At 39.6% G+C, this 135,583-nt stretch overlaps 1 protein-coding gene and 1 pseudogene across 1 annotated transcript; both read left to right on the top strand.

Annotated features, from left to right (window-relative positions):
* The first annotated feature begins 14,816 nt into the window (after positions 1–14,816).
* On the top strand, positions 14,817–84,162 carry PRSS38 (serine protease 38). Its single transcript, XM_036282169.1, has 5 exons — positions 14,817–14,976; positions 15,297–15,459; positions 16,171–16,442; positions 83,315–83,457; positions 83,908–84,162. Exons 1-5 carry the CDS (start codon positions 14,817–14,819, stop codon positions 84,160–84,162), a joined length of 993 nt encoding a protein of 330 aa, XP_036138062.1.
* Positions 84,163–110,372: 26,210 nt separating this feature from the next.
* Positions 110,373–111,009, top strand: LOC118616323 (annotated as a pseudogene).
* Positions 111,010–135,583: the final 24,574 nt, after the last annotated feature.

Raw genomic sequence — 135,583 nt, 5'->3', positions numbered from 1 at the left:
CTTAGAGAGCTAGAAAGCAAACAAAAAGAAATCCCAGAGCAAGTAGAAGGAAGGAAATAGTAAAGATCACAGCAGAAATAAATGACATGGAGACCAAAAAAAAAAAACACTTCAAAGGATCAATGAAACAAAGAGCTGATTCTTTGAAAAGATAAACAAGATTGGTGGACCCTTAGCTAGACTCACCAAGAAACAAAGAGAGAGAACCCAAATGCACAAAATCAGAAATGAAAGCGGAGAAGTAACAACTGACACCACAGAAATACAAAAGATCGCTAACAGCTACTATTATTATGAACAATTATATGGCAACAAATTCCGCAATCTAAACAAAAGACAAATTTCTAGAAACACATAGTCTCCCAAAACTGAACCGGGAAGAGATAGAAAACGTGAACAGACCAATAACAACAGAGGTAATTGAAGATGTAATTGAGACTCTCCCAGCAAACAAAAGCCCAGGCCCAGACAGCTTCACAGGAGAGTTTTACCAAACATTCAACAAAAAAATAATACCAATTCTCCACGAACTATTTCAAAAAATTTAAGAAGAAGGAAGTCTTCCAAACTCATTTTATGAGGCCAGCATAATTCTAATTCCAAAACCAGAAAAAGACACAGCAAAGAAAGAAAACTACAGGCCAATATCCCTGATGAACCTAGATGCCAAAATCCTGAACAAAATACTAGCAAATCGAATCCAGCAATGCATCAAAAAAAGTATTCAGCATGACCAAGTGGGATTCATCCCAGGGATGCAAGGCTGGTACACTATTCTCAAATCAATAAATGTGATACACCACATAAACAAAATGAAAAATAAAAATCATATGATCATATCAATAGATGCCAAAAAAGCATTCGACAAAATCCAGCACCCATTTCTGATAAAAATGCTCAGCAATCTGAGAATAGAGGGATCATATCTCAACATAATAAAAGCCATATATGAAACACCTACAGCCAAAAATCATACTCAATGGGCAAAAATTAAAAGCATTTCCCTTAAAAACAGGAATAAGGCAAGGATGCTCACTTTTGCCTGCAGGCTTGCAGAAACTGCATGGGAAAGAACCCCCTGAAGAAGGGCACCTGTTGGAAGGAGCAGAGGCTAGGAGGCCCGGCTCTGTGCCCCATCTCTTAATGGGGAAGAGTGCAGGTGGGGTATGGGAGCAGATGGCTACAAGCAAGATAGTGAAATCCTAGGGAAATTCCATGATAAGTGGAATAAGGGAAACTGAGACAAAATAATTAGACAAGGCCAGACAATTTGAGCAATTTATAATTTGAGCTAATAAATCACAAGATTTTATCTTCCCTAACCAAGGACACTTAGGAGCAAATGATTTACACATTCCAGACCATTACTGGGCAGACCGGCCTCGATCCCAGTCCCTCTTCAATAATGTTCTTTAAAAATAAAACTAACCAGAAAATAACGTTGACCTCCCTGTACACACATTTGGATGATTCAACTTATTGAAGAACACACCTGAAAAGCTAATGAATATTCTCTTAAGACCCTCCCCTGAGACCTCCCCTAGGATTACAGCCAGCCAAAGATAGATAAAAAGCCTCAAGACGAAGGATCCACAGAGTGCTATCTCTACAGCATGCCCTCCTCGTGTATCTCTGCTGTTTTCTCCTAAATTCTAAGGGACCCCACAAGACTTGCAACCAGAAGAGCAGTGGGCAGTGGCAGCTCGTCTTGGGCTAGCCTCCTGAACCTGTCCCCAAAGTCCCTTTATTCTCTTTCTCCTGTTTCTTCCTTTGTTTTACTGTCGCCAGCTTTAATAAACATACTCTCAAAATCATCTGGACTCATGTTGTGAAATCTTCATACACAAAGTCAAGAACCCAAACACTACCCACAAGCCCAAGGCAGAACTTCCCTGGGTCCAGTCCCTGTCTGGTAACAGCTCCAGGTAGTTGCAATGCCTCCTCATGCAGAGTAAGCCATAAGCAGGCACAGAAGTGATGCTGGAGCACTATTTAGAGTCTGGGTGTGTTGGTGACACCCACGTGTGATTGATCTCCTCTGCCCTTCCAGTTGAGTCCATTGGGGCTCAAGTGGAAGTACTTTGAACCTGTAAGGTACAATGTTAGGCACACAGCGAGCACCTAACCCCATTAAGGCCATGGCTGCATGAGGCCCACCTGGAAAGAGCAGGGAATGACTCATGAGGGCGTACCTCTCTCAGGAAGTTACTCTTTATTGCCCTAAACCTTCAAGTCCCAGCTTGGGTGTGTCTCATGGGGTGGTAGGGGGGTAAACAGGCAGAAAGCAGAAGGCCTGGAGCAGGGTCTTGGGAAGAGGAGGGTGGGTGTTTCTAAGGCTCCTTCTGTAATCAGCCATACTGTGGAATACTACACACCTGGCCTGACTCTGACATGTCTCTTAGAAAGAGGGCCAGGCACTCTACATTTGTGTGACCAGAGTTGCAGTTTGCTGGGCATGAATAAATGGCAGACTCTCATCAAAATTAGATGTTTATCTCCAAATGTCATCCCACAGCTTGAACAAATAAATAAATTACTCTGCAATTTCAGAAGAAAGCATTTCTGTCAGGATTGGCTTTCTGTGATTTTCAAAGAAGAGTCCAAAACAGAAATCTGCTTAGATTGGAAACAAACCTCCTTCAAGCTCAATTCTTTCCTTATGTTCAAAGTATGATAGAAATGAGATACAGATTGAGGCCCTACTACCCATATGGTGCTGAAAAGAATCAAGATAAATTCTTGATGTACAGTGATACCTCGGTTCTCGAACGCCTCGGTTTTCGACCAAATGGAGATTCGAGAAACTTTTGTCTCAGAATCCGAACAAATATTTGGAACTCGAACTTCCGAGATGAGCCGAGTTGAGCCGAATGGCGTTCATTTGGCCCAGCGCGCCTTGCTTGCGTCATCAGTGTGAGTGCAGAGAGAGAGTCACGCTTTGTGGAGTCACGCTTTCCTATTGGTTTCATTGCTTCGGTTCTCGAACAATTCGGTTCTCGACCGTCCTCCTGGAACGAATTATGTTCGAGAACCGAGGTATCACTGTATTTCACTCATTCATTTGATGAGCACACTGGCCTGCAAGTGTGGGCACACCTGTACCCTGCCCTTCTGACCAACCCTCAGGGAGGTGAGAGCCAGCTGATATGGTGCAGCATACATCAGAGATTTGAACCTGGGCAGAGGGAGTGCGTACAGGCAGAGGAGATAGGGAACAGAAGGCAGTCTGCAGCTTGACAGTATTTCATTGCAGCTGGAACCCAGAGTGTGTGGAAGGTGGGAGGGGGAATGGATGTTGGGCCATCTTTCTTTATGAAGGAGGTCTTCAGTAAACATCAGGGTCAGGGTTGTAAAGGACCCATACCTCCAACTGCCAGGCCTTGGCAGGGAGACCAGGTGGAGCCCTGATGAATGATATGGAAACAGTAACTTAAGTGATACAATGGTACCTGCCCACGCTGTGTGGCCCTCTAGACAAACATGTCTACACACAAACTGCCCACAGCCTGGAAAGGTATCAGCCAACTATGGGATGCTCCTGGCCCCTCACTGAGGTCCCAACTTCTGGCCTGCTCAATCCCTAACCTCTGACTCCTCAGGCCTTAGCCACCAGGATTTGTAAGGAGATGGACCCGGAGCCCTGCCCAGAACTTGTCTTTTTCCTTCCCCACTCCAGAGGTGTGTTTGATTAGGGGACACATGCCTAGTACCATCCACAGGTGCAGTGGGTACAGCAGTGTGAGGTGAAAGAGGGAGTGTCAGCATGGTTCCCAGGTGAAGGAGCCAGTGGGAGAGTGTTCTGTCCTCCTTCCCCAAGCCTGCTCTTCTTTTCCTTGAGTGACACCCTTGCCCATAGCTGAGGGAGAGGCTGCCAGGAGGGTTTAGGAGGCAAAACCCGTGGTTTAATTCCCATTCGTTATAGACAGGACGGAGGCTGATATCCATGCCCCACTAGCACCCATTCAGAGGTGAGAGCAGGAAACGGGTTCAGAGAAGCCACCTGAATCTGCCCTCTGGGCAGAGCCAACCTGCTCAGGAGGGCAGGCCTTCTCCTCAACTACAGTCCTGTATTTCTGGGTCTTCACTGAAAGAGGCTCAACAAGTTTCAAAAGTTTAATAAAAAAGGCGGAAAAGTCATTAATACAGAATCTGAAAATAAAGAGATCCACTGTACTCAATGAATATATTGTGAACTAATAAATGGTTTGTGCTTAGTTTCTCTCAAAAAGAATCACCCTGGCTTAAAATCAAACATCTGTGCAACACTTAAAATCAGAATAAAGCTCAGGGAGCTCTCACCCTCTTGTTGAGGAGACAGACCAGTAAAGTGGGCAGAGACACCTCAGGAGGGTCTCTGCAGAGTCTCTGGGTGAAGGACACATGAGCGGGCATGGGAGGTCACTGGAGGGATGTGGGCAAGCTGCAGTGCTCCCAGAGAAGCAGGGTCTTCTCAGGAACCTTGTCCCCCTGAGCTGCCAGGGGCTGATTTTTGAGATAGGGTTAGGGTGAGTGCCACGAGCTGCTATCCTGGAACCTGCCTTTTGCCTCTGTGATCTGCAAACGTTGGAATTAAATATCTGCACAGATTAGGGGGCAGCTCCAGGGCCTTGCAAGTGTTGGTGCTCTTTGCTGACTTTTATTTTTTTACAGGTAGAAATGCAAACAGCTGTGTTAAGCCTTGTGACACATGTTTTCCTTCTTTCTTCCCTCTGATCTTATGTATCAGTTTAATTAAAATGTGTCTTGATATTGCAAGGCAAGCTTAAAAAACACACCATTGAATTTACTGTCTAACCAAGAAAATAAACTGCTGCTGAGAATGATGATGACATGACCTCCTCCCTGCCACCTTCCTGAAAGGTACAGTGTAAACACACAGGGCTGAGTGTATCAATGGACTGATCTGAAATCCTGTTTGAAAACCAGATCTCCATTCTGGGGCTGCTCTTTGCCTGCAATTTTTATCTTACTGGAGAGTTGAAAACTAAACATGGATTTCTGTAAGGAATAGCTGGCCCTGAAGAAGCATTCTAAGTAGTAATTGTGCAAACACAGCCTACCCTCTAGAGCTGATACCTGGGGTGACATTTCCAAAACTATGTTAGTAGATATTTTCTGTGAGAGGAAAGCAAGGGGAAATTAATGCTGGAAAGTAATTTTCTTCTCTTGTTAGTTATAATCAGAAGAAAAGGCAGGTTGTTTTCAAGCAAATTCTGACTTGCAGACAGGGACAGTGTGTGTGAGTCCAGAAGCCCTCACTCCAGGAGCCATTGAAAGTTTCCAGACGCAGGTGCCCTGGGAGCAATGTTCACTTAGGCTACTGGTCAATTTCATGCCCTCCCATGATGGCAAGTTCATTGGTAATGTTGTGCAATGTTTCTGTCTACTCAGCATTTGACACACTTCTTTCCCATGCAACTGGGCCCAAGAGGAGGAGGCCATGTCTCAATCATATTTGGTGGCCACTCTGTGGAAGCATACCTTCCATTGTAGGGCTCCTGGGAAGTGTGCCCAACCACTAAAACCAACATGGGAGAGTAGCCTGGGACTTCTCCATCCTCTACCAACTCATTATGAAGTTACCTACTATTATGAAGTTATTTATTTGTGTATGTGTACAGACGCATGCACACACACAGGGACACACACATGCAGACAGACAGACTTAAGCACATGAAACACACATGGAGACATGCAGACATGAAAAGCCCTGCAGGCCCACTTGGAAATATGAAGAGAGGCAGACACATGGAAACTCATAGACCCACATGGAAGAAAACATAAATATGGAGGAAGATGGCAGTGGGCAGGACCTGAGGGAGGATGAGTGTGTGAGAGAGCGAGTGTGTGAGAGAGTGTGAGTTGATGTGAAGGTGGACGACCAAACCCAAGCAGTTCAGAGCCGCTGAGCAGAAAGTTCCTGTGCTGTGGACGGGAGCAGCTGGCTACTACGGTAAGTGGCCCTTCAGGGCTCTTCTCCCTGCGCCAGGGGAGGTCCGCCAATTTTGGAAGATCCCAGGTCTTCCCTGGGAGGAGGCAGTGGGAGTGGCTAGGGCCCAGCCACCTGAGCCCACCAGTACACCTGGCACCATCAAACCAGTGGACACTCTGTCAACACAGACTCGTGGGTGCACAACTAGTGGAGCTCTCAAGGTGCTGGACAGGGAAGCCATGGACAGCAGGGATCCCAGCACCATCCCCCATAGTAACAGCCCAATCAGAGTTAAGATATATCCCCAGCAACAGAGGCTAGGGAGCAGACATCCATCCCAAGGCAACAGAAGAACGGACCAGCAGCTGAGACCCATCCCCCAAAACTACAGCCAAAGCTGGACAGGAGGTGAGCCCCAGGGGGCAGCAGCACTCCCCGCCACCAGGGGCAGGACCTGGGGCTCCACAGAGGCCTGTTCAATCCAGTAGCTTAGAAGAGCAGTGTGAAGCTGGAGCCCCAGCTGCCTGCCCGCAAGAACTTCAGGGTGCTGAAGCACCAGAGAGGCCTGTGCGACCTAGCAGGGACTGTGCCATCCAGTTACCCGTGGGACCTGCGGGGTCCTGAAGCACCAGAGAGGCCTGTGTGACACAGCAGGGACTGCTCATTCTAGTTATCCATAGGGTCTTTGGGGTGCTGAAGCACCAGAGAAGCCTGCACGACCCAGTAAGGACTGTGCCATCCAGTTATCCGCAGGATCTGTGAATTACTGAGGCACCAGAGAGGCCTGTGCAACCCAGCTGCATACAAGATAGGCATAGAGGATGTGAAAATGGAGGCAGAGTGAGTAGAAGCTACTCAGATGATCTCCCAGGCCCAAACAAGAATTACAACTAAAATAAAGACAAAGCCTTAGAAAAAAGCAACAGAAAAGCAGCAGGACAAGACCATATAACCAGGCACAGTGAACACCAGGGCTACATTCCAAAGCACTGAGTAACTGAGACTACTAGCCACCAGAAAAAAGCTGCAGGAAAACTGAACCTTTCCTGGGCTTGCAAATCTACCCAGAAAAGTAAGACTTCACAGTGCTGTTTAACGTGGGCCCACTCAGGCTCATACAAACACAGTAGAGGGAGCTACAAACAGCAGAACACCAACACTCACAGGGAATATTTGGCAGGCTCCAAAACCCACTGAGATAGCCAAAAATGGTGAAACTAAGAAACAAATCCCAAATGAAAGAACAAGAGAACTCTATCAATGATGAGATCAATGAAATACAGTGAAGCAAATTATGAGAGGTACAGTTCAGAGACATGATCTTGAGGAAGCTCAACAGTATGAGTAAGGACATCAGCAGCATGAGTAAAGATATAAAAACATAGAAAACCAACCAAGTGGAAATGAAGAATGACATCGAAAAATTAAGAAAACATTGCAAGGACTAAATAGCAGAGTAGAGGAAGCTGAGGACCGGATCATTGAATTAGAAGACAGGGTAGAAAAAAACCAATCAGAAAAACAAAAAGGAAAAAAACAATTAAAAAACAGGAATATAGCTTAAGAGAACAGTGGGACAACAGGAAACAATAACATTCGCATCATAGGAGTCCCTGAAGAGGAAGAAAATGGGCAAGAATTAGAGAATATATTTGAAGAAATAGTGACAGAAAACTTTCCTAACTTAGTGAAGGAAGGAGGCCTTCAAGTTCAAGAAGCACAGAGAGCCTCAAGTAAGAAGAACCCAAACAGGCCCACACCAAGACACATAGTAATTAAAATGCCAAGACTTAAAGACAAAGAGAGAATCCTAAAGGCAGCACGAGATACGCAACAGGTTACCTACAAAGGAAACCCCATAAGGCTCTTAGCTGACCCCTCAACAGAAACACTACAGGCCAGAAGGGAGTGGCATGAAGTAATCAGGTCATGAAACACATGTATCTGAATCCAAGATTACTCTATCCTGCAAGGCTATCATTCAAAATAGTAGATCAAATAAAGAGCTTTCCAGACCAAAACAAAGGCTAAGGAAATATATTAACAGCAAAACAGCACTGCAAGATATGCTAAAAGGACTGCTGTAATTACTAGAAGAAATAGGAAGAAAAATAGAACCACACTTAACAAAAATGGCAATAAGTACATATTAATTATCACTTTAAATATGAAAGCTTTGAATGCTTCGATAAAAAGACACAGAGTAGCTGACTGGATAAGAAAGCATGACTCACATATATGTTGTTTACAAAAGACCCACCTCTCAACTAAAAACTCACATAGGTTGAAAGTGAAGGGATGGAAAAAAATCTTTCAAGCAAACAAAAAGAAAGAAAAAAATCTGGGATAACAATACTTATATCTGATAAAGTAGATTTCAAAATAAAGGCCATAACTAGAGACAAAGAAGGCCACTACATAATATTGAAAGGATCTATCCAACAGGAAGATATAACCTTGGTAAACATATACGCACCCTATATATGAGCACCAACATATATTAAAAATCTTTTGGAGGACTTCAAAGGAGAAATCAACAGCAATACAATCATAGCAGGGGACGTCATTACCCCGCTTACATCACTGGATAGATCTTCTAGACAAAAAATTTACCAAGGAAACACAGACTCTATATGAAGCACTACATTGAATGTATCTACAGAGAATGACACCCCAATACTGCAGAATTCATAGTCTTCTCAAGTGCACATGGGACATTCTCAAAGATAGACTACATGTTAGGGCACAAATTAAGTCTCTACAAGTTCAAGAAAATTGAAATCATATCAAGCATCTTCTCAGATTACAATGGCATGCAACGAGAAATCAATTGCAATAAGAACATGCAAAGATATTTGAAACCATGGAGGCTAAATAGCATGTTATTGAACAATGAATGGGTTACCATGGAGATAAAGGAAGAAATAAAAACTTCCTGGAAATCACTGAAAATGCACACACAACAACACAAAATCTCTGAAATGCAGCGAAAGCAGTTCTGAGAAGGAAGTTCAGAGCACTACAGGCCTACCTCAAGAAGAAAGAAAAATTTCTAACAGACTATCTAACTTCACAACTTAAAGAACTAGAAAGCAAATAATAAGAAAACTGCAGAGCAAGTAGAAGTAAGGAAATAGTAAAGGTCAGAGAAGAAATAAATGACAGAGACCAAAAAAAAACAATTCAAAGGATCAATGAAACAAAGAGTTGGTTCTTTGAAAAGATAAACAAGAGTGATGGACCCTTAGCTAGTCTAACTAAGAAACAAAGAGAGAGAACCCAAATACACAAAACCAGAAATGAAAGAGGAGAAATAATAACTGACACCACAGAAATACAAAAAAATTGTTAACAAATATTATGAACAATTATACGGCAACAAATTCGAAAATCTAAGCAAAATAAACAAATTTCTAGAAACACATAGTCTCCCCAAACTGAACCAGGAAGAGAGAGAAAACGTGAACAAACCAATAACAACAGAGGTAATTGAAGATGTAATCGAGACTCTCCCAGCAAACAAAAGCCCAGGCCCAGAGCTTCATGGGGGAATTTTACCACACATTCAAAGAAGAAGTAGTACCCATTCTCCTCAAACTATTTCAAAAAATTCAAGAAGAAGGAAGACTTCCAAACTCATTTTATGAGGCTTGCAAAATTCTAATTCCAAAACCAGAAAAGGACACTACAAAGAAAGAAAACTACAAGCCAATATCCCTGATGAACCTAGATGCCAAAATCCTGAACAAAATACTAGCAAATTAAATCCAGCAATGCATAAAAAAAATTATTCACCATGACCAAGTGAGATTCTTCCCAGGTTTGCAAGGCTGGTACAATATTCGCAAATCAATAAATGTGATACACCACATAAACAAAATGAAAGATAAAAATCATATGATCATATCAATAGACTCTGAAAAAATATTCAACAAATCCAGTACCCATGTCTGATAAAAACGCTCAGCAATCTGGGAATAGAGGGATCATATATTGACATAACAAAGGCCATATATAGAAGACCAATAGCCAACATCATACTCAATGGGCAAAAATTAAAAGCATTTCCCTTAAGAACAGAAACAAAGCAAGGATGCCCACTTTTGCCACTCTCATTTAACATAGTACTGGAAGTCTTAGCCACAGCAATCAGACAGGAGAAAAAATAAAAGGGATCAAACTGGAAAGGAGGAAGTGAAACTGTCATTATTCGCAGATGACATCATACTATATGTAGAAAACCCCAAAGACTCCATCAAAAATTTACTAGACTTAATAAATGAATTTGCAAAGTAGCAATATACAAAATTAATATCACAAAATTGATGGCATTTTTATACACCAATGATGAACTCACAGAAAGAGAAACTAAAAAAAAAATCCCATTTACCATTGCAGCAAAAAAATTAAGATACCTAGGAATAAACTTAACCAAAGAAATAAAGGATTTATTTGCAGGAAACCACAGGTCATTGAAAAAGGAAATAGAGGAAGATATAAAAAAGTGGAAGCACATACCTTGTTCATGGATTGGAAGAATCAACATCATTAAAATGTCCACACTACCCAAAGCAATCTATAGATTCAATGTAATCCCCATCAAAATACCAACAACATACTTCACAGAACTAGAACAAATACTTCAAAAGTTCATATGGAACAACAACAACAACAAAAAAAAAACATCAAATAGCCACAGAAATCTTGAAAAAGAAGAACAAAGTTGGAGGGGTCACATTACCAGATCTCAGGTTATACTACAAAGCCACTGTAGTCAAAACAGCCTGGTACAGTGGGTGGTGGGGGTGAAATAAATCACAGAACTTATATGTATGTATGCATGAACAAAGTTCATGGAAAACAAACTGGGTCATGGTGGGGAGTGCCAGGGAGGGAGGTATCAGTGGGGGGAAAAGGAGAAACATCTGTAACAAAAATATATTAATTAATTTTAAAAAAGAAAGATAATAAGGGAATATTTACTAACACTTTTTTTTCCCATAAATTCAACAACTCAAGTGAAAAGAATAATTTTCTTGAAGATACAAGGTATCAAAACTCTCTCAAGAGTAAACCTTTAACCTGAGCAGTTCTATATGTATTACAGAAGTTGGGTTCATAGTTAAAAACCCTTCGGAAAATAAAATTCCATGCTAAGTTGGTTTTACTGGCCATCCTATAGATGAATCTCAAATACATTATGCTAACTAGAGGAAATCAGACTCTAAAGACTACATATATAATATTTTGGAAAAGGAAAAACTATGTGGATGAACAACTAGATTAGTTGTTTCAAGAGGCTGGAGGTAGGACAGCTTGACTGTATAAGGGAACAGGAGGCTGGACAGTGAAGTAAGACTCTTCTATAGCTTGATTCTGGTGGTAATATGGCTGTCAAAACTTGCATGATTGAATAAATTTTACTGTGTGAAAGCTACGCCTTAACAGAAAAGATTCTGATGGCTGAATAGCAAATCTATAAATAGTAATTGACCTAATAGAATTGAATGGACCATAAAGAAAGCTGAAAACATCATAATCTATAGCACAGAATTCTCAAAAAGAACCAGTATATCTAGATCTGACTATGGGAGGGAATGTTAACTCTAGGAGTATAGGGGCGAGTGGCTATTTGAATGCAATTGCTACATACCTAAGTCTTCTCCCCACTCCATACCTCTGGACTAATGTAGCTTTGTATTGCAGAAATGTGGAGTTTTGTTTTCTGCAGAGAGCAAAACAGGTAATCCACATTGGGGAGTCCCAGGCACAGTTTAGGGCCCTGAACACCAACATTGGAAGGTTAGGAGATGATTAACATACTTAATGCAGAATGTTTAGATACAGACACCTTCCACCTAAGCTTCCAGAAACCTGCAATAAGACCCCCACCATTCAGGAAAGAATTTTTGATTATCTGTCAAGCTGAAAAGCCCAAGAGAAATGTTATAAAGATACTAATATGAACAGCTTCCATGACTGACCCAGTTCTGTCACTGAGAATATCAAAATATATAAGCCATGTCCACAGCCCAGTTTCCAGTCACTTTTTTTATTCTAACAGTCTTAATTTCAAATAGACTACAAAGAAATACCAGACATCTAAAAAGGGCCTCTAACATGAAAAATAAACACCATATCAATCGAGTTGAAAGTCGCAATTTGTGGGAAACAAACTCAGCTGGGAGAAGAAAAAAATTAAAATTATGAAGCACTTTTAGTTCGTCAAGGTTTAAGACAAAAATGATGAGAACAGCCCTGGCCGGTTTGGCTCAGCGGTTAGAGCGTCCACCTGCGGTCCTGAGAGACCCGGGTTCCCGCTAAGGGCATGTACCTCTGTTGCAGTTTGTCCCCGGCCCTGGTTGGTCGGTGTCCCTTCCACATCGATGTTTCCCTCTCTCTCTCTTCCTCTCTCTCCCTCCCACTCTATCTGTACAAAAAAATGGAAAAATGTCCTCGGGTGAGGATAAAAAAAAAAAAATGATGAAAACAATCCATTTTATTTCTGCCACTAATCATAACACCACAAGTCACTTACTAAAAGATTCTATGGGATGGACAAAGGAGGTAGGGACGTCAGAACTAGAAGGAGAACCCTGGAGTGTTTCTTTCCCCCATGTGTCCAACTTGAGGTTATAAAGGGCTGCAACCTGGAAATGTCAACACACACACGCACACTAACCATAAGAAAAGCCAAAAGCTAGGAAAGGGTGGGCTAACATGACAGAAACGTTCTCACCATTCTGCCTATTCTTGAGGCAAACATGAAGAAAGCTGCACCCCTCTGACCTCCAAAATGCACTGAAGAAGCTGACTTTATTGATGGGATGCTATATTCCAAGCCCTTTCCCTGCTCTAAGGTGGCCCCTGTTGAGCCTACATAGATTAAGGTATCTCAACCTCAGCATTACTGACACTGGGGCTGAAAAGTTTGTGGTTCTGCAAGGTGTCCCGTGCATTATAGAATGTTTAGCAGCATCACCTTGCAGAAACTTTATAACCTCAACTACCATTGGAATCACAGTCCACTAAAGTGAGTCAGGATATGCATTCTGAACTTAACAGGTTGAATACCCGCTAAATAAGATTTAAGTGGGAACCAGAGCCTTATAAAGTTATACTCAAAATATATAGGATACCGTCCAAAATTACTTGTCACATTGAAAACTAGAAAAATCTTCACTCCAATAAGAAAAGACAATCAATAGACATCAAGCTAACACATTGAGTTATTGGACAAAGATTTTAGAGCAGTTATCATAAAAATTCTCCATTGAGCAAATATGAACACACTTGAAACATATTAAAGTGCAAGTAACCATGAAGGAAGAGAAATTATTGGCAATACATTACAGATGTTCCTCAAACTTACATGTCAATAAACCCTTCATAAGCTGAAAATTCATGTCAAAAATGCATTTAATACACCTAACCTACCAAACATCATAGCTTAGACTAGCCTAACTTATACATGTTCAACAATCACATTAGCCTACTTGGTCAAAATTATCGAACACAAAGCCTATTTTATACTGAAGTGTTGAATATTTTATGTATTTATTGAATACTGTACTGAAAGTTAAAAAACAGCCCTGGCTGGTTTGGCTCAACAGTTGGAGCATTGGCCCGCAGACCACAGAGTCCTGGGTTTGGTTCCCTCTAGGGGCATGTATCAAAAAAAAAAAAAAAAACCAGAATGGTTGTATGGGTATCACTTTTACACCACTGTAAAGTCAAACCATTATAAGTCAGGGACCATCTGTAAAAGAAAAAGAAATAATATCAAGAAATATAAAGATTTGCCCGTACCACCTGACCCCACACATGTGTAAGTAACCTCCTGCATTATCAACCTCTGTACCTTATAATTAATTTTGCTGTGAACATACTTTTATAATAAAAAAAATAAAAGCTACTTAAATATATATATAGAAGGAAGGGTTGGGGGAGGTAAAAAGAGGGTAAAGGGTGGGATAAATGGTTATAGAAGGATAATGACTTAGGGTGGTGAACACAATAAAATATACAGATGATGCATTGTAGAATTATATACCCGAAACAAACTCCCTGTTTCTTTACAACTCATAAACTAAGAATGGTTTTTACACATTTTTATTCTTGAGAGGAAAAAACGAATATTTTGTGAGATGCAAAAATCAAATAAAATTCAAATTTCAGTGTCTGTGAATCAAGTTTTATTGGAACACAGTCCTATTCATTTGTGTATATACTGTCACAACAACAGAGCTCTCAAGTTTTCAAGGGGCTTAAGTGGTATAGTGTACTTTCCCAACCCTTTTTTTTTTCTGACGGTCATATAACTTGCTTTGTTCAATGTCACATTAGTAAATATGATCAAGATCAGGAATTGTGCTTGCACATTTTCATAAACTGTGTCATGTGACCAAACCCAGATTTGCTAATTGGATGTTGGGAGACACAGGGTCAAGTTAGCTCCATTGTATCAGCCAAGAACCAGCCAGCTTACCCTGAGGGAAACCACTGGAGATCACTGATCACAACTGATTCGGGAGTGAGAACACCGAGAGTCTGTCATCCGGGGAGGTAGACCACTGAAAGCCGCCTCCATGCCAGCGAGTGAGTACCTGCCTGGGGCTTCAGGGGGGTGTCCTAACATGTCCAGATAGAGGGGCAGAGGGGAACACCGTGACGTATCTGAGATGCAGAGACAAAAGCGTTCAGGACTCCATCAAGTGCAGAGGTAGTTGGGTTGCCGCTGTCAAATGTCATGCGCATGCCCTAGCGCCATCACCATTGCGCGTCCAGCAGCAGTCGGGCTTTAGCAGCGTCAGGCGTCGCACGTCAGGCAGCCATCACAAGTCCAGCAAGCTCCAGAAATCGCATCTCAGGGGCCTTCAGCCTCATGACCACCCTGCTCTTCCTTCCTCATGCTGGCCCTGGAGCTTCACGCAAAGCCTCGAGCCTCCTCCTCTTGCTGCTGCTCCTTCTGCTTTCCGCCTGGGATGCAGCCATGGCTAACAGGCACCCCGACAGCAAGGGGTTCGCCTTGAGCAACGACGTGGGTAGGACCCCTTCAAGCTGGGTTGGCAGTGATTCTGGACACAGTCAGGCACTTCCTCCCTCCCCAACCCACCCCTCCCCCACCTCCACCCCTTCCGTGTTGGAGACCCTTTTCCCTTGCCTTCCCTTCCTTCCTTGCCCTCTCCTGTTCTCTCCTACTCTTCTTTCCCCTTCCCTATTATCTCAGCTTCCGTAACCCCCCACCCCCACCCTCCCACACACACATACTTCTCATCTACCGCCAGATCTTCGTCCCCTTTGCTTGTGGCCTGGCCTGCTCCTGCGTAGCTGCTACTCACACACTCTGTATCTCTCCACTCAGCCTGTGGCCAGCGTCACATGCAGGGAAAGGTCATAGGAGGCATGGACGCCCTTGATAAGAAGTGGCCGTGGCAGGTCAGCGTGCATTATGGGGGCTTCCACATCTGTGGTGGGTCCATCATCAACGAGTACTGGGTCCTGTCAGCAGCCCACTGCTTTGGCAGGTGAGTGAGTAGTGCCAGATGCCATTCCTGTGGAGGTCCAAGGACCTTGAGGCTGACCACGCAAGACAGGTAGAGCTAGGTTTACTTGGAATTGGAGAGAGAGTGGAGCCCAGCACACAGCTACATCTTCTATAGCTTCTCTTGGCACAGGGCTGACAGATCCTTAGGACTACCTGTTCTTTGAGATAGGTGTGAAGCCAAATCATAGGATGAAAAATGGGGAGAGGAGACAGACACATCATAGAACAGCTGAGGAGACATATCATAGGATGAGAGGAGAGGAAACAATTAATAGGATGTGAGAAAAGGAGACAGTAATAGGAGGAAACTCATTAAAGGATGAGAGGAAAGGAGACATATCATAGGAGGGGAGGAGAAGAGGCACATCATAGGGTGAGAGCTGAGAAGACACTAACCTCTGGGCAGCCCATTTTACACCTGACAAGCTCACCATCCTGGGCTAATGGTGGCCAGCATGCCCTGATGGTTTCCCAGATCCTCCATGGGCCCCAGGCTAGGACTTCTTTGGGGGTAATCCTTCCAAACAAGTCCTCACTGTCCTGCAGAGGATTGCTTTTCCACATCTTGGTTGAGAGCCTGGCTACCAACCTGCCATGCTCCAGGCCGCCCCGTGTTTGTGAGCTAATGGTGGCTCTTCTCCCCAGGTCCAAGGTGCTTGAGCCACTGTGCTTTTCTTCTCTGTCCCCACAGGGATAAGAACACTGAGGCATTTGATATGTACGTGGGCCTTGTGGACCTCAAGGTTGCGGGCAATCATACCCAGTGGTTTGAGGTGAATAAGGTTATCATGCATCATACGTATGAAGTATACCACCCAATTGGAGGTGACATCGCTCTTGTGCAGCTGAAAACTCGCATTGTATTTTCTGACTCTGTACTCCCCATCTGCATTGCAACCCCAGATGTGAACCTTCAGAACCTTACCTGCTGGACTACAGGATGGGGACTCATTTCCCAAAAAGGTAAGAGAACTAAGTGCAGCATCAATCCCAAATAAGATTGTTTCATCCATTCTTTTCCTATATTTTGTCTTTTATTCTTTTATTATCTGATTGCAATGGTTAGAAACACCAGTAGAAATGATGCTAGGTCTCCTTTTATCATATATTTTTGTGTTTTTTTTTTCCGTTTTTTTTTTTTTAATTAATTAAATTATTTTTGTTACAAATGTTTGTCCTTTTTACCCCACCGATTTGCCCCTCCCCCTCCCTCCACACCCTGTCCCCAGCTCTGTTGTCCATGACCTTTGTTCATGCATACATGCATATAAGTTCTGTATTTTATCTCTCCTCCAACACCCACTCATCTGGGGATTGTCAGTCTGTATCCCTCTTTCACATCTCTGGAACTACCCCTTTCTCACACTATTATGTTCATTATATTTCACAAATAAGTGAAATCATATGGTACTTGTTTTTCTCTGTTTGGCTTCTTTTGCTTAGATAATACTTTCCAGGTCCCTCCATGTAGTCTCAAAGGATAAGAGATCTTTCTTTCTTACAGCTGCATAGTACTCCATTGTGTATATGTACCACCGCTTTTTAATCCATTCATCTACTGATGGACATTTAAGCTGTTTCCAGATCTTAGCTATTGTAAATAATACTGCTACAAACATGGGGGAACATATATTTTTTCTGATTGGTATTTCAGGCTTCTTAGGGTATATTCCTAGAAGTGGGATCACTGGGTCAAATGTCAGTTCAATTTTTAATTTTTGAAGGTAACACCATATTTTTTTCCGTAGTGGCTGCACCAGTCTGCATTCCCACCAGCAGTGTACCAAAGTCCCCTTTTCTCTACACCCTTGCCAACACTTGTTGTTTCATGATTTGTTGATGGCGGCCATTCTGACAGGTGTGAGGTGATATCTCATTGTTGTTTTTATATGCATCTCTCTGATGATTAGCGATGTTGAGCATTTCTTCATATGTCTCTTAGCCATTTGTAGGTCCTGTTTGGAGAGGTGTCTATTTAGTTCCTCTTCCCATTTTTAATTGGGTTCTTTGTTTTCCCTTTGTTGAGTTCTATGAGCACTCTCTGTATATTGGAAATTAACCCCTTATCTGATATATCATTGGCAATTATCCTCTTTCATACAGTTGGTTGCCTTTCCATTTTGATGATTGTATTGTTTGTTGTGCAGAAGATTTTGAGTTTGATGTAGTCCGATGTGTTCATTTCCTCCTTTGTTTCTGTTCCCTTACATGATGTATCAGTAAAAATTCTGCTGCGTATACTGTTGAAAATTTGTTGCCTACATTTTCTTCTAGGATTTTTATGGATTCATGAGTCACATTTATGTCTTTTATCCATTTTGAGTTTATTCTTGTGTAGGGTGTAAGTTGATGGTCTAGTTTCATTTTTTTTTGCATGTAGCTGTCTAATTTTCCCAACACCATTTATTAAAGAGGCTGTCTTTACTCCTCTGTATGCTCTTGCCACATTTGTCAAATATTAATTGAGCATATTGCCCTGGGTCCATTTCTGGATTCTCTGTTCTGTTCCACTGGGCTATATGTCTGTTCTTGTGCCAGTACCAGGCTATTTTGATTACAGTGGCTTTGTAGAATAACCTGAAATCTGGTAAATGTGATCCCTCCAACTTTGTTATTCTTTTTCAAGATTACTGTGGCTATTCGGGGTCCTTTTTGGTTCCATATGAACTTTTGAAGTATTTGTTCTAGTTCTACGAAGTATGTCGTTGGGATTTCGATGGGGATTGCATTGAATTTATAGATTGCTTTGGGTAGTATGGACATTTTAAAGGTGTTGATTCTTCCAATCCATGAACAAGGTGTGTGCTTCCATGTTTTTATCTTCCTCTATTATCTAGATATCTTCCTCTATTTCATTTTTCAATGTCCTGTGCTTTTCTGTGAATACGTCCTTTATTTCTTTGGTTAAGTTTATTTCTAGGTATCTTTTCTTTTTTTTTTTTTTTTTTGCTGCAATGGTAAATGGGATAGTTTTATTAGTTTCTCTTTCTGTGATTTCATCATTGGTGTATAAGAATGCCATTGATTTTGTGACTTTAATTTTGTATCCTGCTACTTTGCCAAATTCATTTATTAAGTCTAATAAATTTTTGATGGAGTCTTTGGGGTTTTCTATGTATAGTATCATGTCATCTGCAAAGAATGACAGTTTCACTTCCTCCTTTCCAATTTGGATTCCTTTTATTTTTTCTTCCTGTCTGATTGCTGTGACTAAGACTTCCAGTACTATGTTAAATAAGAGTGGCAAAAGTGGGCATCTTTGCCTTGTTTTTGTTCTTAAGGAAAATGCTTTTAGTTTTTGCCCATTGAGTATGATGTTGGCTGTAGTTCTTTCATATATGGCCTTTATTATGTCTAGATATGATCCCTCTATTTTCACATGGCTGAGCGTTTTTATCAGACATGGATGCTGGATTTTGTTGAAGGCTATTTCAGCATCTATTGATATGATCATGTGGTTTTTATTCTCATTTTATTTATGTGGTGTATCACGTTTATTGATTTGTGAATATTGTGCCAGCCTTGCATACCTTCGATGAATGCCACTTGGTTATGGTGGACAATTGTTTTGGTGTATTGCTGGATCTGATTTGCCAGTATTTTGTTCAGGATTTTGGCATCTAGGTTCATCAGGGATATTGGCCTGTAGTTTTCTTTCTTTGTAGTGTCTTTTTCTGATTTTAGAATTAGAATTATGCTGGCCCTATAAAACGAGTTTGGAAGTCTTCCTTCTACTTGAATTTTTTGAAATAGTTTGAGGAGAATGGGTATTAGTTCTTCTTTGAATGTGCGGTATAATTCCCCCGTGAAACCCTCCGGGCCTTGGCTTTTGTTTGCTGGGAGAGTCTTGATTACATCTTTAATTTCTTTTGTTGTTATTGGTCTGTGCACGTTTTCTATCTCTTCCCGGTTCAGTTTTGGGAGAGTATGTGTTTCTAGAAATTTTCCATTTTGCGTAGATTGTCGAATTTGTTGCCATATAATTGTTCATAATATTTGTTAACAATTTGTTGTATTTCTGTGGTGTCAGGTATTACTTCTCTTCTTTCATTTCTGATTTTATGTATTTGGGTTCTCTTTCTTTGTTTCTAGGTGAGTCTAGCTAAGGGTCCATCAATCTTGTTTATCTTTCCAAAGAACCAGCTTTTTGTTTCATTGATCCTTTGAATTGTTATTTGGTTTTATGGTTTTTTTGTTGTTGTTGTTCTCCATGTCATTTATTTCTGCTGTGATCATTACTATTTCCTTCCTTCTACTTGCTCTGGGGTTTTGTTTTTGTTTGCTTTCTAGATTTTTAAGTTTTGAGGTTCGATAGTCTGTTAGAAATTTTTCTTGTTTCTTGAGGTAGAGCTATGAATTTCCCTCTCAGAACAGCTTTCACTGCATCCCATACATTTTGTGTTGTTGTGTGTCCATTTCCATTGGTTTCCAGGAAGTTTTTAATTTCTTCCTTGATCTCCATGGTAACCCATTCATTGTTCCATAACATGCTATTTAGCCTACACGTTTCCAAATGTCTTTGCATGTTCTTATTGCAGTTGATAATTATTTTCATGCCATTGTGATCTGAGAAGATGCTTGATATGATTTCAATCTTCCTGAACTTGTAGAAACTTAGTTTGTGCCCTAACATGTGGTATATCTTTGAGAATGTCCCATGTGCACTTGAGAAGAATGTGAATTCTGTGGTTTGGGGGTGTAATTATCTGTAGATATCTTTAAATCTATTTGATCTAGCACTTCATTTAGAGTCTGGTTTTCTTGTTAATTTTTTGTCTAGAAGATCTATCCAGTGATGTCAGCGGGGTGTTGAAGTCTTCTAGTATAATTGTATTGCTGTCAATTTCTCTTTTGAAGTCCTCCAAAATATTTTTAATATATGTTGGTGCTACTATTTCAGGTGCATATATGTTTACCAAGGTTATATCTTCCTGTTGGATAGATTTTTTCAATATTATGTAGTGGACTTTTTGTCTCTAGTTATGGTCTTCATTTTGAAATCTACTTTATCAGATAAGAGTATTGCTACTCCAGCTTTTTTTTTTTTTTTTTTTTGCTTTCTGTTTGCTTGAAAGATTTTTTTCCATCCTTTCACTTTCAACCTATATGAGTCTTTTATCGTGAGGTGGGTCTCTTGGAAACAATATGTAGATGTGTCATGCTTTCTTATCCAGTCACCTACTCTGTCGTTTTATCGGAGAATTCAATCTATTTACATTTAAGGTGATTATTGATAAATACTTATTTATTCCCATTTTTGTTTAATGTGGTTATATTTTTCTTCCTATTTCTCTTGCTAATTACAACTGTCCTTTTAACTTTTCTTGCAGTGCTGGTTTGGTGCTAATGTATTCTTTTAGCTTTTATTTATCTGGGAAGCTCTTTATTTGACCTTCTATTTTGAATGTTAGTCTTGTTGGATAGAGTAGTCTTGGATTCAGATCCTTGTTTTTCATGACCTTGATTACTTCGTGCCACTCCCTTCTAGCTTGTAGTGTTCCCATTGAGAAGTCAGCTGAGATCCTTATGGAATTTTCTTTGTAGGTAACCTGTTGCTTATCTCTTGCTCCCTTTAGGATTCTCTCTTTGTCTTAAATTTTTGACATTTTAATTACTATGTGACTTGGTGTGGGCCTGTTTGGGTTCTTCTTACTTGGGGCTCTCTGTGCTTCTTGAACTTGTATGCCTTCATCCTTCACCAAGTTAGGAAAGTTTTCTGTCAGTATTTCTTCAAATATATTCTCTATCCCTTGCCCATTTTCTTCCTCTTCAGGGATTCCTATGATGCAAATGCTATTATGTTTCCAGTTGTCCCACAGTTCTCTTTAGCTATCTTCCTGTTTTTAATCATTTTTTTTCCTTTTTGTTTTCTGATTGGTTGATTTTTTCTACCCTGTCTCATAATTCACTGATCCGGTCCTCAGCTTTCTCTGCTTTGCTGTTTAGTCCCTCCAATGTGTTCTTAATTTTTGCTTTGTCATTCTTCATTTCCATTTGGTTGGTCTTCAATGTTTCTATATCTTTACTCATGGTGCTGATGTCCTTACTCATGCTCTTGAGCTTCCTCAAGATTATGGCTCGGAACTCTACCTCTCATAATTTGCTTAGCTGCATTTTATTGATCTCATCTTTGATAGAGTTCTCTTGTTCTTTCGTTTGGGATTTGTTTCTTTGTTTCACCATTTTGTCTATCTCAGTGGGTATTGGAGCCTGCCAAATTTTCCCTGTGGGTGTAGGTGTTCTGCTGTTTGTGGCTCCCTCTACTGTGTTTGGATGAGCCTGGGTGGGCCCACATTAAACAGCACTGTGAAGTCTTACTTTCCTGGGTAGATTTGCAAGCCCAGGAAAGGTTCAGTTATCCTCTAGCTTTTTCCTGGTGGGTAGTAGTAGTCTCAGTTACTCGGTGCCTTGGAATGTAGCCCTGGTGTTCTGCTTAAGAGGATTACCAGAGGGTGGGATAGATGCTTGTTGTTAATGAGCCTCAATTTGCATTTTTTTTGCCTCACCTGGGAAAGGCTGAATCTCTGAGGGGTGAGGGGGGTGTTGCTTTTCCCCACAGCTTGAGGAAGGAGCACACTGGCCACCATTTTTTGTCGCCAAACTCAGCAAAAACTCTGAGTGCCCTCCAAATGACCGGTGTCCCCACAGAGTTCCATCCCAGTCTGCCCTCCCACTGCCGCAGCCCCCAGGTGAGTGTATGTGCCTATTTTAGTGCTCTGTCCTGGTTCTCTGGTTTGTGGATTTGGTTTGGTCTTTATTTCCCAAGAGCACTGCTCACAGCCAAGACTGCTGCTGTCCCTGAGCTTCCAGCCCACCATGCTCTCTTGCCTTGCAGATCCTACCAGTGTCCCTGCTTATATGGTCCTGTCCTGCTGTTTTCCTGTTGCGTTTTTTACAAGGATTTGTGTTTATTTTAGTTTTAATTCCTGTTTGGTCGTGGGAGAACCTCCTTCAAAGGCTTCTATTCACTCTGCCTTTTTTTTTTCACATCCTCTAAGCCTATCTTGTGGGCAGCTGAGTCACACAAGCTTTTCTGGTGTCCCCGCACCCTACAGGTCCAGTGGGTAACTGGATGGCACCGTCCCTGCTCATTGCGCAGGCCTCTCTGGTGCTTCAGCACCCCACAGGCCCAGTAACTAGATTGTGCAGTCCCTGCTGGGTCACACAGGCCTCTCTGGTGCTTCAGCACTCTGCATGTCCTGCGGGTGACTGGAAGGCAGTTTCTCCTGGGTTTCAAGAGCCTATTTGGTGCTTCAGCACCTAGCAGCTCCTGCAGGTTATTGGATGGCACAGTTCATTTTTGGTCGCACAGGCCTCTCTGGTGCTTCAGCAGCCCACAGGTCTCATGTGTAATCCGATGGCCCAGTCCCTGCTGGGTCGCACATGTAAAAGGAGGGCACAGTCCCTGTTCGGTCACAGGGGCCTCTCTGGTGCTTCAGCACACCACAAGACCTGCTGGTAACTGGAAAGCACAGTCCCTGCTTGGTCACACAGGCCTCTCTGGTGCCCCTGCACCCTGCTGTTTCCGGTGGTGGGCAGCTGGATTGCACCAATTTCTTCAGGGCTCTGGCTTCCCACTGCACTTGTGTGCTACTGAACTGCACAGGCCTCTGTGGAGCTCCAGGTCCTGCAGCTGGCAGCTGGGGAGTTCTGCTGCCCTGTGGGGCTCAACTCCTGCTCAGTTGTGGCTGTAGATTTTGGGGATGGGTCTCATCTGCTGGTCTGTGCTTCTGTTGCCTGGGGATAGATGTCTGCTCCCCAGCCTCTTTTGCTGGGGTTATATCTTAACTCTGATCAGGCTGCTACTGTAGGGATTGTGCTGGGCTCCCTACTGTCCATGGCTTCCAAGATGGGCATCTTGGAAGCTCCATAATGGTACACCAGTCTGTGTTGTCACAGTGTGTCAACTGGTTCAATCGTGCCAGGTGTGCTGGTGGGCTCAGGTTGCTGGGCCATAGCCACTCCCATTGCATCCTCCCAGGGAAGTCCCAAGATGTTCCAAATGTTGGAACCTCCCTGCAGTGCAGGAAGAAGTGCCCTGAAGGGCTGCTTACCATGGTAGCCAGATGCTTTTGTCCACAGCACTGGAACTTTATGTTCAGCAACTCTGCACTGCAGGGGTTTGGCCATCCACCATCATGTCCACTCACATTCTCTCACACACTCACTCACTCTCTCACACACTCACCCTCCCTCTAGTCCTGTCTGCTGCCATCTTTACCACAACTTTTATATCCGTTTGTCAATGGTGGATATTTGGGCTATTTCCAGATCTTAGCTATTGTAAATAGTGCTGCTACGAACATGGGGGTATATATATTCTTTCTGATGGGTTTTTCAGGCTTCTTAAGGTCTATTCCTGGAAGTGGGATCACTGGGTCAAATGAAAGTTTAATTTGTAAGTTTTTGAGGTAACATCATGTAGTTTTCCATAGTGATTGCACCAGTCTGAATTCCCACCGCAAGTATACTAGAGTCCCCTTTTCTTCACACCCTCGTGAACACTTGTTGTTTGATGATTTGTTGATGACAGCCATTCTGACAGGTGTGAGGTGATATCTCATTGTTGTTTTAATTTGCTTCTCCCTGATGATTAGTGATGTTGAGCATTTCTTCATATGTCTCTTAGCCATTTGTATGTCCTGTTTGGAGAGGTGTCTATTTAGTTCCTCTGCCCATTTTTTAATTGGGTTCTTTAATTTCCTTTTGTTGAGTTGTATGCGCATTCCATATATTTTGGAAATTAACCCTTTATCTGATATGTCATTGACAATTATGCTCTCCCATACAGGGGGTTGCCTATTCATTTTGTTTGTTGTTTCTTTTAATGTGCAGAAGCGTTTGAATTTGATGTAATCCCATGTGTTCATTTTCTCCTTTGTTTCTGTTCCCTTACGTGATGTATCAGTGAAAATTCTGCTGCATATGAGGTCTGAAATTTTGTTGTCTACATTTTCTTGTAGGATTTTTATGGATTCATGAGTCACATTTATGTCTTTTATCCATTTTGAGTTTATTCTTGAGTAGGGTGTAAGTTGATGGTCTAGTTTGATATTTTTGCATGTAGCTGTCCAATTTTCCTAACACCATTTATTAAAGACATTGTCTTTACACCCCTGTATGCTCTTGCCACCTTTGTCAAATATTGAGTATATTGCCTTGGGTCCATTTCTGGGTTCTCTGTTCTGTTCCACTGGTCTATCTGCCTGTTCTTGTGCCAGTACCAGGCTGTTTTGATTACAGTGGCTTTGTAGTATAACCTGAAATCTGGTAATATGATCCCTCCTACTTTGTCCTTCTTTTTCAAGATTGCTGTGGCTATTCGAAGTCTTTTTTGGTTCCATATGAACTTTTAAAGTATTTCTTCTAGTTCTGTGAAGTATGTCGTTATTTTGATGGAGATTGCATTGAATCTATAGACTGCTTTGGGTAGTATGGACATTTTAATATTGTTGATTCATCCAATTCATAAACAAGGTATGTGCTTCCACTTTTTTATATCTTCCTCTATTTCTTTTTTTAATGACCAGTAGTGTTCTGCGAATAGGTCCTTTATTTCTGTGGTTACGTTTATTCCTGGGTATCTTAATTTTTTTTGCTGTGATGGTAAATGAGATTCTTTTGTTTGTTTGTTTGTTTCTCTTTCTGTGAGTTTATCTTGGTGTATAAGAACGCCATCCATTTCTTGACGTTAATTATGTGTCCTGCTACTTTGCCAAATTCAGTTATTAAGTCTGGTAAAATTTGATGGAGTCTTTGGGGTTTTCTATATATAGTATGATGTCATCTGCAAATAATTACAATTTCACTTCCCTTTATTCAATATAGATCCCTTTTATTTTTTCTTTATGTCTGATTGCTGTGCCTAAGACTTCCAGTATCATGTTAAATATGAATGGTGAAAGTTGGCATCCTTGCCTTGTTCCTGCTTTTAGAGGAAATTCTTTCAATTTTTGCCCATTGACTATGATGTTGGCTGTAGGTCTTTCATATACAGCCATTGTTATGTCGAGATATGATCCCTCTATTTCCAGGTTGCTGAGCGTTTTTATCACAAATGGGTGCTGGATTTTGTCGAATCCTTTTTCAACATCTATTGATATGATCATATGATTATTATGTTTTATTTTGTTTATGTGGTGTATCACATTTATCGATTTGGGAATATTGTACCAGCCTTGCATCCCTGGGATGAATCCCACTTGGTCATAGTGAATAATTTTTTGATGTATTTCTTGATTCAATTTGCTACTGTTTTAGTCAGGATTTTGGCATCTATGTTCATCAGGGACATTGGTCTGTAGGTTTTTTTGTTTGTTTGTTTGTTTTTTAGTGTCTTTTTCTAGTTTTGGAATTAGAATTATGCTTGCCTCATAAAATGAGTATGGAAGTTTTTCATTTTCTTAAATTTTTTGAAATAGTTTGAGGAGAATGGGTTTTAGTTCTTTGAATGGTCAGTAAAATTTCTCTGTGAAGTCGTCCGGGCCCAGGGTTTTGTTTGCTGGAGAGTCTTGATTACATCTTCAATTTTTTTTGTTGTTATTGGTCTGTACAAGTTTTCTATCTCTTCCCTGTCCAGTTTTGGGAGACTATGTGTTTCTAGAAATTGGTCCATTTTGCTTAAATTTTCAAATATTTTGCTGTATAATTGTTCATAATAGTTGTTAACAATCCTTTGTATATCTGTGATGTCAGTTATTATTTCTCCTCTGTCATTTCTGATTTTGTGTATTTGTGTTCTCTCTCTTTTCTTCTTGGTGAGTCTAGCTAAGGGTCCATCAATCTTGTTTATCTTTTCAAAGTATCACCTTTTTGTTTTATTGATCCTTTGAATTGTTTTTTGGTCTCCATGTCATTTATTTCTGCTTTGATATTTACTCTTTCCTTTATTTTACTTGCTCTGCGTTTTCTTCTTGTTTCCTTTCTAGTTCTTTAAGTTGTGGGGTTAGATAGTCTGTTAGAAATTTTTCTTGTTTCTTGAGGTAGGCTTGTAGTGCTATGAATTTCCCTCTTAGAATAGCTTTCACTGCATCCCATACATTTAGTGGTGTTCTGTGTTCATTTTCATTGGTTTCCAGGAAGTTTTTAATTTCTTCCTTGATCTCCATAGTAACCCATTCATTGTTCAATAACATGCTATTAAGCCTCCATGTTTTAAAATGTCTTTGCATGTTCTTGTTGCAGTTAATTTTTAGTTTCATGCCATTGTGATCTGAGAAGATGCTTGATATGATTTCAATCTTCTTGAACTTGTAGAGACTTAGTTTGTGCCCTCACATGTGATCTATCTTTGAGAATGTCCCATGCGCACTTGAGAAGAATGTGAATTCTGTGGTTTGGGGGTGTAATTCTCTGTAGATATCTGTGAAATCAATTTTATCTAACGCTTCATTTAGAGTCTGTGTTTTCTTGTTAATTTTTTGTCTATAAGGTCTATCCAGTGATGTCAGTAGTGTGCTGAAGTCCCCTGCTATGATTGTATTGCTGTGCATTGCTCCTTTGAAGACCACCAAAAGATTTTTAGTATATGTTGGTACTCCTATATTTGGTGCATATATGTTTACCAAGGTTATATCTTCCTGTTGGATAGATCCTATCAATATTATGTAATGGCCTTCTTTGTCTGTAATTATGCCCTTCATTTAGAAATATACTTTATCATATATGAGTATTGCTACCCGAGGTTGTTTTGTTTTTTGGGGGTTTTTTTTGATATTTGTTTGCTTGAAAGATTTTTTTCCATCCCTTCACTCTCAACCTATGTGAGTCTTTTGTTGTGAGATGGTTATCTTGTAAACAACATATAAGTGAGTTATGCTTTCTTATCCAGTCGGCCACTCTGTGTTTTTATCAGAGCATTCAAAACATTCACATCTAAGGTGAGAATTGATATGTACTTATTTATTGCCATTTTGTTTAGTATGGTTCTATTTTCCTTCCTAACTTTTCTACTAATTACAGCAGTCCTTTTAGCATATCTTTTAGTGCTGGTTCAGTGTTAATATATTCCCTTAGCCTTTTTTTTTTGTCTGGGAAGCTCTTTATTTGACCTTCTACTTTGAATGATAGTCTTGTTGGACAGAGTAGACTTGGATTCAGATCCTTGTTTTCTGTGACCTTGATTACTTCATACCACTCCATTTTGGCCTAAAGTTTTTCTGTTGAGAAGTCAGCTGAGAGCCTTATGGGGTTTCCTTTGTATGTAACCTGTTGATTATATTTTGCTGCCTTTAAGATTCTCTCTTTGTATTTGATTTTTGGAATTTTAATTACTATTTCTCTTGGTGTGGGCCTGTTTGTGTTCTTCTTACTTGGGACTCTCTGTGGTTCTTGAACTTGAATGCCTTCTTCCCTCACCAAGTTAGGAAAGTATTTTGTCACTATTTCTTCAAATATATTCGCTAACCCTTGCACATTTTCTTCCTCTTCGGGGATTCCTATGATGTGAATGTTATTATGTTTCCAGTTGTCCCACAGTTTTCTTAAGCTATATTCCTGTTTTTTAATTATTTTTATTTTAGTTTTCTGATTGGGTGAGTTTTTCTTCCCTTCTAATTGACTGATCCGGTCATCAGCTTTCTTTACTCTGCTATTTAGTCCTTCCAAGGTGTTCTTAATTTCTGCTATGTCATTCTTCATTTCCACTTGGTTGGTTTTCTATGTTTCTATATCTTTACTCATGGTGCTGATGTCCTTACTCATGTTCTTGAGCTTTTCAAGATCATGGCTCTAAACTCTACCTCTCATAATTTGATGAGATGCATTTCATTGATGTCATCTTCAATAGAGTTCTCTTGTTCTTTCATTTGGGATTTGTTTCTTTGTTTCACCATTTTGGCTATCTCAGTGGGTTTTTTGGAGCCTTCCAAGTTTTCCTTGTGGGTGTTGGTGTTCTGCTTTTTGTGGCTCTCTCTCCTGAGTTTGGATGAGCCTAGGTGGGCCCACATTAAACACCACTGTCAAGTCTTACTATCCTGGGTAGATTTGTAAGCACAGGAAAGGTTCAGTTATCCTCTAGCTTTTTTCTGGTGGCTAGTAGTGTCTTTTAGTCAGTGCCTTGAAATGCAGCCTTGGTGTTCTGCATAAGAGGTTTTCCAGAGGGTGGGATAGATGCTGGTTATTAATGAGCCTCAATTTGCATTTCTTTGCCTCACCTGGGAAAGTCTGAATCTCTGAGTGGGGGGAACTGCTGGTTTTCTCTAGAGCTCTGGCAGTGAGTACACTGGCCACCGTCCTTTGTGGTCGCACTCATCAAAAACTCTGAATGCCCTCCAAATGGCAGGTGACCACACAGAGTTCCCGCCCAGTCTGCCTTCTTACTGCCATAGCCCCCAGGTATGTGTCTGTGGCTATTTTAGTGCTCTGTCCCTGCTCTGTGAGCTGTGGAGTGGGCTTGGTCTTTATTCGCCAAGGGCGCTGCTCACAGCTAAGACTGCTGTTGTCTGTGGACTCGCAGCCCGCCACCTTCTCTTGTCTCTGCAGATCCTACCAGTGTCCCTGGTTATATGGTTCTGTCCTGCTGCTTTTCTTTTGTTTTCTTCTGAAAATTTGTGTTTATTTTAGTTTTAATTCCAGTTTCATCCAGGAAGATTGTCTGTGTAGCTTCTATTCACTCTGCCTCCATTTTCACACCCTCTAAGCCTATCTTGTGCACAGCTGGGTCGCACAGGCCTCTGTGGTGTCCCTGCACCCTGCAGATCCAGCGAGTAACTGGATTGCACAGTCCCTCTAGTGACCTGGCTCTATACCTATGTTATGGGCTTCTGGGTCACACAGGCCTCTCTGGTGCTTCAGCACCCCACAGTCCCCTTGCATAACTAGATTGTGCAGTCCCTGCTCGGTGGCACAGTCCTCTCCTGTTTTTCAGCACCCCACAGGTTTCGAGGGTAACTGGATTGCACAGTCTCTGCTGGCTCACACAGTCCTTTCTGGTGCTTCAGCACTCTGCAGGTCCTGAGTGTAACTGGATAGTACAGTCCCTGCTGGGTGGCACAGGCCTGTCTGGTGCTTCAGCACTCCGCAGGTCCTGAGGGTAACTGGATGGCACAGTCCCTGCTGGGTCACACAGGCCTCTCTGTTGCCCCAGCACCCTGCAGTTTCTGTGGGTGGGCAGCTGGATTACACCAGTCTCTCTTGGGATCTGGCTTCCCACAACACTTGTGAGTTCCTGGACCATACAGGCCTCTGTGGAGCCCCAGGTTTATCTGCTGGCGGCTGGGGAGTGCTGCTTCCCTGTGGGGCTCAACTTCTCAGTTTTTGCTGTAGATTTTGGGGATGGGTCTCAGCTGCTGGTCTGTGCTTATGTTGCCTGGGGATGGATATCTGCTCCCCAGCATCTGTTGCTGGGGGTATGTCTCGACTCTTATCGTGCTGCTACTTTGGGGGATGGTGCTGGGCTCTTGGCTGTCTGCGGCTTTTTAAACTGGCACCTTGGGAGTTCCACTACTGTGCACAGGTCTGTGTTGACACAGAGTGTTCACTGGTTTGATGGTGCGAGTTGTGCTGGTGGGCTCAGGTTGCTGGGCCCCCATGTGCACTTTAAACACTTTGTTTGTAATTGAGTCTTGATTGGTGTTTGCATGCCAACAAGAGGGATTTACTCAAGCTGATCAGCTGCAAGGACAGGCTGTGATCACTGACCACCAACCTCTGATTACTTTAGAGGATTAGCTGTGCAGGGGCCCACCACACAGAGAAAGAACTATTTCAGCAGGCCTCTGGTACTCCCTAAGCCCACTCCTTGAGTATGTTGTCTGTGGAATGGTTGGATGGTGGTGCTTCAACATAGTCTAAAACTGTCTAGTTTGTGTGTTGGCTCTGGGACCTCCAAGGAGTTGCAGATCCAAAGTCAGTTACTGCCTGTGCTCTATCTGGGGCTACCAGGCATAAACTATCTACTGATGGTTGCTTCTTGTGCTGAGCTTGAAAGTACCTAAGCAAGGACAAGCTGTGAACCAAGGCTGGCTGCTGTTAGTGCCAGGTCTGGGGCCACATAGTGAGAGGTATAGGGCTCACTGAGACCAGAGGCTGCTTGTTTGAGAGATTTTAGTAAAATCCAAAGCATGAGCCAGACAGGCCATCTCTATGGTAAAGCCACTGGAAAAAGCTTGCATGGGCTCAAATGTTGGGTAGGGTAAGACCTCAGGGAATCACCAGGGAGGGGTAAACAGTGTGAGCCAGGTTGCTGGAGTCCTAGATATGGTACCCATCTGCCAGCTCCAAAGGGGAATGGCCCATCAAAGGAACAGAGGCCTCCACCAGCAAGTCTGTCCAAGATAAAGCTACAATTTCTGCTCTCACCCCAATGCCAAACAATTCAGTTCTTCCCCATATGTCTCTGGTGCCTTTCAAACTGCTTCCCCTATGCTGGAGCCCAGAGGAAGAGAGTTGGAGTAAGTCTGAGTGTAGGCCCTTTAAGAGGAACTGCCTGGGACTCCAGGAGCCTCAACCTCCCTCAGCTTCAATTCACACTGTATCTTACAGCCCAAAATTAGGAGGACTTCTTTTTCTGGCACTGGAACCCTGAGTTGGGGGGCCTGGAGTGGGACAGGGACCCCTTGCTTCTCTGGAAGGACCTTCACAGCCAAGATATCCCTCCTATTTTTACCCGCCATATGTGGTTGTCAGACCAGACCTTCTGTGCCTTCATTCCTCCTCCCAGTCATGACATGGCTTCTTTAATTTCATAGTTGTAGGACTCGCATGTAGCTCAGTTCTATGTAGTTCTGAATGATGGTTATTCTGTAGTTCAGCAGTAATTTTGATATGGTGGTGGGAGGAGGCAGGAACCACATTTAGTTACACGGCCATCTTGACCAGAAGTCTCAGTAATTACTTTAAATGCAAATGGATTAAATCATCCAATCAAAAAAAGAGACTAGCAGAAATAACTATATCCTGTCTACAAGAGACTCATTTGAGATAGAAAGACACAGAAAGTTTGAAAATGAAAAGATGAAAAATAGTATTTCATGCAAATAGTAACCAAAAAAGAGCAGAAGTGGCTATACTAATATCAGACAAAACAGACTTAATTTTTTATTCTTTATTGATTTTAGAGAAAGAGGAAGGGAGAGGGAGAAAGAGATAGAAACATCGATGAGAGAAAACATCGATTGGCTGCCTCCTGCATTCCCCCAACTGTGATTGGCCCACAACCTGTGCATGTACCCTGACTGGGAATCACATGAGTGACCTCTAGGTGCATGGGTTGATGATCAATCACTGAGTCACACCAGTTGAACTTTTTTCTTTATTGATTTTAGAGAGAGAGGAAGGGAAAGAAAGAAAGAGATAGGAACATTGATGAAAGAAGACATTCATTGAGACAAAACAGACTTTATGTATGTATGTATGTATGTATGTATTTATTTGAGTTAAAGATTTTTTATTATGTTTTTAAGTTTTTTAAAATGAATTTATTTTTGTTTCTCCTTTTACCCACACTGATACCCCATCTCCCTCTCTCCCTGCCCTGTCCCCATCTTTATTGTCCATGTCCATTGTTCATACATACATGCATATAACTTCTGTGGTTTATCTCTTCCCCTACCCCTCTCTGGGGATTATCAGTCTGTACCCCACTTCCACATCTCTGGGACTACCCCATTCCCCAGACCATTAAGTTCATTATATTCCACAAATAAGTGAGATCATATAAAACTTGTCTTTCTGTGTTTGCCTTGATTCAATTAAGATAATACTCTCCAGGTCCCTCCTTGTCATCTCAAAGGATAAGAGATATTTCTTTCTAACAGATGCATAGCACCCCATTGTGTATATGTACAAGAGCTATTTTATCCATTCATCTACTGATGGATATTTGAGCTATTTCCAGATCTTAGCTATTGTAAATAGTGCTGCTTCAAATGTGGAGGTATATATATTCTTTCTGATTGGCGTTTCAGGCCCAAAGTTGAAGGGATCACATTACCAGATTTCAGGTTATACTACAAAGCCACTGTATCAAAACAACCTGGTACTGACACAAGAACAGGTAGATAGATCAATAGAACAGAATAGAGAACCCAGAAACAGACCCAAGACATTATGCTCAATTAATATTTAACAAAGGGAGCAAAAACATACAGTGCGGTAAAGACAGCCTCTTTAATAAATGGTGTTAGGAAAATTGGACAGCTACATGCAAAAATATGAAACTAGACCATCAACTTACACCCTACACAAGAATAAACTCAAAATGAATAAAGACTTATATGTGACTCATGAATCCATAAAAATCCTAGAATAAAATGTAGGCAACAACATTTCAGACATCATACGCAGCAGAATTTTCACTGGTCCATCACGCAAGGCAACAAAAACAAAGGAGAAAATGAACACATGGGACTACATCAAACTCAAAAGCTTCTGCACAGCAAAAGATATAATCATCAAAATGGAAATGCAACCCACTCTATGAAAGAGCATAACTGCTAACAATACATAAGATAAGGGGTTAATTTCCAAAATATATAAAGTGCTCATACAACTCAACAAAATGAAGAAAAAGAATCCAATTAAAAAATGGGCAGAGGAACTAAATAGACACCTCTCCAAACAGGACATACAAATGGCCAAGAGACATATGAAGAAATGCTCAGCATCACTAATCATCAGAGAGATGCAAATTAAAACAATGAGGTATCACCTCACACCTGTCAGAATGGCCACCATCAACAAATCAAACAACAAGTGTTGGTGAGGGTGTGAAGAAAAGGGGACTCTAGTACACTGCTGGTGGGAATGCAGACTGGAACAGCCACTATAGAAAGCACTATAGTGTTACCTCAGAAAATTAAAAATTGAACTTTTATTTGACCCAGTGATCCCACTTCAAGGAATATACCCTAAGAAGCCTGAAACACCAATCAGAAAGAATATATGAGTCAAAACACACTTTAAATTAAAAACACTTTAGAAGAGACAAAGGAAGACATTATATTAATAAAGGGCTTGTCACATCAAGAATATATGAAAATTAGCTAGAGAAGATGGCGGCAGGCAGGACTGGAGGGATGATGAGTGTGTGAGAGAGTGATCAAGTATGTGAAAAAGTGTGAGTGGATGCAAAGGTGGATGACCAAACCCGAGAAGTGCAGAGATGCGGAGCAGAAGGTTTCTGTACTGTGGGCGGGAACAGCAGACTACCACGGTAAGCAGCCCTTCAGGGCGCTTTTCCCTGCATCGTGAAGAGGTCCCATTATTTTGGAAGATCCAGGGTCTTTCCTTGGAAGAGGCAGTGAGAGTAGCTAGGACCCAGCAACCTGAGCCCACCAGCACACCTGGCACCATTGGACCAGTGGACACTCTTTGTCAACACAGACCAGTACACAGTAATGGAGCTCCCAAGGTGCTGGTCGCTGATATAGCCCCAGCAACAGAGGCTGGGGAGCAGATATCCATCCCCAGGCAACATAAGCACAGACCAGAAGCTGAGCGTCATTCTTAAAAACTACAAAAAAAGCTGAGCAAAAGTTGAGCCCCACAGAGGAGCAGCACTCCCCATCTGCCAGCTGTTGGACCTGGGGCTCCACAGAGGCCTGTGTGATCCAGTATTTCACAAGAGCAGTGGGAAGCCTGAGCCAGAGAGACTGGTGTAATACAGCTGCCCACCCACTGGACTTGCAGGATGCTGGGGCACTAGAGAGGCCTGTGTAACCCAGCAGGCACTGTGTGATCCAGTTACCATGGGACCTGCAGGGTGCTGAAGCACCAGAGAGGCCTGTGCGACCAAGCAGCTCAAAACATAGGCATAGAGCCAGGTCTTCAAAGGGACTGTGCAATCCAGTTACCCATGGGACATGAAGAGTGCTGGGGCAACATAAAGGCCTGTGCGACCCAGCTGCGCACAAGATAGGCATAGAGGATGTGAAAAATGGAGGCGGAGTGAATAGAAGCCACACAGACAATCTCCCAGGACCAAACGGGAATTACAACTAAAATAAAGACAAATTCTTGGAAAAAAGCAACAGAAAAGCAGCAAGACAGGACCATATAACCAGGGACACTGGTAGGATCTGCGAAGGCAAGAGAGGGTGGTGGGCTGGGAGTCCACGAACAGCAGAAATCTTAGCTGTGAGCAGTGCCCTTGGGAAATAAAGACCAAGCCTGCTCCACAGTGCAGAAAGCCAGGACAGAGTGCTAAAATAGCCATGGCCACTCACCTGGGTCTACAGCAGAGGGAGGGCAGGCTGGGCTGGAACTTTGTGGGGACACCCACCATTTGGAGGGCACTCAGAGTTTTTACTGAGTTGTGGCCACAAAGGACAGTGGCAAGTGTGCACCTTCCCAGAGCTGTGGGGAAAAGCAGCGGCCCACTCTCGAAGATTCAGCATTTCCCAGGTGAGGCAAAGAAATGCAAATTGAGGCTCATTAATAACCAGTATCTATCCCACACTTTGGAAATCCTCTTAGGCAGAACACCAGGGCTACATTCCAAGTAACTGAATAACCGAGACTACTAGCCACCAGGAAAAAGCTAGAGGATAACTGAACCTTTCCTGGGCTTGCAAATCTACACAGTAAATATGACTTCACTGTGGTGTTTAACGTGGACCCACCTAGGCTCATCCAAACCCAGTAGAGGGAACCACAAACAGCAGAATACCAACACCCACAGGGAAAATTTGGCAGGCACCAAACGCAATGAGTTAGCCAAATGGTTAAACAAAGAAACAAATCTCAATTGAAAGAACAAGAGAACTCAAAGATGAGATCAATAAAATGCAGCTAAGCAAATTATCAGAGGTATAGTTCAGAACCATGATCTTGAGGAAACTCAAGGGCATGAGTAAGGATATCAGCACCATGAGTAATGATATAGAAACATTGAAAACCAACCATGTGGAAATGAAGAATGACATAGAAGAAATTAAAAACACTTTAGAGGGACTAACCAGCAGAGTAGAGGAAGCTGAGGACGAGATCAGTGAATTAGAAGACAAGGTAGAAAAAATTAACCAATCAAAAAATCAAAAGGAAAAAACAATTTAAAAACAGGAAGAGAGCTCAAGAGAACTGGGACAACTGGAAATATAATAAAACAATCACATCATAGGAGTTTCCAAAGAGGAAAAAAATGGGCAAGTGTTAGAGAATATATTTGAAGAAGTGGTGACAGAAAACTTCTAACTTGGTGAAGGAAGAAGGCATTCAAGTTCAAGAAGCACAGAGAACCCGAAGTAAGAAGAACCCAAACAGGCCCACACCAAGACACACAGTAATCAAAATGCCAAAAATTGAAGACAAAGAGAGAATCCTAAAGATAGCAAGAGATAAGCAACAGGTTACCTATAAAGGAAATTCCATAAGGCTCTCAGCTGACTTCACAATGGGAACACTACAGGCCACAAGAAAGTGGCATAAGTAATCAATGTCATGAAAAAAAAAAAAAAAAAACGATGTGAATCCAAGACTACTCTATCCAGCAAGGCTATCATTCAAAATAGAAGGTTAAATAAAGAGCTTCCCAGACCAAAAAAAAACAAAAACCCAAAAAACCAAAAAGGCTAAAGGTATATATTAACACATAACTAGCACAGCAAGGTATGCTAAAAGGACTGCTGTAAATGGTAGAAAAAATAGGAAGAAAACTAGGACCACACTAAACAAAAATGGCAATAAATAACCACATATCAATTATCACCTTAAATGTGAATGGTTTGAATGCTCCGATAAAAAGACACAAAGTAGTTGACTGGATAAGAAACCATGACTCACATATTTATGTAGTTTACAAGAAATCCACCTCATTGCCCTGGCCAGTTTGGCTCAGCAGTTAGAGCGTCGGCCAGTTGTCTAGAGAGACCCGCGTTCAGTTCCCGCTAATGGTATGTATTTTAGTTGCAGTTTTTCCCCTGCTCTGGTTGGGTTGTGCAGGTGGCAGCCACTCAATGTGTCCCTTTCACTTCGGTGTTTTTTTCTCTCCTTTCTCCCTCTCACTCTATCTGAACAAAAAATGGATAAATGTACTTGGATAAGGATAAAAAAAAAAGAAAGAAAAGAAACCCACCTCACAACAAAAGACTCACATAGGTTGAAAGTGAAGGGATGGAAAAAAACCTTTCAAGCAAATGGAAAGCAAGAAAAAAACTGGGGTAGCAGTATTCATATGTGATTAAGTAGATTTCTAAATAAAGGGCATAACTAGAGGCAAAGAAGGGCACTACATAATATCACAAGGATCTATTCAACAGGAAGATATAACCTTGGTGAACATATATACACCCAATGTAGGAGCACAAACATATATTTAAAAATCTTTTGGATGACTTTAAACGAGAAATTGACAGCAATACAATCATACTAGAAGACTTCACCACCCCTCTGATATCACTGGATAGATCCTCTACACAAAAAATTAACAAAGAAACACAGACTCTGAAGCGCTACATTAAATGGATTTCATAAATATCTACAGAAAATTACTTTGCAAAACTGCAGAATTTACAGTCTTCTAAAGGGCACATGATACATTCTCAAAGACAGAGCACATGTGAGGACACAAACTAAGTCTCTACAAGTTCAAGAATATTGAAATCATATCAAGCATCTTCTCAGATCACAATGGCATGAAACTAGAAATCAATTGCAACAAGAACATGCAAAGACATTTGAATACATGGAGGCTAAATAGCTTGTTATAAAACAATAAATGAGTTACCATGGAAATAACGGAAGAATTAAAAACTTCCTAGAAACCAAAGAAAACAAAAACACAACAACACAAAATCTATGGGATGCAACAAAAGCTGTTCTGAGAAGGAAGTTCATAGCACTACAAGCCTACCTCAAGAAACAAGAAAAATTTCTAATAAACTATCAAACTTTAAAACTTAAAAAACTAAAACACAAACAAACAAAAAAACCACAGCAAGTAGAAGCAAAGAAATAGTAAAGATCACAGCAGAAATAAATGGCATGAAGACCAAAAACACAATTGAAAGGAACAATGAATCAAAGAGCTGGTTTCTTGAAAAGATAAACAAGATTGATGGACGTTAGCTAGACTCACCAAGAAACAAAGGGAGAGAACCCAAATACACAAAATCAGAAATGAAAGAGGAGAAATAATAACTGACACCCAGAAATACAAAGGGTTGTTTAAAAGATATTATGAACAATTATACGGCAAAAAATTCAACAATCTAAGTGAAATGGACAAATTTATAAAAACACATAATTTCCCAAAGCTGGACAAGGAAGAGAAAGAAAATGTGAACAGACCAATAGCAACAAAAGAAATTGAGGATATAATCAAGACTCTTCTAGTAAACAAAAGCCCTGGCCCGGACAGCTTCACAGGGGAATTTTACTGAACATTCAAAGAACTAATACCCATTCTTCTCAAACTGTGTTGAAAATTCAAGAAGAAGGAAGGTTTCCAAACTCGTTTTATGAGGCCATCATATTTCTAATTCCAAAACTAGAAAAAGACATTACAAAGAAAGAAAACTACAGGCCAATATCCCTGAGGAACATAGATGCCAATATTTTGAACAAAATACTAGCAAATCGAATCTAGCAATATGTCAAAAAAATTATTCGCTATGACCATGAGGGATTTATGCCAGGTATAAGGCTGGTACAGTATTCGTAAATCAATAAATGTGATACACCACATAAAAAAATGAAAGATAAATATCATATATTTATATCAATAGATGCTGAAAAAGCATTTCACAAAATCCAGTACCCACTTCTGATAAAAACTCTCAGCAATCTGGAAATAGAAGGATCCTGTCTTGACATAATAAAAACCATATGTGAAAGACCTACAGCCAACATCATACTCAATGGGCAAAAATTAAAAGCATTTTTCTTAAGAACAGGAACAAGACAAGGATGCCCACTTTTGTTACTCTTATTTAGCATAGTACTGGAAGTCTTAGCCACAGCAATCAGACAGGAAGAAAAAATGAAAGGGATCCAAATTGGAAAAGAGAAAGTGAAACTGTCATTATTCGCAGATGACATGATACTATTCGTAGAAAACCCAAAGACTTCATCAAAAATTTACTAGACTTAATAAATAAATTTGCAAAGTAGCAGGATACAAAATTAACATCAAGAAATCAATGGCATTCCTATACACCAATGATGAACTCACAGAAAGAGAAACTGAAAAAACAATCCTATTTACCATCACAGCAAAAAAATTAAGATACCTAATCAAAAAAATAAAAAACCTATTAACAGAAAACTACTGGTCATTGAAAGAAGAAAAAATGGAAGATATAAAAAAGTAGATGCACATACCTTGTTCATGGAATGGAAGAATTAACATCATTAATATGTCCATATTACCCAAAGAAATGTATAGATTCAATGCAATCCCCATGAAAATACCAACAACATACTTCACAAAACTAGAACAAATACTTCAAAAGTTCATATGGAACCAAAAAGAACCTCGAATAACCACAGCAGTCTTGAAAAAGAAGAACAAAGTCGGAGGGATCACACTACCAGATTTCAGGTTATACTACAAAGCCACTGTAATCAAAACAGCCTGGTACTGGCACAAGAACAGGCATATAAACCAGTGGAACAGAACAGAGAACACAGAAATGGACCCAAATACTATGCTCAATTAATATTTGACAAAGGTGGTAAGAGCATACAGTGGAGTAAAAACATCCTCTTTAATAAGTGTTGTTGGGTAAATTGGACAGCTACCTACAAAAAAATTAAACTAGATCATCAACTTACACCATACACAAGAATAAACTCAAAATGAATAAAAGACTGAAATTTGACTCATGAATCCATAAAAATTCTAGAAGAAAATGTAGGCAACAAAATTTCAGACATGATACACAGCAGAATTTTCACTGATACATCACCTAAGGCAACAGAAACAAAGGAGAAAATGAACACATGGGACTACATCAAACTCAAAAGCTTCTGCACAGCAAAAGATACAATCATCAAAATGGAAAGGCAACCAACTATATGAAAGAGCATAATTGCCAATGATATATCAGATAAGGGGTTAATTTCCAATATGTATAGAGTGCTCATACAACTCAACAAAAGGAAGACAAAGAATCCAATTAAAAAATAGTCAGAGGAACTAAATAGACACCTCTCCAAACAGGACCTACAAATGGCTAAGAGACATATGAAGAAATGCTCAGCATCACTAATCATCAGAGAGATGCAAATTAAAACAACAATGAAGTATCACCTCACAGCTGTGAGAATGGCCACCATCAATAAATCATTAAACAACAAGTGTTGGCAAGGGTGTGAAGAGAAGCGGACTCTAGTACACTGCTGGTGGGAAAGCAGACTGGTGAAGCCAATTTGAAAAACAATATGGTGTTACCTCAAAAAATTAAAAGTTGGACTTCCATTTGACCCAGTGATTCCACTTCCAGGAATATACCCTAAGAAGCCTGAAACACCAATCAGATAGAATATATGTACCCCCATGTTCGTAGCAGCAGTATTTACAATAGCTAAATGTGGAACAACCCAAATGTCCATTAGTATACAAATGGATAAAAAAGTTGTGGTACATGTACACAGTGGAGTACTATGCAGGTGTAAGAAAGAAAGATCTCTTATCCTTTAAGATGAAATGGAGGGACCTGGAAAGTATTATGTTAAACAAAATAAGCCAAACAGAGAAAGACAAGTATCATATGATTTCACTTATTTGTTGAATATAATAAACATATCAGTCCGAGGAATGGGGTAGTCCCAGAGACGTGGAAGTGTGGTACTGAGTGACAATTTCCAGAAGAGGCAGTAGTGGGGAAAGATAAACCACAGAACTTATATGCATTTATGCATGAAAAATGGACATGGACAACAAAGCTGGGGACAGGGTGGGGAGGGAGAGAGGGGAGAGAATCAGTGCAGGAAAAAGGAGAAACATTTGTAACAAAAATTAATTAATTAATTAATTAATTAATTAATTAAAAATATATTACAATTACAAACATGTACACACATAACAGCAGACCATCAAAATATATGAAACTGAAATTGATAGAATTGAAGAGATAGTACTAGAATAATAATTGGAGCCTTTAAACCCACTCCCAAAAACAGATAGAACATCCAGACAGAAGATAAGAATATAAATAATTTAAAACAACTACTATAACTGAAATATACAGAACACTCCACCCAACACCAACAGCATACAAAATATTTCAAGGCATATAGGAATTTTCCAGAATAAATCATGTTAGGTCACAGAGAAAGTCTCAATAGATTTTAAAAGATAGTTATAGTGAGGATCTCTTATGATTACAAATAAAATTAGAAATCAATAACAAAACTGGAAAATTCACAAAATTTTGGAAACTTAACACATTTTTAAATAGTTGTTCTGTAGTTTAGTTTTAAAAAACTAAACAAATTTTTAAACAACCAATGAATCAAAGAAAAATATTGCATGGGAAATTAAAAAATACTTAAAGATAAATAACAATGAAAACACAGCATACCATAATTTAAAGGACCCCCAAAAAATGGTGCTAAAGAGGAAATTTATAACTATAAATGCTTACATCAAAAATACAGATTTCACATTTAGTTGAAGGCTACAACCTAAGGGTTATCAAGTAACTGAGACTAATAGCCTCCAGGCAAAAAAGCTAGAGGATAACTGAACATTTCCTGGGCTTGCAAATCTACCCAGGAAAGTAACACTTGATAGTGGTATTTAACATGGGTCCTCCAACACTCATACAACCCCAGTAGAGGGAACCACAACCAGTGGAACACCAGCAGCCACAGTGAAGATTTGTCAGGCTCCAAAACCCACTGAGAGCGCCAAAAAGAAAGAAAGAATCAAGTCCCAAATGAAGAACAAAATAATTTGAGAGAAGATAAAATAAACGAAAGGGAATTGAGCAACATATCAGAGGGAGAGTTCACTAATAATCATGAGGAAGCTCAATAGCACGAGTAAAGATATAAAGCATTGAAAACCAATCAATTCAAAATAATGAATGACATAACAGAAATAAAGAACACATTGGAAAGACTAACCAGCACAGTAGAGGAGGCTGAGAATCAGATTAAGTGAATTAGAAGATAGAGTAGAAAAAATCAACCAATCAAAAAACTGAAAAGGAAAAACAATTAAAAAGCAGAAAGACAGCTTAAGAGAATTGTGGGACAATATAAAACATAACAACATCCACATCATAGGAGTTCCAGAAGGAGAAGAAAATCAGCAAGGGTTAGAGAATATATTTGAAGAAATAGTGACAGAATACTTCCCTAACTTGGTGAAGAAAAAAGGCATACAAGTATAAGAAGCACAGAGAGCCCCATGTAAGAAGAACCCAAACAAGCCCACAACAAAATATATAATAATTAAAATGCCAAAAATTAAAGAAAAGGAGAGAATCCTAAAGGTAGCAAGAGATAACCAAAAGGATACCTACAAAAGAATCCTCATAAGGCTATCAGCTGACTTCTCAACAGAAACACTACAGGCCAGAAAGGAGTGGCATAAAATAATCAAGGTCATGAAAAACAAGAATCTGAATCTAAGACTACTCTATCCAGCAAGGCTATCATTCAAAATAGAAGGTGAAATAAAGAGCTTCCCACATCAAAAACAAAACAAAAAACTCTAAGGGAATATATTAGCACAAATCAGCACTGCAAGGAATGTTAAAAGGACCGCTGTAATTAGTAAAAGAAAGAGAAAGAAAAATATAACCACAATAAACAAAAATAGCAATAAATAAGTACATATCAATTATCACCTTAAATGTAAATGGATTGAATGCTCCAATCAAAAGACACAGAGTAGCTGATTGGATAAGAAAGCATGACTCACATATATGTTGTTTACAAGCAACCCACCTCAAAATAAAAACTCACATAGGTGAAAGTGAAGGGACAAAAATAAGTCTTCCAAGCAAACGGAAAGGAAATAAGAGCTGGGGTAGCAATACTCATAGCTGATAAAATAAACTTCAAAGTGAATGCCATAACTGGAGACAAAAGAGGCCATTACATAATATTGAAAGGATCTATCCAACAGGAAGTTATAACCTTGGTAAACATATAAACACCCAATATAGGAGGAATAAGACATATTTTAAAATTTTCTGGATGACTTCAAAGGAGAAATCAACAGCAATACAATCACATCAGGGAACTTCAATGCCCCGCTGACATCATTGGATAAATACTCCAGAGAAAAACTTAACAAAGAAATGGAGATTCTAAATAATGCACTCGATCAAAAGGATTTAATAGATATCTACAAAGAACTGAACCCAAAACTGCAGAATTCACATTCTTCTCAAGTACACATGAGACATTCTCAAAGATAGACCACATGTTAGGACACAAACTAAGTCTCTAAAGGTTCAAGAAGATCGAAATTATATCGAGCATCTTCTCAGATTCTATGAGGTCAGCATTACCTTGAAACCAAAGCCAGACAAAGAGACTACAAGAGAAGGAAACTGCAGATCAATATCTTTTAAGAATATTGATGCAAAAATTTTCAACAAAATACTAACAAGAAAATTTGGCAACATATTAGAAGAGTTATACATCCTGACCAAATGTCTTTTATTCCTGGAATATAAAGATTGTTTAATATATAAAATATGTATCAATGTAATACACTACATTAAGAAAATGAAGGGTAAAAACCACATGCTCATCTCAATTGTTGCAGAAAAAGCATGTGACAAAATTCAACACTCTTTCATCGTTAAAAAATATAGGAATAGAAGAAAACCACTTCTACATAATAAAAGCCATATATGAAAACCTACAGCAAACATAAAATTCATGGTGAAAGACTGAAAGCCTTTCCTTTAAGCTCAGGAAAAAGGCAAAGATGCTTGCTTTCACTGCTTCTATTCAACATAGTTCTAGAGCTCTAGCCAGAGTCTTTGGCAAAATAAATAAATAAATAAATAAATAAATAAATAAATAAATAAATAAATGACATCTACACTGAAAATGAAGAAGTAAAATTAGCTCTGTTTGCAGATTATATAATCTTATATGTATAAAATCCTAAAGATTTCTCAAAAAAGCTATTAGAACTAACAAATAAATTCAGCAAAAAGCAGGATACAAAGTCAACACACAAAAGTCAGTTTTATTTTTATACATGATGAAGCATCTGAAAAGAAAATTACAAAAACAATTATATTTATACTAACATCAAAAAGAAAAAAATACAGTGACCCTTGAACTACATGGGATTTAGTGGCACTCACCCTCTGCACAGTTGAAAATCCACATACAACTTTTGATTCCCCCAAAACTTAACTACAGTCATTCATCAGTATCCACAGGGGATTGGTTTCAGGACTCCCCCAAAATAACAAAATCCTTGGGTGCTTGTCTCATATAAAATTATGTAGAACAATGCATACAATAAGCCTTCTAAATGTGCGAGTTACCAACTACAGATCTAAAATACTGTTTTTGATCTAAACTTGTTTGAATCCATGGGTGTAAAACCCAGAGATATGTAAGGCTGTAAATTGGTTGAAAAATTAATTTATGAGTGGACCTACAATGTTCAAACTTCTGTTGCTCAAAGATCAACTGTATTTAGAAATTAACTTAACCAAGGAAATAAAATACTTGTACAATAAAAACTACAAAATATTAGAAGACTGCATTGTTAAAATGTCACCATTGCCCTAAGCAAGTTACAGATTAAATAAAGTCTGTATCAAAATCCCAATGACAATTTTTGCAGAAATAAAAAAATTTACTCTAAAATTCATGTGGAATCTCAATGGAGCCCAAATATACAAAACAGTTATGAAAAAGAACAAAACTGGAGGACTGTTGTGTCATGATTTTAAAACACACCACAAAACTACTGTCTAATAATCAAAACAGTATGGTATTGGCATAAAGATAGACATAGACTAATAGAATAAAATAGAGAGTCCAAAAATAAACTCTCACATATATAGTGAAAGGATTTTTTATGAGGGTGCCAAGACCACTCAAGGGGGAAGACAGTCTTTTCAACAAATGGTGCTAGGAAATTGGATATCCATATGCAAAAGAGTAAAGTTGGACCCTTACTTAATACTATACACAAAAATTGGCTCAAAATGGATCAAGGAACTAAATGTAAGACCTAAAATAATAAAACTCTTAAAAGAAAACAACAAAATCTTCAAAACATTGGACTAGGCAATGATTTTCTGATTATGACATCAAAGGTACAGGAAACAAACAAAAATACACAAATTAGACTTTATAAAAATTAAAAATTTTGTGCATGGAGTAAAAAGGCACATCAAAGAACAAGTAAAAATATTTGCAAATCATCTATCTGATAAGAAATTATATCCAGAATATACAAAGAACTATAATGCAACAACAACAAAAACTTGATTCAAAAAAAAAAAAAGGCAAAGAACTTGAATAAACATTTCTCCAAAAAAGATATATGAATAGCCAATAATTACATGTAAATATGCTCAACATCACTAATCACTATAGAAGGGCAAATGAAAATTACAGTGAGATATCACCTCACACCCTTAAAATGGCTACCATGAAAAAACAAAACAAGTGTTGGCAAAGATGTGCAGCCACTATAGAAAACAGTATGGAGGTTCCATAAAAAATTAAAACTAGGAGGTTCTAAAATGCAGCAGACTGAATGGAAGCTACAGATATCATCTCCCAGGACCAAACTAGATTTACAACTAAAATAAAGACAAATCATCAGGAAAAGAAACAGAAAGCAGCTGGAGAGGACCCATATAACCAGGGACAGGAAAAAAGGACATTGAAATGAGCCGGGTAGGTCTGTGGAGGTGCGAGAGGGTGGGCTGGGAGCCCATGGACAGCAGCTGTTTTAGCTGTGAGCAGGTCCCTTGAAGTTAACATCCCAAACTGGCTCAACAGTACAGAATACCAAGACAAAGTATTAAATTATCTACAGCCACTCACCTTGGGTTCTGCCAGAGGAAGGGCAGACTAGACTGGAAATGTGTGAGGACGCCCAGGATTTGGAGGGTGCTGAGAGTTTTTGCTTAGTCACAGCCACACAGGACAGTGGTCATTTTGCTAATTAATGGAGCCCTGGGGAGAAGCAGCAGCCCCTTCCTTGGAGATTTAACCCCACCAAGCTGGGCCAGAGAAATGCAAATTGAAGCTTATTAACAACCAGCATGTGCCCCACCCCCTGAAAATCCGCTTATGCTGAACGCCTGAGAAAATTTTTTATTCAATTGAAGTCTACAACTCAAGACTCATCAAGTAACTAAGACTAAGAACCTCCAGGTAAAATGCTAGAGAATAACTGAACTTTTTCTGGGCTTGCAAATCTACCCAGAAAACTAAGACTTGACAGTAGTGTTTAACATGGGTCCTCCCACAATTATCCAAACCCCGGGAAATGGAGCTAAAAACAGCAGAACATCAACACCCATAGGGAAAATTTGGCAGGCTTCAAAACCCACTGATATAGCCAAAATGGTGAATCAAAGACACAAATCCCAAATAAAAGAACAAGAGAATTCTACTGAAGATGAGATAAATGAAATACAGTTAAGCAAATTATCAGAGGTAGAGTTCAGAGCCAGAGTTCAGAGCCATGATCTTGAGGAAGCTCAACACCATGAGAAAAGATATAAAAACATTAAAAGCCAACCAAGTGGAAATAAAGAATGATGTATCAGAAATAAAGAACACATTGGAAAGAATAACCAGCAGAGTAGAGGAAGTTGAGGACGGAAGCAGTGAAAAATAATACAGGGTAGAAAAAAATCAGTAAATTAGAAAACCTAAAGGAAAAAAACAGTTAAAAAAAACAGAAATACAGCTTAAGAGAACTGTGGGACAACTGGAAATGTAACATTTGCATCATAGGAGTTCAAGAAGGAGAAGAAAAGGAACAAGAGTTAGAGAATATATTTGAACAAATAGTGACAGAAAACTTCCCTAACTTGGTAAAGGAAGTAGGCATTCAAGTTTAAGAAGCAAAGAGAACCCCAAGTAAAAAGAACCAAACAGGCCCACACCAAGACACATAATAATTAAAATGTCAAAAATAAAGAAAAAGACAGAATCCTAAAGGCAGCAAGACATAAACAACAGATTACTTACAAAGGAATCCCATAAGGCTATTAGCTGACTTCTCAACAGAAACACTACAGGACAAAAAATAATATAAAATAAATAAAATAAAATAAAATAAAATAAAATAAAATTAAAATAAAATAAAATAAAATAAAATGACATGTAGCATTCAAGGTCATGTAAAACAAGGATCTGAATCCAAGACTACTCTATACAGCAAGGCTATCATTGAAAATAGATCAAATAAAGAGCTTCCCAGACAAAAAAAGGCTAAGGGAATATATTATCACCAAACCAGCACTGCAAGAAATGTTAAAAGGACTGCTGTAATTAGTAGAAGTAAAAGGAAGAAAAATATAACCATAATAAACAAAAATGGCAATAAATAAGTACATAACCTTATATGTAAATGGATTGAATGCTCTGATCAAAAGAGTTGATTGAATAAGAAAGCATGTTGTTTACAAGCAACTCACCTCACAACAAAAGACTCACATAGGTTGAAAGTGCAGGGACAAAAAAAAATGTTCCAAGCAAACGGAAAGCAAAAAAAAGCGGGGTAGCAATACTCATACCTGATAAAATAGATTTCAAATGAAGGCCATAACTAGAGACAACGAAGGCTACTACATAATATTGAAAGGATCTATCAAACAAGAAGATATAACTTTGGTAAACATATATGCACTCAATATAGAAGCACACAACTATATTAAAAATCTTATACAGGACTCCAAAAAAGAAATTGACAGCAATACAATCATAGAAGGAGACTTTGACACCCCATTGACATCACTGGATAGATCCTCTTAATGAAAAATTAAAAAGAAAACAGAGACTCTAAATAATACACTAAATCAAATAGATTTAATAAACAACTACAAAGAATTACACCCCAAAACTGCAGAATTCACATTCTTCTCAAGTGCACATGGGACAATCTCACAGGTAGACCACATGTTAGGACCCAAACTAAATCTCTACCAGTTCAAAGAGATTGAAATCATATCAAGCATCTGCTCAGATCACAATGACATGAAACTAGAAATCAATTACAACAAAAACAAAAAACATTTGAACACATGGAGACTAAATAGCATGTTATTAAACAGTGAATGGGTTACCAAGGAGATCAAGAAAGAAATTAAAAAGTTCCTGGAAACCAATAAAAATAAACACACAACAACACAAAATTTATAGGATGCAGTGAAAGCAGTTCTGAGAGAGAAGTTCATAGCACACTACAGGCCTGAGAGAGAAGTTCATAGCACACTACAGGCCTACCTCAAGAAACAAGAGAAATTTCTAATTAACTATCAAAGCTCACAACCTAAAGAACCAGAAAGCAAACAAAAAGGAAACCCCAGAGCAAGTAGAAGGAAAGAAATAATAAAGATCAGAGCAGAAATAAACAACATAGAGACCAAAAATATTTCAAAAGATCAATGAAACAAAGAGCTGGTTCTTTGAAAAGATAAACAAGATTGATGGACCCTTAAGTAGACTAACCAAAACACAAAGAGAGAGAACCCAAATACATAAAATCAGAAATGAAAGAGAGTAACAACTGACACCACAAAAATACAATGGATCATTAATAAATATTATGAACAATTATACAGCAACAAATTGGACAATCTAACTGAAATGGAAAAATTTCTAGAAACACATAATCTCCCAAAACCGAACCTGGAAAAGATAGAAAACTTGAACAGACCAATAACAACTAAGGAAATTCAAGATGTAATCAAGAAATTCCCAGCAAACAAAAGCCCAGGCCCAAATGGCTTTATGGGAGAGTTTTACTGAACGTTCAAAGACTAACACTCATTTTCCTCAAACTGTTCCAAAAAATTCAAGAAAAAAGAAGTCTTCCAAACTCCTTTTATGAAGTCAGCATAATTCTAATTTCAAAACAAGATAAAGACTCTACAAAAAAAAAAAAAACACTACAGGCCAATATCCCCGATGAACATAGATGTCAATATTTTGAACAAAATACTAGCAAATTGGATCCAGCAATACATTTAAAAAATTATTCACCATGATGAAGTGGTATTCATTCCAAGGATGCAAGGATGATACAATATTCACAAATCAACAAATGTAATACACCACATAAACAAAATGAAAGATAAAATCCACATGATCATATCAATAGATGCTAAAAGCATTTGACAAAATCCAGCACCCTTTTCTCATAAAAATGTTCAGCAATGTGGGAATAGAGGGCTCATATCTTGACATAATAAAGGTCATATATGAAAGATGTACAGCCAACATCATACTCAATGGGCAAAAACTAAAAGCATTACCCTTAAAAACAGGAACCAGACAGGGATGCTTACTTTCACCACTCTTATTTAACATAGTACTGGAAGTCTTAGCCACCACAATAGACAGAAAGAAAAAACAAAAGAGATCCAAATTGGAAAGGAGAAAGTGAAATTGCCATTATTTGCAGATGACATGATATTATACATAGTAAACCCTAAAGACTGCATCAAAATTATGCTAAATTAAATAAACAAATTTGGCAAGGTAGCAGAATACAAAATTAACATCAAGAAATTGATGGCATTTTTATTCACCAATAATCAACTCACAAAAAAAAGAAACTAAAAAACAATCCCATTTACCACTGTGACAAAAAAATTAAGATACCTAGGAATAAACTTAACCAAAGAAATCAAGGACCAATTTTCGGAAAACTACAGAACATTGAAAAAAGAAATAGAGAAAATATAAAAAAGTGTTCATGGATTGGAAGAATTAACATCATTAAAATATCTATACTACCCCAAGCAATCTATAGAATCAATACAATCCCCATCAAAATACCAACAACATACTTCACAGAACTAGAACAAATATTTCAAAAGTTCATATGGAAACAAAAAAGACCCTGAATAGCCACAGCAATCTTGAAAAAGAAGGACAAAGTAGGCAAGATCACAATACCGGATATCAGATTATACTGCAAATCCACTGTAACCAAAAGAGCCTGGTACTAGCACAAGAACAGGCCTATAGATAAATAAAACGGAACAGAGAACCTGGAAATTGACCCAAGACATTATGCTCAATTAATATTTGACAAAGGAGTAAAATAACCTTTTTAATAAATGGTGTTGGGAATATTGGACAGCTACATGCAAAAAAATGAAACTAGACCATCAACTTACACCATACACAAGAATAAACTCAAAATGAATAAAAGTCTTAAATGTGTCCCGTGAATCCATAAAAATCCTAGAAGAAAATGTATACAACTAAATTTTAGACATCATATGCAGCAGAATTTTCACTGATACATCGCCTAAGGTAACAGAAACAAAGGAGAAAATAAACACATGGGACTACATCAAACTAAGAAGCCTCTGCACAGCAAAAAATACAATCATCAAAATGATAAGGCAACCCACTGTGTGGGAGAGCATCATTGCCAATGATACATCAGATAAGGGGTTAATTTCCAAAATATATAGAGTATTCATACAACTCAACAAAAGGAAGACAAAGAACCCAATTAAAAAATGGGCAGAGGAACTAAATAGACACCTCTCCAAACAGGACATACAAGTGGCCAAGAGACATATGAAGAAATGTTCAACATCACTAATCATTAGTTTATTCCATTTAAAAAATTTATTCTTAGGTCGTTTTATGAATTATTTTTTCTAGAAAGTTATCCATTGTATTCCAGGTTTTTAATATAATGGTATTGTGCAATAATGTAATTTATATATTATCATCTTATTTTGTTTTTCTTTTCTCTCTATTCCTGTCAAAATTTATCTATTCAATTATCTTTTCATAAAATTACCTGCTAGAGATTTTATTTGTGTGGGAACACACTGATGAGTGGTATTTCATGGATTGGTTGCTTTGTCATTTGTTCAGATAAACATCTTTCTAGTAATTTATTTTTTTATGTCCTTTGATTTTGCTGAGCCAACCCTTTCTAACTTTTTGAATAGAAAGTTTGGGTCATATATCTTCATTTTTTTGTCTTTGTTCTATGAATGAATTTAAGATTATCAACTGTCCCAAGAATTTTTTTTGGTCACATGACATATTACAGATGTGTTTGTACATTCTGTTCACCCTTCTCAAATTATTTTCTTTTCCCTTTCTCCTACAAATTATTCATCATCTTGAATATTAGGTTTAATATTCCCATGCATGCTTTCATACATTACCTCTTGAAAATGACCTATTAAAATATACTATTGTTTTGCATATAATTAAAGTTATTTAAGTCATATTATACTTTTCCCACTTAGAATTATTTCTGAGGTTAATTCATATAGGTTTAATGAATGCATCTTAAGTGCTATCTGAAGGGTGCATTGTGTGAATATATCAGGATTTATCTACCATTATTGAGGGAGATTGCTTTGGTTTATTTTTTATTTGTTCTTCTTCATTTATCTTGTTTTTTAGATTCAATTGTTGATTGATATATACTTATTGCCATTATATTGTTCATTTTTTTAGCATTTTTATCTTCTTAAAGACGGTTCTATAACATTTCATGTAATATTGGTTTGGTGGTGATGAACTATTTTAGTCTTTCTTGTCTGAGCAGCTCTTTGTCTTTCAGTTCTAAATTATAGCTTTGCTGGGTAGAGGAATCTTGGTTGTAGTTCCTTGCTTTTCATCACTTTGAATATTTCTTGCCAATCCCTTCTGGCCTGCAAAGTTTCAGTTCAGAAATCAACTGTCAGTCTTAGGGTAGCTCCCTTGTAGGTAACTATCTGCTTTTCTCTGGCTGCTTTTAAAATTCTCTCTTTGTCTTTGACCTTTGGCATTTTAATTATGATGTGTTTTAATATGGGCCTTTTTGGATTAACTTTATTTGGGATTTTCTGTGCGTTCTGGACCTGTATGTCTATTTATTTTACAAAATTAAGGGAGTTTTCTGTCATTATTTATTCAAATGGGTTTTCAATTCCTTACTCTTTTTCTTCTTCTACCCTCATATTTGAATGTTGGTATGCTTGCAGTTGTCCCAGAGGCTCTTTTCACTCTTTATATGCTTGGGTTCTTTTTTTTTTCTGTTCTCATTGGGTGTTTTTTGCTTTTTTATATTCCAATTGCTGATTTGCTTCTTGGCTTCATCTACTGTACTGTTGATTCGCTGTAAATTATTCTTTTTTTCCTCCAATTTTTATTAATTTATTTTTGTTACAAATGTTTCTTCTTTTTCTCCTAGATCCTCTCTTCCCCATTCAACCTCCCTACCCCCCTAGCATTGTTGTCTATGTCCATTGGTTATGCATACATGCATATAAGTTCTTTGGTTCAAACTGAGGTTTGTCAGTCTGAACCATATTCCTTCCTATGTCTCTGCATCTATTTTGTTCATCAGCACACTTTGTTCATTATATTCCACAAATAAGTGAGATCATGTGATATTTATCTTTCTCTGGTTGGCTTATTTCACTTAGCATAATACTCTTGAGGTCCCTCCATGTCGTCTCAAAGGATAAGAGATCTTGCTTACTTACAGCTGCATAGTATTCCATTGTATATATGTACCACAGCTTTTTTATCCACTCATCTATTGGTGGACACTTGGGCTGTTTTCAGATCTTAGCTATTGTAAATAGTGCTACTATGAACATAGGGGTACATATATTCTTTCTGATTGGTGTTTCAGGCTTCTTAGGATATATTCCTAGAAGTGGAATCACTGGGTCAAATGACAATTCAATTTTTAATTTTTTCCTTGGTACGTGCCCCTAGCAGGAACTGAATCTGGGACTCTCTGGTTCACAGGCTGACATTCCAACTGCTGAGCCAATATGGCCAGGGCCAATTTTTAATTTTTTGAGGTAGCACCATACTCTTTTCTATAGTGGCTGCACAAGTCTGCATTCCCACCATCAGTATACTCCTTTAAATTATTCCTCATTTCAGTTAGTTTGTTCTTCATTTCCAACTGATTGGTTTTTTTATGATTTCTATGTCCTCTTTCATGCTGTTGAAGTTCTCACTAAGTTTCTTGAGAATCTTTATAACCATTGTTTTGATCTCTACCTGGTAGTTTGCTTCCCTCCATTTTATTTACTTCTTTTTCTGGAGATTTCCTTTGTTCTTTCATTTGGGACCTGTTTCTTTGTCTCCACATTTTGTCTGCTTCCCTATCTTTATTTCTACATATTAGTTAGAATTGCTACATCTTCCAGATTTGGTAGAGTGGCCTTGTATAGTGGGTGTCCTGTAAGGTCTAGTGATGCAACCTCCACAGTCACTCAAGCTGGGTGCTCTAGGTACACTCCTTTGTGGGCTGTGTGTACTATCTTCTCGTAGTTGAGCCTTGATTGCTATTGATATCACTAAGAGGGAGTGACCCCTAGACTGACTGACTGCGAGAATGAGATGCAAGTACAGCAGAGGAGCTTCTATGCAGGAGTTGACCACACAGAGCAGGACTCGCTTCATGGGGCCTTGGCGCTCACCAAGTCCTCCCCTTGAGTGAGATGTTAGGGTTATAATCTGTCATAGTCTGAGCTGTCCTTGTTCTTGGGCCTCCTGGTACAAGGTACAGAGCAATCTGAAGATGGCTGTTACTTGTGCTGGGTTTGGAAGTGTCCAGGAGAGGCCAAGCTGTAAACCAAGGCTGAGTGCTGCTAATACCAAGCTTGGGGGCACTTAGAAAGAGGTATGGGGTACACAAAGGCAAAATGCTGCTTGTTTGAGAGATTTTTAGGAATGTCTGAAACATGAAGCAAGAGAGGCTATTTATACAGAAAAGTCATAGGAAACAGCTAGGGTGGGCCCACAAATAGGGTGAGGTGGGATCTCAGAGAATCACCAGGGCAGAGAAAACAGTGTGAGCCAGGTTGGTGGAGACTTAGATATGGTGCCAGCCTGCCAGCTCTGTGGAGGGTGGGGTATCAGAAAAGAAACAATGTCCTCTGCCAGAACTTTTGTCTGGTGGAAAGATGCCCCTCCAGCTCTCTGATACCATAATTCAGTTCCTTTTAATATGTCCCGGGTTCTTTTTAAGCTGCTTCCCCAGCACTGGAGCTCAGGGGGAGTGAGTCTGGGTAATTTCTTTTGCAGGACTTTTAAATGAACTGCTTGAGACTTCAGAAGCCCTCAGTCTTACTCAGCCAGAATCTCCTTCTGGTTTTTATAGTTAAAAGTTAATGGGGATTTCTCTTTACTAGCTGTGGAAGCCTGATCTGGGAAACCTCACTTCTCAGAAGGAACCTCCACAGCCAAAATATTTCTCCTGATTTTAAACCACCACATGTGGTACTGGGACCATCCAGTTCCACGTCTTCACCACTCTTGATGTGGCTTCTTCTTTAAGTCCCTAGTTGAATGCTATTCAGCTATATTTCAGGTAGTTCTAAATGACTGTTCTGCAGTTTAGTTGTAATTTTGATGTGGTTGTGGGAGGATTTGAGTACCACATTTACCTACACTGCATTAATTTGGGAAAAGCAGTAGAGCTTGCTTCCATGCTCCCTGGGCTTGACTCTTGCATTGGCTTCTTTTGGCCATTATTTATTACACTGTAGTGAACCTTAATAAATGTTTCTCTTTATTTTTATCTGTAAGGGTATCTTTAATGCAGTGGCTCTCCAGCAGAGAGCACAATAGAAAGGATAATTCACAATTAAGTGGGGGCATTCCTGGGCTTCAGGATTATTTAGTATCCTAGGTTCCCACCATTAAATTTCAGTCATTGCTGTTTGCCACGTCTACGGCAAGAAGGACCATTCTCAGCAATCATACTATCAATATCCCAAAAAATGTGGACATCACTCTGAAGGGACTCAGTTATTGTGAAGGGCTCCAGAGACGACCTGCAGAGAACTTCAACCACATCAATGTAGAACTCAATCTCCTTGTAAAGAAAAAGACAAGGATCTGGGTTGACACATGGTGGGGAAATAAAAAGGAACTAACCACAGTTCACACTATCTGTAGTCATGTACAGAACATGATCAAGGGGGTTACATTGAGCTTCTGTTACAAGATGAGGTCTCTGTACACTTATTTCTCCATCAATGTTGTTATTCAGCAGAATGGTTCTCTTGTTTAAGTCAGAAATTTCTTGGTTAAAAAATATGTCAGCAGAGTTTGAATGAGGTCAGTTATTGCTTGTTCAGTATCTCAACCCCAAAAAGATGAGTTGATTCTTGAATTAAATGACATTGGACTTGTATCAAATTCAGATACTTTGATTCATCAAACAACAACAGTTAAAAACAAGGATATCAGAAAATAGATTTAAAAATGAAGGCCATAACTAGAGACAAATAAGGTCACTACATAATATTGAAAGAATCTATTCAACAGGAAGATATAATCTTGGTGAACAAATATGTATCCAACATAGGAGCACCAAAATATATTAAAAAGTCTTCTGGAGGACTCAAAAGGAGAAATCGACAGTAATACAATCATAGCAGGGGACTTCAACACCCTACTGACATCACTGGATAGATCCTCTAGGCAAAAAATTAGCAAGAAAACAGAGATTCTAAATGAAGCACTAGACCAAATGAATTTACTAGCTATCTACAGAGAATTACAACCCCAAAACTGCAGAATACTCATTCTTCTTAAGTGCACATAGGACATTATCAAAGATAAATCACATGTTAGGACAAAAATTAAGTCTCTACAAGTTCAATAAGATTGAAATCATATCAAGCATCTTCTCAGGTCACAATGGCATGAAACTAGAAATCAACTGCAACAAGAATATGCCAAGACATTTGAAAACATGGAGGCTAAATAGCATGTTATTAAACAATGAATGGGTTACCAAGGAGATCAAGGAAAAAATTAAAAACTTCCTGGAAACCAATGAAAATGAACACACAACAACACAAAATCTATGGGATGCAGCAAAAGCAGTTCTGAGAGGGAAGTTCATAGCACTATAAGCCTATGTCAAGAAACAAGAAAATTTCTAATCGACTGTCTAACCTCACAACTTAAAGAACTAGAAAGCAAACAAAAATAAAATCCCACAGCAACTAGAAGGAAGGAAATAGTAAAGATCAGAGCAGAAATAAATGACATGGAGACCAACAATTCAAAGGATCAATGAAACAAAGAGTTGGTCTTTCAAAAAGATAAACAAGATTGATGGACCCTTAGCTAGACTCACCAAGAAACAAAGAAAGAGAACCCAAATACACAAAATCAGAAATCAAAGAGGAGAAGTAACAACTGACACCACAGTAATACAAAGGATCGTTAACAAATACTATGAACAATTACATGCCAACAAATTTGACAATCTAAGTGAAATGGAAAATTTCTAGAAACACATAGTCTCCCAAAACTAGACCAGGAAGAGATAGAAAACTTGAACAGACCAATAACAACTAAGGAAATTGAAGAGGTAATCAAGATTCTCCCAGCAAACAAAAGCCAAGGCCTGGATGGCTTCATGGGGGAGTTTTATCAAACATTCAAAAAAGATCTAATACCCATTGTCCTCAAACTATTTTTAAAACCCAAGAAAATGGAGCACTTCCAAACTCATTTTATGAGGCCAGCATAATCCTAATACAAAATCTGGATAAAGACAGTACAAAGTTAGGAAACTACAGGCCAATATTGCTGATGAACACAAATTCAAAAATCATGAAAATATTAGCAAATTGGATGCAGCAATACATCAAAAAAATTTATTTACCCTGACCAAGTGGAATTTATCCCAGGGATGCAAGGCTGGTACAACATTCACAAATCAATAAATGCAATACACCACATAAACAAAAATGAAAGATAAAAATGATATGATCTTATCAATGGATGCTGAGAAAGCCTTTGACAAAATCCAGCACCCATTTATGATAAAAAAAAAAAATTGTCAGAAATGTGGAATTAAAGGGATCATATCTCAACATAATAAAAGCCATATATGAAAAACCTACAGCCAACATCATACTCAATGGGCAAAAATACACCCATTCCCCTTAAAAAAGGGAACAAGACAGGAATGCCCACTTTCACCACTCTTATTCAACATAGTACTGGAAGTCTTAACCACAGCAATTAGACATGAAGAAAAAAAATAAAAGGGATCCAAATTGGAAAGGGGGAAGTGAAACTGTCATTATTTGCAGATGACATGATATTATACATAGAAAACCCTAAAGATTCCATCAAAAATCTACTAGACTTAATAAATGAATTTGGCAAAGTAGCAGGATACAAAATTAACATTAAAAAATTGACGGCATTCTTATACAGCAATGATGAACTCACAGAAAGAGAAACTAAATAAAACAATCTCATTTACAATCACAGAAAAAAATTTAAGATACATCGAAATAAACTTAACCAAAGAAAATTACAGGTTATTGAAAATAAAAATAAAGGAAGATTTAAAAAACTGGAAGCACATACCTTGTTTATGAATTGGAAAATTAACATCGTTAAAATGTCCATACTACCCAAATTAATTTATAAATTCTATGCAATCCTCATCAAAATACCAACATACTTCACAGAACAGATGAAACACTCCAAAAGTTTATATGTAAGCAAAAAAGACCCCAAATAGCCATAGAAATCTTGGGGGGGGGGAGAACAAAGTAAAAGGGATCACATTACCAGATATCAGGTTATACTACAAAGCCACTGTAATCAAAACAGCCTGGTACTGGCACAAGAACAGGCAGATAGATCAATAGAACAAAACAGAGAACCCAGAAATGGACCCAAGACATTATGCTCAATTAACATTTGACAAAGGTGTCAGAGTATACAGTGGAGTCAAGACATTCTCTTCAATAAATGGTGTTGAGAAAATTGGACAGCTACTTGCAAAAAAATATATAAAGCTAGACCACCAACTTACACCATACACAAGAATAAACTCAAAAAATAAAAGGCTTAAATGTGACTTGTGAATCCATTAGAATTCTAGAAGAAAATGTAGGCAACAAAATTTTGGACATCATACACAGCAGAATTTTTTCTTATACCATACCTAAGGCAAGAGAAACAAAGGGAAAAATGAACGCATGGGCCTACATCAAACTAAAAAGCTTTGGCACAGCAAAAATTAAAAAATTTCAAAAAAAAACACACATCAAAATGGAAAGGGAACCCACCATATGGGAGACCATAATTATATGCATCCGATAAGGGATTAATTTCCAAAATATGTAGAGTACTCACACAACTCAACAAAAAAAAGACAAAGAACCCAATTAAAAAATGGGAAGAGGACCTAAATAGACACCTCTCCAAACAGTACATACAAATGCCTAAGAGACATATGAAGAAATGCTCAATGTCACTAATCATCAGAGAGATGAAAATTAAAACAACTATGAGATATCACTTCACGCTGGTCAGAATGGCCACCATCAACAAATTATCAAACAAGTGTTGCAAAAAGGGGACTCTAATACACTGCTGGTGGAAATGCAGACTGGTGCAGCCACTATGGAAAACACTATGGTGTTACCTCAAAATGTTAAAAATTGAACTGTCATTTGACCCAGTGACTCCACTACTAGAAATATACCCGAAGAAGCCTGAAACATCAATCAGAAAGAATATATGTACCCCTATATTTATAGCAGCACTATTCATAGCTAAGATCTGGAAACAACCCAAGAGTCCATCAATAGATGACTGAATAAAAAAGCTGTGGTACATGTGTACACACTGGAATACTGTGCAGCTATAAGAAAAAAGATCTCTCATCCTTTGAGATGAAATGGAGGGATTTGGAGAGTACTATGCTAAGAAAAACAAGCCAAACAGAGAAAGACAAATATCACTTGATCTCACTTATTTGTGGAATATAATGAACTAAACAAACTGATGCACAAATTTGACCCAGAGACATAGAGGTAGGGTACAGACTGAAAAACCCCAGAAGAGGCGATGTTGGGAGGAAAGAAATAAACCACAGAACTTATATGCATAACCAATGGACATAGACAACGAAGCTGTGGAAGGGTGGGGAGATTGGGGGGGAGGGTTTCAATAGGGGAAAAAGATAAAACATCTGAAGTGAAAACAAATTAGGGTGATTAGGGAGGCTATTCCACTGAATCCAACAGGACATGTAAAACAACAGGCCACCCTACGAGCCTAGGAAACATAGCAACTCTACCTAATACATAGAAACAATCACAGGGAAGCAGCCAAAATGAGGAGACAAAGAAACATATCCCAAACAAAAGAAAATAACAAAAATCCAGGAAAAGAACTAAACAAAATGGAAATAAGCAATCTAACAGATGCAGAGTTCAGAACAAAGGTTATAAAGTTGCTCTGGGAACTTAGTGAGACATCCAAGAAACTTAGTGAGAACATCAGAAATGAAGGATGCACTAACTGAAATAAAGAATAATTTACAGGGAATCAATAGTAAAGTAGGTAAACTCAAGAAGCAAACCATTGATTTACAATATAAGGAAGCAGAAAACACCCAACTAAAACAGCAAAGAGAAAAAAATCCATAAAAATGAGGATAGTGTAAGGAGCCTCTGGGACAACTTCATGTGTGCCAACATTCGCATCATAGGGGGAGCCTGAAGGAGAAGAGAGAGAGCAAGAAATTGAAAACCAATTTGAAACAATAGTGACAGAAAATTTTCCTAATTTGGTGAAGGAAACAGACATACAAATCCAGGAAGCACAGAGAGTCCCAAACAAGTTGAACCCAAACAGGTCTACACCAAGACACATCATCATCAAAATGCCAAAGTTTCAAGACAAAGAGAGAATCTTAAAAGCAGCGAGAGAGAAGTAGTCCATTACCTACAAAGAAGCTCCCATAAGACTGTCAGCTGATTTCTCAAAAGAAACTTTGCAGGCCAGAAAGGAGTGGCAAAAGATATTCAAGGTGATGAAAAGCAATGACCTACAACCAAGATTACTCTATCCTGCAAAGCTATCATTTAGAATCTATGGCCATATCAAAAATTTCCCAGACAAGAAAAAGCTAAAGGAATTCATCATCACCAAACCAGTATTATATGACATGTTGAAGTGTCTTCTTGAAGGCAAAGAAGAACAAAAATATGAACAATAAAGTGGCAATTAATAATATCTATCGACCGAAAAATGGCGGCGGAGTGAACGGAGCTACACAGACCATCTCCCAGAACCAAACTGGAATTACAACTACAACACAGACAAATCGACGGGAAAAACCAACAGAAAAGCAGCTTGCAAGGCCATACAACGAGGGACACCGACTCGATCCCGGTAGGCTTGCGAAGGTGCCAGACGGGGCTGGGAGCCCACGGTCGGCAGCTCGGCAGCGGCCTTAGCTGGGAGCAGCGCCTGCGGGTTACACTCCCAGGAGGCTCCACAGCGCAGCTGGGACAGTGGCTGAAACAGCCACAGCCACTCACCTTGGGCTCCGGCAGAGGGAGGGCGGACTGGACTGGAACTGAGTCGGGACACTCAGGGTTTGGAGGGCGCTCAGAGCTTTGGCTGAGTGCAGCCACTCAGGACTGTGGCCACATTGCTCCTTCCCAGGGCTCTGGGGAGAGGCAGCACCCCTCCCTCGGAGATCCAACCCCACCCTGTGGGCCATTGAAGTGCTAATTGGGGCTCACTAACAACCAGCATCTGCCCCACCCTCGTGAAAGCCCCTTGGCTGAGCACCAGAGGGAGTTTTTCACTCAACTGAAAACCCAAAACTCATCAATTAACCTAGACTGCTAGCCTCCAGGCAAAAAGCTAGAGGATAACAGTACCTTTCCTGGGCTGGCAACTTTAACCAGGAAAGTAAGACTTGACAGTGGTGTTCAACGTGGGTCCTCCCTCGCTCATCTAAACACAGGAGAGGGAGCCACAAACAGCAGGACACCAACACCCACAGGGAGAACTTGACAGGCTCCAAAGCACACAGTGATAGCCAAAATGGTGAAACACAGAAACAGAAGCCAAATGAAAGAGCAAGATACCTCCACCGAAGATGAGATCAATGTGGAGCAATTAGGCATGTTAACAGAGCTAGAATTCAGAGCCATGATCTTGAGGAAGCTGAACAGCATGAGTAAGGACATAGAGACACTGAAAATAAGCCAATTGGAAATTAAAAACCAACAAGAAGAGATAAAAAATGACATATCAGAAATGAAAAACACATTGGAAGGTTTAAAAAGCAGAGTAGGGGAAGCTGAGGACCGGATCAGTGAATTAGAAGACAGGGTAGAAAAAATCAACCAATCAGAAAAACAAAAGGAAAAAACTATTTAAAAACAGGAAGACAGCTTAAGAGAACTATGGGACAACTGGAAACGTAATAATATTCGCATCATAGGAGTCCCCGAAGAAGAAGAAAATGAGCAAGGGATAGAGAATATATTTTAAAAAATAGTGAGAGAAAACTTCCCTAATTTGGTGAAGGAAGAAGGCATTCAAGTTCAAGAAGCACAGAGAGTCCCAAGTAAGAAGAACCCAAACAGGCCCACACCAAGACACATAGTAATTAAAATGCCACAAATTAAAGACAAAGAGAGAATCCTAAAAGCAGCAAGAGAGAAGCAACAGGTTACCTACAAAGGGAACCCCATAAGGCTCTCAGCTGACTTCTCACAAGAAGCACTACAGGCCAGAAGAGAATGGCATGAAGTAATCAAAGTCATGAAAAACAAGAATCTGAATGCAAGACTACTCTACCCAGCAAGGCTATCATTTAAAATAGAAGATCAAAAAAAGAGCTTCCCAGACAAAAAAAAAGCTAAGGGAATACATTAGCACCAAACCAGCACTGCAAGAAATGTTAAAAGGACTGCTGTAATTAGCAGTAGAAATGGGAAGAAAAATAGAACCACACTAAACAAAAAAGGCAATAAATAAGTACATATCAATAATCACCTTAAACGTAAATGGATTGAATGCTCCCATAAAGAGACACAGAGTAGCTGATTGGATAAGAAAGCATGACTCATCTATATGTTGTTTACAAGAGACCCGCCTCTCAACAAAAGACTCACATAGGTTGAAAGTGAAGGGATGGAAAAAAATTTTCCAAGCAAATGGAAAGCAAAAAAAAGCTGGGGTAGCAATTCTCATATCTGATAAAATAGATTTCAAAATGAAGACCATAACTAGAGACAAAGACGGCCACTACATAATATTGAAAGGATCTATCCAACAGGAAGATATAACCTTGATAAACATATATGCACCCAATATAGGAGCACCAAAATATATTAAAAATCTTCTGGAGGACTTCCAAGGAGAAATCAACAACAATACAATCATAACAGGGGACTTCAACACCCCGTTGACAGCACTGGATAGATCCTCTAGGCAAAAAATTAGCAAGGAAACAGAGACTCTAAATGAAGCACTAGACCAAATGGATTTAATAGATATCTACAGAGAATTACACCCCAAAACTACAGAATACACATTCTTCTCAAGTGCACATGGGACATTCTCAAAGATAGACCACATGAGAGGACACAAACTAAATCTCTACAAGTTCAAGAAGATTGAAATTATATCAAGCATCTTCTCAGATCACAATGGCATGAAACTAGAAATCAATTGCAACAAGAACATGCAAAGACATTTCAACACATGGAGGCTAAATAGCATGTTATTAAACAATGAATGGGTCACCGACGAGATCAAGGAAGAAATTAAAAACTTCTTGGAAACCAATGAAAATGAAGACACAACAACACAAAATCTATGGGATGCAGCGAAAGCAGTTCTGAGAGGGAAGTTCATAGCACTACAGGCCTACCTCAAAAAAACAAGAAAAATTTCTAATCGACTGTCTAACCTCACAACTTAAAGAATTAGAAAGCAAACAAAAAGAAAACCCCAGAGCAAGTAGAAGGAAGGAAATAGTAAAGATCAGAGCAGAAATAAATGACATAGACACCAAAAAAACAATTCAAAGGATCAATGAAACAAAGAGCTGGTTTTTCGAAAAGATAAACAAGATTGATGGACCCTTAGCTAGACTCACCAAGAAACAAAGAGAGAGAACCCAAATACACAAAATCAGAAATGAAAGAGGAGAAGTAACAACCAACACCACGGAAATACAAAAGATCGTTAACAACTACTATGAACAACTATATGGCAACAAATTCGACAACCTAAGCGAAATGGACAAATTTCTAGAAACACACAGTCTCCCAAAACTATTCCCGGAAGAGATAGAAAACTTGAACAGACCAATAACAACTAAGGAAATTGAAGAGGTAATCAAGACTCTCCCAGCAAACAAAAGCCCAGGCCCAGATGGTTTCACGGGGGAGTTTTACCGAACATTCAAAAAAGAACTAACACCCATTCTCCTCAAACTATTTCAAAAAATTCAAGAAGAAGGAAGACTTCCAAACACGTTCTATGAGGCCAGCATAATTCTACTTCCAAAACCAGAAAAAGACACTACGAAGAAAGAAAACTACAGTGATACCTCGGTTCTCGAACATAATTCGTTCCAGGAGGACGGTCGAGAACCGAATTGTTCGAGAACCGAAGCAATGAAACCCAATAGGAAAGCGGACTCCACAAAGCGTGACTCTCTCTCTGCACTCACACTGATGACGCAAGCAAGGCGCCCTGGGCCGAATGAACGCCATTCGGCTCAACTCGGCTCATCTCGGAAGTTCGAGTTCCAAATATTTGTTCGGATTCCGAGACAAAAGTTTCTCGAATCCCGATTTGGTCGAAAACCGAGGCGTTCGAGAACCGAGATATCACTGTACAGGCCAATATCCCTGATGAACATAGACGCCAAAATCCTGAACAAAATATTAGCAAATCAGATCCAGAAATACATCAAAAAAATTATTCACCATGACCAAGTGGGATTCATTCCAGGGATGCAAGGCTGGTACAATATTCGCAAATCAATCAATGTGATACACCACATCAACAAAATGAAGAATAAAAACCACATGATCATATCAATACATGCTGAAAAAGCATTTGACAAAATCCAGCATCCATTTCTGATAAAAACGCTCAGCAATGTAGGAATAGAGGGATCATATCTCGACATAATAAAGGCCATATATGAAAGACCTACAGCCAACATCATACTCAATGGACAGAAACTAAAAACAGTTCCATTAAGAAGAGGAACAAGACAGGGATGTCCACTTTCGCCACTCTTATTTAACATTGTACTAGAAGACTTAGCCACAGCAATCAGACATGAAGAAAAAATAAAAGGGATCCAAATTGGAAAGGAGGAAGTGAAACTGTCATTATTTGCAGATGACATGATATTGTACATAGAAAACCCTAAAGACTCCATCAAAAATCTATTAGACTTAATAAATGAATTTGGCAAAGTAGCAGGATACAAAATTAACGTCAAGAAATCGACGGCATTCTTGTACATCAATGATGAACTCACAGAAAGAGAAACTGAAAAAACAATCCCATTTACCATCGCGCCAAAAAAATTACGATACCTAGGAATAAACTTAACCAAAGAAGTAAAGGACCTATTTGCAGAAAACTACAGGTCATTGAAAAAAGAAATAGAGGAAGATATAAAAAAGTGGAAGCACATACCCTGTTCATGGATTGGAAGAATTAACATCATTAAAATGTCCTTACTACCCAAAGCAATCTGTAGATTCAATGCAATCCCCATCAAAATACCAACGACATATTTCATAGAACTAGAACAAATACTTCAAAAGTTCACATGGAACCAAGAAAGACCCCGAATAGCCACAGCAATCTTGAAAAAGAAGGACAAAGTAGGTGGGATCACAATACCAGATATCAGGTTACACTACAAAGCGACTGTAACCAAAACAGCCTGGTACTGGCACAAGAACAGGCCTATAGACCAGTGGAACAGAACTGAAAACCCAGAAATGGACCCAAGGCAATACACTCAATTAATATTTGACAAAGTTGGCAAGAGCATACAGTGGAGTAATGACAGCCTCTTTAATAAATGGTGTTGGGAAAATTGGACAGCTACATGCAATAAAATGAAACTAGACCATCAACTTACACCATACACAAAAATAAACTCAAAATGGATAAAAGACTTAAATGTGACCCGTGAATCCATAAAAATTCTAGAAGAAAATGTAGGCAACAAAATTTCGGACATCATACGGAGCAGAATTTTCACTGATACATCACCTAAGGCAACAGAAATAAAGGAGAAAATGAACACATGGGACTACATCAAACTAAACAGCTTCTGCACAGCAAAAGAAACAATCACTAAAATGGAAAGACAACCCACTGTATGGGAGAACATCATTGCCAATGATGTATCAGATAAGGGGTTAATTTCCAAAATATATAGAGTGCTCATACAACTCCACAAAAGGAAGACAAAGAACCCAATTAAAAAATGGGTAGAGGAGCTGAATAGACACCTCTCCAAACAGGACATACAAATGGCCAAGAGACATATGAAGAAATGCTCAACATTACTAATCATCAGAGAGATGCAAATTAAAACAACAATGAGGTATCACCTCACACCTGTCAGAATGGCCGCCATCAACAAATCATCAAACAACAAGTGTTGGCGAGGGTGTGGAGAAAAGGGGACTCTAATACATTGCTGGTGGGAATGCAGACTGGTGCAGCCGCTATGGAAAACAATATGGTGTTTCCTCAAAAAATTAAAAATTGAACTTCCATTTGACCCAGTGATCCCACTGCTGGGAATATACCCTAAGAAGCCTGAAACACCAATCAGGAAGAATATATGTACCCCCATGTTCATAGCAGCACTATTTACAATAGCTAAGATCTGGAAACAGCCCAAGTGTCCACCAGTAGACAAATGGATAAAAAAGCTGTGGTACATATACACAATGGAGTACTATGCAGCGGTAAGAAAGAAAGATCTCTTATCCTTTGAGACGACATGGAGGGACCTGGAAAGTATTATCCTAAGTGAAAGAAGCCAAGCAGAAAAAGACAAATACCACATGATCTCACTTATATACGGAATATAATGAACATAACAGTCTGAGGAATATAGTAGACCCAGACACATGGAAGTAGGGCACAGACTGACATCCCTCAGAAGAGGGGATGGGGGGTGGGGGGGTGGGAAGAGATAAACCACAGAACTTATATGCATGTATGCATAACCAATGGACATGGACAACAAAGCTGGGGACAGGGTGGGAGAGATGGGGAGGAGGGTGCCAATGGGGTAAAGAAGGAGAAACATCTGTAAAAAACAAAATTAAAAATTAAAAAAATTTGATGAAGTCCAAAAAAAAAAAATGGGCAGAAGACCTAAAGAGACACCTCTCCAAACAGAATATACAAATGGCCAAGAGACATATGAAAAAATGCTCAACATCACTAATCATCAGAGAGATGCAAATTAAAACAACTATGGGGTATCTCTTCACACCTGTCAGAATGGCTCCATCAACAAATCATCAAACAACAAGTGCTGGGGAGGATGTGGAGAAAAGGGGACCCTAGTACATTGCTGGTGGGAATGCAGACTGGTGCAGCCACTATGGAAAACACTATGGTGTTACTTCAAAAAGTTAAAAATTGAACTTCCATTTGACCCAGTCATCCCATTTCAAGAAATATACCCAAGAAGCCTGAAACACCAATCAGAAAGAATATGTTCATAGCCCTATGTTCATAGCAGCACTCTTTACAATAGCTAAGATCTGGAAACAGCCCAAGAATTCATCAATAGATGAGTAGATAAAAAATTGTGGTACATGTACACAGTGGAATACTATGCAGCTGTAAGAAAGAAAGATCTCTTATTCTTTGAGATGACTTGGAGGGACCTGGAGAGTATTATCCTAAGCAAAAAAAGCCAAGCAAAGAAAGACAAATATCATATAATCTCACTTATTTGTGGAATATCATGAAGTAAACATACTGATGAAGAAAATAGACCCAGAGTTATGAAAGTAGGGTACAGACTGACAATCCTCAGAAGAGGGGGAGGGGGTGAGGGAAGGGATAAACCACAGAACTTATATGCATGTATGCATAACCGATGGACATAGACAACAAAGCTGGGGATCGGGTGGGGAATGGGGAGGAGGGTGTCAAAGGGGAGGTGAGGAAAAACATCTGTAAGAAAAATAAATTAATAAAAATAATGTTCTGCAAATATCTATTAAATTAATCTAATCTAGTGTGTCCTTTAAGGTTTCTTTTTTCTTGTTGATGTTTTGTCAGAAAAATCTATCTAGTGATGTCAGTGTCAGCGTTAAAGTCCCCTGCTATGAGAGTATTGGTGTTGATTTCTCCCTTAAAGTCCTCCGAGAGTATTTTTACATATTTAGGTGCTCCTATGTTGGGTGCATATGTTTACCAGGGTTATATCCTCTTGTTGGATCAATCCTTTTAATATTATGTAGTGACCTTTTTTGTCTCTTTATTATCTTTGTTTCAAATTCTGTTTTGTCAGATATAAGTTTTGCTACTGCAGCTTTTTTTTTTTTTTAATTCCATTTGCATAGAATTTTTTTTTCATCCCTTCACTTTCATTCTTGTGAGTTTTATTCTGAGGTGAATCTCCTGTAGAGAGCATATCTACATAAGCCAGGTTTTCTTATCCATTCCCTATATGTTTTGATTGACGCATTTAAGCCTTTTACATTTAAGATTATTATTGATAGGTACTTATTTATTGTCATTTTTAGTTTTTATACCTCTGTTCTGCTCTCTCTCTATTTCTTCTTGCCTTTAACATTTCTTGCAATGCTTGTTTGATTGTAATAAACATCTTTAGCCTTTTTTGTCTGGGAAGCTCTTTATTTCCCCTTCAATTTTGAATAATAGCCTTGCCAGATAGAGTACTCTTGGTTTTAGATCCTTGCTTTTTTAAAAAATTACTTTTATTATTTTTTTTTTTACAGATGTTTCTCCTTTTCCTCCCATTGACACCCTCCTCCCCATCTCTCTGCCCCTTCCTCAGCTTTGTTGACTATGTCCATTGGTTATGCATACTTGCATATAAGTTCTGTGGTTTATTTCTTCCTTCCAAATACCCCCTCTTCTGGGGTTTGTCAGTCTGTATCCTACCTCTATGTCTCTGGGTCAACTTTGTTCATCAGTTTGTTTAGTTCATTATATTCCACAAATAAGTGAGATCATGTGATATTTGTCTTTTTCTGCTTGGCTTGTTTTGCTTAGCATAATAGTTTCCAGGTCCCTCCATGTCATCTCAAAGGATAAGAGATATTTCTTTTTTACAGCTGCATAGCATTCTGTTGTGTACATGTACCACAGCTTTTTTTATTCAGTCATCTACTGATGGATTCTTGGGCTGTTTTCAGATGTTAGCTATTGTAAAGAGTGCTGCTATGAACATAGTGGTACATATATTCTTTCTGATTGGTGTTTCAGGCTTCTTAGGGTATATTTCTTGACATGGGATCACTGGGTCACATGGCAGTTCAATTTTTATCTTTTTGAGGTGGCTTCACCAGTCTGCATTCCCACCAGCAGTGTACTAGAGTCTTCTTTTCTTCACACCCTCACCAACACTTGTTACTTGATGGATCCTTGCTTTTATTACTTTGATTCTTCACACCATTCCCTTCTGGTTTGTAGTGTTTCTGTTGGGAATCAACTGACAGTCTTATGGGAGCTCCCTTAAAATTCTCTCTTTGTCTTTAACATTTGACCTTTTAATTATGATGTGCCTTGGTGTGCATCTTTTGGGGTTCATCTTGATTGGAACGCTCTGTGCTTCCTGTGCTTTATTGACTTTTTCCTTTACAAGATTAGGGAACTTTTCTGTCATTGTTTCTTCAAACAGGTTCTCTATACTTTGATCACTTTCTTCTTTATTTAGTTGCCCTATGATGCAGATGTTGTTACACTGCAAGTTGTCCCAAAGTTCCCTTAAGCTATCCTCATGCTTTTTAATTTTTTATTGTTGTTGCTCTGATTGAATGATATTTTTCTACCTTGTCTTCTAATTCTCTGATTCAATTATCTGCTTCCTTTAACCCACTGTTTATTCCTTCCAGTGTGTTCTTTATTTCAGTTGTGTCATTCTTCATTTCTGACTAGTTCTTTTTCATGGTTTCCATGTCATTTTTTTATGCTGTTGAGCATTCTTAAAACCATTACTTTATACTCTGTTTTTGGTAAATTGCTTGACTTCATTTCATTTAGCTCTTTTTCTGGAGATTCTTTGTATTCTTTCATTTGGGGTTTGTTTCTTTGTTTTCCCTCTTTTGCTGTGTGTGTGTGTATGTGTGTGTTTCTATGTATTGGATAAGACTGCTATGGCTTCCTGTCTTGGTGGGGTGGCCTCCTGTAGTGTGTTTCTTGTGGGATCCAGTGGTGTAGTCTCCTTAATCATCTGAGATGGGTGCTCTAATAATGTTCCTTATGTGGTTTATTTGATCCCTCTGTTGTATTTGGGTCTTGATTGCTATTGTTCCATTCATGATTGGGCCCAGCCCTTGGGCTGGCTGACTGTGAGGCTCAACCCAGACCATGTTGAGTCAACTGTTGTACAGGTGCTGACATAACAAAACAAGACAACAACAAGACCAAACCAAAAACAACATGAAAAACAAACAAAACAATAAGAACAACAAAAGAATTAATACATAAATGAATAAATGTATTTAAAGAGAATACTAAAAGACAAGAGAAAAAAGAATTAGAGGTGAAAAAGAGAATATTAAAGAAAATAAAAAATAATAAATTAAACATAATTTAAAAAGTAAAAATGAGTAAAATATAGAGAGGAAAAAGAAAACAGAAAAATATTTTAAAATAAAATAAGAAAAGAGAAAAAGAAAAATAGAGTAAAAGGAAAAAGAAATGAGATATGAAAGAAGAAAGAGAAGAAAAAATATTTTAATAAATATGTACAAATAAATGGAGTTTACCTCTGCAGCTTTTTGTGTCTGCTGCAATTACCAAGTATCTGCTATTTGTGGAGCTCACTGGATTTTGCTCTGATGTTGTCTTAATCTGTTCCCTTGGTGTGCTGGTCCTGGGCCTCCCGTGAGGTTCTCTGGTGAAAATCAATGTCAGTCATGGTCCCTGCCTGGTCTTTGTCAACCTGAGTCATGGCAGGGTAGAGCCCCAAATAGTTCAGCAGGTGGTGCCTCTGTAGCCCAGAGGCTGGCTCTGCCTCAGATCTCACACCTTGAATGTCCCTGCTCTGAGCTGCTCTCCCTTCCCCTACAGAACTGGGCTCTGCAGGGGTATCCAGGGCCTGGATAGGGTGGTTTAAACAGACTTATGTTCCAGGTGGTGCCCATAGCTTGTAGGAGGGGGGAAGGGGACTTCCTTTTCTTTCCAAGGCTACACTGGCTGAACTCAATAGAGAACTCAGCTGTGGTTCTCTATAATGCACACAAAAGGCCCATAACATGCCCATCTGTCTCTCAGACAGAAGTCCACCCAGAGACACAGTCGCAATGCCTGGCTCACTGGCACACCAAGATGGAGGGAGTTAAAAAACAAATCAGGCCCTGGCCGGTTTGGCTCAGCGGTTAGAGCGTCAACCTGCGGTCCTGAGAGACCCGGGTTCGGTTCCCGCTAAGGGCGTGTACCTCGGTTGCAGTTTGTCCCCGGTCCTGGTCCGTCGTGCAGGTGGCAGCCACTCGATGTGTTCCTTTCACGTCGATGTTTCTCTCTCTCTCTGTTCCTCTCTCTCCCTCCCACTCTACCTGAACAAAAAATGGGAAAATGTCCTCGGGTGAGGAAAAAAAAAAAAAATCAGGCCTGCTTTGCACTTTAATCTTTCAGCATGTTTGACCCCCTACTGGGTGGAGCCTCCACCCAGGCTCCCACCAGGCTCAATGTCTGAGTCTTCCGTGCCATCAGATCTAGCTTTAAAGGCACAGATTTCCAGCCCAGAGCCATTCCCCTTGGTGTTGAGTCACAGTAGGATGGGACAGACAAGCCTTTCCATAGGTAGTGGACAGTGTACTGCCCACGTGCTCAAGGTGGGCAATATTGATTCTCTTTCCCAAGCCACACTGTTGAGCCCCTGTCCAGCTCTTTGTCCCAAGTTCTTCCAGAAAATAAAGGGCCCCTCAGATTCAACGCTGGGTGTACCAGTCAGATATCTCTGCTGGCCCTGAGCTTTGCTGTGTGGCCCCTCCCACAGACAAAAATCAGAGCAAACTTTTCAGGTTGGTGTTGTAACAAAGAAATTGCTCTTTACCTGGGATGGTGCAGTCTGAGTCTCCCACATGAACCAAATTGCCATTGATTTCCACCATTTGTTGCTCTGGATTGGGATCCCTGTATCTGAGTCCCCACACTCCCAGGAGGCAGGGGCTCTGCTGCCATGCTTTCCCTCTGGCTTCCTAGTCACACAGGTGTATGAGTTGGCTCACCCTCTATGCATCTCCTCCTGTCCTTTCTCTGTATTCCCTGCTCCCAATATTACAGATAAGCTACACTTCAACTGGTTTTCCAAGCCAAATGCTCTGCAATTTAGCCACAAGTCTGGTCAAGTGTTGGGAGCAAGCAGATGAAGTTTCCAGATACTCTGTGGCCATCTTGGGATTTCCCTCTGGGATCGTTTTCTTGGTTTCCTTTTCTAATGGTTCATTATTGATATATAAAAATGCAACTGCTTTCTGGATTTTTTTTATATCCTGGTACTTTACTGAATTCATTTATCAGTTCTAGTATTTTTTTTGTTCTCTGTGTACAGTGTCATGTCATCTGCAAATAATGACAGTTTTACTTCTTTCTTTCCAATTTGAGTACCTTTTATATCTTCTTGTCTGATCACTATGGCTACAATTTCTGGTACTATGTTGAATAAGAGTGATGAAAGTGGACATTCTTTTATTCCTGATCTTAAGGAAAATGCTTTTAGTGTTTGTCCATTGAGTATTATGTTAGCTGTGGTTTGTCATATTTGGCCTTTATTACCTTGAGGTATGTTCCCTTTTTCTCACTTTGCTGAGGGTATTTATCATAAATGGATTTTATCAAATGCCTTTTCTGCATCTATTGATACGATCATGATTTTTATCCTTCATTTTGTTTATGTGGTGTTGCTAATTGTTTTGCAGATATTGAACCAAACGTACATATCAGGAATAAGTCTGACTTGATCATAGTGAATGATCTTTTAAATGTATTGCTGAATTTGGTTTGTTAATATTTTGTTGAGGCTTTTTGCATCTATGTTCATCAAGAATATTGGCCTTTAACTTTTTTTAATTGTCTTCGGTTTGAGTATCAGGATAATGTTGACCTTGTAAAATGAGCTTGGGAGCCTTTCCTCATATTGAATTTTTTGGAATTGTTTGAGAAGGATAGGTGTTAACTCGCCTTTGAATGGTAAATTCACCTGTGAAGCCATCTGGGTAAGGGCTTTTGTTTGTTGGAAGTTTCTTGATTACTGGTTCAATTTCATTAGTTGCTATCAGTCTGTTCAATTTCTCTCTTTCTTCTTGACTCAGTCTTGGAACTTTGTTTCTAGGAATTTATCCATTTTTTCCAGATTGTCCAATTTGTTGATACTTAATTGTTCATAGTATTGTCTTATAATTCTTTGTATTTGTGTGGTGTCAGTTGTCACCTCTCTCTCTCTCCCTCTCTCTCCCTCCCTCCCTCTCTCTCTCTCTCTCCTTGCTCTAGGACATTTTTGCATTTATCTTCAAATAGAGTAGGAGGGAGAGAGGGAAGAAGAAAGAGAGAGAAACATTAATGTGAGAGAGACACATTGACTGTTGCCACCCACACAACCCTAACAGGGGCCAGGGATAAACTGCAACTGAGGTATATGGTTTTACCTCAATAATTACAGCAGGAATTGAGAAACCACAATGTGTTATTTGTTGTGAACTTCTATCAGCTGAATCTATGAAGTCGAACAAACTAAAATGCCATTTTGATAGTAAGCATCCAAGCTTTGCCAGCAAGGATACTATTTTAGAAGCAAAGCTGATGGACTATAGAAAGCCAGACTTGACACTGGTGGCAAGTACCACAAACAAAACATAGCAGCTGTTGAAGCTTCATATTTGGTGGCACTCAGAATTGCCAGAGCTATGAAACCTCACACCATTGCTGAGGATTTACTGCTGCCAGTGGACAAAGACATTGTTTGAGTTATGATCAGAGATGAATTTGTTACAAAATTTAGTGCAATTTCTGTATCTAATGACACTGTCTGCAGGAGAATAGATGACATGTCTGCTGATATTCTTGAACAGGTAATCCAGGAAATTAAATTTGCTCCACTTCCAATATTTAGCATCCAGCTTAATGAATCTACAGATGTTGCAAACTGTTCACAGTTACTGGTTTACGTGAGGTACATTAATGATAGTGACTTTAAAGATGAGTTTCTTTTTGCAAACCTCTTGATATGACAACTACTGCATGTGATGTATTTGACACAGTTGGCTCATTTCTGAAAGAGCGTAAGATGTCTTGGGAAAAGATTTATGGCGTTTGCGCAGATGATGCTCCAGCTACGCTAGGATGTCAATCTGGATTTCAACGTTTGGTACTGAATGAGTCACCACAAGTCGTCAGAACTGTATGATTCATCAGCAAATATTAGCAACAAAGATGTTGCCACAAGAGTTACAAGAAGTAATGAAAAGGGTCATAAATTCTGTCAATTTTGTAAAAGCAAGCACTTTAAACAGTTGACTGTTTTCACAACTGTGCAACGAGTTGGATGCGCTGAACAATGCTCTGCTATTTCACACTGAAGTGAGATGTTTGTCTACAGGAAAAGTTTTAAAAACATGTTTTTGAGCTTCGTGATGAACTCAAAACTTTTAATTTAATTTAATTAATTGATTTATTTTACAGATATTTCTCCTTTTTCAGAAAGCACGACCACAGTTCGAAGCACTTTTCAGTAATAAAAGTAAACTGCAGAAAGTAGCTTACTTGGTCGACATCTTTGCCATCTTAAATGAGTTAAATTTATCACTGCAAGGGCCAAATGCAACATGCCTTGATTTGTCCAAAAAGATCTGATCATTCAAAATGAAACTTCAGCTTTGGAAAAAAAAAAGAATGAATGAATGAAAATAAAATTTACATGTTGCCTACCTTATCTGCTTTCTTTGAGGAACATGACATTGAACCAGACAAAAGGATTCCGATAATAAATTGTAAAAGAACACTTGCACATGCTTGCAGACAAAATTTCATCATACTTCCCAAATCTACCTGACACCCCATTTGCACTTGCCAGAAGCCCATTCACAGTTAAAGTTGAAGATGTTCCTGAAACAGCACAAGAGGAGTTCATTGAACTTATTAACAGCGATGCACTGAGAACTGATTTCTTGACAATGCCAGTCACAAAATTTTGGATCAAGTGTTTGCAGTCATATCCTATTCTGTCTGAGACTGTCTTGTGCCTTCTTCTTCCATTTCCAACAACATATCTTTGTGAAACAGGGTTTTCCAGCTTGTTGGTTATCAAGTTGGCTATCAATACAGAAATAGACTTGTTGTGGAAAATTATCTTTGTTGTGCTCTTGCAAAGACTTCCCCAAGAATTTCTGATCTGGTGAGACAGAGCAATCTCAGCCTTCACACTGACCTTGGCTTTTTACGCATACTGTCTCAAAATGTAGCAATGTAGTTTACTGTTGTTATATTAAGACTGTTACCCATGCTACACCATGCTTCAAGACAAAATTTTATTTATTTGTAATTAGAAATAAATATTTCACAATATTTAATTACATATTGTTTTGTGATTAATCACTATGCTTTAATTCTATTCAATTTGTAACAGTAAAAATACATCCTTGTATCAGGTATTTACATTATAATTCATAGCAGTAGCAAAATTATAGTTATAAAGTAGCAACAAAAGTAATTTTATGGTTGAGGGTCACCACAACATGAGGAACTGTATTTAAGGGTCACGGCATTAGGAAGGTTGAGAACCACTGGGTTAGAGCGTCAGTCCACAGACCAGAGAGTCCTGGGTTCAGTCCCCACTAAGGGCATGTACCTTGGTTGCAGTTTGTCCCCGGCCCCAGTTGGGGTCATGTGGGTGGCAGCCACTCATGTCTCTCTCACATTGATGTTTCTCTCTTTCTCATCCTCTCTTTCTCCCTCCCGCTCTATCTGAAGATAAAAATGCAAAAACAACAAAAAAAAGATATTAAAAAGACATAAAAGGCTTTCAAACTGACAAAAAACTATCTTTCTTCACAGATAACAAGAATCTATATATAGAAAATCCCAATGACTCATCAAGAAAACTACAGACAATAAAAGATTCAGCAAAGTTACAGGGTACAGGATTAATACACATAAAAATCAATTGTGTTTCTATATACCTTAATAAACAATTGAAAAAGTAAATTAAGAAAACAATACTAGCCCTGGCCGGTTTGGCTCAGCGGTTAGAGCGTCTGCCTGCGGTCCGGAGAGACCCGGGTTCTGTTCCCGCTAAGGGCATGTACCTCGGTTGCAGTTTGTCCCCGGCCCTGGTTGGCCGTGCGGGTGGCAGCCACTCGATGTGTCCCTTCCACATCGATGTTTCCCTCTCTCTCTCTTCCTCTCTCTCCCTCCCACTCTGTCTGTACAAAAAATGGAAAAATGTCCTCGAATGAGGATAAAAAAAAAAAAAAAGAAAAACAATACTATATTATCCAAAAGAAAAATTACTTATGGGTAAATTTATCCAAGTAGGTGAATGACTTATATACCAAAAACTACAACTCATTGCTGAAAGGAATTTTAAAATACCTAAATAAATGTAAATACAGCTCATATTCCTGAATTGGAAGACTGATTATTGTTACGATGTCAATACTATCTAAAGTGATTGAAATTGCATTTGATAGAAATTGCATTGTGATATGTAATGCAATCTTTATCAATATTCAAAAATTTTGCAGTAATGGAAAAGCTGATCCTCAAAATTTTATGGAATCAGAAAGGGCCCTGAATAGCCAAAACAGTCTTGAAAAAGAAGACCAAAATTGGAATTCTGACACTTCCTAATTTCAAAGTTTACTACAAAGCTACAATAATGAAAATAATGTGGTACTGGCATGAGGATAGGCATATAGACCAATGAAATAGAATGGAAATCCAGAAATAAACATACATCTATGGCCAACTGAATTTTAACAAGGGTTCCAAGTTCATTCCATGGGAAATTATAGCTTGTTTAACAAATGGTGGTAGGACAACTGTTTATCCATATGCATAAGAATGAAGTTAACCCTTAATTTCACATCATATACTAAATTTTAAATGGATGTACAACCTAAATATGAGTTAAAACCATAAAATTCTTAGAAGAAAATATAGGGGTAATTCTTTGGATTTGGCAGTGGATTCTTAGATATGCCTCATCTTAAACTTTGTTTTTATGAAATTATACAGTGTATTCTTTTGTGTCTGCCTTCTTTCCCTTACCTTACTGTTTTTGACTCATCCATGCTGTTCATATGGTAATTTATCTTGTTTTCCTGTAACATAGTGTTCCTTTTTTTTTTTTTTTTTTTGGTACATGCCCTTAGTGGGAACCAAACCCAGGACTCTGTGGTCCATAGGCCGATGCTCCAACCGCTGAGCCACACTGGCCAGGGCTAGTGTTCCATTTTTATGAACATAGCAAAATTTATTCTCTCCACATTCCTGTAGATGGATATCTGAATTGTCTCCAGTGTTTAGGTCTTACGAATAAATCTACGACAAATATTATGGTACAAGTCTTTTGGTGAATACATACACTTGTATATCTTGGGGATATACTTTGAAGTAGAATATGTTGGCTATAGGTGGGGGTAAATTTAACTTTATTAGAAAAATCCAAACAGCATTCTAAACCATCTGTGTATTTTACATTCCTGCTGTCAATGTATGAGAACACTAGTTGCTCTACATCCATGCCCAAATTGACAGTATTAGTCTTTTTCATTTTAGCTATGCTGATCATTGTGTAATGATAGCTTCTTGAGGTTTTATGATTTGTTGGAGTCCTTTATATATTCTGGATACATGTACTTTGATAGATATACAAAATTCTCTGCTACACTATGGCTTTCTTTTTAAATTTCTTAATATGTATTTTAATTGGAAAAGGTTTTTAATTTTTAAAAAGTTCAATTTATGATGTTTTTCCTGTTACACATAAGACCTTTTGTTTTTGTTTTTTTCTTTATTGATTTTACAGAAAGAGGAAGTGAGAGGGAGAGAGAGATAGAAACATCAATGAGAAAGAACATCAATTGGCTGCCTCCTGCATGCCCCCCACCGGGGATCAGGCCCACAACCTGGACATGTGTCCTGACTGAGAATCGAACTGGTGACCTCTTGGTGCATGGGTCAACACTCAACTGCTAAGCCACACTGGCCGGACCACATAGGGCCTTTTGTATCATGTTTATGAGAATTAACCTCTCGTAAGGTCATGAAGATAATTGTCTTCATTTATTCTAGAAATATTATGAATTAAATTTTATATTTACTTATAGGATCTATCAAAATTAATTTTTTACACTTGGTGTGAGAAAAAGATTAAGGATCACTTTTTTTCCATATTGATACCCACTTCCTCAGCACCATTCATTTAGAACACATCCTTTCCCCACTGAACTGTATTAGCACCTTTGTCAAACATTGTGTGATCATATGTGTGTGTGTCTGCTTCTGGATTTCTTATTCTGCCACTGGGGTCTCTGCAGTGCAGCCGTGCTGCAGTACCATAGCTGTATAATGAGTTTGGTCGTACATGTCCTCCACAGCTGTTTCTTTGCTTCAGGCTCATCATAGCACTTGGAGTCCTTTGCATTTTCACATGAATTTTAGAATCATCTCCCCAGTTTCTACAATAAGCCTGCCAAAATTTCAAATGACTCACTGTTTTCCATGGCTCTTGTCAGTATTCTCTAAGACATCCTTCTCTGCTACTTCTAAAAGAGCCTTGAAAAATGCCTCAATGAACAACTTTCCTCTCCTCTCCTGGGGGCCCAAAAACCTTTGGGCACTTTGAATATCTTGATACCTTTTAGTCCAAACAGGCAACAGTTTTACAAGTCTTTAACAACTTTCTGAGTTTCCCAAGCCACATCCCCCATGTTTTGTTTCTATTTTTGTTTGTTTTTTTGAGATCTACGCCTCTGAATTCAGTCACTGCCTCTCTTAGGGATATTAAGGTGCCTTCTTAGGATTTCTAGAGTCCTTTTTGTTCAGCAGGGAATATCTACTAGACACAATCTTAATTCTTTCAAGGTTTCAACAAAGGCCCTCACTGCCAAGCCTTTGACTGAGAGCAAATAAATTTAATTTCCAATCTAGAGGACTCCGCCCACAAGCTGAATCCCACCTACTGCTTCCTGTGTTGCTGGCAATCTTGAGATGGTTTTTACATTTTTTAAATAGTTTATATGAAACCAAAAGAATATTTTGTTAAACATGAACATTTAATAAGCTTCAAAGTTCCATGCTCATAAATACAGTTTTATTTGAACACAAGCACACTCATTCACGGGAGTATTGTCTGTGGCTACTTTCATGCTTTAACAGCAGAATTGAGTACCTGTTACAGGGATAGTTTGGTCTACAAAGCCTCAAACTTTCACTTATGGTCCCTTCCAGGAAGTTTTTTGACCCCTTCTTTATTATATACCCTCTAGTCTCTGCTTGAGAATTGGTGTGTTCTATTCTGAGTTCATCTTCTTTGTAGTAACTTATATTCAGCCAGAAGCAGCCTCTTGATTTTCATAATTCTGCCTGGAAATCATCTTGCCAAGTTTCTTGAGTTCATTGAGCACATTTTCTATCTTCCAAATTACCACTGGCAACAGTTTTGCCACTTCAGAACACAGGCCACCATTTTCCCAATCTTTATGATCCATTTTCTTTTCATTTTTCTAGATTATACCATAGGAAACTTTTTCCAGCTACTAGGTCTCAAAACCAATGCCACATTTTTGTTATTTTTATAAAAACCTCCAATTTCTAGGTACCAGTTTCTGTAGCATTTATATATCACCATAATAACACTGCATTATAATGAACTGTAAAAGCCTGCTGTGCATGGTGATAAGCATTCATTTAGCTCAAGTGGCTGTGGGTGGCCTGTGACAGACTAGCTGATGCAATGGACTCTGATCAAGGCATCTTCACTGTCTAGCTCAGCGATTTTCAACCAGTGTGTCACTGCACACTGGTGTGCCGCATAAGTTTTAAAACACGCAATACCTGACTATTTAGTCAGAGGCACTGACCTCTTTTCTCTTAGATTGTCAGATTTAAAAAATGACAACAGCCAGCATAACAGGAGCCATCAGGTGTAATGAACCAAAATTATACCTGTTTCTTTTGTCATATTAGCTATATATATATAATGTGCTGCAGAATTTTAGTAATTAGTTTATGGGTGCCATGAGATAAAAAAGGTTTAAAGTTGCTGGTCTAGCAGGCTTGCTGGTGGAGAAACACAATACTTTTCCAGGTCTCTGCTTGCAACAGGTCTGCTCAAATCCCACTTACAAAGAATGTCATGTGGCAAAATTCAGATCTGAGGTATGGTAAACACCTCACACCTCTTAGTGGGAATGACCACAGAGACATGAGGCAAAGAGCACAGACATAGGAAAGGATAGAGAATTGGATCCATGGATGCAGTTCACGTCTCCTGACCTTGTAGTTTACTACTTAAAAGATGTTGTAAACACTACATAGTAGAACTCCATTCCCTTCAACTCCTTATGCTATTGTCTATATTTTACTTCTGCACATTATATTGGCATTATTGTTGCTTTAAACCTTCAGTAATCCTCAAACATAGTTATCATATATCCAAATTTTTAAATACATCCAAAATATGATTGACCCAAAGCCCAAATTCAGGTCATTCTGAAATTAGGACTGCTTTTCTCCCAGCCACAACTCTCGTCCCCCCAGTTTACTCTTATAGTGATCTGTACCTTGGTGTCTGCAGGGGGATGTGGTGTTGGGGGATGCACCTACCCACCCTCCAAGGGGCAATCATCTCAGGATCCCTTCCTCAAATTGATCTCACCTTCTCTCCATCCTTAGACATCAGCACCATTTCACATGTCTGCTCTCTTTCTCTTTCTTTGGTCCTTAGGGGCACAGACTTGGATTCATCCTAATTCTTGGTTCAAAAAACATAGTACACTTGTTCATGCATGGTCCTATTTTATGTTCATTTATAATAATATGACACAATAAAGTGAGGACTTCCCTCCTCATTTGAGGAAACTTCTGACCAAAATATATTTTTTATTATGTTAAAATACACATAACATAAAATACATCATCCTAACCACTTTTACGTGTATAGTTCAGTGGTATTAAATGCATTCACATTGCTGTGCAGCCATCACCACCAACAATCATTAGAATTCTTTTTATTCTGTAAATCTGAAATTCTATATTCATAAACAATAAATCTTCATCCTCCCCACCACCCACCACTGGCAACCACCATTGCACTTTCTGTTTTTATTTTGACTAAACTACCTCAAATAAGTGGATTCATACAGTATTTGTCCTTTTGTGACTGGCTAATTGTACTTAGCACAATGTCCTCAAGGTTTATCCATGTTGTAGCATATCAGAATTTCCTTCCTCTCATAGGCTAAATAATATTCCATTGTATGTGTATTCCATATTTTAATAATCCATCACTGGTCAGTGGACACTTATTTTGCTGTTGTTAATAGCAAACTGCTATGAATATGGGTATGCAAATATCTCTTCAAGACCCTGCTTTCAGCCCAGCCAGTGTGGCTCAGTGGTTGAGCATCAGCCCATGCACCAAGAAGTTGCTGGTTCAATTCCCGGTCATGGCACATGCCCAGGATGTGGGCCAAATCCCCAGTGGGTGGCATGTAGGATGAGGCCAGTTGATGTTCTCTCGACTTTTCTATCTCTCTCTCTCTCTCTCTCCTTCTCCTTTCCTCTCTCTCTAAAATTAATTAAAAAATAAATAAATAAAAAGACCCTGCTTTCAAATATTTAGGGTATATGCCCACAAATGGAATTGCTAGGTCGAATAGTAATTTTATTTTTAACTTTTTGAGGAACTCCTGTACTGTTTTGAACAGTGGCTGTACCATTTTTATTCCCACCAACAGTACATAAGGGTTTTAATTTCTCCATATCCTGACCAACACTTGTTTTCTGTGTTTTATAACAACCATTTTAATGGGTGTAAGGTGATATCTCATAGTGCTAATTTGCTTTTCCCTTATGATTAGTGATGTTGAGCATCTTCTCATGTGCTTATTGGCTCTTTGTATCTCTTTGGAGAAATGTTTATTCAAGTCCTTTGCTCATTTTTGAATCAGGTTGGTTGTTTTGTTGTTGAATTTTCGGAGCTCTCCATATATTCTGGATATTAACACCTGATCAGACATATGATTATAAAATATTTTCTCCCATTCTCTGGGGTTTCTTTTTTACTCTAGTAAGTAGTTCTTTTCATATACATTTTTAAATGTTCAATTTTTTTATTAATGAGAAAATCACTACAAGCCCAATGTTATGAAGCTCTTGTCCTATCTTTTAAAATCTGTAGAGACTTCATTTGTGGCCTAATATATGGTCTGTCCTGGAAAATGACCCGTGTGCAATTGAGATGACATGTATACTATTGTTGGGTGAAGTGTTCTGTATGTGTCTGTTATATAACTCTATATTGTGTTGTTTAAGTCCTTTACCTCCTTCCTTATCTCTGTCTGTTTGTTCTTTCCATTATTGAAGGTGAAGTATTGAAGCCCCAACTATTATTGTAAAACTGTTTACCTGACGCTTCAATTTTGTGGGGTTTTGTTTTATATAGTTTAATGGTATGTCATTAGGTAAGTAAATGTTTATAATTGTTTTATCTTCTTGCCCTCATGATAGAGGATCTCTGTGTCTGTGGTAGCAGGTAGAACAGGCAGAACTCTGGTGTTTCTGGTGTAGTTCTTGAGCCCAGAGACTTTTCAGGGACATGGGCCTTGTTCTATCCTTCCTCCCGAGTAGTGCACCTGTACCAGGCCCTGGGAGTAGGAGTATATGATGCCCCCCTCCTGGTGCTCTATATGCAAGAAGGGGAGCAAGCTGTGTTATCTGGGTCCCCACAGGCAGCTTGGCTGTCTTCTGAATACCTGCACTGAGGAACCTTCTCTCTGGTTCCTGTCCTGCTTTCTCATGAGCTTCCAATGGAGACCCAGGGAAAAACCTACCCATGAGTGCAAACCTCTCTCTTCTATTATTCCATTTCCTGAGCTGGAACACTGCCAGCATTAAATAACTCATTGAAATTACAGCAGACTTCTTCCCACCCACATCTGTGTTGCACCTCTTCATTTGTGTCCTGTCAAAGGTAAAACAATCTGTGCCAGGCTTATCATGGTGGTCTTCTGTCTGCCTAGTTTTGTGTGGCCTTGGTGTCCATGTGAGTGTGACAGGGACATTTTCTCCCACCTCGACACTGTCTCCCTCAATGTCCTTGGTATCTCATAACAGTCTTCACTCTTGACTCAGAACTCAGCCTCCCATCCCCATTGAGCTCTGGACACTGTGAAGTCCAATCTGGCCATTCTCTACCCTCACTGTGGAAATGTACCCTCTGCATACCTATCTCAGGGTCCAGCAGCAGCCTGTGGTAAACCAGTCAGCCCCCTGTGCACTCTCTGGGACTCTTTCTCTATGGAGCACCCTCCTTCTGGCGTCCATTTCCTTGCAGATTCCAGCTGCCTGTGCTCCTTGCACTTCAAGGCCTGGAAAGTGCTCCAGGCAGGTGGGGCCCTTGTAGATTTTGCCTTCTCTGTTCTCTTTTCTCAGTGACCACATGGAAGGCCTCAGGTAGATTTTTAGCTTGCTTGATAGTTTCAAAGTAGTTTCCTAACTGCATTTTCCTGGGTGGCCTCTTCCAAACCATGGACTCTCTCTATTGCTCTACATTCCTGTGTACACCAGCTAATTATTCTGTGCCTCTTTTCTTGATGTTAATTACCTCTCCAACACAGCCAGCAGCAACCACTGACACTGCTGACATTCTGCTTCCTATCTCTTCCCCTCAAGTTATACATGCATCAGCTCCAAAACAGATTCCCCAAAGACAGCCTCCCTTCAACCCTGATCAGAGGGTCTTCAGCCAGTGAGAACAGCTCCTTCCAGTCATGTTAGCATGAAGCCTTTGGACCCACTCATGCATCGATCATAAAACTCAAGGTTTCTGAGACCAATTTTTTTTTCTTCAATCCCCACCTGAGGGTATTTTTCCAATGATTTTTAGATAGAGTTGGAGGGGGAAGGAAGAGAGAGAGAGAGAGAAAGAGAGACATCGATGTGAGAGAGAAACATTGATTGTCTGGATTTCCACAGGAACCTGACCGGGGGGCTAGGGATCGAACCTACAACTGAGGTACATTCCCTTGACCAGGAATCAAACCCAAGACTCTACGGTCCACAGCCAATGCTCTAACTGCTGAACCAAACAAGCCAGGGCATCTGGGACCAATTTTTTATCTCTCAGCATAGAGAGGACACAGGAGTGACACCCCACAAAATTTGAAGGTTTCTTTCTCGTACACATAGTGTCAGCCCTATAGTCACCCAGGGACAGAACTGATGGAGCTTTGTGCACTTAAGCTACAGCAGTAAGAAGGCAATGGGCTCAAATGGTCCCTGGCTCTTACATTTCCTTTATAAAGTTTCATGGGAGATTTATATTCACATTTCATTGACCAAAGCTTGAGTCTTAGTACAGAGAAGGGAGCCATTAGAGGGCCAGAGCAAGAGAAAAAGCTGCTAGTTGAGCCCACTGGGCCTGGGATTGGGCTGGGCCTGTCCTGGGGAACAGTGTGAAGAGGACCTCTCACTGGACCTACACTTCTTTCTGACAGGTGACTCCTCAGACCACCTGCAGGAAGTACAGATGCCTCTGATCCCATTGGCCTTGTGCCAGCTGCTCTATGGACACACATCATACATTTTGCCAGACATGATGTGTGCCGGGGACCTCAGGAACGTGAAGACCGTGTGTGAGGTGCATTCCATTGTGGGGACGGGGAGACAAGCCCATGGCTTTCATGAGTTCATCTGCTTGGAACTATTGGGGACACCTGTACTGAGTGGGTGGGTGGCCCCTAAAGGCCTGGCCCCTGCAGGGCTCAGAGCACATTACCATGCTTCCATAGGCTGGGTGGGACCATAAGATAGCCTAGGTGCAGATGGGACTCACGCCAAGTCAGTGCCCAGTAGACCCCAGTGCTGGCCGAAGCAGCCCTGGGCTCTGTGCCTGCCAGGGAGCTTCGCCTGCTGGCTGTCGCCCTGGGTCACTTGCTCTGACTTCCCACAGCAGGGAATTGGCAAGGTAGGGCTGTGGAGTGGAGGGGCTCTGGCCCTGGCCCTGCAGAATTGGGCTCTGGGTCACCCTCATGCAGGAGGCGGCAGACCCCAGTTTTCAGGTTCACAAGAAACTTTTCTTTTCTTCCAGGGTGATTCTGGGGGCCCACTCGTCTGTGAATTCAACCACATCTGGGTGCAAATTGGAATAGTGAGCTGGGGCCGTGGTTGCATGTTCCCTATGTATCCTGCCGTTTATGCTCGTGTCTCCCATTTCTCAACATGGATCCATCATCAGATAGCACACACACCACCACCTCCTCAACCGCTCCCCACCCTCTCCTCCACTCTGGGGGCCTCCTTCAGTGTCCTTATGACCATGATGGCCTTCCTGACAATGTTGTGAGGGCAAACCCCCTCTACCCACACCCCCCAATCCATGGCTTCCTCATGCTGCATGCCTCTGTCCCTGCCCATCTCAGCCCCTCAGGTCTCTAGACACCTGAGTGAGGTGAGACCCGCCAGCCAGCCCAATTCTGGGTCAAGAAGGGGCTGAGCCAAGGCCACACCGTGAGAGGCAGACCCAGTCTCACCACAGAAGGGTCAGGGCACACTGGTGCTCTGGCACCTGAAATTTGGTAATAGATTAAAAATTTACAAAGCAAATGTCTTGGAAGTGCTGTGTCTGTCTTTCCACCCAGAGTACAGGCTCCCTCACATAGACAGAGTGGCCTTGTCAGGATGACAGTTTTCAGGGTGAGAGGAGAATTACAAACCAAACACAGTGACTCTAGAAGGACAGCCATACAAACACATGTCTGGGTTTAGAGTCCAGGCCCCAGAAAAAGGTACCATTTTAAATACAACTATCAGTATCAGAGTTGTTAAGTACTTAATATTCCAATTTGAAAATTGGGAAACATGATCTGAGAGTAAGCACAGGGAAAGAACTAAAAAGATAAAAGCAAAAATCAGTTAGCCAAACAGCAGAAAAACATTCAAACATTTTAACACAAACATTTTAAAAATCTGATTTTGAAAAAAATCAAAAAGTAGGAAAAGAAATCACTAACTTAATCAAGATATAAAATGAGACCAAAAATATACAAAACAAGAAATAAAAGGGGAAAATGGCCATTAAATACAGAAATTTTAAGAAATCATAAGAGATATTAATAATACAACTTTATGTAAATAAATTTAAAATGAAAAGTGTCACTTTGTAGGGAAAAATAATAATTGAGTCAAACTAACCCCAATAGAGGACTCTAATACACTGCTGGTGGGAATGCAGACTGGTGCAGCCGCTGTGGAAAACAATATGGTGCTACCTCAAAAAATTAAAAATTGAACTTCCATTTGACCCAGTGATCCCACTGCTGGGAGTATACCCTAAGAAGCCTGAAACACCAACCAGGAAGAATATATGTACCCCCATGATCATAGCAGCACTATTTTCAATAGCTAAGATCTGGAAACAGCCCAAGTGTCCACCAGTAGACGAATGGATAAAAAAGCTGTGGTACATATACACAATGGAGTACTATGCAGCGGTAAGAAAGAAAGATCTCTTATCCTTTGAGACGACATGGAGGGACCTGGAAAGTATTATCCTACGTGAAATAAGCCAAGCAGAAAAAGACAAATACCACATGATCTCACTTATATACGGAATATAATGAACATAACAGTCTGAGGAATACAGTAGACCCAGAAACATGGAAGTAGGGCACAGACTGACAGCCCTCAGAAGAGGGGATGGGGGGTGGGGGGGTGGGAAGAGATAAACCACAGAACTCAAATGCATGTGTGCATGACCAATGGACATGGACAACTAAGCCGGGGACAGGGTGGAGGGGCGGTGGGGTGGGGGGTACCAATGTGGTAAAAAGGTAAAATATCTGTAACAAAAAAAATAAATAAAAAATTCATGAAAAAAAATAAATAAATAAAAATAAAGGGAAATGACTCAAAAAAAAAAAAAAAAAAACTAACCCCAATAGAGATAGAAAGTTTAACTAAATCAAATCCCATGGAAGAAACGAAAACATTTAAGAGCTTCCTCTTCCACTAAAAACACTTGACTGAGATGGTTTCCTTGGGAATCACCAAACCTTCCAATACAGTATTGCTCCTGTGTTGCCCCCACTATTCTAGATGCTGATGAGGAGGAGAGCATCCAAATGCTCCCTAGCAGCACATGTATATGAGTACATAAATCAGATCACACAGAAAAAGAAGATTGACACAATCCAACTTACGAAATACATTGTAATCAAGTAGGATTAATTCCATGAATAGAAAGATGATTAAATATTAGGAATCCACAGATATAATTCACCCTACCTTTGTTTTGCTAAAGAGAATATTAATGAAAAGTCTTTTTTTAAGCTTATTTTTATCATTGACATTATTATAGATGTCCCCTATTTCCCCCCACTTAAGTCTATTAACAAATCCAAAACTCATTTTGGATTTCAGTGAGCAATAAGATATGTATACTTCAGTCTAAAAGCCAGCCTTTTCTTAGTGGGTAACAAGAAGTGTATTTCTGCTAAAATTGGGGTCAAGGGCAGGTTGCACCTTTATGTGCTGCTCTGTCCCACAGAAGATAAACCACTACAGCTGCACAAGAGAACCATCCAGGGAAATAGAAAGGAGCCGTTGTAAAAAAAAAAAGCTTGGAGCATATCCAGAACCCCCAAGAGAAAAACATGAAACTGGACTTCTGGTCAAGATGGCAGTGTAGGTAAACACAGTATCATGTTCTCCTACAACCACATCAAACTTACAACTAAACTACAGAACAACCATCATTCAAAACCACCTGAAATCAAGCTGAATGGAAGTCCTACAACTACAAAATTGAAGAAGCAGCCACACCAAAACTGCAATCAAGAATCAGTTACAATAGAAGGTTGTAAAGTCCACATGATGGGTGCACCTCGAGGGCCCAGCTGGGAGACAAAGGAGGCTGTGCAACTGGACCCAACAGGACAACTACTGCAAAAGGCCACCATAGGAAGCCCAGGAGACATATCAACCCTACCTAGTACATAGAAACAAACACAGGGAGGCAGCCAAATCGAGGAGACACAAAAAAACAGGTCCCAGATGAAAGAACAGAACAAAACTCCAGGAAAAGAACAAAAAAAATGAAGATAAGCAATCTAACAGATGCAGAGTTCAAAACACTGCTCATAAGGATGCTCAATGAGCTTAGTGAGAACTTCAAGGATCTTAGTGAGGTCCTCAAGAGTGTAAAAAAGGACCAGTCAGAAATGAAGGAGGCACTAACTGTAATAAAGAATAATTTACAGAGATTCAATAGTACAATAAGTAGAGCGAAGAAGCAAACCATCGATTTGGAATAGAAGGAAGCAAAAACACCCAATTAAAACAGAAAAAAAAAAAAGAATTCAAAAAAATGAGGATAGTGTAAGGAGCCTCTGGGACAACTTCAACCATACCAACATTCGCATCATGGGGGTGCCAGAAGGAGAAAAGAGAGAACAAGAAATTGAAAACCTATTTGAAACAATAATGACAGAAAACTTCCCTAACTTGGTGAAGGAAACAGACATACAAATCCAGGAAGCACAGAGAGTCCCAAACAAGATGAACCCCAAGAGACTCACACCAAAACACATCATAATCAAAAGAAACTTTGCAGGTCAGGAGGGAGTGGCAAGATATATTTAGCATGATGAAAAGCAAGAACCTACAACCAAGATTACTCTATCCTGAAAAGTATAGAATCGACAGACATATAAAGACTTTCCCAGACAGGAAAAAGCTAAAGAAGTTCATCACCACCAAACCATTATTATATGAAATGTTGAAGGAGCTTCTTAAAGAAAAAGATCAAAAATATGAACAAACAAAATGGCAATGAATACATATCTATCAACAATGGAATCTACAAACAAAATGAACAAACAGACCTGAAACATTCTGGTAGATACAGAGAACATTTTGTTGGTTGCCAGATGGCACAGGGGTTGGGGGAATGGGTAAAAAATGTGAAGGGATTAAGAAGTACAAATTGGTTGTTAGACTAGCAAACCTCAAAGGGAAGGGAGGTGGGAAGAAATAAACCAAAGAACTTATATGCACATATGCATAACCAATGGAAACAGACAACAGTATGAGGAAAGGCAAGATGAGGGTGGGACTGGGGAGGAGGGGGGTCAATAGGGAAAAAAAGGAGAAATATCTGTAATACATTTAACAATAAGGACACTTTTTTTTTTTGTCTTTCTCTGACGGTGTTTGTACTTAATTTTTTTTTTAATTTTTTATTTATTTTTTGGTTACAGATATTTCACCTTTTTTACCCCATTGGCACCCCCCTCCCGACTCCACCCCTGCCCCATCCCCAGCTAAGTTGTCCATGTCCATGGGTCATGCATACATGCATATAAGTTTTGTGGTTTATCTCTTCCCAACCCCACCCCCTCTTCTGAGGGATGTCAGTCTGTGTGCTACTTCCATGTTTCTGGGTCGACCGTATTCCTCAGACTGTTATGTTCATTATATTCCGTATTTAAGTGAGATCATGTGGTATTTGTATTTTTCTGCTTGGCTTATTTCACGTAGGATAATACTTTCCAGGTCCCTCCATGTCATCTAAAAGGATAAAAGATCTTTCTTTCTTACAGCTGCATAGTACTCCATTGTGTATATGTACCACAGCTTTTTGATCCATTCACCTACTGATGGACACTTGGGCTGTTTCCAGATCTTAGCTATTGAAAATAGTGCTGCTATGAACATGGGGGTACATATATTCTTCCTGATTGGTGTTTCAGGCTTCTTAGGGTATATTCCTAGAAGTGGGATCACTGGGTCAAATGGAAGTTCAATTTTTAACTTTTTAAGGTAACACCATATTGTTTTCCATAGTGGCTGCACCAGTCTGCATTCCCACCAGCAGTGTATTACAGTCCCCTTTTCTCCACACCCTCACCAACACTTGTTTGATGATTTGTTGATGGCGGCCATTCTGACGGGTGTGAGGTGATACCTCCTTGTTGTTTTAATTTGCATCTCTCTGATGATTAGTGATGTTGAGCATTTCTTCATATGTCTCTTGGCCGTTTGTATGTCCTGTTTGGAGAGGTGTCTATTCAGCTCCTCTGAATATATTTTAATTGGGTTCTTTGTCTTCCTTTTGTTGAGTTGTATGAGCACTCTATATATATTGGAAATTAACCCCTTATCTGATATATCATTGGTAATGATGTTCTCCCATACAGTGGGTTGCCTTTCCATTTTGATGATTGTTTCTTTTGCTGTGCAGAAGCTGTTTAGTTTGATGTAGTCCCATATGTTCATTTTTACCTTTGTTTCTGTTGCTTTAGGTGATGTATCAGTGAAAATTCTGCTCCGTATGATGTCCGAAATTTTGTTGCCTACATTTTCTTCTAGAATTTTTATGGATTCATGGGTCACATTTATGTCTTTTATCCATTTTGAGTTTATTCTCATGTAGGGTGTAAGTTGATGGTCTAGTTTCATTTTATTGCATGTAGCTGTTCAATTTTCCCAACACCATTTATAAAAGAGGCTGTCTTTACTTCACTGTATGCTCTTGCCAACTTTGTCAAATATTAATTGAGTGTATTGCCTTGGGTCCATTTCTGGGTTTTCAGTTCTGTTCCACTGGTCTATAGGCCTATTCTTGTGCCAGTACCAGGCTGTTTTGGTTACAGTCGCTTTGTAGTATAACCTGATATCTGGTATTGTGATCCCACCTACTTTGTCCTTCTTTTTCAAGATTGCTGTGGCTATTCGGGGTCTTTCTTGGTTCCATGTGAACTTTTGAAGTATTTGTTCTAGTTCTATGAAATATGTCGTTGCTATTTTGATGGGGATTGCATTGAATCTATAGATTGCTTTGGGTAGTATGGACATTTTAATGATGTTAATTCTTCCAATCCATGAACAGGGTATGTGCTTCCACTTTTTTATATCGTTCTTTATTTCTTTTTTCAATGACCTGTATTTTTCTGCGAATAGGTCCTTTACTTCTATGGCTAAGTTTATACCTAGGTATCTTAATTTTTTTGGCATGATGGTAAATGGGACTGTTTTTTCAGTCTCTCTTTCTGTGAGTTCATCACTGGTATACGAGAATGCCGTCGTTTTTTGACGTTAATTTTGTATCCTGCTACTTTGCCAAATTCATTTATTAAGTCTACTAGATTTTTGATGGAGTCTTTAGGGTTTTCTATGTATAATATCATGTCATCTGCAAATAATGACAGTTTCACTTCCTCCTTTCCAATTTGGATCCCTTTTATTGTTTCTTCTTGTCTGATTGCTGTGGCTAAGACTTCCAGTACAATGTTAAATAAGAGTGGCGAAAGTGGACATCCCTGTCTTGTTCCTGTTCTTAATGGAAATGTTTTTAGTTTCTGTCCATTGAGTATGATGTTGGCTGTAGGTCTTTCATATATGGCCTTTATTATGTGGAGATATGATCCCTCTATTCCCACATTGCTGAGCATTTTTATCAGAAATGGATGCTGGATTTTGTCGAATGCTTTTTCAGCATCTATTGATATGATCATGTGGTTTTTATTCTTCATTTTGTTTATGTGGTGTATCACGTTTATTGATTTGCGAATATTGTACCAGCCTTGCATCCCACTTGGTCATGGTGAATAATTTTTTTGATGTATTTCTGGATCCGATTTGCTAATATTTTATTCAGGATGTTGGCGTTTATGTTCATCAGGGATATTGGCCTGTAGTTTTCTTTCTTCGTAGTGTCTTTTTCTGGTTTTGGAATTAGAATAAAGCTGGCCTCATAGAACATGTTTGGAAGTCTTCCTTCTTCTTGAATTTTTTGAAATAGTTTGAGGAGAATGGGTGTTAGTTCTTTTTTGAATGTTCGGTACAACTCCCCCCGTGAAGCCATCTGGGCCTGGTCTTTTGTTTCCAGGGAGAGGCTTGATTACCTCTTCAATTTCCTTAGTTGTTATTGGTCTGTTCAAGGTTTCTATCTCTTCCCGGTCCAGTTTTGGGAGACTGTGTGTTTCTAGAAATTTGTCCATTTCTCTTAGATTGTCAAATTTGTTGCCATATAGTTGTTCATAGTAGTTGTTAACAATCTTTTGTATTTCCGTGGTGTTGGTTGTTACTTCTCCTCTTTCATTTCTGATTTTGTGTATTTGGGTTCTCTCTCTTTGTTTCTTGGTGAGTCTAGCTAAGGGTCCATCAATCTTGTTTATCTTTTCGAAAAACCAGCTCTTTGTTTCATTGCTCCTTTGAATTGTTTTTTTGGTCTCTATTTCATTTATTTCTGCTCTGATCTTTACTATTTCCTTCCTTCTACTTGCTCTGGGGTTTTCTTTTTGTTTGCTTTCCAGTTCTTTAAATTGTGAGATTAGACAGTCAATTAGAAATTTTTCTTGTTTTTTGAGGTAGGCCTGTAGTGCTATGAACTTCCCGCTCAGAACTGCTTTCGCTGCATCCCATAGATTTTTTGTTGTTGTGTGTTCATTTTCATTGGTTTCCAGCAAGATTTTAATTTCTTCCTTGATCTCCTCGGTGACTCATTCATTGTTTAATAACATGCTATTTAGCCTCCATGTGTTGAAATGTCTTTGCATGTTCTTGTTGCAATTGATTTCTAGTTTCATGCCATTGTGATCTGAGAAGATGCTTGATATGATTTCAATCTTCTTGAACTTGTAGAGATTTAGTTTGTGTCCTATCATGTGGTCTATTTATTAGAATGTGCCATGTGCACTTGAGAAGAATGTGTATTCTGTAGTTTTGGGGTGTAATTCTCTGTAGATAGCTATTAAATCCATTTGGTCTAGTGCTTCATTTAGAGTCTCTGTTTCCTTGCTAATTTTTTGCCTAGAGGATCTATCCAGTGCTGTCAACGGGGTGTTGAAGTCCCCTGCTATGATTGTATTGTTGTCGATTTCTCCTTGGAAGTCCTTCAGAAGATTTTTAATATATTTTGGTGCTCCTATATTGGGTGCATATATGTTTATCAAGGTTATATCTTCCTGTTCGATAGATCCTTTCAATATTATGTAGTGGCCATCTTTGTCTCTAGTAATGGTCTTCATATTGAAATCTATTTGATCAGATATGAGTATTGCTACCCCAGCTTTTTTTTGCTTTCCATTTGCTTGGAAAATTTTTTTCCATCCCTTCACTTTCAATCTATGTGAGTCTTTTGTTGTGAGGTGGGTCTTTTGAAAACAACATATAAATGAGTCATGCTTTTTTATCCAATCAGCTACTCCGTGTCTTTTAATGGGAGCATTCAATCCATTTACATTTAAGGTGATTATTGATATGTACTTATTTATTGCCATTTTTGTTTAGTGTGGTTCTATTTTTCTTCCCATTTCTACTGCTAATTACAGCAGTCCTTTTAACATTTCTTGCAGTGCTGGTTTGGTGCTAATGTATTCCCTTAGCCTTTTTTTGTCTGGGAAGCTCTTTACTTGACTTTCTATTTTGAATGATAGCCTTGCTGGGTAGAGTAGTCTTGGATTCAGATCCTTGTTTTTCATGACTTTGATTACTTCATGCCATTCCCTTCTGGCCTGTAGTGTTTCTTGTGAGAAGTCAGCTGCGAGCCTTATGGGGTTCCCTTTGTAGGTAACCTGTTGCTTATCTCTTGCTGCTTTTAGGATTCTCTCTTTGTCTTTAATTCGTGGCATTTTGATTATTATGTGTCTTGGTGTGGGTCTGTTTGGGTTCTTCTTACTTGGGACTCTCTGTGCTTCTTGATCTTGAATGCCTTCTTCCTTCACCAAATTAGGGAAGTTTTCTGTCACTATTTCTTTGAATATATTCTCTATCCCTTGCTCATTTTCTTCTTCTTCGGGGACTCCTATGATGCAAATATTATTACGCTTCCAGTTGTCCCACAGTTCTCTTAAGCTGTCTTCCTGTTTTTTAATTGTTTTTGCTTTTGTTTTTCTGATTGGTTGAGTTTTTCTACCCTGTCTTCTAATTCACTGATCCAGTCCTCAGCTTCCTCTACTCTGCTTTTTAAACCTTCCAATGTGTTTTTCATTTCGGATATGTCCTTTTTTATCTCTTCTTGATGGTTTTTAATTTCCAATTGGCTTATTTTCAGTGTCTCTATGTCCTTACTCATGCTGTTGAGCTTCCTCAAGATCATGGCTCTGAATTCTAGCTCTGTTAACATGTCTAATTGCTCCACATTGATCTCATCTTCGGTGGAGGTCTCTTGCTCTTTCATTTGGCTTCTGTTTCTGTGTTTCACCATTTGGCTATCACTGTGAGCTTTGGAACCTGTCAAGTTTTACCTTGGGTGTTGGTGTTGTGCTGATTGTGGCTCCCTCTCCTGTGTTTAGATGAGCAAGGGAAAACCCACGTTAAACACCACTGTCAAGTCTTACTTTCCTCGTTAAAGTTGCTGGCCCAGGAAAGTTACTGTTATCCTCTAGCTTTTTGCCTGGAGGCTAGCAGTTGAGGTTATTTGATGAGTTTTGGTTTGACAGTTGATTGAAAAACTCCCTCAGGTGCTCAGCACAAGGGTATTTCACGAGGGTGGGGCAGATGCTGGTTGTTAATGAGCTCAATTAGCACTTCAATGGCCCACAGGGTGGTGTTGGATCTCTGAGGGAGGGCCTGCTGCCTCTCCTCAGAGCCCTGGGAAGGAGAAATATGGCCACCGTCCTGCATGGCTGCACTCAGCAAAAGCTCTGAGCGCCCTCCAAATCCCAAGTGTCCCGACACAGTTCCAGTCCAGTCTGCCCTCCCTCTGCCGGAACCCAAGGTGAGTGGCTGTGGCTTTTTTAGCCTCTATCCCGGCTCTGCACTGTGAAGCCGCATGGGAGTATAACCCGAGGGCACTGCTCCCAGCTAAGGCCGCTGCCGAGCTGCCGACCGTGGGCTCCCAAACCCCGTCTCGCGCCTTCGCAAGCCTACCAGGATCGAGTCAGTGTCCCTCGTTATATGGTCCTCACAAGCTGCTTTTCTGTTGCTTTTTCCCATCAATTTGTCTGTGCTATAGTTGTAATTCCAGTTTGGTTCTGGGAGACGGTCTGTGTAGCTTCCGTTCACTCTGCTGCCATTTTTCTCTCCCTCGGATACATTTTTTAATTAAAAAATAAATAAATGAAAAAGGAAATAGGAGAGAATCGAAATGGCGGAGAAGTGAATGGAGCTACACAGACCATCTCCCAGGACCAAACTGGATTTTCAACGAAAATAAAGGCAAATCGTCAGGAAGGGGCAACCGAAAGACTCCTTGGAGGGACCACATAACCAGGGACATCGACTCAATCCTGGTAGGCTTGCGAGGACATGGGAGGGGGCCGGGAGCCTACGGTCTGCAGCAGCCTGGGCAGGGACCAGGGGGCTTGGCGGGAAGTTGCTGCTGCCACCTCGGCGGGGACCCCGCCTGAGTCCTGCGAACTCTGCTGCCTGCTAAGCCATCGGCTGATGCCCCACAGACTGGCACGGACTTGCTGGGACCAGGGGACTCAGTGGGAAGATGCTGCTACCACTTCCATTGTGACCCGGCATGAGTCCTGGGAACTCTAAGCCCTCCTCTGGTGCCGCACGCACTGGTGGGACCAGGTGACGCGGCGGGATGCTGCTACCAAGGCTGAGTCCCATGAACTCTGCGTGCTAAGCCCAGTTGGTGCTGCATGGACTCGCATGGACCAGGGGACTCTGCTGGAAGCTGCTGCCACCTTGGCAGTGTCCCGCTACCGCAGCTTAGTCCTGGGGTTTCTGCTGAGTGCTACACCCTCGGCTGGATCCACAGCTGCGGCCGCCTTGGCTGTAAGCAGCGCCCTCGAGTTAAAAGTCCCAGGCAGCTCCACGATGCAGAGTCCGGACAGAGGCTAAGTTGGCAGCAGCCACTCACCTTGGACTCCGGCAGAGGGAAGGCAGACTGGACTGGAACTGAGTGGGGACACTCGGGTTTTGGAGGGTGCTAAGAACTTTCCCTGAGTGCAGCCAAGCAGGACTGTGGTCATTTAATTCCTTCCCAGGGCCCTGGAGAGAGGCAGAGGCCCCTCCCTCAGAGAATCAACCCCACCTGGTGGCCATTGAAATGCTAATTGAGGCCCATTAACAACCAGCAGCTGCCCCACCCTCGGGAAATCCTCTTACACTGAGCACATAAGGGAGTTTTTCAGGCAACTCAGAAACCAAGGGTCTTCAGGTGACCTCTACTAATAGCCTCCAGGAAATAAAAGGTAGAGGATAACTACCATTCCCTGGGCTAGCAACACTAACCAGAAAAGCTAAGACTTGACAGTGGTGTTTAAAGTGGGTCCTCCCTGGCTCATCCAAACCCAGGAGAGGAAGCCACAAACAGCAGAACACCAACACCACAGGGAAAATTTGGCAAACTCCAAAGCCCATTGTGATAGCCAAGATGGTGAAAACCAGAAACAAAAGCCAAATAAAAGAACAACAGACCTCTACGGAAGATGAGATAAATGAGGTGCAGTTAAGCAAGTTAACAGAACTAGAATTTAGAGCCACGATGTTGAGGAAGCTCAACAGCATGTGTAAGGATATGAGCACCATGAGTAAAGACATAGAAATCATTGAAAATCAACGAGTTGGAAACCAACAGGAAGAAATGGAAGATAACATATCAGAAATTAAAAACACATTGGAAGGTCTAAAAAGCAGAGTAGGAGAAGCTGAGGACCGGATCAGTGAATTAGAAGACAGGCTAGAAAACATCAACCAATCAGAAAACCAAAAAAAAAAAAAAAAAAAACGATTAAAAAGCTGAAGACAGCTTAAGAGAACTGTGGGACAACTGGAAACGGAATAATATTAACATCATAGGAATCCCTGAGGAAGAAGAAAATAAGCAAGGGTTAGAGAATATATTCAAAGAAATAGTGAAAGAAAACTTCCCTAATTTGGTGAAGGAAGAAGGCATTCAAGTTCAGGAAGCACAGAGAGCCCCAAGTAAGAAGAACCCAAACAGGCCCACACCAAGACACATAGTAATCAAACTGCCACAAATTAAAGACAAAGAGAGAATCCTAAAAGCAGTAAGAGATAAGCAACAGGTTACCTACAAAGGGAACCCCATAAGGCTCTCAGCTGACTTCTCACAAGAAACACTACAGGCCAGAAGGGAATGGCATGAAGTAATCAAAGTCATGAAAAACAAGGATCTGAATCCAAGACTACTCTACCCAGCAAGGCTATCATTCAAAATAGAAGGTCAAATAAAGAGCTTCCCAGACAAAAAAAGGCTAAGGGAATACATTAGCACCAAACCAGCACTACAAGAAATGTTAAAAGGACTGCTGTAATTAGCAGTAGAAATGGGAAGAAAAATAGAACCACACTAAACAAAAATGGCAATAAATAAGTACATATCAATAATCACCTTAAATGTAAATGGACTGAATGCTCCCATAAAAAGACACGGAGTAGCTGATTGCATAAGAAAGCGAGACTCATCTATATGTTGTTTACAAGAGACCCACCTCACAACAAAAGACTCACATAGATTGAAAGTGAAGGGATGGAAAAAAAATCTTCCACGCAAACGGAAAAGAAAAAAAATCTGGGGTAGCAATACTCATATCTGATAAAATAGATTTCAGAATGAAGGCCATAATTAGAGACAAAGAAGGCCACTACGTAATATTTAAAGGATCTATCCAACAGGAAGATATAACCTTGATAAACATATATGCACCCAATATAGGAGCACCAAAATATATTTAAAAACTTCTGGAGGATTTCAAAGAAGAAATCGATAGCAATACAATCATAGCAGGGGACTTCAACACCCCGCTGACATCACTGGATAGATCCTCCAGACAAAAAATAAGCAAGTAAACAGACTCTAAAGGAAGCACTAGACCAAATGGATTTAATAGATATCTACAGAGAACTTCACCCCAAAATTACAGAATTCACATTCTTCTCAAGTGCACATGGACATTCTCAAAGATAGACCACATGTTAGGGCACAAACTAAATCTCTACAAGTTCAAGAAGTCTGAAATCCTTTCAAGCATCTTCTCAGATCACAATGGCATGAAACTAGAAATCAATTGCAAGAAGAATATACAAAGACATTTGAACACATGGAAGCTAAATAGCATGTTATTAAACAATGAATGGGTCACTGAGGAGATCAAGGAAGAAATCAAAAACTTCCTGGAAACCAATGAAAATGAACACACAACAACAAAAAATCTATGGGATGCAGTGAAAGCAGTTCTGAGAGGAAAGTTCATAGCACTACAGGCCTACCTCAAAAAAGAAGAAAAATCTCTAATAGACTATCTAACCTCACAACTTAAAGAACTAGAGAGCAAACAAAAAGAAAACCCCAGAGCACGGAGAAGGAAGGAAATAGTAAAGATCACAGCAGAAATAAATGACATAGAGACCAAAAAAACAATTCAAAGGATCAATGAAACAAAGAGCTGTTTTTCAAAAAGATAAACAAGATTGATGGACGCTTAGCTAGATTCACCAAGAAACAAAGAGAGAGAACCCAAATACACAAAATCAGAAATGAAAGAGGAGAGATAACAACTGACACCACAGAAATACAAAAGATCGTTAACAACTACTATGAACAATTATATGGCAATAAATTTGACAATCTAAGCCAAATGGACAAATTTCTAGAAACACATAGTCTCCTGAAACTAGATCAGGAAGAGATAGAAATCTTGAACAGACCAATAACAACAGAAGAAATTCAAGATGTAATCAAGACTCTTCCAGCAAACAAAAGCCAAGGCCAGGATGGCCTCCCGGGGGAGTTTTACCGAACATTCAAAGAAGAACTAATACCCATTCTCCTCAAACTATTTCAAAAAATTCAAGAAGAAGAAAGACTTCCAAGCTTATTTTATGAAGCCAGCATAATTCTAATACCAAAACCAGAAAGAGACACAACAAAGAAAGAAAACGACAGGCCAATATCCCTGATGAACATAGATGCCAAAATCCTGAACAAAATACTAGCAAATTGGATCCAGCAATACACCAAAAAAATTATTCACCATGACCAAGTGGGATTCATTCCAGGGATGCTAGGCTGGTACAATATTCACAAATCAATAAATGTGATACACCACATAAATAAAATGAAGAATAAAAACCACATGATAATATCAATAGATGCTGAAAAAGTCTTCAACAAAATCCAGCATCCATTTCTGATAAAAACGCTCAGCAGTGTGGGAATAGAGGGATCATATCTAGACATAATAGAGGCCATATATGAAAGACCTACAGCTGACATCATACTCAATGGGCAAAAATTAAAGCATTTCCCTTAAGAACAGGAACAAGGCAAGGATGCCCACTTTCACCACTCCTATTTAACATAGTACTGGAAGTCTTAGCCACAGCAATCAGACGGGAAGAAAAAATAAAAGGGATCCAAATTGGAAAGGAGGAAGTGAAATTATCATTATTTGCAGATGGCATGATACTATACATAGAAAACCCCAAAGACTCCATCAAAAGTTTACTAGACTTTATAAATGAATTTGGCAAAGTAGCAGGATACAAAATTAACATCAAGAAGTCGATGGCCTAGAAAAAATGGCGGCGGAGTGAACGGAGCTACACAGACCATCTCCCAGAACCAAACTGGAATTACAACTATAACACAGACAAATCGACGGGAAAAAAACAACAGAAAAGCAGCTTGCGAGGACCACACAACGAGGGACACTGACTCCACACCGGTAGGCTTGCGAAGGCGCGATGGTCGGCAGCTCGCAGCGGCCTTAGCTGAGAGCGGCGCCCCGGGTCACACACCCAGGCAGCTCCAGAGCGCAGAGCTGGGACAGAGGCTGAAACAGCCACAGCCACAGCCACTCACCTTGGGCTCCGGCAGAGGGAGGGCGGACTGGACTGGAGCTGTGTCGGGACACTCGGGGTTTGGAGGGCGCTCAGAGATTTGGCTGAGTGCAGCCACACAGGACTGTGGCCACATTGCTCCTTCCCAGAGCTCTGAGGAGAGGCAGCAGCCCCTCCCTGGAAGATCCAACCCCACCCTGTGGGCCATTGAAGTGCTAATTGAGGCTCACTAAAAACCAGCATCTGCCCCACCCTCGTGAAAGCCCCTTGGCTGAGCACCAGAGGGAGTTTTTCAATCAACTGACAACCCAAAACTCATCAATTAACCTAGACTGCTAACCTCCAGGCAAAAAGCTAGAGGATAACAGTACCTTTCCTGGGCTGGCAACTTTAACCAGGAAAGTAAGACTTGACAGTGGTGTTCAACGTGGGTCCTCCCTCGCTCATCTAAACACAGGAGAGAGAGCCACAAACAGCAGAACACCAACACCCACAGGGAGAACTTGACAGGCTTCAAAGCCCACAGTGATAGCCAAAATGGTGAAACACAGAAACAGAAGCCAAATGAAAGAGCAAGACACCTCCACCGAAGATGAGATCAATGTGGAACAGTTAGGCATGTGAACAGAGCTAGAATTCAGAGCCATGATCTTGAGGAAACTGAACAGCATGAGAAATGACATAGAGACACTGAAAATAAGCCAAATGGAAATTAAAAATCAAAAAGAAGAGATAAAAAATGACATATCCAAAATGAAAAACACATTGGAAGGTTTAAAAAGCAGAGTAGGGGAAGCTGAGGACCGGATCAGTGAATTAGAAGACAGGATAGAAAAAATCAACCAATCAGAAAAACAAAAGGAAAAAACTATTTAAAAACAGGAGGACAGCTTAAGAGAACTATGGGACAACTGGAAACGTAATAATATTCGCATCATAGGAGTCCCCGAAGAAGAAAATGAGCAAGGGATAGAGAATATATTTTAAAAAATAGTGAGAGAAAACTTCCCTAATTTGGTGAAGGAAGAAGGCATTAAAGTTCAAGAAGCACAGAGAGTCCCAAGTAAGAAGAACCCAAACAGGCCCACACCAAGACACATAGTAATTAAAATGCCACAAATTAAAGACAAAGAGAGAATCCTAAAAGCAGCAAGAGAGAAGCAACAGGTTACCTACAAAGGGAACCCCATAAGGCTCTCAGCTGACTTCTCACAAGAAGCACTACAGGCCAGAAGAGAATGGCATGAAGTAATCAAAGTCATGAAAAACAAGAATCTGAATGCAAGACTACTCTACCCAGCAAGGCTATCATTTAAAATAGAAGATCAAAAAAAGAGCTTCCCAGACAAAAAAAAAGCTAAGGGAATACATTAGCACCAAACCAGCACTGCAAGAAATGTTAAAAGGACTGCTGTAATTAGCAGTAGAAATGGGAAGAAAAATAGAACCACACTAAACAAAAAAGGCAATAAATAAGTACATATCAATAATCACCTTAAACGTAAATGGATTGAATGCTCCCATAAAGAGACACAGAGTAGCTGATTGGATAAGAAAGCATGACTCATCTATATGTTGTTTACAAGAGACCCGCCTCTCAACAAAAGACTCACATAGGTTGAAAGTGAAGGGATGGAAAAAAATTTTCCAAGCAAATGGAAAGCAAAAAAAAGCTGGGGTAGCAATTCTCATATCTGCTCAAATAGATTTCAAAATGAAGACCATAACTAGAGACAAAGACGGCCACTAAATAATATTGAAAGGATCTATCCAACAGGAAGATATAACCTTGATAAACATATATGCACCCAATATAGCAGCACCAAAATATATTTAAAATCTTCTGGAGGACTTCCAAGGAGAAATCGACAACAATACAATCATAGCAGGGAACTTCAACACCCCGTTGACAGCACTGGATAGATCCTCTAGGCAAAAAATTAGCAAGGAAACAGAGACTCTAAATGAAGCACTAGACCAAATGGATTTAATAGCTATCTACAGAGAATTACACCCCAAAACTACAGAATACACATTCTTCTCAAGTGCACATGGCACATTCTAAAAAATAGACCACATGGTAGGACACAAACTAAATCTCTACAAGTTCAAGAAGATTGAAATCATATAAAGAATCTTCTCAGATCACAATGGCATGAAACTAGAAATCAATTGCAACAAGAACATGCAAAGACATTTCAACACATGGAGGCTAAATAGCATGTTATTAAACAATGAATGGGTCACCGAGGAGATCAAGGAAGAAATTAAAATCTTGCTGGAAACCAATGAAAATGAACACACAACAACACAAAATCTATGGGATGCAGCGAAAGCAGTTCTGAGCGGGAAGTTCATAGCACTACAGGCCTACCTCAAAAAACAAGAAAAATTTCTAATTGACTGTCTAACCTCACAATTTAAAGAACTGGAAAGCAAACAAAAAGAAAACCCCAGAGCAAGTAGAAGGAAGGAAATAGTAAAGATCAGAGCAGAAATAAATGACATAGAGACCAAAAAAACAATTCAAAGGATCAATGAAACAAAGAGCTGGTTTTTCGAAAAGATAAACAAGATTGATGGACCCTTATCTAGACTCACCAAGAAACAAAGAGAGAGAACCCAAATACACAAAATCAGAAATGAAAGAGGAGAAGTAACAACCAACACCACGGAAATACAAAAGATTGTTAACAACTACTATGAACAACTATATGGCAACAAATTCGACAATCTAAGCGAAATGGACAAATTTCTAGAAACACACAGTCTCCCAAAACTATTCCCGGAAGAGAGAGAAAACTTGAACAGACCAATAACAACTAAGGAAATTGAAGAGGTAATCAAGACTCTCCCAGCAAACAGAAGCCCAGGCCCAGATGGTTTCACGGGGGAGTTGTACCGAACATTCAAAAAAGAACTAACACCCATTCTCCTCAAACTATTTCAAAAAATTGAAGAAGAAGAAAGACTTCCAAACACGTTTTATGAGGCCAGCATAATTCTAATTCCAAAACCAGAAAAAGACACTACGAAGAAAGAAAACTACAGGCCAATATCCCTGATGAACATAGACGCCAAAATCCTGAACAAAATATTAGCAAATTGGATCCAGAAATACATCAAAAAAATTATTCACCATGACCAAGTGGGATTCATTCCAGGGATGCAAGGCTGGTACAATATTCGCAAATCAATAAACGTGATACACCACATAAACAAAATGAAGAATAAAAACCACATGATCATATCAATTGATGCTGAAAAAGCATTCGACAAAATCCAGCATCCATTTCTGATAAAAACGCTCAGCAATGTGGGAATAGAGGGATCATATCTCCACATAATAAAGGCCATATATGAAAGACCTACAGCCAACATCATACTCAATGGACAGAAACTAAAAACATTTCCATTAAGAACAGGAACAAGACAGGGATGTCCACTTTCGCCACTCTTATTTAACATTGTACTGGAAGTCTTAGCCACAGCAATCAGACAGGAAGAAAAAATAAAAGGGATCCAAATTGGAAAGGAGGAGTGAAACTGTCATTATTTGCAGATGACATGATATTGTACATAGAAAACCCTAAAGACTCCTTCAAAAATCTATTAGACTTAATAAATGATTTTGGCAAAGTAGCAGGATACAAAATTAACGTCAAGAAATCGACGGCATTCTTGTACATCAATGATGAACTCACAGAAAGAGAAACTGAAAAAACAATCCCATTTACCATCGCGCCAAAAAAATTACGATACCTAGGAATAAACTTAACCAAAGAAGTAAAGGACCTATTTGCAGAAAACTACAGGTCATTGAAAAAAGAAATAAAGAACGATATAAAAAAGTGGAAGCACATACCCTGTTCATGGATTGGAAGAATTAACATCATTAAAATGTCCATACTACCCAAAGCAATCTATAGATTCAATGCAATCCCCATCAAAATACCAACGACATATTTCATAGAACTAGAACAAATACTTCAAAAGTTTATATGGAACCAAAAAAGACCCCGAATAGCCACAGCAATCTTGAAAAAGAAGAACAAAGTAGGTGGGATCACAATACCAGATATCAGGTTATACTACAAAGCGACTCTAACCAAAACAGCCTGGTACTGGCACAAGAACAGGCCTATAGACCAGTGGAACAGAACTGAAAACCCAGAAATGGACCCAAGGCAATACGCTCAATTAATATTTGACAAAGGTGGCAAGAGCATACAGTGGAGTAAAGACAGCCTCTTTAATAAATGGTGTTGGGAAAATTGGACAGCTACATGCAAAAAAATGAAACTAGACCATCAACTTACACCATACACAAAAATAAACTCAAAATGGATAAAAGACTTAAATGTGACCCGTGAATCCATAAAAATTCTAGAAGAAAATGTAGGCAACAAAATTTCGGACATCATACGGAGCAGAATTTTCACTGATACATCACCTAAGGCAACAGAAATAAAGGAGAAAATGAACACATGGGACTACATCAAACTAAACAGCTTCTGCACAGCAAAAGAAACAATCATCAAAATGGAAAGGCAACCCACTGTATTGGAGAACATCATTGCCAATGATGTATCAGATAAGGGGTTAATTTCCAATATATATAGAGTGCTCATACAACTCCACAAAAGGAAGACAAAGAACCCAATTAAAAAATGGGCAGAGGAGCTGAATAGACACCTCTCCAAACAGGACATACAAATGGCCAAGAGACATATGAAGAAATGCTCAACATCACTAATCATCAGAGAGATGCAAATTAAAACAACAACGAGGTATCACCTCGCACCTGTCAGAATGGCCGCCATCAACAAATCATCAAACAACAAGTGTTGGCGAGGGTGTGGTGAAAAGGGGACTCTAATACACTGCTGGTGGGAATGCAGACTGGTGCAGCCGCTATGGAAAACAATATGGTGCTACCTCAAAAAATTAAAAATTGAACTTCCATTTGACCCAGTGATCCCACTGCTGGGAGTATACCCTAAGAAGCCTGAAACACCAATCAGGAAGAATATATGTACCCCCCTGTTCATAGCAGCACTATTTACAATCGCTAAGATCTGGAAACAGCCCAAGTGTCCACCGGTAGACGAATGGATAAAAAAGCTGTTGTCCATATACACAATGGAGTACTATGCAGCGGTAAGAAAGAAAGATCTCTTATCCTTTGAGACGACATGGAGGGACCTGGAAAGTATCCTAAGTGAAAGAAGCCAAGCAGAAAAAGACAAATACCACATGATCTCACTTATATACGGAATATAATGAACATAACAGTCTGAGGAATACAGTAGACCCAGACACATGGAAGTAGGGCACAGACTGACAGCCCTCAGAAGAGGGGATGGGGGGTAGGGGGGGTGGGAAGAGATAAACCACAGAACTTATATGCATGTATGCATGACCAATGGACATGGACAACTAAGCCGGCGAGAGGGTGGAGGGGGGGGGGTGCCAATGGGGTAAAAAGGTAAAATATCTGTAACAAAAAAATTAATTAATTAATTAATTAATTAATTTAAAAAAAAAGAAGTCGATGGCATTCTTATACACCAATGATGAACTCACAGAAAGAGACACTAAGAAAACAATCCCATTTACCATTGCGGCAAAAAAAATTATGATACTTAGGAATAAACTTAACTAAAGAAATAAAGAACCTATTCGCGGAAAACTATATGTCATTGAAAAAAGAAATAGAGGAAGATATAAATAAGTTGAAGCACATACCCTGTTCATGGATTGGGAGAATTAACATCATTAAAATGTCCATATTACCCAAAGCAATGTATAGATTCAATGAAGTCCCCATCAAAATACCAACGGCATACTTCACAGAATTAGAACAATTACTTCAGAAGTTCATATGGAACCAAAAAAGGCCTCGAATAGCCACAGTAATCTTGAAAAGGAAGAACAAAGTTGGAGGGATCACAATACCGGATTTCAGGTTACACCACAAAGCCACTGTAATCAAAACAGCCTGGTACTGGCACAAGAACAGGTATATAGACCAGTGGAACAGAACAGAGAACCCAGAAATGGACCCAAGGCAATGTGCTCAATTAATATTTGACAAAGGTGGCAAGAGCATTCAGTTGAGTAAGGACAGCCTCTTTTATAAATGGTGCTGGGAAAATTGGACAGCCACTTGCAGAAAAATGAAACTAGACCATCAACTTACACCCTAAACGAGAATAAACTCAAAATGGACAAAAGATTTAAATGTAACTCATGAATCAATAAAAATCCTAGAAGAGACTGTAGGCAACAAAATTTCAGACATCGTACGCAGCATAATTTTTACTGACACATCACCTAAGGCAACAGAAACAAAGGAGAAAATGAACACATGGGACTACATCAAACTCAAGAGCTTCTGCACAGTGAAAGATACAATCATCAAAACGGAAAGGCTACCCACTGTATAGGAGAGCATAATTGCCAATGATATATCAGATAAGGGGTTAATTTCCAATACATATAGAGTGCTCATACAACTCCACAAAAGGAAGACAAAAAATCCAATTAAAAAATGGGCAGAGGAACTAAATAGACACCTCTCCAAACAGGACATACAAATGGCTAAGAGACATATGAGGAAATGGTCACTATAACTAATCATCAGAGAGATGCAAATTAAAACAACAATGAGGTATCACCTCACACCTGTCAGAATGGCCGCCATCAACAAATCATCAAACAAGAAGTGTTGGGGAGGGTGTGGAGAATAGGGGACTCTAGTGCACTGCTGGTGGGAATGCAGACTGGTGCAGCCACTATGGAAAACCATATGGTGTTACCTCAAAAAATTAAAAATTGAACTTCCATTTGACCCAGTGATCCCACTTCTAGGAATATACCCTACGAAGCCTAAAACACCAATTAGAAAGAATATATGTACCCCCATGTTTGTAGCAACACTATTTACAATAGATAAGATCTGGAAATAGCCCAGTGTTCATCAGTAGACGAATGGATCAAAAAGCAGTGGTACATATACACAATGGAGTACTATGCAGCTGTAAGAAAGATCTCTTATCCTTTGAGACTACGTGGAGGGACCTTGAAAGTATCATCCTAAATGAAACAAGCCAAACAGAGAAAGACAAGTTTCATATTATCTCACTTATTTGTGGAATATAATAAACATAACAGTCTGAGGAATGGGGTAGTCCCAGAGATGTAGAAGTGGGGTACAGACTGACAATCCCCTAAAGAGGGGATGGTGCGGGAGAGATAAACCACAGAACTTATATGCATGTATGCATGAACAGTGGACATGGACAACAAACTGGGCACAAGGCAGGGAGGGAGAGGGAAGGGGGAATCAGTGGGGGGGAGAGGAGAAACATCTGTAACAAAAATTAATTAATTAATAAAAAAATAAAATGGAAATAGAATTTATAAAAGAAAAATTTGAAAGTGCCACAAATAGTAAGAAAATTCAGTATAGTCACAAGATGAACATGACAAAATCACTCTGTATTCCAGTTAGAAGATATACATCTGAAGAGAAGACACCAATTATAATAGCAACAAAAATGATAAGGTTTCTGTGGCCTTAACAGGAGATGTGAAAATAGATATAGGAAATCTTTTAATATTCATGGAAAAAGATTTGAATGAATGATAAGAACGTTTATATTCTCAAACAGATCAAGTCAAAATTGTTGGTGTTTTTTTCTGGTGCTAGATAAATTGATTTCAAAGTTTATATCAAAACACAAGCAAAAAACCCAGGAATAAAACTAAATATGTGGTGGAAACTAATCCAGCAGATATTCAAAACTCCCATACAGGTTCCATAATTCCAATAGGACACAAAGACTTGACAATTTGTGTCTGTGCAGACACAACCTTAGGTAAAATCATCAGAACTGGGCCCAAGTACATAAGGAAAATTTATGTATGATAAATGTGCCCATTTAAATCAGAAGTGCAGTTTGGCATGACCAAATAGAGTTGGTCGCAGAAATAGTATTCATTCTGACCAAGCAACTTTATCGCAGGAATTTAAAAATGAGTGTACACTAGAATTCCTTCAGTAGTTCAAAACATAACTGAGTCATCTATGCATAAAGCATGGAGATTTGTTAAGTCCTGCTGTGTGTCAGGTCCTGTCAGAGCCCTGGAGTGAAAAAGAGGCACCAAAGTGGTTGTCCCCAAGGCCTGTATTCTGGCATGTGGCTGAGGAGGACGTGCACACAGGGCCAGAGCAATGATTCCCATAGCTATGGTCTGTAATGTTGGCAACACTTGAGTGTTTTAACAGCAATTAGATGAGACCAACTTTAATTGCATTTGGTGTCTTTCCTCACATGTCCTCAGTCATCCTTCATTCCCATCCAGGTTTACTGGGGACCCAGCTAAGGTGAAGTCAGTGTAGGGGTGCATCTTCCTGCATCATACTCATTTACATGGTATACATCCCTCCACAAAGAGATAAGTAATTCCCAGGCATCTGGGTACGGCAGCACTGTAGGAGCACTCAGGCCCTGCACTGTGTAGCACCGGGTGTGAACCAGAAGTTACTCCACAAGTAAGGGTTTAGTTCTTAACTTGTGGGTCATAAAGATGGAAGCCCTCTGCTGCCAGGAATACACCAGATAATGCAGCATGTGCATGGTATACAAGGCACACATGTGTTCGTGTGTGGATGGAATCACATTACAGAACTTCTTTGAACCCTTGTTAATCAGCAGAAAACTGTTAGAGCACTGACCATGAGAAACTGGTGGCCGTTTCATGCATTCTCGCTGCCCTTCCTGTTTCAGCTCTTGCTCTGCATTTGCCTCAGCCAAGTCAGCTGGTTCCTGCTGACACAAGACACAGAATTTCTGCACAGGCAGCTGACTGCCTGGGAAAGAGTGTCAGTGACACAACCCTCGACACACTCGGCAGTGAGACAGAGTATCATTTCATAGAACGAAGCAGCAACTTCAAACACATGTGAATTGTTCTAGTGGATACCTTAATGTCAGGTTAGTTTGTACATTTTTTCAGTATTATTGATCATACTAAAATTCAAATAACAGGCAGATAGTAACCAAGTCAAACAACCAAGAAAAAGAAGCCATAATTGCAAACTGGGGAAAAAAAAAAAAAGACTTCAAAGAGAAAAAACCTCTCTTATTATATCACAATGGAAACTAAGCCTCTAATGGTTGAAATCATGAGGAAAATCAAGAGCCGTCATGAGAATTAACAGGGTGCAAATGATGACAGAAGAACTGAAGCAGGTATGAGGTCAGGATACTCCAAGCACTTGTCTAAGGGTCACCAGGGATGCATTCAGGCCACCCCAATGACCATGTCCACCTTGGTGACTTTATGCTCCTCCACTGTAACTGTTACTGTGAAAGAGTTTGTCAGGCATAAATCAAACAGAACATATATTGAAAACCTTCTCCAACCAACATTAAAAAAATTTTGAAGTGGTCAAACTTTATGATGCCTTGGTTATATTCGATTAAAGTTTTGCACTTACTGCTTTGTTTAAACTATTATTATTGTGGTAAACATACATAACAAAATTACCATTCCAATTTTTTTTTAATAGTTGACAGTATTACAGATGTCCTCCATTTCCCCACTTTGGACCCCCTCCACCCAACCTCTGCCCCACCCTAGACCTTCACCACCCTATTGTCTGTGTCCATATATGTACGTAAGTTCTTTGGTTAGAATACACTTAGTTCTGTGGCATTAAGTATGCTCACACTGTAATGCAGCCATCACTGCTATTCCAGAACCTTTTCTTCTTCCCAAACTGAAACTCTGTCCCCACTCAATATTCACTCTTATTCCTTTCTTTCTCAGCCCCTGGCCCCTATATTTCACCTCTGTCTCTATGAATCTGATTCCTCTAGAAACTTCATAGAGGTGAGATGATGCAGTATTCATCCTTTGGTGACTGGTTTATTTCACTCGGCATGATGTTTTCAAAGTTCATCCATGTTGTAACATGTATCAGAATGTACTTCCTTTTTCAGAGTGAGTGATATTTCATCATATGCATATGCTCATTTTATTTATTCATTTACCCATTAATAGACATGCAGGGTTATTTCTACTTTTTGTTGATTGTGGATATGCTGCTATGCAAGTTTGTGTTTTATATCATATTTCCTTTTAATTATTTTATATCTATACCCAGAAGTAGAATTTCTGTATTTAATTTTTTCAGGTACCATTATACTGTTTTGGTGCAGCTGAATCAATTTACATTCTCAACAGCAATGCACATGGAGTCCAATTTCTCTACATCATTACCAACATTTGTTGTTTTCTATTTTTTTAAATAGCCATTCTAACATGGTGTTTTGATTTGAACTTTCCTAATGATTAGTGATGTTGAGCATCTTTGCATGTGTTTAGTGAACACTTTTTTTTCTTTATTGATTTTTAGAAAGAGAGGAAGTGAGAGGGAGAGAGAGATAGAAACATCAGATTAATGAGAACATCGATTGGCCAGCTACTGCATTCTCCCCTCCCCGCCCCCCCCACTGGGGATGGGACCCACAACCTGGGCATGTGTCCTGACTGGGAAACAAACTGGCGACCTCTTGGTGTATGGGTCAATACTCAACCACTGAGCCACACTGGCCAGATGCTTTCTTTAGATAAATGTCTATTCAAGTCCCTTGCCCATTTTTTATTTGGTTATTTGATTTTTTTTCTTTCAGAGTATTGGGAGCTCATTATATATTCTGGATATTAATCCATTATCAGATACATTATTTGCAAATACTTTCTCCGATTCTGTGTGGTTTGCCTTTTTACTCATTTTTTTAAAAATTTTGGTAAATACACATAATATAAAACTTACATTTTAAATCATTTTAGTGCATATTTCAGTAATTAAGTATATTCATATTATTGTGCAATCATCACCATCTATTTCTAGAACTCTTTCATCTCGAAAATCTGAAAATCTATACCAATTAAACAATAACCCCCAGTCCTCTTTTTCCCTACTCTAGCAATCTCCATTCTACTTTCTGTCTCTATAATTTGACAGCTCTAGGCTCATTTGGGTGAAATCATTCAGTATTTGTCCTTTTGTGTCTGGCTTATTTCCTTGATCATATGTCCTCAAGTTTTATCCGTATTGTAGTATGTGTCAGAATTTCCTCTTTTTTTTTTTAATTCTTACCCTAAGATATGTTTTTTTAAATTATTGATTTAGAGAGAGGAAGAGAGAAAACATTGATGTGAGAGAGACATCGATCAGTTGCCTCCAGTACAAACCCCGACCAGGATCAAACCTGCAACCCAGGTATATGCCTGACTGGGAATTGAACCTGAAACCTTTGGGTGTATGGAAGGACACTCCAGTCAACTGAGCCACCTGGCCAGAGCAGAATTTCCTTTTTAAAGCTAATATTCCACTGTATGGACAGACCACATTTTGTATAATCATCGATCTATTGATGAACATTTGGGTTGCTTCCACAGACCCTCGGTGGTTGTGAGTGTTACTGGTATGAATGTGGGTATGCCAATATTTTTGAGACCTTACTTTAAAGTCTTTTGGGATTTCGGCTCTGCTAAGTGGAGGAAGCAGAGGAGGTGGGCTTACTGCTTGCATCCGCTGAAATGGGCTCGACCCGGGGTCAGAACAGCAGCAGTCAGTACTTCAGCTGTCTGCAGGCGGGAGGTGGGGGGGGGGCGAGGACTGTCGCTACCTCTCAGTTCCCTTGCAGGCTCCAAATCCTAACTGCGGCAAGGGACAACCCCCCCACACACACACACACACAAGGATAGAAGATGAGCTTCCTCTTCAGCAGCTGCTCTTCTAAAACATTCAAACCAAAGAATATCCCTGAAGGGTCTCATCAGTATGAACTCTTAAAACATGCAGAAGCAACTTTAGGAAGTGGCAATCTGAGACAAGCTGTTATGTTGCCAGAGGGAGAGGATCTGAATGAATGGATTACTGTTAACACTGTGGATTTCTTCAACCAGATCAACATTTTATATGGAACTATTACAGAATTCTGCACTGAAGCAAGCTGTCCAGTCATGTTGCAGGTTCAAGATATGAATATCATTGGGTAGATGGTACTAAAAAGCCAATCAAATGTTCTGCACCAAAATACACTGACTATTTGATGACTTGGGTTCAGGATCAACTTGATGATGAAATTCTTTTTCCTTCTAAGATTGGTGTACCATTTCCCAAAAACTTTATGTCTGTGGCAAAGACTATTCTAAAGCATCTGTTCAGGGTTTATGCCCATATTTATCACCAGCACTTTGATTCTATGATGCAACTGCAAGAGGAGGCCCACCTCAACAGCTCCTTTAAGTACTTTATTTTCTTTGTTCAGGAGTTTAATCTGATAGGTGTGAGTTGGCACCTCTTCAGGAATTAATTGAGAAGCTTGGATCAAAAGACAGGTAAATGTTTCTTCTAGTTACCCTCTTGCTTCACCTACTGCTAACACTGCTATCTCATTGCTATCTGTTATAGACTAGTGATTCAAACTTTAAGAAAACAGGATAAAAAGGCACTTATTATCTGTGTCTACTGATAAAAGTTGTCCCACAGGTAGGGTGGCTTAATACCTTCAGAGTGAGAAATTCAGGACACAGCCAAATCTGAGGCACCATTGTCACCACTCTTGTCACACTTGGTTTTAATATGTGATTATTAATCTGTAGTTTATCAGTTTGTTTATTATTCTTTTATTAAAGAAAATGATTTAGTCTGTTTCAGGTTACAGCATAATGGATATTAAAAATTTCCACCAATAATTTATTAACAAGTTTCCACAACAAATTTGCTAATAACTCAGTCAAATAGGTTATATTCTGCTTATAGAAGAGGTATTTTTAAGTTTCCTTAAGATTTAGAGCAATTTGTATCACTTTGGATAACCATTAGTTTGAAGTTTTTACTAGTGTTTTTATAGATAGAACATATATGTATATTTTTTCAAAATCCATGATTGCCATTTAAATCACCATATGACATGTATGAGAGAAACCAAAGTTAATCTAAACTGACTTTATTTTAAATCTTTATTTGGGATTTTATTCACATATGAGCCTGTTTAAATGTAGGAGTGTGTGTATATCAGAAATAATTTTTTTTAAGGCACCTAAGATGGTCTTGTAGGTTTTTTATTTTGTTTGTTTATTTTTTTAATACTTCATTCAGATGTATTTGAATATGTAGCTTTTGGCTGACAAAAAGCAAACTTTCAAAAAATCAGAAATTTAGGTCTCAAACCACTATTTTCATTCACATTGTCTTTCAGAAGGCTTTGAAATTCTGGGTAGGAGAATGAAAGAAAATAATCAGATTACTTGATTGTGTTGTGTTTAGTTTCCTTTTTCAAAGAATTACTTCGGTATGCTTTTGGGTGTGTGTGTGTATGTGTGTGTGTGTGTGCGCGCGCGCGCGCCTTGAGACTTAGTGAAGAGTACTGTAGAAATGTACCAACTTTATCCCAATAAGAATAAAACTTAAGGAAAACCACAATTTTAAATAACTTTAAAAGGTGTACACATTTTATAACACAACTAAGAGTATGGAGTTTTTCCTATTCATGTGTGTGTGTTCGTGCGTGCATGCGTTTAAAGGAGTCAATATGGGAGGAATAAGTAAATATCTTCATTCTATTAATAGTCAAGGAATGCATTGAGCCCTCTCAAGAGTTTTATCCTGTGTTGTTTTTGTATCAAAACTTGAAATTACTCTATTTCTATTCATATAAAAAGAATCATCCACTTTAGTGAAGAAAAGATCTGATTTTCATTAGTTTTCTAGGATTTAGTAAACTCTGACTAAATGTATTGAGGCACAAGTATTCTAAAGACCTGCCAGACTGGCACCACTTGAAGTTCATCAGCATTCTGTTTCAGAGTGGTACTTTTGCAAAATACTCACCAGCTTCTTGATGGCTTTGGCAGAGGTTAATTTTGATAGGGTGTTTTTGTTATTTATTTTTATTATTCCTCTAAAGTATAAGGAAGAGAATTACTTAGAAACTCTGTTTTTATAATAACTCGATTTCAATAAATTATTAAGTATATACAGAATTTTAAAGGGAAAAAAAACATTTAATCTAATTAGGCTGAAAGCATACTTCATTGTTTCAGGAATTAAGAGTGAGATAATCACTTATGAAAAAAAGAGAAAAGCCCTCTGAGACATTCCACAATCTACATTTTAAGTTTATTCAAAGGGCCCTGGCCGGTTTGACTCAGCGGTTAGAGCGTTGGCCTGTGGTCCAGAGAGACCCGGGTTCAGGTCCCACTAAGGGCACATACCTCAGTTGCAGTTTGTCCCCGGCCCTGGTTGGGTTGTGCGGGTGGCAACCACTCGATGTGTCCCTTTCACATCAATGTTTCTCTTTCTCTCTCTCCCTCCCACTCTATCTGAACAAAAAATAGAAAAATGTCCTCAGGTGAGGATAAAAAAAAAAAGTTTATTCAAAGGTCCCTGTCAGGCAGTCTGTATGTTTATGTTGGTCATTTACGAAAGTCTGCAAGGAATAAAGTTAGATTTTCAACTAGGGTTGCACTTGCACCATCATTTCTAAGATTCTCAAAACAAAGGGTTCTCACTTTTCTCCATTTATTTGCAGTGATAGAAATCTTCTCTCTCTTCATGACTCAGCCCCAAAATGAATCAAAGACAGTTATGTTAGAATAGTAGTAAAGGCAGCTTATTAGTGACACAAGTAAAATTGTTGGTAATTTGAGACTCAGAATGTCCTTTTAAAAATAAAAAATAAAAACATTACCAAGTTCCCATACTAATCTGGCTTAACCAACAATGCATTTAAATATCAAGGAGTTGAGGGCAGGAGAATTGGAGAGATGGGGAGAGGATGGCCCCTTCCTGACTTGGCTAGAGGGCCAACTTTTTTATTTTTGTTTTTTTTTTTTTATCCTCACCCGAGGATATTTTTCCACTTTTTGTACAGATAGAGTGGGAGGGAGAGAGAGTAAGGGAGAGAGAGAGAGAAACATCGACGTGAAGGGACACATCGAGTGGCTGCCACCCACACGACCAACCAGGGCCGGGGACAAACTGCAACCGAAGTACGTGCCCTTAGCGGGAACCGAACCCGGGTCTCTCCGGACCGCAGGCCGACGCTCTAACCGCTGAGCCAAACCGGCCAGGGCTAGAGGGCCAACTTTTGATAGGAATTGGAAGAAATCAGTCTGTCTTTGACTCCTCTCACTTTTTATTTATCTCCCTGTGCCCAGGGTCTGCCTGTTTGACAACACTCCCTACCCCAACGTTTCCTAATCACAAGTCATCTCTCAATGTCTGATCTGCTCCTCATACCTGGTAACAGTTATGGGGTGAAGAGTGCTTTATACATTATGCAGTTAATCCTTTGGTGCTTTTATTTTCAGGCCTTTTTAAAAAATTGGACAATGATGTGCAGGTTTTTGTTTAAATATTGAAACTTCCTTGTACTACAATTTTTGTATTGACAGCCAAATGTATCCTTTATTCTTCTCCAGACTGAATAAAGTGATTTTAGAGGATTGCCAGCTACAAAGTATTTCCTTTCATATTAGACTTGTACAGCCCTAGCTCATGTAGCTGCCTGCTCAAGAAAAGTAAATCTGGAGTCATCATGACTCTGATATCAACCAAAGGAAAGTTTTCCTAGTCCTATGAGGCAAGAGGAGCAATCCTGGTGGTGATTTTAACTTTAGCAAACATTGCTGAGGTGTCCTGATTATACTGTTGGCCTTTTCTCTGAGCAGTGCAGTTAGTTACACTAGAAGTGGAGCTTCTAAACTTAACATTATCACCTCAGAAGTATAAACAAATCAGGCCCAAAGAATATAGGTCCTTGAAATTTGTTTTGAAGTAGCCCCAGTCATGGCACTGGTGTCACCCCTTCATGGTTAGGGGAGGCTGTCTCCTGTCTAGGACTCTAGCCTAAAAATTGCAGCTGGGGCACCAAACTGAGCACCTTCAACAGGGACATTATTTCCTCCTGATATCTGTTCAATACATGGATTTACTATTGTAGAATTCTGGCAAAGAGAGAAAATAGTAGTCCCTCAGTCTTCCTGTGTTTTTGCATTTGATTTTGATATTTCAGACTTTAAAGGCTCTTGGAGGGTGTTAAATGTGATAGTAATTTATTGAAGCAAATGCATTGAAATCCACTTGGGTTTTTCTCTCATTATCAGATTCTATTCCAAATAAATATTCTGTGAATCCAAATGGATTGCCAGTGTGCATAGATTTATTATAGAAAATTCTGTGTTTGGTATGCATCAAAAAATAGCTTGTATAAGTTAGTATTGGTTACCATCTAAAATATTTTTAAATGTTCTCTATGAAAATCTATATTGTATTTTTAAATCTTTAGGGGCTTTATCTATTTTTCTAAGTCAGTTAACTGTACTTTTTCAAAGTATTTTATATTTACTTTTGTAATTTCATCAGAATAAAATATATTGAGAGAGAAAAAAGTCTTTTGGGTATATTTTAGTAATTTAGGAACTGCTAGCTCACATGGTAATTCTATTCCTAATTATTTGAAGAATTACTATACTGTTTTCCACAGCAGCTGCATTGTTTTTACATGCTTGCCAAGACAGATTAAGGGTTCCAATTTCCCTACATCCTTACCCACATTTATTATTTTCTTTTTTTTCTAGATCATTAAAAGTTTCTATTTTTTTAATTTTTAATTTTTAAATTAATTACTTTATTTTTCTTACAGATGTTTCTCATTTTTCCCCCATTCATTCTCCCCTCCCCCACCCTCTCCACCCTGTCCCCACCTATGTTATTCATGTCCACTGTTCATACATACACGCATATAAGTTCTGTGGTTTATCTCTCCCCTCACACACACTCTTCAGGAAATTGTCAGTCTGTACCCCACTTCCACGTCTCTGGGACTACCCTGTTCCTCAGACTGTTATGTTCATTATTTTCCACAAATAAGTGAGATTATATGATACTTGTCTTTCTCTGTTTGGCTTGTTTCACTTAGGATAATACTTTCCAGATCCCTCCATGTCATCTCAAAGGATAAGAGATCTTTCTTTCTTACAGCTGCATAGTACTCCATTGTGTATATTTACCACAGGGTTTTTATCCATTTGTCTACTGATGGACATTTGAACTGTTTCCAGATTTTAGCTATTGTAAATAGAGCTGCTACAAACATGGGGGTACATATGTTCCTTCTCATTGGTGTTTCTGGCCTCTTAGGGTATATTACTAGAAGTGGGATCACTGGGTCAAATGGCAGTTCAATTTTCAATTTTTTGAGGTAACACCATATTGTTTTCCATAGTAGCTTCACCAGTCTGCATTCCCACCAGCAGTGTACCATAGTCCCCTTTTCGCCACACCCTCGCCAACACTTTTTGATGATTTGTTGATGGCGGCCATTCTGACAGGTGTGAGGTGATACCACATTGTTGTTTTAATTTGCATCTCTCTGATGATTAGTGATGTTGAGCATTTCTTCATATGTCTTTTGGCCATTTGTATGTCCTGTTTGGAGAGGTGTCTATTCAGCTCCTCTGCCCATTTTTTAATTGGGTTCTTTCTCTTCCTTTTGTTTAGTTGTATGAGCACTCTATATATATTGGAAATTAACCCCTTATCTGATACATCATTGGCAATGATTTTCTCCCATACAGAGGGTAGCCTTTCCATTTTGATGATTGTTTCTTTTGCTGTGCAGAAGCTTTTTAGTTTGATGTAGTCCCATGTGTTCATTTTATCCTTTGTTTCTATTGCCTTAGGTGATGTATCTGTGAAAATTCTGCTGCGTATGATGTCCGAAATTTTCTTCCAGGATTTTTATGGATTCATGAGTAACATTTCAGTCTTTTATCCATTTTGAGTTTATTCTTGTGTATGGTGTAAGTTGATGGTCTAGTTACATTTTTTTTTGCATGTAGCTGTCCAGTTTTCCAAACACCATTTATTAAAGAGGCTGTCTTTACTCCACTGTATGCTCTTGCCAACTTTGTCAAATATTAATTGAACATATTGTTTTCGGTACATTTCCAGGTTCTCTGTTCTGTTCCACTGGTCGAAATGTCTGTTCTTGTGCCAGTACCAGGCTGTTTTGATTATAGTGGCTTTGTAGTATAAGGTGAAATATGATAATGTGATCCCTCCAACTTTGTTCTTCTTTTTCAAGATTGCTGTGGCTATTCGAGGTCTTTTTGAGTTCCATATGAACTTTTGAAGTAATTGTTCTAATTCTGTGAAGTATGCCATTGGTATTTTGATGGGGGTTGCATTGAATCTATAGATTGCTTTGGGTAGTATGGACATTTTAATGATGTTGATTCTTCCAATCCATGAACAAGTTATGTGCTTCCACTTTTTTATATCTACCTCTATTTCTTTTTTCAATGACCTGTAGTTTTCTGCGAATAGGTCATTTATTTTTTTGGTTAAGTTTATTACTAGGTATCTTAATTTTTTTTACTATGATGATCAATGGGATTGTTTTTTTACTTTCTCTTTTTTTGAGTTCATCATTGGTGTATAAGAATGCCATCAATTTCTTGATGTTTATTTTGTATCCTGCTACTTTGCCAAATTAATTTATAAAGTCTAGTAAACTTTTGATGGAGTCTTTAGGGTTTTCTATGTATAGTATCATGTCATCTGTGAATTATGACAGTTTCACTTCCTCCTGTCCCATTTGGATCACTTTTCTTTTTTCTCCTGTCTGATTGCTGTGGCTAAGACTTCCAGTACTATGTTAAATAAGAGTGGCAAAAGTGGGCATCCTTGTCTTGTTCCTGTTCGTAAGAGAAATGCTTTTTATTTTTGCCCATTGAGTGTGACATTGGCTGTAAGTCTTTCATGTATGGCCTTTATTATGTTGAGATATGATCCCTCTATTCCCAGATTGCTGACCATTTTTATCAGAAGTGGGTGCCGGATTTTGTCCAATGCTTTCTCAACGTTTATTGATATGATCATATGATTTTTATCTCTCATTTTGTTTATGTGGTGTATCGCATTTATTTAATTTGCGAATATCGTACCAACCTTGCATCCCCAGGATGAATCCCACTTGGTCATGGTGAATAATTTTTTTGGTGTATTGCTGGATTCTATTTGCTAGTATTTTGTTCAGGAGTTTGGCATCTAGGTTCATCAGGGATATTGGCCTGTAGTTTTCTTTCTTTGTAGTGTCTTTTTCTGGTTTTGGAATTAGAATTATGCTGGTCTCATAAAACAAGTTTGGAAGTCTTTCTTCTTCTTGAATTTTTTGAAATAGTTTAAGGAGAATGGGTGTTAGTTCTTCTTAGAATGTTCAGTAAAATTGCCCCATGAAGCCTTCTGGACCTGGGTTTTTGTTTGCTGGGAGAGTCTTTATTACATCTTCAATTACTTCTGTTTTTTATTGGCCTGTTCAAATTTCTATCTCTTTCTGGTTTGGTTTTGGGAGACTATGTGTTTCTAGAAATTGGTCCATTTTGCTTAGATTGTCAAATTTGTTGCTGTATAATTGTTCATAATATCTGTTAACAATCCTTTGTATTTCTGTGGTGTCAGTTATTATTTCTTCTCTTTCATTTCTGATTTTGTGTATTTGGGTTCTCTCCCTTTGTTTCTTGGTGAGTCTAGCTAAGGGCCCATCAATCTTGTTTATCTTTTCAAAGCACTAGCTCTTTGTTTCATTGATCCTTTGAATTGTTTTTTTGGTCTCAATGTCATTTATTTCTCCTCTGATCTTTACTATTTCCTTCCTTCTACTTGCTGTGGGGGTTTTCTTTTTGTTTGCTTTCTAGTTCTTTAAGTTGGGAGGTTAGATATTCTGTTAGAAATATTTCTTGCTTCTTGAGGTAAACCTGTAGTGCTATGAACTTCCCTCTCAGAACAGCTTTCGCTGCATCCCATACATTTTGTGTTTTTCTGTGTTCATTTTCATTGGTTTCCAGGAAGTTTTAAATTTCTTCCTTGATCTCCATGGTAATCCATTTATTGATCAATAACATGCTATTTAGCCTCCATGTTTTGAAATGTCTTTGTATGTTCTTGTTGCTATTGATTTCTAGTTGCTTGCCATTATGATCTGAGAAGGTGCTTGATAGAATTTCAATCTTCTTTAACTTATAGAGACTTAGTTTGTGCCCTAACATGTGCTCTATCTTTAGAATGTGCCATGTGCACTTGAGAAGAATGTGAATTCTGCAGTATTGGGGTGTAATTCTCTGTAGATATCTATGAAATCCATTTGATCTAGCACTTCATTTAGAGTCTGTGTTTCCTTGTTAATTTTTTGTCTAGAAGATCTCTCCAATGATATCAGCGGGGTGTTGAAGTCTCTTGCTATGATTTTATTGCTGTCAATTTCTCCTTTAAAGTCCTCCAAAAGATTTTTAATAAATGTTGGTGCTCCTATATTGGGTGCATATATGTTTATCAAGGTTATTTCCTTCTGTTGGATAGATCCTATCAATATTATGTAGTGACTTTCTTTGTCTCTAGTTATGTTCTTCATTTTGAAATCTATTTTATCAGATATGAGTATTGCTACACCAGCTTTTATTCTTTCTGTTTGCTTGAAAGATTTTTTTCATCCCTTCACTTTCAACCTATGTGAGTTTTCTATTGTGAGGTGGGTCTCTTGTAAACAACATATATGTGTATCATGCTATCTTATCCAGTCAGCTACTCTGTGTCTTTATATCGGAGCATTCAAACCAATCACATTTAAGGTGAAAATTGATATGTACTTATTTATTGCCATTTTTGTTTAGTGTGGCTCTATTTTTAAATTTCTTCTAGTAATTATAGCAGTCTTTTTAGCATGTCTTGCAGTGCTGGTTTGGTGTTAATATATTCTCTTAGCCTTTTTTTGTCTGGGAAGCTCTTTATTTGACCTTCTAATTTGAATGATAGCATTGCTGGATAGAGTATTTTTGAGTTCAGATCCTTCTTTTTCATGACCTTGATTACTTCATGTCACTCCCTCTGGCTTGTAGTGTTTCTGTTGAGAAGTCCGTTGAGAGCCTAATGGGGCTTCCTTTGTAGGTAACCTGTTGCATATCTTTTGCTGCCTTTAGGATTCTCTCTTTATCTTGATTTTTTGGCATTTTAATTACTATGTGTCTTGGTGTAGGCCTGTTTGGGTTCTTCTTACTTGGGGCTCTCTGTGCTTCTTGAACTTGAATGCCTTCTTCCTTCACCAAGTTCAGAAAATTTTCTGTCATTATTTCTTCAAATATATTCTCTAATCCTTGCTCATTTTCTTCCTCTTCGGGAAATCCTATAATGCGAATGTTATTATGTTTCCAGTTGTCCCACAGTTCTCTTAAGCTGTCTTCCTGTTTTTTAATTGCTTTTTCCTTTTGGTTTTCTGATTGTTTTTTTCTATCCTGTCTTCCAATTCACTGATCTGGTTCTCAGCTTCCTCTACTCTGCTGTTTAGTCCTTCCAATGTGTTCTTAATTTTTGCTATGTCATTCTTCATTTCTACTTGGGTGGTTTTCAATGTTTCTCTATTTTTACTCATGGTGCTGATGTCCTTACTCATGCTGTTGAGCCTCCTCAAAATCTTGGTTCTGAACTCTACCTTAATAATTTGCTTAGCTGCATTTCATTGATCTCATCTTCAGTAGAGTTCTCTTGTTCCTTCATTTGGGATTTGTTTCTTTGTTTCACCATTTTGGCTATCTCTGTGGGTTTTGGAGCCTGCCAAATTTTCCCTGTGGGTGTTGGTGTTCTGCTGTTTGTGTCTCCCTCTACAGGGTTTGGATGAGCCTGTGTGGGCCCATGTTAAACACCACTGTGAAATCTTACTTTCCTGGATAGATTTGCAAGCCCAGGAAATGTTCAGTTATCCTCTAACATTTTCCTGGTGGCTAGTAGTCTCAGTTACTCAGTGCCTTAAAATGTAGCCCTGGTGTTTGGCCAAAGAGGATTTCTAGAGTGTGGGATAGATGCTGGTTGTTAATAAGCCTCAATTTTTATTTTTTTGCCACACCTGGGAAAGGCTGAATCTCTGAGCGGGAGGGTGCTGCTTTTCCCCACATCTTGGGGAAGGAGCACACTGGCCACCATCCTTTGTGACTGCAACTCAGGAGGAACTCTGAGTGCCCTCCCAATCCCAGGTGCCCCCTCAGACTTCCAGCCCAGTCTGCCCTCCCTCTGCCGTAGCCCCCAGGTGAGTGGCTGTGGCTATTTTAGTGCTCTGTCCTGGCTCTCTGGGCTATGGAGCAGGCTTTGTCTATTCCCCAATGGTGCTGCTCACAAGTAAGACTACTGCTGTCGGTAGGCTCCCAGCCTGCCACCCTCTCGTGTCTCCACAGTTCCTACCAGTGTCCCTGGTTATATGGTCCTGTCCTGCTGCTTTTCTCTTGCTTATTTCTGAGGATTTGTCTCTATTTTAGTTGTAATTCCCGCATGGTCCTGAAAGATGGTCTGCATGACTTCTATTTACTCTGCATTCTTTTCACATCCTCTAAGCCTATTTTGTGCTCTGCTGGGTCACACAGGCCTTTCTGGTGCTCCAGCACCCTGCAGGTCCCGTGGGTAACTGGACAACACAGTTCCTCTGGGGACCCAGCTCTGTGCCTATGTTAGGGCTGCTGTATCATACAGGCCTCTCTGGTGTTCAACACCCCACAGGACCCAAGAGTAACTGGATAGCACAGATCCTGCTGGGTTGCGCAGGCCTCTCTGGTGCTTCAGCACCCGACAGGCCCCGTTGGTAACTAGATCGTGCAGTCCCTGCTGGGTGGCACAGGCCTCTCTGGTGCTTCACACCCCTCAGGTCTTGCAGGAAATTGGATGGCATGGACCCTACTGGGTCGCTAAGTCCTCTCTGGTGCTTCAGCACCCCACAGGTCCCATGGGAAACTGGATTTTACAGACCCTGATGGGTGGCACAGGCCTCTCTGGTGCCCCTGCACCCTGCAGTTCCTGCTGTTGGGCAGCTGGATTGCACCAGTCTCTCTCTTGCTCGGGCTTACCACTGCTCTTGTGAGCTACCGGACTGCACAGGCATCTGTGGAGCCCCAGGTCGCACTGCTGGAGACTGGGGAGTGCTGCTGCCCCGTGGGGCTCAATTCCTGCTCAGCTTTTGCTATAGATTTTGGGGATGGGTCTCATCTGCTAGTCTGTGCTTCTGTTGCTTGGGATGGATGTCTGTTTCCCAGCCTCTTTTGCTGGGGGTATATCTGGACTCTGATCAGGCTGCTACTATGGGGGATGGTGCTGGGATCCAGGCTGTCCGCAGTCTTCCGCCACTAGCACCTTGGGAGCTCCACTACTGTGCACCTGTCTGTGTTGACACAGAGTGTCCACTGGTCCAATGGTGCCAGGTATGCTGATGGGCTCAGCTTGCTGGGCCCTAGCTGCTCCCACTGCCTTCTCCCAGGGAAGATCCTGGATCTTCCAAAATGGTGGGACCTCCCCACGCACAGGGAGAAGCACACTGAAGGGTCACTTACACCAGTAGCCGGCTGCTCCCATCCAAAGCACAGGAACTTTCTGCTCCGCATCTCCGCACTGCTTGAGTTTGATCGTCCACCTTCATGTCCACTCACACTCTCTCACACACTAGCTTACTCTCTCACACACTCACCCTCCCTCTGATCCTGCCCGCCCCCATCTTCCATTTGTTTTTTTCTATTTTTTTATTTTTAATTACTTTTCAATTATAGTTCACATACAATATTATGTAAGTTTCAGGTATACATCATAGTGGTTAGACATTTATATAACTTATCAACTGATTCCACAGAAAAGTCAAGTAACCACCTGATACTATACATAATTATTGCTATATTATTCACTATATTCCCTACACTGTACTTGACATTTCCAAACTATTTTATAACTGACAATTTGTACTTCTTAATCTCTACACTATTTGCACCCAGCCCTGTAACCCTCTTCATATATGGCAACAATCAGTTTGTTCTCTGTATCTATGAGTATGTTTGTTTTATTCATTTTGATTTTTAGATTCCACAAATGAAGCAAATTATATAGTATATGTCTTTCTCTGTCTAACATATTTCATTTAGCATAATATCCTCTAGGTCCATTCATGTGGTCACAAATGGTAAGATTTCATTTTTTACAACCAAGACATATTTCATTGTATATATGTACCACTTATTTTTTTTATAATTTATTTATTTATTTTTGTTACAGATGGTTCTCCCCCTGCTCCACTGGTTTCCCCCTCTTCCTCCCACCCCGCCCTGTACCCAGCTATGTTGTCCATGTCCATTGTTCATGCATACATGCATATATGCATATAAGTTCTATGGTTTATTACTCCCCCCCCCAACCCCTCTTCTGGGGATTGTCAGTCTGACCCCACTACCACGTCTCTGGAACTACCCCATTCCTCAGACTGTTATGTTCATTATATTCCACAAATAAGTGAGATCATATGATATTTATCTTTCTCTGTTTGGCTTCTTTTGCTTAGATAATACTTTCCAGGTTCCTCCATGTCATTTCAAAAGATAAGAGATCTTTCTTTCTTACAGCTGCATAGTACTCCATTGTGTACATGTACTACCGCTTTTTTACCCATTCATCTACTGATGGACACTTGGGCTGTTTCCAGATCTTAGCTATTGTAAGTAGAGCTGCTACAAACATGGGGTACATCTGTTCCTTCTCATTGGTGTTTCTGGCCTCTTAGGGTATATTCCTAGAAGTGAGATCACTGTCTCAAATGGCAGTTCAATTTTCAATTTTTTGAGGTAACACCATATTGTTTTCCATAGTGGCTGCACCAATCTGCATTCCCACCAGCAGTGTACCCAAGTCCCCTTTACTCCACACTCTTGCCAACACTTTTTGTTTGATGATTTGTTGATGGCGGCCATTCTGACAGGTGTGAGGTGATATCTCATTGTTGTTTTAATTTGCTTCTCCCTGATGATTAGTGATGTTGAGCATTTCTTCATATGTCTCTTGGCCATTTATATGTCTTGTTTGGAGAGGTTTCTATCTAGTTCTTCTGCCCATTTTTTCATTGGGTTCTTTGTCTTCCTTCTGTTGAGTTGTGTGAGCACTCTATATATATTAAAAATTAACCTCTTATCTGATATATCATTGGCAATTATGTTCCCCCAAACACTGGGTTGCCATTCTATTTTGTTGGTTGTATCTTTTGCTGTGCAGAAGCTTTTTAGATTGATATAGTCTCATGTGTTCATTTTATCCTTTGTTTCTGTTCCCTTAGGTGATGTAACTGTTAAAACTCTGCTGCACATGATGCCTAAAATTTCTTCTAGGATTTTTATGTATTTGAGGTCTTTTGGGGTTCCATATGAACTTTTGAAATATTTGTTCTAGTTCTGTGAAGTATGTCATTGGTATTTTTATGGGGGTTGCATTGAATCTATAGATGGCTTTAGATAGTATAGACATTTTAATGATGTTAATTCTTCCAATTCATGAACAAGGTAATATATGCTTCCACTTTTTATATCTTCCTCTATTTCTTTTTTCAATGACCTGTAGTTTTCTGCAAACAGGTCATTTATTTCTTTGGTTAAGTTTATTCTTAGGTATTTTAATTTTTTTTGCTGCAATCATAAACAAAATTGTTTTTCTAGTTTCTGTTTCTGTGACATCATCATTGGTGTATAGAAATGCCATTGATTTCTTGACGTTAATTTTGTATCCTGCTACTTTGCCAAATTTATTTCTTAAGTATAGTAGATTTTTGATGGAGTCTTTGAGTTTTCTACGTATAGTATCATGTCATCTGCGATTAATGACAGTTTTACTTCCTCCTTTCCAAATTGGAGTCCTTTCATTGTTTTTCATGTCTGAATGCTATGGCTACGACTTCCATTACTATGTTAAATAAGAATGTGGGCATTTCTGTCTTGCTCCTGTTCTTAAAGGAAAAGCTTTTAGTTTTTGCCCATTGAGTATGATGTTGGCTGTAGGTCTTTCATATATAGCTTTTATTATATCAAGATATGATCTCTCTATTCACAGATGGCTGAGCATTTTTATCAGAAATGAATGCTGAATTTTGTCGAATGCTTTCTCAGCGTCTATTGATATGATCATATGATTTTTATCTCTCGTTTTGTTTATGTGGTGTATCACATTTATTGATTTGCAAATATTGTACCAGCGTTGCATCCCTGGAATGAATCACACTGGATCATGGTGAATAATTTTTTTGATGTATTGCTGGATTCGATTTTCTAGTATTTGTTCAGAATTTTGGCATCTATGTTCATCAGGGATACTGGCCTGTAGTCTTTTTTCTTTGAAGTGTCTTTTTCTTGTTTTGGAATTAGAATTATACTGGCCTCATAAAACAAGTTTGGGAGTCTTCCTTCTTCTTGAATTTTTTGAAATAATTTGAGGAGAATGGGTATTAGATCTTCTTTAAATGTTTGTAAAATACCCCCATGAAGTCTGAGCCTGGGATTTTGTTTGCTGGGAGTGTCTTGATTACATCTTCAATTTCTTTTGTTGTTATTGTTATGTTCAAGTTTTTATCTTTTTTTGGTTCAGGTTTGGGAGACTATGTGTTTCTAGAAATTTCCCTGAGATTATCGTATTTGTTGCCATATAGTTGTTCATAATATTTGTTCACAGTCTTTTGTATTTCTGTGGTGTCGGTTGTTATTTCTCCTCTTTTATTTCTGATTTTGTGTATTCGAATTCTCTCTCTTTGTTTCCTGCTGAGTCTAGCTAAGGGTCCATCAATCTTGTTTATCTTTTCAAAGAACCAGCTCTTTGTTTCATTGATTCTCTGAATTGTTTTTTTTTTTTTTTGGTCTCCATGTCATTTATTTCTGCTCTGATCTTTATTATTTCTTTCCTTCTACTTGCTGTGGGGTTTTCTTTATGTTTGCTTTCTAGTTCTTTAAGTTTTGAGGTTAGATATTTTATTAGAAATTTTTCTTGTTTCTTAAGGTAGGCCTGTAGTGCTATAAACCTCCCTCTCAGAACTGCTTTTGCTGCATCCTGTACATTTTTGGTTGTTGTGTGTTCATTTTCTTTGGTTTCCAGGAAATTTTTAATTTCTTCCTTGATTTCCATGGTAACCCATTCATTGTTCAATAACATGCTATTTAGCCTCCATGTTTTCAAATGTCTTGGCATGTTCTTGTAGCAGGTGATTTATAGTTTTATGCCATTGTGATCTGAGAAGATTCTTTTTATGTTTTCAATCTTCTTGAATTTGTAGAGACTTAGTTTGTGCCCTAACATGTGCCCTATCTTTAGAATGTCCCGTGTGCACTTGAGAAGAATGTGAATTCTGCAGTTTTGGGGTGTAATTCTCTGTATCTATTAAATCCATTTGATCGAATGTTTCTTTTAGAGTCGGTGTTTCCTTTTTAATTTTTTGTCTAGAAGATCTCTCCAGTGATGTCCCCGGGGTGTTGAAGTCTCCTGCTATGATTGTGTTGTTGTTGATTTCTCCTTTGAAGTCCTCCAGAAAAATTTTAACATATGTTGGTGCTCCTATATTGGGTGCATATATGTTTATCAAGGTTATATCTTCCTGTTGGATAGATCCTTTCAATATTATGTAGTGGCCTTCTCTGGCTCTCGTTATGTCCTTCATTTTGAAATCTACTTTATCAGATATGAGTATTGCTGCCCCACCTTTTTTTCTTTCTGTTTGCTTGAAAGACTTTTTTCCATCTTTTCACTTTCAACCTATGTGAGTCTTTTGTTGTGACGTGGGTCTCTTGTAAACAACATATATGTGTGTTATGTTATCTTATCCAGTCAGCTACTCTGTGGCTTTTTATCGGAGCATTGAAATCATTCACATTTAACGTAATAATTGATATGTACTTATTTATTGCCATTTTTGTTTAGTGTGGTTCTATTTTTCTTCCTATTTCTTCTACTAATTACAGCAGTCCTTTTAGCCTATCTTGCAGTGCTGGTTTGATGTTGATATGTTCCCATAGGTTTTTTTGTTTTGGTTTGGTTTGGTTTGTTTTTTTTTGGTCTGGAAAGCTCTTTATTTCACCTTCTGTTTCAAATGATAACCTTGCTGGATAGAGTAGCTTTGAATTCAGGTCCTTGTTTTTCATGACCTTGATTACTTCATGCCACTTCCTTCTGGCCTGTAGTGTTTCTGTTGAGAAGTCAGCTGATAGCCTAATGGGGTTTCCTTTGTAGGTAAGCTGTTGCTTATCTCTTTCTACCTTTAGGATTCTCTCTGTCTTCAATTTTTGACATTTTAATTACTGTGTGTCTTGGTGTGAGCCTGTTTGGGATCTTCTCACTTGGGGCTATCTGTGCTTCTTGAACTTGAATGCCTCTTTCTTTACAAAGTTAGGAAAGTTTCTGTCATTAGTTCTTCAAATATATTCTCTAACCCTTGCCCATTTTCTTCCTCTTCAGGGACTCCTGTAATGTGAATGTTATTACATTTTCAGTTGCCCACAGTTCTCTTAAGCTGTTTTCCTGTTTTTTTTAATTGTTTTTTCCTTTTGGTTTTCTGTTTGGTTGATTTTTTTCTATCCTGTCTTCTAATTCACTGATCTGGTTCTCAGCTTCCTCTACTCTGCTGTTTAGTCCTTCTAATGTGTTCTTAATTTTCACTATGTCATTCTTCATTTCCACTTGGTTGGTTTTCAATGTTTCCATATCTTTACTCATACTGCTGATGTCCTTACTCATGCCTTTGAGCTTTCTCAAGATCATGGCTCTTAACTCTACCTTAATAATTTGCTTAGCTGCATTTCATTAATCTCATCATTAATAGAGTTCTCTTGATCTTTCATATGGGATTTGTTTCTTTATTTCACCATTTTGGCTATCTCCGTGGGTTTTGGAGCCTACCAAGTTTTTCCTGTGAATGTTGGTGTTCTCCTGTTTGTGTTTCCCTCTACAGGGTTTGGATGAGCTTGGGTGGGCCCAAATTAAACACCACTGTGAAGTCTTACTTTCTTGGGTAGATTTGCAAGCAAAGAAACGTTTCAGTTATCCTCTAGCTTTTTCTGGGGGGCAGTAGTCTCAGTTACTCAGTGTCTTGGAATGTAGCCCTATTGTTCTGCATAAGAGTATTTCCAGAGTGTGGGATAGATGCTGGTTGTTAATGAGCCTCAATTTGCATTTTTGCATCACCTGGGAAATGCTGAATCTCCAAGAGGGGGGCTGCTGCTTTTCCCTACTGCTCTGGGAACAAACATACTGGCCACAATTCTTTGTGGCAGCAACTCAGCAAAAACTCTGAGTGCCCTCCCAGTCCTGGGTGTTCCCACAGACTTCCAGCCCATTCTGCTCTCTCTCTGCCATAGCCCCCAGGTGAGTGGCTGTGGCTATTTTAGTGCTCTGTCTAGGCACTCTGTGCTCTGGACCAGGCTTGGTTTTTATTCGCCAAGGGTGCTGCTCACAGCTAAGGCTGCTGCTGTCTGTGGGTTCCCAGCCAGTCACCCTCTCTTGCCTCCACAGATCCTACTAGTGTCCTTGGTTATATGGTCCTGTCCTGCTCCTTTAATGTTGCTTTTTTCTGAGGATTTGTCTTTATTTTAGTTGTAATTCTCATTTGGTTTTAGGAAATCATCTGTGTAGCTTCCATTCACTTGACCTCCATTTTCACATCCTCTATGCCTATCCTATGTGCAGCTGGGTCGCACATGCCTCTCTGGTGCCCCTGCACCCTGCAGGTTCTGCAGGTAACTGGATCGCACAGTCCCTTTCGGGACCTGACTCTATGCCTATGTTATGGGCTGGTGGGTCACACAGGCCTCTCTGGTGCTTCAGCACCCTGCAGGTCCCACAGGTAACTGGATGGCATAGTCCCTGCTGGGTCACACAGACCTTCTGGTGCTTCAGCACCCAGCAGATATTGTGGGTGACTAGATCACACAGTCCCTGCTTGGTCTCACAGGCCTCTCTGGTGCCCCAGCACCCCACAGATCCCACAGGCATGCAGCTGGATCACACCAGTCCTTCTCAGGCTCCAGCTTCCCACCACTCTTCTGGGCTACTGGGTCACACAGGCCTCTCAGGTGCCCCAGCACCCTGCAGGTCCCAAGGGCCAGAACCTGGATCACACCAGTCCCTCTCTGGCACTGCTCTTGTGGGCCGCTAGGTCGCACAGGCTTCTCTGGTGCCCCAGCACCCCGCAGGACCCACAGGCAGCTGGATTGCACAAGGTTCTCTTTGGCTCTGCCTTTCCACTGCTCTTGTGAGCTGCTGGATCACACTGCCTTCTGTGGAGCCCCAGGTTCCGCCTCTGTTGGCTGGGGAGTGCTGCTGCCTTGTGAGGTTCCACTTCTGCTCAGCTTTTGCTATAGTTTTTGGGGATGGGTCTCAGCTGCTGGTCTGTGCTTCTGTTGCCTGGGTATGAATGTCTTTTCCCGAGCCTCTGTTGCCGGGAGTATATCTGGACTCTGATCAGGCTGCTACTGTGGGGGATAGTGCTGAGCTTCTGGCTGTCCTTGGCTCTGTGGCTGGCACCTTGGGAGCTCCACTACTGTGCACTGGTCTGTGTTGACACAGAGTGTCCACTGGTCTGATGGTCCCAGAATCTTCCAAACTGGTGGGACCTCCTCGCAGCACAGGGAGAAGCACCCTGAAGAGCTGCTTACCACTGTAGCCGGCTGCTCCTCGTCCACATTACAGGAAACTTCTGCTCTGCATTGCTGCACTGCACAAGTTTGATTGTTCACCTTCACATCCACTCACACTTTCTCACACACTAGCTCACTCTTTCACACACCCACCCTCCCTCCAGTCCTGCCCACCGCCATCTTTTCTTCAAAATAGGTATAATTTTGATTCATTCACACTGGAAAGCTGTTGTCAATTTTAAACTTATTTATTGATTTGAGAGAGAGAGAGGGAGAGAGAGAGAGAGAGAGAGAGAGAGAGAGAGAGAGAACGGTTCATTATTCCACTTACTTGATTGACTCTTGTATGTGCCCTGACTGGGGATCAAACCTGTACCTTTGCCTATTGGGATAATGCTCTAACCAACTGAGCTACCTGGTGAGGGATGTTGCCATTTTAAAATTTGACAATCGAAGGATAAAGAGGTCAATGCCTCTTACTAAATAGTCAAGTACTGCATGTTTTAAAATTTTTTGCAGCACACCCATATGCCATGGCATAGTGGTTGAAAATAGCTGACTTAGGGACAGAGTAGATAAACTTAGTGAGAACTACAATAAAGAGATAGAAAACATAAAAAGGGAGATAAAAAACATAAAAAAGAATCAGTGAGAAATAAAGAAAACAATAACTTAAATGAAGAATACAGTAGAGTAGATAAAGCCTAGGATCAAATCAGAGATATGAAAGATAAGAAAGCAGAAAACAATCAAAATAGAAAAAAGAAAAAACAATCCAAAAAAATGAGAATAGTTTAAGGAGGTTCTGGGATAAGTTCATGTGTACCAACATTTGCATTGTGGGGGTGCTGGAAAAAGAAGAGAGAGAGCAAGATATTGAAAACCTATTTGAAAAAATAATGATGAAAAACTTCCCTCTCCTGGTGAGGAAAATAGACATACAGGGCCAGAAAGTACAGAGAGCCCCCAACAAGATGAACCCAAAGAGGCCCACATCAAGACACATCATAAATAAAATGCCAAAGGTTAAAGACAAAGAGAGAATCTTAAAAGCAGCAAGAGAAAATTAGATAGTTACCTACAAGGGAGCGCCCATAAGACTGTCAGCTGGTTTCTCAACAGAAACTTTGTAGGCCAGAACAGACTGGCAGAAAATATTCAATGTGATGAAAAGCAAGGAACTACAACAAAGATTCCTCTACCCAGAAAAACTACCATTTAGAATTGAAGGACAGATAAAGGAGCTCATCACCACCCAACCAATATTATATGAAATGTTAAATTGTCTTCTTTAAGAAGAAAAAGCTAAAAAAATGAACAATAAAATGGCAATAAATATATATTTATGAACAATTTAATTTATAAAACAAAATAAACAAGCAGAACAGAAACAGACTTATAGATACAGAGAACATTTTGATAGTTGCCAAATGAAAGTGGTGTTGAGGTAATGAGTGAAAAGGGTGAAAGGATTAAGAAGTACAAACTGGTTGTTACAAAATAGTCATGGGGATGTAAAGTACAGCATAGGGAATATAGTCATTATTCTAACTATGTATGGCGTCAGCTGGGAGCAAGGTTTATTGGGATGATTAACTAGTAAGTTATGTATTGTCTAATTACTGGGGTGTATATATAAAATAATATAATATATATCAACTATAATTAATAGGAAAAATGATTACAAGAAAGAAATAAAGAAAACTGGGGAAAGGACCTGAATAGATATTTCTCCAAAGAGGACAACAGATCTAAAAAGATGTTCAAGAGGAGGCAGTGGGAGTGGCTAGGGCCCAGCAACCTGAGCCTACCGGTGCACCTGGCACCATTGGACCAGTGCAACCCAGACCAGTGCACAGTAGTGGAGCTCTCAAGGTGCCTGCTGCAGAAGCTGCAGATGACCTGGAGCCCAGCACAATCCCCCACAGTAGCAGCCCAAACAGAGTCAAGATATACCCCCAGCAACAGAGGATGGGAAACAGACATCCATCCTAAGGCAACAGAAGCACAGATCAGCAGCTGAAACTCATCCCCAAAAACTACAGCAAAGGCTGAGCAGGAGCTGAGCCCCACTGGGCAGCAGCATTCCCCAGCCTCCAGCAGCAAGATCTGGGGCTCCAGAGGGGCCTGGGCAACACTGCTTCCAACAAGATTGGTGTGGAGATGGGACACCAGACAGACCTGTGTGACCCAGTAGCCCACAAGAGTGGTGGGGAGCCAGGGCTCGAGAGGGACCAGTGAGATCCAGCTGCCCACACGACTGCAGGGAGCTGGGGCACCAGAGAGGCCTGTCGACCCAGCTGCCCACAAGATAGGTGTGGAGTCAGGTCTCCAAAGGGACTGTGGAATCCAGCTGCCTGTGGGACCTGTGAAGAGCAGGGGCACCAGAGAGGCCTGTTTGACCCAGCTGCCCACAAGATAGGCATGGAGCCAGGTTCCTAAAGGGACTGTGAAATTCAGCTGCCCAGAAAACATGCGGGGAGCTGGGGCACCAGAGAGGCCTGTGCAACCCAGATGCCCACAAGATAGGTGTGGAGGTGGGTCTCAAGAAAAGACTGTGCAATCAAGCTCCCCATGGACCAGCAGAAAGCAGGGGCTCCCATGGGGTCTGTACAACTCAGCTTCCCTCAAGTTCAGTGGGAAGCCAAGGCTCTAGTGAGGCCTCTTGTATGACACAGCTGCCCATGGTGTGGGCAGGGAGCACAGCTTCAGCAGGGCCTGAGCTATACAGCTACAGGTGGCACCAGCGACCAGCTGGGAATACAGCTCTAGAGGAGCCTACATAATCTAGCAGCAGCACCTACCAGGACCATCCCACTGTAGTCAAACCTGCAGGATCCACAGCAGGCAAGAAGCAACATGCAACAAAACAGTGTGAGAGGCACAGTAGCCTTATTTGATATACAGGGAGCTCCCTACACTTCCAAACATCCCTCGCCAGGTCTATAGCTACCAGATGGCTAAAATGGGGAGACAAGGAAACAACACCCAAAGGAAAGACAAAGAGGAATCACCAGAAAAGGAACTACAAGAAGTAGAAGACAGCAATTTGTCAGACAAAGAATTCAAAGCAATGATTTTAAGGGTGCTCAAACAATTTGGTGAGAACTACAAGCAACTTAATAAGAATTATGAAGTGCTCACTGGGAACTACTTCAGTTTAAAAATAGAAGTAAAAGCTACGCATAAAGAGGTAGAAGCTGTGCTTAAAAATCAAGAGGAAATAAAGAATGACATAGCTGTTATAAAAAAATACCTTAGAAGTGTTCAATAATAGACTAAAAGAAGCTGAAGATTAAAGCAGCAACTTAGAAGACAAAGTAGAGTAAAACACCCAAATAGAGAAGTAAATAAAAAATAATTAAAAAGCAGGAGGAGAGTTTAAGGGAGCTGTCATACAAAACAAAATATAGCAACATTTGCATAATAGGAATACTGGAAGGAGAAGAATCAGAGAAAGGAATATAGAACCTGTTGGAAGAAATAATGACAGAAAACTTCCCTAAACTGGTAAAGGAAAAAGTCACACAAGTCCAGGAAACACAGAGAGTCCCAAGCAAGATGAACCCCAAAGGAACCACAGCTAGACACATCATAATAAAAATGCAAACATTAAAGACAAAGAAAGAACCTTAAAGAAAGCAAGAGAGAGACAGAAAGTTACCTAGAAGGGAGCTCCCATTAGACTGTCAGCTGATTTCTCAATAGAAATGCTGCAGGCCAGAAGTAAGTGTCATGAAGTGTACACAACATGGCCAACGAAGGCCACTACATAATATTCTAAGGATTTATCCAACAAGAAGATATAACCTTGTAAACATATATGCACCCAATATAGGAGCACCAACATATATTAAAAATCTTTTGGAGGACTTTAAAGAAGAAATCTGCAGCAATACAATCATAGCAGGGGACTTCAAAAACCTGCTGATATAACTGGAGAGATCTTCTAGACAAAAAAATAACAAGGAAACACAGACTCTAAATGAAGCGGTGTATCAAATAGATTTAATAGATATCTACAGAGAATTACACCCCAAAACTGCAGAATTCACATGTTCTTCTTAAGTACACATGGGACATTCTCATAGATAGACCACATATTAGGATACAAGCTAAGTCTCTACAAGTTCAAGAAGATTAAAATCATATCAAGAACCTTCTCAGATCACAATGGCATGCAACTAGAAATCAATTGCAACAAGAACATGCAAAGACATTTGAACACATGGAGGCTAAATAGAATGTTATTGAACAATGAATGGTTTACCATGGAGATCAAGGAAGACATTAAAAATTTCCTGGAAACCAAAGAAAATAAACACACAACAACACAAAATGTATGGGATGCAGTGAAAGCTGTTCTGAAAGGGAAGTTCATAGCACTACAGAGCTACCTCAAGAAGCAAAAAATAATTTTAACAAACTATCTCATTTCACACCTTAAAGAAGTAGAAAGCAAACAAAAAGATAATCTCAGAAGAAGTAGAAGAAAGGAAATAGTAAAGAACAGAGCAGAAATAAATGACATGCAGACCAAAAAACAATTCAAAAGATTAATGAAAGAAAAAGTTGGTTCCTTGAAAAGATAAATAAAATTGATGGACCCTTAGCTAGACTAACAAAGAAACAGAGAGAACCCAAATACACAAAATCAGAAATGAAAGAAAAGAAATAATAACTGACAAAACAGAAGAAATTGAAGATGTAATCAAGACTCTCCCAGCAAACAAAAGCTCAGGCCCAGATGGCATCATGGGGGAATTTTACCAAACATTCAAACAAGAACTAATACCCATTTTCCTCAAACTATTTCAAAAAATTCAAGAAGGAAGACTTCCAAACTTGTTTTATGAGGCCAGCATAATTCTAATTCCAAAACCAGAAAAAGACACTACAAAGAAACAAAACTGCAGGCCAATATCCCTGATGAACATAGATGCCAAAATCCTGAACAAAATGCTAGCAAATCGAATTCAGCAATACATCAAAAAAATTATTCACCATGACCAAGTGGGATTCATCCCAGGAATGCAAGGTTGGTACTACATTCGCAAATCAATAAATGTGATACACCACATAAACAAAATGAAAGATAAAAATCATGTGATCAGGGAGGAAAAAATGGCGGCGAAGTGAATGAAGTGACACAGACCATCTCCCAAGACCAAACTGGATTTACAAGGAAAATACAGGCAAATCGTCAGGAAAGGGCAGCCAAAAGACATCTTGGAGGACCACTTAACCAGAAACACCCACTCAATCCTGGTAGGCTTGCGAGGACGTGAGAGGGGACCGAGAGCCCAGGGTCCGCAGCGGCCTGGGCAGCGGCCATGGAACTCGGATGTAAGTTACTGCTACCGCCTCCCTTCCCACCCTGCATGGGCCCTGGGAACTCTGTAGCTGGCTAAACTCTCCACTGGAGCCGCACAGACTCGCGGGCACCAGGGAACTTGGCGGGACCAGGGAACTCGGCGGGAAGTTACTCCTACCGTCTCCCTTGCCATCCTGCATGGGCCCTGGGAACTCTGCAGCCTGCTAAACTCTCCCCTGGAGCCCCACAGACTCGCGGAGACCAGGGAACTCGGCGGGAAGTTAATCCTACCGTCGCCCTTGTGACTCTGCATGGGCCCTGGGAACTCTGTAGCCTGCTAAGCTCTCGGCTGGAACCGCACAGTCTCCCGAAGACCAGGGGACTCGGTGGGGCCAGGGAACTCGGCAGGAAGTTAATCCTACCGCCTCCCTTGCCACCCTACATGGGCCCTGGGAACTCTGTAGCCCGCTAAACTCTCGGCTGAGGCCCACAGACTCGCGGACACCAGAGGACTCGGTGGGACCAGGGAACTCAGCGGGAAATTATTCCCACCGCCTCCCGTGCCACCCTGCATGGGCCCTAGGAACACTGTAGCCTGCTAAGCTCTCGGCTGGAGCCACACAGACTCCCGGAGAACAGGGGACTTGGCGGGATTAAAGTGGGTCCTCCCTGGTGCATCCAAACCCAGGAGAGGGAGCCACAAACAGCAGAACACCAACACCCACTGGGAAAACTTGGCAGACTCCAAAGCCCACTGTGATAACCAAAATGGTGAGAAACAGAAACAAAAGCCAAATGAAAGAACAAGAGACCTCTACAGAAGATGAAATAAATGAGGTGCAGTTAAGCAAGTTAACAGAACTAGAATTAAGAGCCATGATGTTGCGGAAGCTCAACAGCATGTGTAAGGACATGAGCAACATGAGTAAAGACATGTTGAAAATAAACCAGCTGGAAATGAAAAACCAACAGAAAGAAATGAAGAATGATATATCAGAAATGAAAAACACACTGGAAGGTCTAAAAAGCAGAGTAGGGGAAGCTGAGGACCGGATCAGTGAATTAGAAGACAGGATAGAAGAAATCAACCAATCAGAAAACCAAAAGGAAAAAACGATTAAAAAACAGGAAGACAGCTTAAGGGAAC

This window comes from Molossus molossus, unplaced genomic scaffold, assembly GCF_014108415.1.
Source record: "Molossus molossus isolate mMolMol1 unplaced genomic scaffold, mMolMol1.p scaffold_m16_p_4, whole genome shotgun sequence".
Taxonomy (NCBI): Eukaryota; Metazoa; Chordata; class Mammalia; order Chiroptera; family Molossidae; genus Molossus; species Molossus molossus.
This window is presented reverse-complemented; position numbering and strand designations above follow the sequence as displayed.

What these genes read in the sequence shown, in the direction of transcription:
- PRSS38 (XM_036282169.1), top strand. Translation starts at nt 14,817, where the DNA reads ATGACCACCCTGCTCTTCCTTCCTCATGCTGGCCCTGGAGCTTCACGC. An exon ending in CGCCTTGAGCAACGACGTGG is followed by an intron (nt 14,977 to 15,296) that starts GTAGGACCCCTT and finishes CTCTCCACTCAG; the next exon opens with CCTGTGGCCAGCGTCACATG. An exon ending in GCAGCCCACTGCTTTGGCAG is followed by an intron (nt 15,460 to 16,170) that starts GTGAGTGAGTAG and finishes CTGTCCCCACAG; the next exon opens with GGATAAGAACACTGAGGCAT.